Source organism: Lichenostomus cassidix, chromosome 3, assembly GCF_008360975.1.
Source record: "Lichenostomus cassidix isolate B80296 chromosome 3, HeHo_3.0, whole genome shotgun sequence".
In the NCBI taxonomy this organism is placed as follows: Eukaryota; Metazoa; Chordata; class Aves; order Passeriformes; family Meliphagidae; genus Lichenostomus; species Lichenostomus cassidix.
Window position 1 is genome coordinate 76,468,320 of NC_139483.1, and position 117,219 is coordinate 76,585,538.

At 41.9% G+C, this 117,219-nt stretch overlaps 3 protein-coding genes across 3 annotated transcripts; all 3 read left to right on the forward strand.

Annotated features, from left to right (window-relative positions):
* Positions 1-708: 708 nt before the first annotated feature.
* UBE2J1 (ubiquitin conjugating enzyme E2 J1) lies at positions 709-28,401 on the forward strand. Its single transcript, XM_085056359.1, has 8 exons — positions 709-876; positions 11,756-11,829; positions 13,211-13,342; positions 13,894-13,978; positions 15,320-15,425; positions 17,313-17,442; positions 21,093-21,224; positions 27,318-28,401. The coding sequence occupies exons 1-8, from the start codon at positions 846-848 to the stop codon at positions 27,588-27,590; spliced, it is 963 nt and encodes a 320-aa protein (XP_084912485.1). The 5' UTR covers positions 709-845; the 3' UTR covers positions 27,591-28,401.
* A 256-nt stretch (positions 28,402-28,657) lies between these two features.
* Positions 28,658-65,975, forward strand: LOC146440026 (gamma-aminobutyric acid receptor subunit rho-2). The gene is made up of 9 exons (XM_085056358.1): positions 28,658-30,654; positions 38,246-38,352; positions 47,309-47,376; positions 51,373-51,596; positions 54,834-54,916; positions 56,224-56,364; positions 56,591-56,743; positions 57,364-57,560; positions 61,567-65,975. The coding sequence occupies exons 1-9, from the start codon at positions 30,467-30,469 to the stop codon at positions 61,873-61,875; spliced, it is 1,470 nt and encodes a 489-aa protein (XP_084912484.1). The 5' UTR covers positions 28,658-30,466; the 3' UTR covers positions 61,876-65,975.
* Positions 65,976-86,128: 20,153 nt separating this feature from the next.
* LOC146440027 (gamma-aminobutyric acid receptor subunit rho-1) lies at positions 86,129-114,468 on the forward strand. The gene is made up of 10 exons (XM_085056362.1): positions 86,129-86,426; positions 99,733-99,786; positions 101,483-101,589; positions 102,941-103,008; positions 104,800-105,023; positions 108,436-108,518; positions 109,663-109,803; positions 110,270-110,422; positions 112,104-112,300; positions 113,124-114,468. The coding sequence occupies exons 1-10, from the start codon at positions 86,305-86,307 to the stop codon at positions 113,415-113,417; spliced, it is 1,443 nt and encodes a 480-aa protein (XP_084912488.1). The 5' UTR covers positions 86,129-86,304; the 3' UTR covers positions 113,418-114,468.
* The last annotated feature ends 2,751 nt before the right edge of the window (positions 114,469-117,219 follow it).

A 117,219-nucleotide genomic window follows, 5' to 3' on the forward strand; every position in this document is an offset into this window, starting at 1 on the left:
GATTACAAAGAATATGAAAGTAACATGAAATTAAGGAGAATTAATTTTGCAGATGGAATTAAGGACAATATGAGCTAGGTAAGAGCTTCAAACTTATGCTGAAAACAAGCACTTCAGAGTCTGTTTCTTATTTACAGCTTACACTGAATCAAAAGGAAACTGAGACTGCTGAGTTTCTGACCACTTTAGATATTCTGGTAGCTACACTTCTTAAAAGTGCTATCACAAGCACATTACACGTATAACCAGGTGGAAGAGAAACAGCTGTACAGGCAAATATCCCTCTGTCACTACGGCAGGGAAAAGGTGGCAGTCAAGTCAAGCTCTTGCTGATATTTCTTGCCTAAAATAACAATCATTGGCGTATGACACCATTTCAGTCTTTCATGATCCTGAAAACCAACAAGATGCTACTTAAGTCTTACAGTGAAGTCTTTTGGGCGGGGTGTGCGTTAGGTCTGCGGGGTCCCGGAAGCCCCTTTTCCAAGCCCCCGGTTTCAAACCCATCGAGCTCCGGAGGCACCTCGCCCCGTCACCTCTGCGGGCCGGGGAAGCGCCGAGCCGGGGACACAAGGAGCATTTTCCCTGGCGCAGCCGCCGCGGCCCTAGAGCCGCAGCATCCCCTCCCCTCCCCTTGCCTGCCGGCTGCGGTTCCGGGGCCGGGCCCGGGGCGGTGCCGGCGCGGCAGGTGCCTCCCCCCGCGGTCACGGCGGGGCTGTCGCCGCCGCTGCCACGTCAGGGGAGTGTCCCGAGGCGAGGCGGGCTGGGCTGGGCCGGGCCCGGCCTTCCTCCTCCGCCCCCCGCCCCCGAAGCCGCCGAGGAGGGAGAGAGCGGTGCCCGCTGCCATGGAGGCCCGGTACAACCTCAAGAGCCCGGGTAGGCGGCGGGGCCGGGGGGGCCTCGGCCGCGCCTTTACGGGCTGCCCGGGCCGCTGCAGGCGGGCAAGCCCGTCTCGGGGCTGCCGTGGGTCGCGGAGGGCCCGAGGGCCGGGCCGGGGCCGGGGCGGGGAGGAGAGGAGGAACAGGGGCCGCGGCGGTGTGTCCGCTGCGCCGGGGCGGTGGCGGCAGCGGCGGCTTTGAGGCGGAGGCCGGCCGGGTTTGGTTCGCCTTCGCAGTGCGATGGCGCTGAAACCTTGCTCAGAGCTGTAATTCGGTTTAAAACACCCTGCTTGCCAGGTCTGTCTGTCTGTGTGCCCACGTGTTTTTGGTGGTTTGTGGAAACGTACCTTTGAAGGTTTAGTCAGGGGGCTGTGCCCTGTTCCCCTGGGCATCGCCTCGTCTCCGAGTGGGTGCGTGTGAGGGGACGGATTGCCAAGGATAACTTGGCCTGTGTGGCGTCAGTTTCTTTTGCAGAAATGTTGCTGTACAGGCTCTGTTTACTTGTGTGTCTGTGTGTGTTCACATGTTTGGTTTGCCATGTTCGCATGTTCAAATTCATGCCTATAACTCCTGGGCTTTCTTTTGATCCCGTGAAGTGAGAGGGACTCCTCAAGAGATGTGGGCGATGCCAGGAGAAGCAGCGCTGGAAGGGAAGGTTTTGATTCCTGAGAGGCAAAGAGTGGACAGGCCATGTCCCCGTGTACGGCTGTGTTGGAGCAGTGGCCTCTGGCCGGCTGTGCCAGGGTTTCACCTCCCGGGAGCTGCCCGAGGCCTGACACTGCCGAAGCAAAACCTCTGAGCGGCTTGTAAGGGCTGCTCGAGTTTGTGTGTTGCTTGCTGTCTCGCACCTGCTTTCCCTAAACGGGTGTTGATGAGTAGGCGTTATCAGCTTCGTGTTATTATGATGAATAGTGTCTTTCTTTTTTAATCATACCGTCCTGTTACTAGCAGGGGAGGTGGGGGGAAACTGAATGTTATGATGAGCTGCACCTTACAAATGACAGTGACATGCTTGTTTACAAACATATCTCATGCAGATGATGTGTCTGTTACTAAATTATGTCCTGTAGCCTCACACCCAAGTTGCATAACCAAGAGATAAGAAGGATCACTAAGCAAATGATGAGCTTGCTTTGAAATATCAGGAAGGAATACTTTTTATTTAGGGAGATATGCAGGATGTGTGGCATATGTGAATTTACAAGGCCACACAAGTATGCTCACTAGTTGTGGTTTGCCACGTCATGGGAAACAGTGGTGTTGTGCTGTATGACAAGCACCTGGGATCTGGGTGGAGAGGACATATTTGTGGCTTAATTTAGACATGCTCCTCCTCTTTCTTGTTACTTGTGCCCCATATGTTGAAGAGAAAATTACCTTTACTGGAACTGATTTTCAGCACTGTGCTGTTCCACAGCAAAATGAATTTTATGTGGCAAAGATAAATCATTCATACAATGGCTTAATATTACTTTTCCAAATTAAGCATGTTTTGTTGCATATTAATATATTAAACTGTTTATTTCCATATAGATACTGAAAGTTTATAAATTATATGAATAACTTTTAAAATCTCTGTAATGATTTAAAACATTGATTTCAATAGTCAATATGTGTGAAATCGTCCACTGAACAGATGGGCAAAGAGGTGTTGAATAAATACAAAAAAAGTACTTTAAATAAATATTGTTACTTCAACTGTTGTCCATCAAAATCAGTTCACTGTAATTATGTATAGCCACTGCTTTTAGTCTGGCATTTTACTTGCTAACCAGGTAGATAAGCATATGCAATTACTTAACATTTCTGTGTATGTTTTACAAATTTCTGTCTCATTACAGTTGCACGTGCACTTTGATAATGGTATCTTACTCTTGCCATTCGACTGAAGGCTTAAGGTGGAACTGTAGAATATTCTAATATTAATGTGGTTTCAATTAATGTAAATGCACTAAAATATGTAAAAAGAAGTCCACCATATTTTCTGTTTCTAGGGGTTGTGTCACCTGTGGACTGAAGGGATTATTTCAGTAACTGAGCCCTCTAAGGCTTTAGAGTAGCTGTCCTTGTGCCTGTTGTTGCTTTGCCTTTAACAGAGGAAGAACCAAGTTGCTAGCCTTTAGGTCAGCTTTAGGGATTTGGAATGCACTATATTGAGACAGAGTGGAAAAAGTAATCATTTTGTACCTATGCAAGAGGCTTCTGCTGTTGAAATCTGCTTTTGGACTTGAGCAAACTGTTTGCAAATGGTGACTTGTCTGCACAGTATTTTTTAAAAGGGCAAATCCTACTTACCATTTTAGTGTAAATTATTTTCATTAAATGTTATAGAGGAAAACACAATTTAAATAGAAAAATTTTGTTAAAAGAAATGTATTTTTACTGATCTTTATTTTTAAGCCACATTCTGATAGAGAGTTATGAAGGAGCTGGAGTTCATCTGTGGTTAATACCTGGATCCCTCTTCTATGAATGGGTATGCTAGACAAGACTGATGAGTGGGGGTGGCTTAGGCTCTCCATTGGTGTACTTTTTGTGTGCTCTCAAGCAGACCACAAAAGAGCAATATTGCTGCACAGCTTTGTCCTGCTGCTGATTGCTCTTAGGCAATGTGTGCATCCTCTTCCTTATCCCTGTTTCTACAGCTAATTAGTTCATCCCAGCATATTGAAAGATAGTACCTCTCCACAACACAAGGCAAGTTGTTCCCCCGCACACCTTGTCTCTGTCGCTGACAGGCAGAGCAGCTCTGGCAGGTCTTGGTTTGCCATAGGTACAGGCCATGGCCAGTGCAGGTCTGGGATGGCCAAGTGCCTCCTGTCTCCTGTCAGTTACCCTCTGTAAGAGCCAGGAGCCACGGGGTGTTCACCTGATGCTGTATTCTCACACTGCCTATGAACTTGAGTTTATTTTTTATTTCTTCCCAGAATAACCATTAATTTTGGAAGGGAAGAAATTTCATACTCCACTCTTCAGGCTTGTTTGTATTGCATCAATAAGCCTTGTAAGATGTTGCTTCGTATTTTTGTGTGTATTTTTGGCCCTTGTAAAAGGGCAAGCTATTTTCTGTCTTAGGATTTCAAAATGGATTAGTCAGTGTATATCAGCCTGCTACCACATGGCTGATAAACCTCTCCCATCAATATTAAAGCTCAGCTGACTAAAGCACAGACTTCATCCTCTTCATGCTTCAGGAACATCCCTATTTTCTGAAATTTATAAGAGAGCTACTTGGAATAATCTCTTTAGTTATTTGTTTGGGTTTTTTTTCCAAAGAGCTGTGACCCTTAGCCTGCTATAAGATCAGACACCAAATCTTGTAGTCACTGCTCTTGTAGTGACAATCTCTCACTTTCATGTAGGCTGTGACTGGGTGTCTGAGTGGGTATTAGCGCAGACACTTGAAGAATTGTGAACAGCTACTTCCAGTGCCTCACACAGAGCCCACAAACAACAGTGCTTTTTTTTTTCTTCCTTTTTTTTGGGGGGGGGCAGAGTTTGTTTTGTTTTCAGCAGACCACCTCATTGAGAATTTGATTAGTGAGGGCACTGGAGGCCTAGGGAGAACATGTGGAGGGAGGCACGGCATTTGTTGCCCAGGGGTGGTGCTTTGGGATCTTGGACACATGGGGAATGTAACAAGGCCCAGATTATGATCTTCTTAGCTGTCATCTTCAGTAAGATTGCTGCTTTTCCTACAAACTGTACTTCTTCCTGCACTCCGTATTTTGTACAAGTGTCCCGTGCCAACAAGCATGTGTTAGTTCTTTGTTAACAAAACAGGGCTAATAGGAAACAGCCAGTAGCTATTGTACTGCTTAGTACCTTCTGTGTATGAAATAAGGATAAGTTGCTTAAAAACAAAAAGTTGAACAGATGTTAAAAATTTATTAAGGATGAAGACATTGTTTGATCTTAGTGTGTTCAACAAGCACCTTGCATTTCATAAGTTTTATCTCCCTTTGAGTTGACTGAACAGTTGTTTTGAATTGCAACTACAAGAAGAGTATTGTATTTCTTGCTGCCCTGAGGGTAATATGGACCAAAGGTTGGCTGTTTCTGAAGGTGAGAGGAAAGCACGGCAAGACTAATCAAAAGTTTTTTGTTTTTTGTAATAGTTGTTAATACTTTATATGAGTACAGGAGGCTTGTTGGTCATGTGAAAGAATGTATGTGAAGCTGTGAAGATATAAGGCAGCTATTCAGGATGCTTGTGGGTCTTGAGAAAGGATGTATTTGAGATCCTGAGGATGGAAAACAGCTGTTCTCTTGCTTGGTAAATGGTGTTTCCATTTGTTTTGTATCAGAAGTCAAAGGACCTGCCAAAGGAATGTCGTGGTCTTGGCTGAGATAGAGTTAATTTTCTTCCCAGTATCTGGTTCAGTGCTGTGTTTTGGATTTAGTATGAGACTCATGTTTGTAACACTCTGATGTTTTAGTTGTGGCTCAGTAGTGTGTACTCTGAGTCAAGGACTTTTACTGTCTTGTACTCTGCCAGTGAGGAGAGACACAAGAAACTGTGAGAGAGCATGGCCAGCACAGCTGACCCAAACTGGCCAAAGGGATATTCCATACCATGGAATGTCATGCCCAGTGTATCAGCTGGGGGAGTTAATGAGAGGGGCTGATCACTGCTGCGGGATGTGTTGGGCATTGGTCAGTGGGCAGTGAGCATCCCTTGTTTTTCTGGGACTTTATTTCTCTCTTTTTCATTACCATTATTATAACTTTTTAATTATCATTAGTATTGTTATATTTTACTTTGTTTCAGTTATTAAACTGTTCTTATCTCAACCCAGAAGACTTACCTTTTCTCCCCCCCAATACTCCTTACCACCAGAGTAGAGCACAAGGGAGGGAGTGAGCAAGCAGCTGTGTCATTTTTAGTTGCTGCCTGGGTTTAAACCAAAACACCAAATTTGAAAATAAAAGGAGTTTTGGAAGCTATGGCTGCCCCAGACAGTTGTTCCAGTTCTGCAGTTACACATTTTGGTTTTGTAAGAACAATTGCTTTGTCTTGTTACATGAGATCAGGATAAAATGGGAACTTGACTAATAGAGGACATCACAGCAGTACTGATGTTCAGTGATCAGCAACTTAATTGTCTCCGTTTACTTTCTTTTAGGCAAAGAATTGTGGTTTCTTGAATATGAAGAATAGTATTCTGTACTTCATGATGTTTAAAATCATGTTGAAACTGTAGGTGATGATTTTAAAGTGGTGATGTTGTTCACCATTTTCAGGAGACTGAGACTGAAATTTTACCTCTTCTTTATTTTGCCCGTTCCTCTGGCACAGGAGGATGTAGTTTTCAGAAGGTGATCACTGGCAGTATGGGAAGGATCATTAGCATTGTGGATTGCTGCTTCTACCGTTGGTTTTCTCGTTCGGGAAGACTGAAAAATACGTAAATATTTGTAAATCTTTGTGTGGCTGCTGAGTTGTCAGGGCAAAGGTTTGTGTAGTCCACTGTCGTGTCACAGACAGAGGTGGTAGGGAGTACTTGTAAAAGAGATTTAAAGAAACAGAGTATGTAGTATGTTCTCCTCATTTGTAGTTTAAAGTACTTGCCCAACTGAAGTTTTTTCTGTCTTCCAGGAATTATATTTTTGGATGTGACTGGGATGTTCTTTAAGCTTTTTTAAGTGAAGAAAGATTAGGTATCTCGGTCCTAATAAAACTTTATTTGTAGTCTCGATTCAAAATTAAGTTACTCTAAACTGCTGTGCAATTTTTTATGAAAATATAGTCACATTTTTGTGAAATAACATACAAAAATATGTACAGGAACTCAAAAATCCATTTAAAGACAGATGTGAACTTGGAAGGGTTAAGATGGGGGCATAATGAACAAACTGAAGGAATTCAGAGTTAGAGCACTAGGGTTATAGAGCTCACTTGAAAATGTGGTAATGTCTAGAGTAGTTAACACTCTGGTCTGCAAAAGGATTTTAATTGACATTTCAGAGTACTTGTCTCAAGCCCCCTTTTTCCCTCTTCTATTGTTTTTAGTCCATGAATGATCACACATCGTTCACAGGTTCTAAGCTGTCCAGGAGAGTCACATCCACCCAGAACAGATGACACACAGGTACCCAGTGACACTGTGCAGGTTGCTGTGAACCTGTTAGAGTTGCTGTATGTTTAGATTTAATACACCATTCTCCAGAGAATACAGAAAAAACAAACAAACAAACAACAACAAAAAAAAAACAAAACCAAAAAAACCCTCACAAAACCAAACAAAAAACCCCCAACATTTTCCATATCAAAGAGCTACTGTAAAAGCAATTCATAACTCTCCAGTCTGCTATGACTCTTTGCTTTAAATATGTTTTCTTACATGCTTCAGTGACCACATCACTTAAAGTGTTGGGGTTTTTTTTACTTAAAATGTCAAAGTTCATCAAGTATTGTCATCTTATAAGAAGTCCTGTGTACTTTACACATAAACTTAATCCTGGTGGTTTTTTAATTATGTCATCCATTCTTTATGCAATGGAACTACTTACCAGTGTGATTCACTGTTATTTTTCCCCTTTCAAGAAATTGAAACATACCTTTAGTAAATGAGATTTTCTTTTGAATCCCAGTGCAGTTTGGGTTCCCAGGTGCTTTCAGTTACTGTGGGGACTGGTGATTCAGGAGGTGACTTTCTGCACTGTGACCTCGGAAGTCACTTGATGGTTACACCAGCCATGGGTCAGGCATTCTTACCTCAATGGTCAAGTGTAGAGGGAAGGGGGGAAGGAAACAAAGCCAGATGGATTTAAGAAGACCCTCCCACATTGTCATCCATGACATCACATGCATAGAATTGAAGGGACTTGATGCTCGTCTCAAGTGGTTTATGTGATTTTAATTTTAAAAAAAAATTTCTATTATTGCTGTCTAATATTTTTCTTAACTGTAGATAGTAGCCTCATTAATAGACAAATGCATAACAAAAATGACTTGTGTTTTACTAATAGTTAAATTGTATTGAGTAGTTATAAAAGTTTCTCTGAGATGAAGTGTTTTATGAAAGCTTTACTTTGATTGGAAAACCTGTATTCCATAAATAAATTGCATCCTTACTTGTGCTGTTTTGGTCAGCAAAGCCATAGGGAAAAATTACTACTTCTTCTGTATTCCTTCTGAGTAGACCTCTAAATCTTTCTTAAAGTGAAAAAAGAAAAAATAGCAGCCATAAATAAAAAGGTAGAAAGCATTTGCCAAAGCAGTAAAAGGTGTCAGGTTGTTTTATTCCTCTTTTACCATATTAAATAAATCAACTTGAAAGACTGAGAGATCTCTAGCTTTATGCCAGCTGTTTTGCGTTTCTATTATTTATTTGTTCATTACATACTTTCTTTTTCAAGCAGTAGAACTTAAAAGTCAGTTTGAGAATTCATTTCAAAATGAAAGGGTTGCTATCCATTTGAGGAAGATAGTGTCATGCACAACCTTTTTTTTTTTTTGTTGTTTAAAAAGAAAAGGCGTTAGTGTTCAAATCCTGTGTTCAAATCCTGTCATCCCTTTAAGCAGTAATACTGACATTTACAAAGACTGATCACTTGCATTTTCTGTGTCCAGAAGGTTTCCCCAGCAGCAAGGTACAGACTTGTCCATCTGGGCACATGACAGGAGTACTTTAATGTGACCTCCAGACACACGCAAGAGAAGCAGTTGTGTGAACTGAAGTTTCAGGGTAGCTTAAAGTAAATGAGGATAAAAGTGGAATTTGACTGGACACAGTTTTTGGCAGAAATAAATCTACAAACTGTATATGCATATGTTGTACAGATTTTGCTCATTAATTATTATTCCACCACCACTCAATCCTAAAGCAAGCTGGTGGCTTTAAATTTGATTCTCAGATTTTTAATATCCATATTTTGCTTTTCAGAAAGTTTTGCTAAGTTCCCTGTAATACAAGAGGCAGATTGTCAGGCAGAGCCTCTGACCTATAGCGTTCTGTTTTTCCTCCACAGAGCGGTAAGAGCTCCTGCTGGCTGGGAACTCTCCTGTAATCTCTAGTCTAGAAACTTAATTTCCCTGGCATTTAATTTGGATGAACATTGATAAAGTGTTGCTGAGTGTATCTGTAAAACCATGGTTCTTTTTCATGCTGATGGTTATGTCACATTAAAAAATAATTTGATTATTTTGTCTCTAAAACCTGTCTTAGACAAATTCAATGTCTTGACTTTTTTGGCTGAGTTAATGATACTCTTTGACTTTATTGACAGTTTGCAATCCTTTATTTCAAATGGGCCCAAACTGTTCTGATTTTTCAGAATTGCCATTGCCAAATGTTTGCTCAGTGACTCAGTGTGACTTAAGTGGGCTGAAATACCATGACTTGTTGCAGGCAGACTTTGTGATTATGCTTGTTTCTTCCATCGCAGTTTTCGGTAGCCAAAGGAAGAACTGTGTTCATGAATACTGCACCAGTGCTTAAAGAAGAAACAATTTCATGCTTTCTTCACTGGATCACACGTTCTCAGAATGAATGTCACTCCAGGCTTTTGTTTGCAGCCTCTCAGCTGGCATTTTTCAGCAATGTGGGAAGAGAAACACAGAATGGTTTGGGTTGGCAGGCATCTTTAAAGGTCATTTAGTTCAGCCTCTGCCTCAGGCAGGGACACCTTCAGCCAGACCACAGCTCAGAGCTCTGTCCAATTTGACTTTCAATTCTTCCAGGGATGAGGCATTCACAGTTTATCTGGGCAACTTGTTCCAGTGCCTCCTCTCCCTCACCATAGAGAATTCCAAAATATCCAACCTAAACTACTCTCTTTGAGTTTAATACCATTGCCTCTTGTCTTGTTGCTACAGGCTGTGGTAAAAAGTTTCTTCTTTTTCACAAGCTTCTTTTAGGTATTGAAAGGTAAGGTAAGGTCTCCCCAGAACCTTCTCTTCTTCAGGCTGAACAACCCCAGCTCTCAGCCTTTATTCATACATATGTGCTGCTTAGAATCAAGGCTGGGCTTGGGTTGGAAGGCACCTTAAAGATCACCTAGTTCCAACCCTCCTGCCATGGGCAGGGTCACCTTTCACTAGATCAGATTGCCCAGAGCTCCATCCAAGGCTGCCTGGAACTCCTCCAGGGATGGGGCATCCACAACTTTGCTAGATAACTTGTTTTCAGCACCTCACCACCCTCACAGGAGAGAAATTCGTCCTAATATCTAATCTAAACCTAGTCTCTTTTCAGTTTGAAGCCATTCCCCCTGTCCTGTTGCTGCATGTTCTTGTAAAACTCTCTCTCCCATTTTTCTTGTATGCTCTCTTGATGTGCTGGAAAGCTGAAGTTAGGTCACCTGATAGATTTTTATGATGTTCTGGGTTGCTTAATACTGAAAACTTCCTGTATAACACAGAGATAATTTGCTTATGAGAGCTAAATTAGATTTTGCTGTAATTCATGCCACAAGAGTGGAATAATATTTTGCTCTAATAGCTTTCCTCAGTGAACATGGGTGACTGCAGATGATGCTGTTATGGGGGACTGTATTTTATTTCTGTCTTGGTCCCTCAACTGTGAAATCTCAGTAACAGTTGTCTGCCTTGCTCATGACTTCTCTGTCTTCATTAGGCTTTGTTACATACATTCTCAATTTTCTTATGGTCACCCTTTTCGTTCATGGGGTGTTCCTGAATTAGCTCATGCTCATGCATGCCACTCTTCTTGTGAGGGCAAGTGTCCAGGCTTGTTGTCTGTGAAGCAGTGCTGGGTCCAAAGCCTTTTCTGCTCCAGACTGGTTTTCTTATTATTCCTCTCTAATGAACTGGTAAACCTTAATGAAGATGAAAGAGACAAACTGTTATTCAGAACAGCCCAGATGCTGCTACCTGTGACATGACTTAGTGGCATCTGTAGGGTATTTAATTGACACCTCCCCATGGCAGCAGCATAACTGGGGTAACTGGCAGCAGCAAATTTCCACATAATTGGTTTTCTTTTTGGGTTGTGAGAAGTGAAATTCTCAAACTTTGAACCGTTGTTTGTAGCTGTCCAAAAGTGTGAAGGAGGAAAAGAACTTTTCACAGTAGATTGAAAGGAAAATTGCACTGCATGGAGGTCAGGGTTTTTTATTAGGCATTAATGTATGGTACGCTTGATGACACCTGGAAGCACTAGTGATGTAACAGAGTTTATAAAAGCGACCAGAAGAAGGAGATGCAGAAAATACAGATGGTGCTGGTATTTCTGAAGTAGAAGATTGGAGACAGTTACTAATGACTATCCTGAAATTATGATGGAAAAATACCTGGGTGTTCACACTCAGTGGAAGGTTCAAACAGCAGAGACCCTGAGTAAACTTTTCTGGCTGGCATGTGGGTTTTCAAATCTCATATAAAACTTCATCTCCTTTTACTGGTGACGTGTTGGTTTCTCTCAAGTATAAGTGTGACCTCTCTCTGAAAAACTAGAGAAGCAGTCATGTAATTGTTGTAGGAAGTGTCAGGATAAAGCTTTTCAGCAGTTCTTAAAGATGCACATGATATCCTTTTTTGTAAAATATTGAGGTTGTTAGCCTTGTACCTCTTGTAGTCTGAAACTCTGTTAATGATGTATATGTTTTTCCTCCTGTCTGGTGCAATTATTAATATAAAACTCCTTTAGTCCCAGTGCTCAGTGTTGAGAAACTTTGTGAACATGCAACATATTTTTCATAACTTTATGATTGTACAACTCTTTTAAGGTTTATTCATTGTAAGTAATTTATATTGTGTCTTGAATTATGAACTCCAGTGAAGAAACTGGAATATGCTGGAAAAGTTAGTTAGCTGAAAAGAGTTCTTCAGGAAATGTTTTATGTATTTTTCTATGCAATGCATATTAATTTATTTTCTTCATTTTCATGTTTTATGCTTTCTTTTTTTTCAGCTGTCAAACGTTTGATGAAAGAGGCTGCAGAACTGAAGGATCCTACAGATCATTATCATGCACAGCCTTTGGAGGTTTGTTTCTCTATATGTTTGGAACAGCTTGTAATTAGAAAATTTTATTCATATATACTCTCAATTATGATATACTTCTCTAAAATGAATATATATTTAAAATGTGCATATTTAAATACTAGCAAAACTCTTTTTTCCCTATGATGATCAGCAGCAGAATTAAATTTCAATAATCTTGTAGTTCCAGGTTATTGGTGCAATTACATAATAACAGCTGTACATTGCACTTGAGTAGTTTTATAGCATGGATGTGTTTATTCCCCCATCTCCTTCCCAAAACTGTGAAAATACATAATATTTAAGTCAAGCTATTTATACCCAAACCTGACATCTGGCTTAGTTGCTGAGTTGCTCACTGAAACACTTAAACCAAGGTGATCTCTGAGGATCGCTGTTTTGCATTTAAGCAAACACATGAGAAACATAAATGTGTGCAATTCTGGATGCATTGTAAGAGAGAGGGATTTCACTTAAGGAGTAGCTTCCTGCCTAAACACCTGGTTAAGTTTTTGAACTGAGAGGACAGTGAAGTTCTGGTGGTGAGAAGCTTAAACTGAAATCCCTTCTGATTTCACTGGATTAATTAAAAAAAGGCAGTGTCCTGTGCTATTCAGTTGGGAGGTTAGATTTTTAGCTGTTCACAGAAATGAGTAACATGTTTGACATGCTCACGTAGTAATGCATGTTCCCAGATGCTATAAAATATACCTTATTGTCTACTATTTTTTATGTGTACTCTGTTCCCCTTTCCTGTGGTTCATGAAACGTAAGGTTTAATTCTTGCTATTATTTGTAATCTACATGAAGGACTTATTTCTGGATTAGAACAGTGTCTCACTGGGAAGAGAACAGTGGCAGATGAAGGGAAATGCTGGAAATCTTGACAGTTATCTCCTATACTTGGAAAATTGTAACTGGGTGGGCAGTCCCAATGCTGTAATACCAGTGTTTAGGATTAGCTGAGGGATCTCATTCACTGACAGCAAGCCTCATTTGGACTTCTGTCCTAACAGTAGGAGTTGTTCTGCTTGTAAATATTGAGGAAGTTGTTGGGAGCCCAAGTTCTGATACACAAAGCCCAGCTCAAAACCCCAAAGAAATAATGTTTAATGAGAAGTTACATATATGTCCAGTGAAAATAATACTCCAGATTACAAAGTGTACCTGTTGTGCAATCAGGCACAGTAGCTGTTTCAGTGTTTTATCCTTAGTGCCATGTACTCTTAACTCTCCATTTGATTTCGCCTTCTAAAACTACTGCTGTGCACTGTTTCTTCAGCCTGTCCTTCTTCAAGAAAATGGCATTGAGTTGTCTATTTCTGTGATGAACCTTTTTTTCTTTTTTCTTCCCTCCCTTCTTCCATTGATGGGGGCATTTTAGGATAATCTTTTTGAATGGCACTTCACTGTTAGAGGCCCTCCAGATTCAGATTTTGATGGAGGAATTTATCATGGGCGAATAGTGCTACCACCTGAATATCCCATGAAACCACCCAGCATTATTTTGCTGACGGTAAGCATGCTTACTAGATTTTCCTTTTTATGTCATAAATTTTGTCACAGGTGTAGAGAGAGAGAAGGAGATTCTTGGCATTTAACATAATGTTATTTTTGTAAGAAAGGTGGCATGGTACAGTACAATTGAAGATCCAAAGTCGTCCAAGATGATTTTGGTGATCTCTAATTGCGTGAAGCTTTACGCTGAGTAAATGGCAGTTTTTCCTCCAGGAGAAATAACTTTGCTGATGTGCTAGTCTAACCTTCAGTTCTCCCCATGGGCCCTCTTGGTTTCTGTTGAAAACATTGCTAGAAAGGCAGACCTGTAGTTCGGGACAAAGGACTTCCTTTGTGCATAGTTTTGTAGGTTTTCTTCATACATTAATAGAGTCAGATAACAGAGTTCTTTGTTCAGCAAGCTGAATGCCAATTTTGTGAGGTTGGCGGTAATATAATTATCACATATTGTTTACGTATGGAATTCCTTTGATCATGATTTTTACAACTTCTACCAAAACTCAAGAGTTAACTTCTAGCATGTTTTATTGTATCCTTCTTTTTTTGAAGGCAAATGGCAGGTTTGAAGTGGGGAAGAAAATTTGTTTAAGCATCTCAGGGCATCATCCTGAAACATGGCAGCCTTCGTGGAGTAGTAAGTAACAATTATTTGGAAAATGTTATTCCTGTCAAACAACTTGTTCTTTAAACTAAAAAAATCTCTTGAACAATGTTTATAGAGGGGAAGGAGACAGATTTTGAGGGTGTAAAATTATGGGAGAATTTGTCAAATGTAAGGTAATGAAAGAGGAAAATAGAATTTGGAAATGATATGAAGTAAATGCCAGGGTTTAGAAACTGAGGGGTGATGGTAGGCTCTTCTTTACTTGGATGCATAAGCGTTAAGAATTCTCAAGCTACTTAGAATATTCTTTGTGGTTATTTTTAATTGTTCTTATGAAAATAAATCTTACTTCTTTACCCTTTTTCTGTATGATTACTAAAGCCAGCTTGAATATTAATAGAGGGGAGTTTTCAGTTCTAATGCTGTGGTTCTGAGTACTCAAGAAGAAAAATTGTGGTCTGAGATCAGAATATTGAGTTGGCACAGTTCATCCAAGGCAACATGCTTGTGTGTAATTTTAGTTTTGCTGAGTACAATACATCAATTATTTCTTCACATACCAGTTTCACTTTTAAAATATGTTGGTAAAATCTTAGGAGTTTTCTAGCAGACCACTCTTCAACTTTTGTTAAGTCTCTTATGTTCTTTTAAAGAGTAGAAAATACTGTGTTTTTAAGTCGGAGTTGTAAATATCCTATCTCTTTTCTGTGGTACTTATTTTGATGTGATATTTATTTACCAAATCTATTAGCAAAGTGTCTCAAACTCTTAAATTTCATTGCTTCTGTAAAACAGAATCCAAATATAGATGTTGTCAAAAGAGATGCTTCAGATGGTAATTCTGTTACAAGCAGTTATTAATAATTTAAATGAGCTCCTTCCCCTATTATGATGATATAAAAGGAACAAATTCTGTGATACTTTGCAAAAAAGAAAAACACTGAGCATGTGTACACTAAATTGAGAATTCATGTGTAATAGAAAAAATACACGAAACAAAGAATTCCCTGTGAACCCCCTTATCTTCTTACTTTCCCCCTGCCCCATTCTCCCCACCCCCCTTTATACGTTCTGCCTTACCTTTTTTCATAATTTTTAAAGTCTAGAACACTCATCTTGATGCAACATTTTTGTGACAATCAAGTTTCTTCTTCTCTGTTGGCTGATAGCCTTTGTTTACAATGTGATGTTAAAACAAAATTAAGAAGACCTTACCAAAAAAAAAAAAAAGCCAAACCAGTGCTACTTCTATGAAATTCAGACTTGGAAGAATGAAGTTTTGCAGTCAAAACAGCAACTTTTCTGAGTGTGGAATGAGATTACATAACTGTTGTTTCTGCCACTTTGTTTATATCTGTTTTCCCGTTTTAGTAAGAACAGCTTTACTAGCCATCATTGGATTTATGCCAACAAAAGGTGAAGGAGCAATAGGATCTCTAGATTACACACCAGAAGAAAGAAGAGCTCTTGCAAAGAAGTAAGTGCTGAGTTTGTTACTGTAGGTACATGTATATTAATTCACTTTTAGGGTAATGCATTGAGTAGACAATAAGTGACTTCAGTTTATTCTCTTGCATTTATTCCAAATATAAAACAAGTTCGATGCCTTGTATATGTAGCTGTTCTTTTCTCTGAATGTTGTGCAAACTTGGAACTTGCAGTCAAACAAAACAGAATGTACAGAGAGGGCTCTGTTCCTTCCAGCATTGTGTGGTCATATTAGAGGTTTGTCTGAAATACAGGCTTGGAGATGTAATTAACATTGTGATACAGTACTAATTGCAGCATGAAGGGAAATGGGTACAGTGGAATTCATAGTAAGTATAAGAGGGGGAGAAAATAACTGAAATAATGATGTATCATTGCCCTTAAGTAAATAATAATAATGAAATGATGACAAAATTCCGAAGCAACTGCTTCTAAATGATCTTTAAGAAATTATCTTCAGATTAAGCTTGTGACTATGATGAAAATATTATCTTAGTGGAGAATGGGAAAATTGTGGGTGTTTATAGGGACTTCAGCAAGGCTTTTGGCATTCTCTGCCTTATCCTCAGTCATGAACTGCAGCCTAGGTAGGTGGGGACAGTAAGGTGGATTAAGAACTGGCTGAGCTGTCTGGCTCAAAGGATTGTGATAAGCAACACAAAATCCAACTGCAGGCTGGTCACTATTGGTGTACTCCTGGCGTTAATACTGGGGCCAGTGCTATTCGGTGTCATTAATGGCCTGGATGCTGGGACAGGATGCACTCTCGGCAAGGATGCAGGTGATACAAAACTGGAAGGAGTGGCTGATACACCAGAGGCTTGTGCTGCCATCCAGAGGAACTTCAGTGTGCTGGAGGAATGTCAGAGAAAAGTCCTGCCTCTGGAGAGGAGTAATACCAGCTGACTAGCTGGAAAGGAGCTTGAAAGGGGAGGTCCTAGTGGGCATCAAGCTGATCATGAGGCAGCAGTGTGCTCTTGCAGCAAAGAAGGCTAATGGTATCCTGGGTTGCATGAGGAGGAGCATTGCCAGCAGGCCAAGGAAGTGATCCTACTTAAATATTTAGCACTGGTGAGACATCAGGAATGCTGGGTTCAGGTTGGGGCTGTGACCAGGTCAGAGTACAAGAAAGATAAGGACTTCCTGGAGCAAATTCAGTGCAGTGCCACAAAGATGATTGAGGGGCTGGAACATGTTTCATACTTGGAGATAGTGAAAGAGCTGGGAGTGTTCAGCCTGCAGAAGAGAAGGTTCAGGGGATTATATCCATGTGTACTAGTGTCTGAAAGGAGGCTGTAAAGAAGGGAGAGCCACGCTGTTTTCAGTGGCATTCAGTAACTAAGGAGTGAGTCAGTGGGGTGGATTGGTCTTCATAGTGTGCAGTCGAGGCTGTGTGGTTCCTCACTGGCCTGCAGAGCTGCCTGCAGTGTGCCCTATAGACAGACAATGTGTGCAAGAAAGGGAAGGTAATGTTCTCGCAGAAGCTGAAATTCCTGGATTGGAGGTGCAAGCTCCTGGGTCCAATATAACATTTGTAATAATAGTTAAATCTTTATGATTTGTATTTTAAATTTGCTGCAGATATAAAATAATTTTGAATAGTAAGAAATTACTAATAGGGTATAAATAATAGTGATATATAAGTAAATTTTTAATACTTCTCTAAGTGATATGAGAGAATACGTGTTAGTAGTATAGATAATTCTCAACATATTTTTTCAAGATAATGTGATTTGAGGCAGGGGGAAGTACTTCGAAGCTACTGGTCTTGCCACCACTTGTCTTTCTATGGATTGTTCTGCAAATAGTTTGTTTAAACAAGCACACAGGAACTCTGTGAGTACATGCTATTCTGAGCTATGTCATTTGTTGGCAGGTCACAAGACTTCTGTTGTGAAATGTGTGGCACATCTATGAAGACAGCCCTCTTACCACTGACATCTGGAAGCGTGTCAAGCCAGGCAGACAAGGAGGCTAAAGAACTTGCCAGACAAATTAGCTTCAAGGTGAAGTCACTGTTCAAACTTTTGTCTCTCTTGTATAGAATTAGAAAAAAAATACTGAGGTAAAACTTGTAAATCACAGAAACATTCATCATTTCCGAAAACCTTCCTCAGGGGCTGTGGGGAAGCCTGTTTTTTTCAGTATAGTCTGAAAGAAAAAAATAAGAGTGGATCTCTTGAATTTGCCAGTTAATAAATTGTGTATCTCAAGCATTGATTGATTAGTTTTAATTTTAGTGGTGACCACTGTGGTAAAAACTATATAACTATGTTGCTTTTACTTCCACATTTTCAGACTCTAATAACTTGATTAAATTCTCCAGAATTAGCCTTATCATAAAAGTGTTAGGAAAGTTTGGGCAAAGCTAACCAAAATTTTTTACCTTTGTGATTTTTTTTTTTTTCCTTTTGGCTTATGGAAGGAATAAAACATATAACTACTGAAAAATGGTTGCAAATTCTTTTGAACTACTCTGCTACTATCTGAAGATACTGAAAGTTGAACTCTGGTATGGAAGTTGCTGTGACCGAAAAATGTGTTCTCTAGCTTGTTCTCTAGCTCAAGGTTTGTTTAGACAAATACATTCCTTAGAGAATTGCATGTCTTGCATGCACAGTGTTGTTCTTCACTGGGCTTTCCACTAAACTCTTAAATCAACCTCTAAGGAAGACTACTGTGCATGAAGGCAGGGAACTACAGTGAAATACATTATGATGACGTGGCATTAGTGCAGAACACGTTCTCACTATGGTCAGGGTTGCCAATATGTCCCCTTTTGTCACCATGTTCTTCTAACACTGTCTTAAAGGCTACTTTTACTTTTTTTTTGTGTGTGCCATGGAAGGAAAGATTGTCTTCTTCTGAGCATTCCTGCCAGTTTTGCAGGGCATGCATATTCCTGTGCCATAACACTTATGATAAAAACATCTCCAAATATTTTACTAAGAGCAGAGATAAAGGGACAGCATTTTAAAGGTGAGCCACTTGGAGAAGCAATGGACTGCCATTTCCTGGCTGTTGATTTTTACTTTAGAACTGCTGATCTTTATCAAAGAAATTCTAAAAATATCAGAGTTTTTGTTTGGGTTTCTTTGTGAGAAAGAGCTCACAACTTACATTTCATTCCTTTTTCAGTTTTAAAATTAAAGACTTAGGGATATCAGTCTTTAAAGAATATTGGTGCTTTCCATGTGTCTATATGCTTGACACCACCTCCTAAGAACAAGCATTTGTCAAGGAAAAAATATGAACAAAAGTCTTAGGTTTCTACAGCCTTTTACAATCCATTGTGGCTTTTTCTTTATAAGGTAAATCAGTTCTGTAGGGGATTTTTAAGCTTCCTGCTTCTCTGCTTTGCTTGACTTTCTTACCTGTTTCATGTCAGGCTGAGGTGTTCAATTGATGTGTTTGTAATAAACTAATAATATGAATTACTAGAAGGAAATACAGAAGTTTTTAATCATTTGGATACATATCGTGTCAATTTATGGGGTAAGCTTTAACATCAGATTGCTGATTGATTAATTTGAGAGAGTCTCTCTACTACCAAACATACTAGCAACATCTGCATTAGCTTCATCCCTGAGGAAGAGATTCCTAACTTTTTGTAGATGATCCTGGGGTTATGAAAAATAGTTTCATAGCAGCTTTAAACAAAATGGTAACTTAAAAAAAGCCCCACGAGTGATACTGAGATAGGAATATGAAATTCAGGAGGAAAAAACCTAAACCCCAACACATTTTCTCATTACCATTTTCCTGCTTCTGTGAGCTTTTACCTTTGTTCCTGTCTGTTTTAATAGAAAATTATATTTTGGGTCAATCTTATATTGATTTCCAAATTGTTTTCTATATTTTAGGTGTTATATAACAGAAATTCCATTTTGCTTAAAAAAAAGAAGAAAGGAAAAAGAAATTATTAATAGCATATATAGAAAACCAGTATGGTTTACCTTCGTGTTGCCATCACAAGACACAGTTTGCAGTAAAATTAATTTTCCACTCATCCTCATTATTATGTTTAAATATGTAGGTCATCCTTTGAATGTTAGTCTGACTTCAGTCTAGGTACTAGACTTAGTACTTTCATAAACCAAAGTAAATCAAATGCAGTTTTTTGTAGTGCTTTATAGAGACTAACAGTATAGGTGAAATAAGCTTATCTTGGAAAAAGCAGGAGTATGAAAATCAGTACTCACAGGTTCTGGGGAACTTACGATTGAATATAGGAAAGAAAGATTCACCCCAAGTGTTGTCAAATGCTGCAGCAGACTACTCAGAGAGGCTGTGGAATCCTCAGCTTTGGAGATACTCAAAATTTGTCTGGACATGACTCTAGAGAGAGTTGTACCAGAGACATCTAGAGGTCCATTCCAGTCTAAATTATTCATAATTCTGTATTGCTTTGTTGATGATCCATATTTGAATCATAACTTTTCCTGCCTAACATTAGTTCATAATAGTCAAGTGAAAAGGGAAAGCAGTGCTTTCAGATTTTAAGTTTTCAAATGTTAAATTCACCTCCAGATTGTTTTGGTGCTGAATTTTTTGGATTCTGTTGGGGTAATACACATCAAGAAACAGGGAACTTAATTTCCTCACACGAAGTAGTATAATGAAAGAATATTATACTGTGATCTCATCAGTTTGTTACCACCATAACTGGTTGTTTTCTAATACACCGTTTGTATTTCTTGCTACTACTACCACCACTACTTATATCTTAATTTGAAGACAATTACTAGATTTGAAGTTGTCAACTTTGTAATAAGTTTGGAACTAGACACATAGGAGGTGACTTGATTTCTGATAAAAATTGATCTGGTCATGACTTTTTTTTTTTTTTTTAATTGACATGTAAATTTTAAAAGTATTTCAGTTCAGCACTATGACGGTATGTCCTTTTCCATTCCCAAGAGATTATTTCTGGCATATATACTGGGTTTTGTGTTCTTCTACATGTCCCCACTGATCTCCTGTCTCAAATTTCCTAAGCATGAGACCTAAATTCTTGGAAATAATGCCTCGTAGACATTTTGTAAATGTGTATGAAAGCAGTATTATAAAACTTGTATTTTTTCTTTTACTCTGTGCTGAAATTAAAATACTGGATGCTGGTATGCATATACTACCCAGTGTAGTGTCATGCATATATGCCCATTCTGTCTGTGAGGCAGCTTTGGTACTGAAACCAGTATAGCCACGTTGCATTAGCACTCACAGGAGGCTCCTTAGTCCTGTGGGGGAGCTTCACTTGTATCAACAGTAGGTCAGCATTGTCTTTAAGGACATACAAACCAGAAGTTTTAAAAATGGTGTTATTCTGGCTTAATGTCCTGGATCTTGTAAAGAATTCTATTTTTTTGCTCTCTACAGCTGTGCTTTTTGTAAATGTTATGTTTGTTGTTACATGCAAAGAAACTTTAAATTGTTTTTTGCACATGTTGTTTGCACATTTGCAGTCTTACTTTTAAAGAATGAAAATTTCTTAAATTTGTTGCTGTGTCATTGAAATACAACTGGCACACCTGATTATTACATTTTGGTAAGCCTCATATTCTCTATACAATAAAATGCACATTCCAAAATAAGCCAGATTTTTTTGGAGCAATTTTGATTTTGTCTGTGAAATGTACATATGTGCTTCTTGTAGGCAGAGGTCAATTCATCCAGGAGGTCTGATGCTGGACCCTCAAACACATCAGGACTGAACCACTCTGCTGCTTCACAGGAGCCCCAGCAGGATGGTGCAGCTAAAGCATTCCCAGATCCAGCAAGTGCAACGGTATGGTCCATCTTTGAGCTTTATTGGGCATGGTCTGAACATTAAATTGATCCTCTTAAGCTGATTGGAGTCCTGATTAAGAGTATGTAGTTCACATATTTATTCTGGAACTCTTGCATACTTTTATATAAAATCTATTAGCAAATGGTCGGCTGAATCACTTTTAGAAATGGCAATCTCTACTTTCACTTCCTTCTCTTAAAAGAATAAATAATGTTCTTTTAGCAATTCTTCTTCCCAGTGTTTTCTTTAATGTATGGATTAAGTGTTCATTAAAATTTTATGGTGTCTGAAGCACTACAGTTTGCCATCTGCATAATGTAGCATGAGTTTTTTCAACAGAATTCTTAGCCAGAGGCAAAAAAATGTTTCAGTGATAACCTGTGGCTTTTAAAGATTAATTAATAGTATCTTCTTGGTTTTTATAACCTCTTAAGTAAGTCTAAAATATTCTTACCATTTGAAGTATGACACTTATGTTTTAATACTGCTAGGTGTAGGGATTACATAAAGGTTTCAGAAGTGACCGAGGTCTGGTGATGGCCAAAGCAGCTGCAGTTAGGACTGTTGCAAATGCAGTCTAAATTCACTGATAAATTGCAGGCAAATCCCAGCTAAGCTGCCTTTTTTAGAGAGGGTGGGCCTGCAGATTGGTTAAAAAACCTAAAACGTCAAATAACGTCAGAACATCTGTTGTGTGTTTGCAACATATTTTCAAGCTATGTAAAAATATAAACGTGCTAATAGCATACTTTTTTCCCCACAATAAGGATTTTTCCAGGTTGTTCAGGATTTAATAAACTATTTTATTTTATTCTTCTTATTTCAAATCCTGGCTAATATAGTAGAAAGAGGCATTGCGGGCATTTTCTTGAGGAGAAAGACTTTTAAAAATTAATCACATTTTTAAGAAAACAGTTTTTATCAATTATACTGATTTAATAATTAATGATTAATTTAGTTTTCAGAAGAACAGTCCCTTGGGAAATTAGACTTTAAATATTTAAATGTATGTAAAAATATTTATATATATGATTAACTGTAAATGATAAGTACATTCATGTTTTAAGGAATTGAACTGTTACATTCATGATAATTAGTTTTAGTTTGAACCAACACCTGTCTTTCTGAGCTGTCGTCTTTTAAGTGTTAGGAATTAACTGGAGCCATTCAGTAGTTAAAATAGCCACCCAGTGGAATAAAGAAGTGTGTAACTGGAAAGACTATTTTAAGGAATTTGAGCATGCTATTTTTGTGTTCTTATTCATGTGAAAGTTAATAGAAATCTTTTCAAAGTAGGGCACTCTGGGCCTTGATCTGCTTAGAGGTGTGAACGAGAATCCATGCAAACCACAGATCTTTTCTACTCAGCTGGGTTTCTTGCATGTGTAAAATCTGTTTATTGAGTTCTTGTTTTGTAAAGACCTAATTCAGCCTTATTGTGTTAGATGTGGGCAACATCAAAACATACCATTCTTTCTGGATAAAATGTTTGCCACTTACTCTACAAATGTGTGTTTAATTAAAAGCTATTGTAGAAAATTTGCTGGTTTTACTCTCTTTGAGAGTAAAAAGGGGACAAGTAGGCCCAATGAATTCTTGTATTAGCTTGTGTAATTTCTTTCAGTATAGTAGATTAATGTGTCTCACTCTGAAGCCTTGAGACCTTATGTGTTTCTAGATGATACAGCAGTGAATACGAGAAGTAATCATGCAGAAAAAAATTGAGTGTTACCTTTATTTTGCTCCTAGAACAGTTGTAACCAGTCTTCATTAAAGACACAATGGTAAATAGGTGCTGAGGAAAGGGTCACCTCTAGATGAAGCTCAGGGACTCTGTGTTTTACTATGGGACTGCTTCATCGTTGAGTTTGTTCTTTCCAGCAACAATTCTCTACTCCATGATTTTTTTTACCTTTAAGTTGCTTGAAAGGACAGAGGTTCTTGGAATGCATTAATGGCAAGATATTTGTGAGCACAGTGATGTCCTTTTTGAACGAGCTTAACTAAATTCTCGTGTGAAGAGCACACTGAAATGGGTCTCTGGCATGGCATCACTTTGTGTCCATTTCTTTGTTCCATGCAGGACCTTATTCCTGAACAAAGAATTTTTCATTCCATCAGAAGAAAAGATATTTTGAATTAGCTCTCCCTTCTGTCAGCTTTCACTTTGGGAAAGGATTTTAGCCTCACTGACTAAAGAAGCACCAAGACTTAGAGTATTTCAGTTAAGCATGTATTTTTCAGATTTCAGAACTCAAACTGTAGTTTATTTTGGCTGTCATACAGATTCTTGCCCTTGGAAGATACTGTGTAATTGCTGCATGAGTGTGTTTGTTATGCTGTGGGAGAGGTGCACTCAGACTTCTTGACTTTTGGGCTTTCCCTGTGTGACCAGGTCTTCCAGGTCACTTCCCTTCCTCCCTGCCTTCTCCTGTCTTTCGCCACACCAGCAGTGGTTGTTCCCACTCACAATCCTGTTAGTAATGACTGCAGTGTGCAACACTGGTGCAGATGTTGCACATTGGCTGTTAAGTTTTATGTGTCTGTATTATTAGAGAATACTTATCCAGCCTTTAAACAGCTTATCTTTGAAGGAAGAAGGAGGGGAAGGGGTTGATTCTCACGCCAGCAAGAGCTGTTTCCCAAGAGAACTTGTCACAACAACATTGTCACGGCTTGCCAGGTGCAAGGCAACGAGTACAGCAGCATGAGAACAAGAAAAGGAACAACGCTGCTCTGGAAAATGCTGCCACAGCAGCTTGTGTAAAAGGATACTGAGCTGCAAAGAACAGTCTAGGCATTAACAAGACTAAAACAATAGGCTGCCTAAGGCATTATGCAGCATTGTACTTTTGAGGAGTCTGAACCCAGAACATCTCTGACTGGATGACTTCTGACAATACTTTTATCTTTTTTTTTTTTTAATTTGTAGTAGCTGTTGATGTCTACTCAGGGGAGAGGTAATGGTACATTATTCTTGTTTGACTAATCAAATTATAAGCAAGGTACTGCTGGAAGTTGGCTTGAAAAAAGTAATTGCCCTTAGTATTAAGGTGAGATCCTTCCACATCTGAGCAAAACAATGTTTTTGAAGGAATATATTATAGATCTCAGATTGGACTTGGGTCCAGTGGTCACCTAAATTTTGTTACCAAAACTCTGAACACAATCTGTGGGACTCATTAGTGGAGGCTGGAGATCACTGCAGTTTACTGAGTAACAGGGGCTGGTAGGCTGCATTTCCCTCTCTGCCCCCCTGATTGCACTGACTAAATCCATGTGGATTATGGGTGTCTGAATTCCCCCCAGATACAATACATTTGGTGTATTGATATGGAATGATGTCCCACCTTGGGGCTTATAGCTAATGAATACAGTTGATGCTTGATAAAGTTTATCAAGTAACAAGTAATTATTATTTTTAAAATAATGGCCTGGAGATACACAGGGTGCAATGAATGCTACCATTCTTCAGTAGACTGAACATGATATAAATTCCCTTACTTGCATTTGTTAGACAGTATAAGTTTTGTTAATTCTAATATATTTTACTGCAGTAGCCCTATTATTCAAACTCAGATGTCCTTGGAGCAAAGTTTTCTACCCATCCTAACAGTTTCAAAAGCTTAATAAATAATAAAACACGTAGTAATATAAACAGTGCATGTAATAATATGATGCCTGTGTGTATTAGAGGTCTGTAAAGATCAGATGCTAAAGGTTGCTACAATGTAACTCTTACTAGTTATAATTTTAGTCTCTTAAGCCCTCATTCACATTTCCCATATGGTTTGGCAGAAACAATTAATGGAAATTGTGCCATGTAAGGTGTTGTGTTAGTCTAAAAACCTTGCAGTGTTTGCTCAAGAAGAGTTTAAAGATTTCTCTTAAGTTGAAGACAATAGTGATTAAAAAAAAAGTAGAACAGCCCATCTGCCACTTTTGAGATTCTTAACAAGTCTTCAAACAAAAAAGTCTGTCTATCTATCTGTCTGTCTGTCTAAGATATTGTAGCACCTAGATCCAAATTCATATTGGGTAATAATCCCTCATTTCTTATCTAACTTTCTTCTACATGTCTAGTAATAATTGGTCATTGATTATGTTTGGAATCATAAGGTGATGCATTAGCTGAGCTTCAGGTGAAGCCCTTGGTCTGATGCTGCCCCAGTGCATCTATAATTTCCTCAGAAAAGTAATTTAAAATCTTGAAATTCTCAGTGAGGTTTCTCTTGAATCACAGATCTGCTCATGTCAGTGTAAGACAGCTTGTTCTATTCAGAACAGGGCCTTTCTGTTTTATTTTTAAATTTGAATTTCGCAGGTTTGAGAAGATCTGTGTGACAGCTGGTGCTAGTTACTTTTGTTAGTAAGATAAGGATAAGGAATATTTCTAGACTTTTCTGGTTCTTTAAAAACTATCTGAAGAAGAAAAACACTGCCTATGGAATTGGTAGTTCTTGTGTCCTGAATTCACTTCTCTCCCTCTCGCCTTCTGGAAGATGGGAATGTAGATGAATCTAGGAACTTCATTTTTCAAAGACTTGGCTTCCCTAAGTCTTCATTTTCCTTGGCATGAGGAGCTTTTAAGCGAGTTAAGTGTAAAGCAGAATTACTTTCTTCTGTAGTGTACTGGAAATCATGACATGCTGCTTGTGGTTTTCTTGTCTGTCTCTGCTGATAAAATATATATTTTAAAAACATTTTTTCTTTGAATCTACCCAAGCTGCTTTGCTTCTTTAGGCAAGACGCCTGTGTAAACAGGCAAGTTGTCAAATGTGGCAAGTAATTGCATCAGTACTTCCTTGCTGATGATAAAGAGTGGCAAATACTACTGATGAGGAGGTATGAAGGGAAGGCCTCTTCCCTGGGCTAGACAAATCACTGACTAGGTGAAAATTTTAAACTCTTTCTCCACACACAGAAGAGTCACCAGACCAAGTGCTATTTACTGTCTTGTGGATTGTCAAACCTGATATGCAGTTGAGGACATTCCTGACTGGTCATGTGTAAAGGGTATCTTTTATGGATGTAGTAGCTGGCTGAAGCGGTGCTTAAGGTTATAGATATTGTGTCCATTAAAAGGCTTTGGAAACAAATATAAAATGTCCAGAATTCTAGTTACAGTTATTGTTACAGTTTCACCTACTGTAACAATAATCTTTTAGAAGGAAAGGGGGAGAAAGCTAACTCTGGAAAATTGCTGCAAGTTGCTTTGACTAGGAATACCAGAAAACTATTCTGAGGATTGTAAATAAGACTTAAAAATTAAAAAACTTCAAATTTTTCTCAGAGCTTCTTTTTTTTTAGCACTTAAATTGAGCTCTGTCAAAATGTTTATTTCTAATGACTGTGCTGTATCACTGTTTTTAATATTAAACGTTGGAAGTTTGAGCTTTTTAGTATTGCAAGAGGATTAGTCTGGTGGAAGATGAGATCTCATATTTTCCAGTTCGTAAGACTGAAATTTGTTTTCTTCAGCGTAAAACTCTCCTGATGAGTAGAACATCCTTTGGCGAAGTTTATTTTTTAGTACTTGTAATGTCAGACCGAGTTTGACCAGTAGAGGGCATTAGGTAAGTGCCTGCACACGTGCTGTGCTTGGGAACTCCTGCTGGGATCATGCAGGTGGTTTGTGGTTAGGATTTTTGTTTTGTTTTTTTCAGGGGTGGTGGTGGCGATGAGAACAGACTTCTCTCCATCCTTTTCTGGCTTCCCCAACTTGTTTCCCCTTCAGTATAGGTGACGTTGCAAAACCTTGGAGACTAAACTGTCTGGAGGATTATTAAAGATTTCTTGGGCAGCAAAGAGTTAAAAAAAAATCCCAGACAAAGATCTTTGAAATCTCTTTAACACAAATACGGTTTGACAGACTTCCTTCAGCCTTGGCCATAGAGCTACTAATTTTCACCTTGAAATACACTTCTTCTCAGGATAGCGTATGGACAAAAACAGCAGCTATAACAATCTTGTAATTATTAGTGACATGTATTAACGGTTACCTGAAGAGTATGTTTTAGTCCTCACGATTTTATCTCTTGCTAATCTTATGTACTGTCTTGTCTCACAACTCTCAATGTTCCTTTTTAGTCTGGAGCTCAGACCAGCAGTGCAGTGGCTGGCCAGGAGCGCACTCCAGCTGTGTCCCCCAGCAGCACCTCGATGAGTCCCCGGCAACGCCGTGCTCAGCAGCAGAGCCAGAGACGAGCCCCAACCTCCACTGACTTCAACCGGGCACAGCAGCCGAGAGTCAACACGAACCACACGGGGTCAACTGTTCTCATTGTCTTGCTGACCTTTGCGCTGGCAGCTCTCATATTTCGTAGAATTTGTTTGGCTAATGAGTATATATTTGAGTTATAAGGTGGTTTGTCCTAACAGCAGTGACTTGAATGCTTCACTGTACATTCTGTATTGGCTATGACATGAGAACTGTTTACAAAGGTTACTTTTTGTATTTACGCTTAAATCCTTATGAATGTTAAAGTACCTACAGATAGATTACTCGTAAGAAAAACAAAGTTGGACATGTAGGATATGCTGGACGAGTTTTATTTGAGTGTCCACTAGATACTTGGAGAAACAGTGCAATGGAGTAGTAACATTAGGGCATGTGGGATGGGACTAAATCTGAGTCATTTATAAACTAGAAAAAGACAATTTTTAAAAAGTGGTTGATTGATTTTTTTATGGGGCATAAATGCCCATCTAAATACCCCACCTAAGTTAGTATAAGATTTGACACTGAGGAGGGGATTATAAAATGAAACACTACTATGTGTTTGTGTCTGGTGAGCTCTTAATTTAGAGGGAATACAGTTTTGTAACCACTTCTATTTACCATGACACATTTCCGGAGGAGGAACACATACAAATTGGTTTTGATGCTGCTTTGTGTGTGTGGAAGGGGGAAAGGAGTACAGTAGGAAAGTAAGCGCCAGAAAACTACTTGCATTATTTTGATTTTTATTTTTTGGAAGAAAGATTGGATAATCTTTTGAAAGATTTGAATGTCCTCTTCTAGTACTTTCAATTGTATATCTTGTTTTTAAAATTTGAAGATTATAAAAAACATGTCTATTCTTGCAATAGTTATAAATATGTAATATAATTATTTACCCGGACCTATTGTCTTTTAATTATACCAGAAATATACATAATGTGTTGAACTGAATGTTTCATATGTGGTTTTATTTACTAAAGAAAATTTAAACCTTATTATACTTAAATTCTTATATATATGAACATGCTTAAGAGAAGTATTTATTACAACCCTGATAGTAATAAAGTTTCGAGCCAGTCTTTGGGTATGTTTTAAGTATCACATGACAGTTTGTTTCTTGTTTGTCTGGGGTTTTTTTTGGTTGGTTGGGTTTTTTTTGGGGGGGTTTCTTTTGGTTGGTTTGGTTTTTTTTTCTTTGTTCTTTTTGGGGGGTTTTCAAAACCAAAATTAATATTTCGGACCCAGAGATCTTCTTATTGTAATTTTATTTAAAAAGTCCCTGGTAATATTCATGAATACTGTGAGAAGGCATATGCAAACAGTAGACCTAAAATTGTTAGGGTTTTGAGAAGTTTCATTTGTGACTTTAAGTACTGAAGTAAAAAAAAGCAATGAGTGGGATAGTTTTCCTCTTGTATTATTGTTTAAATGATCATTCAGCATGTTTATTTCAAAGACAATGAAATTTAGCTAGCTTTCATTTGGTTGCTGTCAAACATGATAGCACTGACTTCAGTGAGATTCTCATGGTGTTTTTCAGCAAGTATTTATCAAGCTACCTTGAGCTTGCCTAAATTTTGTCAATTATAGTATATATTACTGTTTGGCAACATTAAAGTAGCTATAACAACTTCTAAAATAAGGAAAGCCCATTTTGTGTCTAAAGGGGATGTGTAAATTTATAAAAAACCCAAAACCTGAGTCTTTTATCATTTCTCTGTATTGTTAATCTTGCTTGCAGGTATAGTGGAACAAAGGTGAAAAAAAATTTTTGTAGAAGTTCAGACAAAAGCATGTATTTGTTCAGCAGTTAACACTTTCTGCTGCAGATCAATTTGATGTCAATATATTAATTAATGTCTTTTTACCTAAGTTGTGTATTTCATTAGAAATTAAATAAAAACAAGCAAAAACCAATACACTCCCCCCAAAAAACCTACACCAAAACCCTAAAAAACCTCTTCAGATCCTGCAGCCTCTAAAATGGAAGTACTGTGTTTCCTTGTGGCTGTGGTGCTTGAATCCTTGTTCAATTCAAGTACTGCAAACATGCGCTCACAGAAGAGAGTTCTGGAAGAGGTCTGACCCACAAGACAATTCTCCTGGGTTTTGAGTTGCTTGCTGCTCCTCTGGAAGTTTTGCTCTGGATGTGCTTTACTTTTCCTGCAGAATCCCTGCTGTTCCAAGCAGACTTTTGCCCTCACACTGGCAGGTGTTAGAGCAGCCCGGTGTTCCACAGGGAGGAAAAATCAGCATTGCCCTGTGACTGGGCTGTGAGGAAATAAGCCTTGAATGGGTGTTGGAAACAGTCTCTTCCTTGTGATTAAAGAAATAGCTGCTTTGTATCTTTTAATTTTAGTTTTAATCTTCTTTGATAAAAGTTAAAATGCCTGATTGCACAAAGACCTATTCGGAAAAAAATACTAGTAGTGACTTGGTCTATGTAAAGACAATTGCATGTATAGACTGAGAGTTACTGTTTTAACTTTTCTTTAAAGTTAACAGTAAATAAAGTCAGCATTTGCAGAGGACGTAGCTCATATTCTGTTTTCAACGGCATGAAGAGCCAGACAGAAAATAAAACCTCAACTGCCATTAATCTATTAAAATACATACATTTTCCTGTGAGACACAGGTCTGAAACGTGGCACAGGCAGCTACCAGTTGAAAAAGATGCCGTACAGAGGATCAAAAATCATGGAAAACCTAATGAAAAGGGACAGCCTGTCTTTACAGTCTGGCAGGAGGATAGCACTGAGATTAGGGGATTGAGCAAAAAGCCGGCGTGCAGAATTGCGGGTTTTTATATAATGGCTTTAGTAAGTATCCTTTAGGACCCAGTGGAAATGTTTAGTGAGGCAAACTTGGCGAGTAATGGCCAATCATTAAGCGGTGATGAGGGAAAAGCTCTGAGTGCGAAGCCCCTGAAAGCCTGTCAAACGCATCTCGCCGGCAGCGCAGCGTTTCTGCCACTGATCGCTGACCAACGCGCCACGCCGGAATTAGAGTTGATTCAATGTTTAAGCCCAGAGGGACTTGTACTACAGGAGGTCACTGGAGTGCAGAGTGCCCAGCTCCCATTTCCAGCAAGATGCCTTATTTCGCAAAACTCCTTTTATTAATCTTCTGCTTAGTTCTTCTTGTGGAAAGCAGAAAACACAGGAGGAGGAGGTGGACAAGCCAGCTGGATGTGCAGAGGGCAAGGTAAGGGTTGCTAAACCGTGTATGTATCTTTTCCTGGAGTGTTACACATTACTACACGGACGTAAAAAGCTACTCTGTCAATGTCTTTGTGTGTATTATGTGTACAAAAAGCTTTATGGATAATGTTTTTAGAACAGTCTGTGGTAGTATAATCAGTTTTATCTGTAAGTGGACACTTCTAATGCTAACCTTGTTTAACTGTGAGTGAGGCAGGTTTTGCAGAGAAGTTGACAAGTTCAGCGTGGATTTTGGTAAAATTCTTAGCCATACATGCAAATAACAGAAAATTCAGAAGAATTGCAGTTAATAGAGATGTCAAATGTGCATGCTGTTTTATGTTTCAGCACTGTTTCAAGGGCAGGTTATTTACCTGCCTGCTGCAATGTCTGTGCTACTTACGTTCGTTTGGAATTGCCTGTTATGTTCTCACAATTTGAGATGCGGTTGTTGGTTAGCACTCATTGTGGTAATTAATAACAAATTAAACCCTGTAAGTTACCCAGGGATTGTAAAATTAAATATCTGTTTTGAAGAAATAAGTGGAAACTTTAAAAAAATGTATTTTAAAGTTAAGTGAAAGTACAAGAAAGAGTTAAAGGTCTTAGTAAAGTTTATTAGATTTACCGCTGCTGAGATTTGTCCAGAGGTTTACATTAGAAAAGATAATCTTCCAAACCTGCCAGACAGTCAAAAGTATGTTATCCTTTTTTGTGGTTATGTCATCCAGTGGCAATTATATCTTACAAGACTATTCATTGTTTGAAGGGCTCAAAAATAAAATTGGGTTAATCCATCTTATTAAATGGTTTCACTATGGCTGTAAACTTTCATATTTTTATTTATTTTACTGGACTTCCTGGTTTATCACTCAACACTTTTATAGGTAGTGTTGTTACTTGAATGTTTTGTAAAGAAATTGATGTAATTTGAAGCAAAGAAAACAAAATATGCTATCAGATTTACACTACTTATTGAAAAAATACAGTGGCATATGCTTTTAATGACGTAAATGTTAAAAAGCTAAAACAGCCAGGGCCTGATCGTGAAATCCTAAAGTCAATTGAAGTTTTACCACTGATGTCCACTGAATCTCAATTATTGAATGAGATCTTTCATTGAACTCTGAAAATACTCCAAAGTCTATGTTCTGAGGAATGTGGGGGATTCAACAGTAATATTTCCTCACAAACCTTTATGTGTAGTAGAGCTCATGTGCTTTGAAGTAATAAAATGGTATAAATCCTTCTTTAAATATCACTTTGCCCTGAAGTATTGCTATTTCCTGGGTTAAAAGTTTTGTACTTTATTTGAACATGGTGAAAATAATTTTCAGTTTCTACATTGCCAATATTTTTGTGAGCTGTAACAGTGGCAGTCAAAGCGCTGCTAGAATTATTTTTTTAAATATACACTAAAGAAGAAAAATACTATTTAGTTTTCTGTGGTGTAATGATTTTAATGAACAGTTTTCCATCTAGGTATGACCTTAGGAACTATATGCCATATATATATATATATATATATATATGTATGTATGTATGTATGTATATGTACACAAATATAAATGTAGTTATTTAAAAGTATATAAACCCAAGTTTTAGGGACTGTCAAATGTGAATGACATTTCAAATCCAGAGTATTCTGCAATGTTGCAACAAAAACAAGTGTATGGAGCAGTGTCGTTAGTATTTTGATTTTCAGTTACATAGAAAAAATTTAGTTGTCCATAAACCAACAATGAATAGTGTACTATTCTAGTAAAAAGAAACTAAAACTAGTCCCCAGGCTGGTTTCCTAATCATGTAAGAGAAATTAAAAGAATGATCTTTTAAATAATTTCATCACATTTGCTGCTTGGTATTTCTCTTGCTGACTTACCATGAGAAATAGTGTAAATTTTACAGTAAACTTTCCTTATCAAGAAAATTTGTTCCTATATTTGGGAATCTACATTTGGTAAGTTTGGTATTTTCTGTCCAGTGAGGTGATAAATCAGCCTCTGATCTAAAGCTCTTTATATTGACTTCAAGAAGATAGCTTGGGTTGTGCAGGTGCAGAACACCTTCAGTCCTGTAGTTTCTTACTTAGACATTGCACAGAAGTTCCTGTGGTGCAGAGATCTTCCCCACGGAACTCTGGGGGCGTGGGGTGGCTGGTCCTGCACAGAGCTGGTTCTGGGACAGCTCTGTGCCACCATTCTGCAGAGAAGTTGTTGAGCCTGTGCCTAAGTGGGAAAGGAATATGGGGAAAGTCACGATAGGAACCCAAATTAAGAAATGCCAGCTTAAGGGTTGCCTGTGCATCTTTAATTGCTCCCCATGGTTTGTGTTAATAAATTGTAATGCATTATTTTTTTGATGACTGGTGCCTCCTTCACCATGCTGAATGGATAATCCTTGCTTGATTAGAAACTGCCTTGCATTTAATTTTCTCCTACTCCTGCATCCCACCCCCCCCCACACCCCTCCCCCTCATAACACATCTCTCCTTCTACAAATTGAAGTATAACATAAAGAAACAACTGAATTTATGCATCACTGCCCTGACTGTTGCCCTGCACTGCTCCATGTTACGCTCTGGAGAGCCCAGGCTTTGCGTAGGAAATTGGTGTGTGCTCATTGAGTAGCAGATCCTGGCTTTGTACTTTAATTGTAGTTTCTCACAGTTTCCAGGGTATGCAGTCTCTGCCACTTATATTGAGAAATTGTTCGAAGGATATCAGTGATACTTGTTTGCCTGAAGTTGAGGGTGTTCTTGCTGATGTGCAGGATGTACAAATGGTGCATGAAACCAAGGGCTCTAGAACTGTAACAGCACTGTTAGCTAAAAAACTTTGCACTTCATTTTGCATTTTCATTTTGCTTGGAGAATTCAAGTGATGGATGAATTGTCAGAGTTGCCTGGGTGACTGCTGGGCAGGGCATGTTGGCCCCAGCTTTACGTGCATAACCTGAGAATGAACTTACAGAGAGGAAGAAGAGACTGGTGCTGAAGGAAGCAGTGTAACTGTGGAAAGGTGCAGGTGTGTCAGATTGTCTGTGCTGCTGTGTTGCTAGCTGGGATTTTCCAGACAGCTGTGTTCGCAATCTAGGCTCATGCTGCCTGGGCAGGTCAGACTTGCTGTGGGCAGTACTGGCTGTACAGTGTGTGTAGTTGTGCTTGGATATTCCTCAGAGCATCAGCTTTCCCCTGAGTGCCAGGCAAGTGCTGCTGGAATGTTCAGCACTGAGTTTTCGAAACAGTTTTGGGTACTCTTCAGTAGCTCAGCAGTGGCTGCCTCTCAGGAATGGTAAACAAATGCTGACAGTCCTTCTAGATTATCCAGCCAGACAGAACTTCCACACAGACAAAAAGAAGCTCTCAAAATTAGCGGGTTTGTTAATATTTAGTTCTCTATAAAAATTGCTGATAACGCTTTTGGTAATGTTTATTTCTCTGCATAAATTGAGAACTCAGGAGACATTTACCATCTGGATTGTGCCAGTGAATGCCGTGTTTCCAGCGACCTGTGCCCACCTGACTCAGAGTCTGCCTGTTCCTCTTGCCTACCAGCTGTGTGAAGCCTTATGTTTCAACAGCAGAAACATGGCCTTTGAAATGGAAGGCACTGGTAACACAGTGGTGATAATAAATGACTTTGAGCTTTTCTTAGCTAAAGACTTCCTGCCAAGGTTTTTGGAAGTGGACAGTGATTTGGAGTATCTCATTAGAGGTGCCATGTTCAGGGTATGCTCCACACCAGCTGTAGGTTGGGACACAGAAGCAGAAGGCAACTACCAGGACACAGTAGCACAAGGCTCAGCACACAAACTGTTTCTCCAAACAGTATTCCACAGGAGCAAGTGGTCTGGTGATCCCTGCCGAAACTGCTGCTGCTGGCAGCGAGTTCCCTCTGTTGCCTCATGGAGCTGCACTTTTTTCCTATTTTTCAGCTGTATACTGCAGACATCTCCTCTAGTGTGTGGTACTTCCCAGCCCCGAGAGATCCCCTCTGCTCTGTCGTGGTTTCTCTAAAAATTTGGAGTTGTAAGTGGTTCAGTGATTGAAATGTTGATAGCCATTTTTACAGGTGTGTTGCTAGCCTGGAGCTCAAGTCCAGGGCACTGCAGAACCTCTAGCGCAGGGTTTGATGTCTCCTGAGGCTTTTTCCCTGACCCTGCAGCATCAGAGCAGGACCAAATAGCAGAGTGAAACAAAAGCAGGGAGAGAATGTGTATGACAGCAGTGATTGTGCACACCCTTTGAGTTTGCATCCATCTTTTTCCAGAGTCAGATTTAGTTTTTCTAGAAACCTGGCAAGGAAAGTGACTTTCCTTCCTGCTCCTGACATAAACCCATGGAGGAGTAAGTGTGAAGCAGGTTGCATCCAGGGGTGGGGCAACAGAGTACCGCTCACCTGAGGCTCTGGAAGCAATAGAGACTGGTGTGGTCACCCAAACCATAAGAGACCTGTCTTCTTGTGGAGATGCCAGAGCTCCTTGGGCAGCTGGGGCTCCTGAAGCACTTGAATTGGTGACCCTGGCCATTGCCTTGGGCCTTACAGCATGAGGACTGTTTCCAATTTGGTAAGTTCTTTATCTTGTTCTGGAAAAGTCTGAATGTATGCATAGACACCTGCTCTTTTTTGAGTCCTGCTGAGCTGTTATTTGTAATTTCTTGTGCCATCAAGAATTAGTTTTCTTTTATATATTTGCCAAAAATTATCTATTTTATGCAATTGAGACAATTCTGAGTAAAAGTGACTGGAAAGGAAAATATATTTTAAAAAATTAGGGCAATAATAGAGAAGCCTTTACAGAAGCTCAGTGAGCTATCAGACCCTTTCTCTCGTCTGTAAACAGAAACATTTATTCACAGAAGTCAGATTTATCAAACTCATGCCCCTTGAATGAAATCTAAAGAGCAATAAAATTATAGATGAAAAATGTGGCAAAAAAAGACAAAGGGATATGGGTGGATTAAAATGAATAAAGGTGAATTGCAGAGAGTGCATAAAGCTGAAAGAAATACTGACAAATCTATAATCAGAAATGCTAAAGACCATAAGTACATCAGGGAGGATTTATGAGATACTGGTGATCAGATTGTCCGTAAAGACACCCGACAGGCAGCAGTGTTCAGAGCATCCATCAGTTCTGCAAGGGCACTGGCAGCTGCTGTAACCTTTGCTGCAGGTAATGAGATGCTCCCTATGCCAAACAGCAGTGGGGTGGCATGGGGTACTGCCAGAGCAGGGCAGGAGATACAGCATTGTTGATGTCAAACACTGTTATAAAGAATTTTTTTTTTTCAAAGAAACTTGCTCTTGAATTTGATTAAATAGACAAAAGTAGTAATACATTTCAAAGCTGTGTAGACTTCCTGTCAGTAAAAATATCTCAATGCAAAAACTTTGTAAATGGATTAAATTGATTAAAAAGGGCCTGACAGAGCTCTTTCTATAAAATCTGAATTGACTGTCATAATACCTGAAGGACTGGGCACAAACTGGTGATTAAATGATGGTTATTAAATGCAACCCCTGGCTCAGGATGCACCTGAAAACCTCTTTTCTTCCTGACAGTGTCTGCGTCCCCAGCCAGCCCTCTGAAGCCTCTGCAGCCACAGACTGTTTTCAGCAGCTCTCCTGCGTGCTCTATGCTGTTTGATGATTTTTTAAAGAATTGATCAAAATGTAACATTTCAGTGAGGCTGAGCCATTGATTTACAAGATAATACTGCCAGGGTTTTCCATACTAATTCCTCATACAGTGTGCAAGCCAATGTTTTATTGGATTTTTAATTAGATATTTTTCCCCCCTGCTTAGAGAAGAGAGACTTGATTGAACATTCTCTGGTTCTTCGGCTTTTCCCTGATAATTAAAGTCAAACAGACACAGGAAGACCCTTCTTCCCGACCTCCAGCTTTTCGGATGCCGCGGATGGGGAAGCGGAGCGCTTTGGCAGCAGCTCTAACCTTTGCAGCGAAACAAAGCTTTCCCCCTGCAGCAAGCAGTTAAAAGCTCGCCTTTTGCCTCCAACCATTCCCATTAATGGCTGCGCTTGGTTCTACACCCCTGCTTTTAGATAACCATCAATGCAGCCTTGTCGGGAGGGCGCCTGCTCCGGCTCGCTCTCTATCACAGCCGGCAGGGAGAGAAGCTCTGACATCCCAAGTGAAACTGGAGCCCAAAGTAACGTGAGGGAAATCCAACTTTTCCTATGTACCACGTGCCCTGGGGTACAAGGGGTTATATTCCTTCAAAACATCTATTTGATACAATTATTTTTAAATTCTGTTGCTTCCTTTTCACGTCCTTATTACAAGGAAACGGGTTATTGATGTTAGCAGCAGCTAGCAACGCCTATTATGTTTCAACCTTTCTTTCTTGAAATGAGTGCTCTGATGGGAAACTTTTCTTCTGATTTGTGATTTGTGCTCCCTTTGGCTCATACTCATCATGCTTTATACTTTAATGAAGCTAAGCATGTCCCTTTCCATACCCACGCTTATGAGTGGGGTGATTGTTTTGTAAGTTTTGAATTTTTGGCTAAGACTTTAAGCCTAAGTAGTCTCTATTTTTTTTCTCCAAGATTTTTTGTTCTTTATTTTCAGTAATATTTCTTCCATACAGAAAAAGGAACCTGAACCCTTTTAAATAAAGTTCTTTCTATTTATCATAATTATTTTTAGTCAGTTACTGAAAACCAGCTAATTGCAGCAGTATTTATAACTTTGTCAGATCTTAAGTCCACAACAAAGGGATTGAGGAACCTTAATGGTCCAAGTCTTCTGTTCTGCACCACTGGAAAACAGTCAGGGATGCTGATCTGGATTTTCTTCCAGAAGTGCACGCCGTATGTTTGTCTGCTGCTTAGTTATCCCCTTATGTGCTTTAGCGACTATCTTGCACTTTTCTCAGGGGTTTGTTGTCATCCTTGTTCTACTGTTATCATATCTCAAATAAAATGTTATAATTTTTCCTACCTTAATGTTCAGAAAAGTGAAAGACTGAAGGCTTCTTTAGATAAAACTCCTCTCTTCCTGCTGTTGTGGGGAGGAATGGGTGGTTTTGTTGTTGCTGAAAGCCAGAAGACCCTCTGTCCACACAAACTGCTGGCACTGAACTGATTAAGTTCATGGGACAGTTTCCAAGTAGTGTCTGACATTGCGTGACAACCATGGGAAAGAGCTTTCTCGTGACAATGGTGCCTTGGTACCTGGCCAAATCCTGGCCAGGTAACGTGGGGCACCCAGCTGCTTCCACTGCTGCTTGCTCTGAGCTGTGATATTTGCTGCATCCAGCTCCCCTGCGGGATGCTGTGCTCTCTGCCTCCCGGGGAGATGGATGTCTGGGACAGAGGGAGCACTGTGTCCTTGGAGCAGGGCAGAGGCAGCAGGGCTGCCTGTGGAGCACACAGCTCTGAGTCAATGCTGTGGAAAGGCAGTGCTGTGTCTATGCTGTGCTGCTGGCAGCCTCCCCACTTCCCTCCCTAGGACTGTGCCTGCAAAGCTGCTGCTCCTGCAGCTCCAAAATCGGGCTGGCAGTCAGCTGCAGTGTGGCACTTGGGCACAGAGATGTCAGAACAATGCTGTTACTGTCTTTTGCAGTCACATCTTTAAGAGGAATCACGACTTGACCAAAGCCTGGAAAGGAAAGACGGAGCAGCTTCTCAGAGTGGATGAGCATGACTTCACCATGAGGCCAGCCTTTGGAGGTGAGAATAAAATTATTCTCTTGATTTCATGCTAATCTAATTAAGAATAATCCAATTATCTAATTAATAATCTAATTTAAAAATGAGCAAAAAACAAACCTCTGTCCAGATGCGTCAGTGTGAAGGGAAAGGACTCAGTGCCCATTCAGAGAGGCCTCATACTCATCTCATCGCCCTTAGTGCTCTGCACAGTTCCTACATTCCTTCCTGTTGCTGCAGTTGGTTCTGTTTCTGGCTGGCATTCTCCAGAGCTCAGGATGGACCCTTCCAGGAAGTGTTTCACTCTATTGAGAAGAGGAAAAAGCTGCAGATTTTAATACTCACCTGTGGTTGTGAAATTGCAATGAGCTTTTCAGCTGATGTAATAAAATTGCAAAGTAAAGAGCACATTGGGTAGGTAACAGCCCACCTTTGCTAGGAGGAAATGGAATACTTTTGTTCAGAAAACATCTTGTCTTAAACTCCCATAAGCAAATAAAAGAGTGGGAGGTAAAACCTCTCCCACCTTCACTTCTGCCTTCTGTCACACCCAGTTACAGGAATGTGCTTACCTGACCTTTCCAGATTCACTACTGCAGAGGTAAGAGGGTACCTGAATAAAAACTGCTGGAATACCACTATGAAAATCCATCTTCTGATTAGACCAATAACCAAGCCCTTCCAGAGCTAAGCACAGATTTTTCTGCTGTTTTGATTGAATGGCTAATGCTGCATCCTTTGTCAATTGGCCATCTAGGGTGAAGTGCTCCCTCTCTCTGCCCAGTGGTACACGAGTGTTTTGCCCTTTGCACCTGGGTCCCTAGAACAGAGCTTCTCAGACCTGCCTGCTCCTGATTTGAAAGATGTTTCTTGCCCCACAGGGCAGATGTGCCATTCTGTAAGCACAGTGCTGACTCCTGCTCACAATGTATACATGTATTTTCAAACTCTAGAGTTCAAAACCTGTCATCATCAGTGTGTCCTGCCCCTGCAATGTTATTTACCCACAAGTTACAGTCCAACCTGACCAGTGGATGTAACTCTTTGCTAATCAGTGATAAACTTGATCTGCTGCTTCTAGGGTTGAAGAGTTTGCTTTAAATTGCCCTCTGGGTGGAGCATAGGCAGATTTCCCTAGGGCTGGTGGGAGCACACTGAGCCCTGGGCACAGCTGAGGCTCAGGGATGAGTTCTGGGAGCTGGCTCTGGAGGCACTGAGCTGTCTGCTCCTTTATGAATCAGCTGTAAAAGTGTGAATTCACCAAAGTGCACATGCCTCCCTAACTCCCAGGTATGCCCTCCCCTTCTATAAGCTCAGAGGACATGCTCTTAGGTTTTCAGAGCTACTTTTTTTTAGCCAACCTCAGTTTTTGGAGCTTGGCTGATGACTTCTGAATGGCTGATATGGACAAACTGAAAGTGCTGATCTCTCCTCTGTGCAGCTGATCTGTCCTCTGGACAAAATACCAGCTAGTCTGATGGGTGGGATGATAGAGCTTCTCTGGAAGGATATTTGAAATATTGATATTGAGTCCTTACCTTGACTCAGTTGGATGCAGCTGGGGAGCCACGCTGATTTTTTAACTTTTTTTTCCCCTAGCTGCATGTATGTCAGGGCATGATGTCTGTTCTGGGGGGAAGCTGTGGGGGTTTGTTCTGTTGTGCTGACATTTTCACACTCAGTGGCACTGCACTGTATTTCTGGAACACATCTGATTTTAACTATTTTCTTCAGTGTCACTGAGTCCTTGAAGAACACATTTGAGCACAGGTGATATCAAACAGACACATGTAATTACACAGTGACTCTTCTAGTGTTACTGGAACTGCATTTTAATCTCTCTTTTGTCTTGTTTTCCCATACTACCCCCCATCATGGCATCAAGATACTTCCAGAGCCAAAATTTGGAATAACATTTTAAAAATGGAGAAATATGCTAAGAGCCTTTGCTGAGATGATTCCTTTTTTAATAAAGGAAAAGCATGATGTTTTTTTTAAAAATTCTGCTTAAAACCTCCTTAACTTGCAGAAATTCTTAGGACAAAGGTGTGGTGTTAGCAAAGTTGTACTGAAATTGTATGTGATCAAGAGAAAAGCATGGAAATGTCTTCATTGAGGCTCCAGCCTTGGAAAGCCTGATGCAGACTCACAGAGGCAGTGGGTGCTACAGGCTCTTGCTCAGCTGAGGAATTGCACGGTGTGTTTCTAGTGACAGATGATAACCCTGATGAAAAAAAACATAAAGGAAAAGAAACAAAAGTCTGGTAAGAGGTGATCCTCATATTTTTGTCTGCAATGTTATTCGTCAGGCAGTCACAGTGATTTGCTATGCACCATGAGTCCTTGCAGCTTTTTGCTGTGGCAACGTCAGTCAAACTGATGTGGTCTGACCTGCAGAGGATAAAAAGGCTTTTGTTCTGCAGAAATGGAGAAGAAGAGGCTGTGGGATACATGTGGCTGTAATTAGTTGCTGCCCTAAGACCCCTCTGGTCTAATGGAGATTCCAGCTCTGTGGCATTGCATTGGGCCTGTGATGTTGCCTTGCAGGTGGGAAAGGCACCTCAGTTCTGGAAAACCTAAATAATACCATAAGGAAATTGTGAGTGACATTCATGACTAAAAGAAACCCAGTACTATGGTCATGATGGTTCCCAAGTTTGGTGGGCCAGCCTGCAACTTCACCACTGAACTTTAAGCTAAAAAGGGAATGGGATATGAGCTGCCTTATGGTGGCCACAGTGACTCTTCCTGGTTTGCAGAGGACAGTCAGCAAGCTGCCAGCCCAACACGGCTGTGACCACTGGGCTCAGCAGGCTGGGGTTATGCAAGGTGAAATAAAAAATCACTGCCAGTATTAGAGAAAGGTGAAGGGTTTTGCAAGAAAAAGTATCTTTGCAAAGAGCAAGTGAGCAAACAAATGTTGTATAAGTTGTGTTATTAACAGCCCAATAAGCATGGTTGTCTTGCCTGCTCTCAGCCCATTAGAGAAAGGCAACTGGGTACAGAGGCAATGACAAAGTTTTTGCTTTGCTGATGGTCAAAGAGCCTCCATAAGCTAAAAGAGACTGCTGGGTTTTTGACCCTTGGGGAGTTATCTCCATGTCAGTGACCTTGTTCTAGCTAGCAGATGTTCAGGTATTATTTACTATTATTAATATTTAAAGATTATGTAAATGTTTGTTTTGCTGCCTTCCTTAAACACCCATTTTAAGCATTTCATTTATGACATCTCATATTTCACAGGGAGTCTGTGAATAAGCAGCTTTAGTTGATACTTAAAATAGCTGTATCTTCTTTACTGAGGACCAGCCTAATGCTTTACTTTTATTATATTTGCTCATAGCCTAGTAGCCTAATGTTGGCTGGTTCTCACTGTCCTTTCTGGGCAGCACTTTTGCCAGGATGAACAGAGGGGTGAACAAAGCATGAGTGGTTCACTGAGTGTCAGTATTGAGGGCTGGAATAGAACTTGCTCCTCTGCTGCTGAACAGCCATCGGTGAGATGCAGAGGGATGAAGCTCTGCAGTCATGAGGCACAAGATGAGCATGTCCTGGTGCTTGGCTGCCTGGAAGCTGCCCAAATCTAAGAGGTCCCAATCAGATGTACATTCACTAAAAAGTAAATATATATACACACACACACATACATGAAGATACACCGCAAACTATTTTGTATCTTGCAGACATGGGATCTCTTACAGACGTTTGCAATCTCTCTGCGTGTGCACGAGATACATGTCAGTAAATAAATCCCAAAACTATTAGTTTCCCACATAGATATTTTCATCTCAGGGCCTTTATATGCCTCACTCCGTCAAAGATAGATGAGTAGACAGAGACACTGTCTCAGAGAGAAACAACGAGCCTTTGAAAGCACTGCCAAAAAATAAAGAGATGTCACAATGCTTTAGTCTCAGAGCTGGAGTGGAAAACTGACTCCAGGCATCCTCGTGGTAGTGTGCTCTTCCCTATCTTCCAAAGCCTGCTCCAGTGTTCAGAAATAAAAACCACATTTGTGCCCATTACTGACTGGGAGCTGACTCACCCTTTGAAGCTTTCATGCTGCTCATGGGTGGGTGGTTTTAGGTGCAGAGACACACTGGGATGTAAGAGGCTTTAATGTTGGGCACCTTCTGCAATCATTCCTGAACAGGACTTGTGGAAACCTCCTGGGTTCCCTGGAAAGGTTAACCCCAGGCCGACATCCCACTCAATCTGGGGCAGAGTTTGATATTCAAACTGGAGTATTTGCAACATGAGACAAGCCACAAAGGCTTCTTCACATCAGAACCCACCCAAAATTGAGACTTTTTGGGTCTGTCCCTTCTTGTACAACCACTGAAAGCAGATGCAAGGTGGGTCTTCCCTAAAGGTATTCTGAGCATCATTTTTTCTATGTGCAGCACCTAAGCTAAAAGTGTAATGGCTTTCACTCAAGAGCAGGTCTCAAAACAGAGCAAAAGTTTATTGCAGGGGAAAGGGAAATAAGGAAGCACCCTTGCCATGGATTCTCTGCACATGGGTTGTGAACTTGGCAAAGGAATAAAGAAATATGAAGCCACAAACACCTTGACAGGCTGGTTCCTGAGTATCTTTTTAGCATTGAAGTTTGATTTGAGACTAGAACATTGACATGTAGGAATTTACAGAAATAAGTCGTGGCTGATTCAGTTTCAGAAGGCAGTACCTTTATAGTGAGAAGGTGCAAGGGTGCTCCTTCATGTTACATCTAAATCCTTTGCAGAAATTGTGGGGCCAATGGATACTGCCCAATAAAAGAGAAAGCGGTGCTCTGCCATCACCCCCAGTTTGTGCTTCAGGTCACTTAAATCCTCCCTCAACACACAAATATAAATATCTTCATCAAAAGGAAAATCTCCTATTTTCCATTTCCAGTTTTTATATTGTCAAATTTGCTAAGGATTGTGCAAATGTCTTGAGTTTGTTTGGAAGCTGCCACTGTTCTCTGAGGTGTAAGGCGGATTTTTATTTTTAAAAATATTTATTTATTGGCGGATTCATTTCTGTGTTGTAAATAGAAGCCTGTGACTTCTATGAAGTCTTAAGAGTCCAGGGTTTGTTTTCTGGTTTCGTCAGTCCTGTTGAATTAGGATTTGTGTTCTGCAAGATATTGCTGTGGACAGTGATGGTGATAAATGATGCTGACATGTTTGCTGTTTCTAAAAGAAACATGTCAGTTGAAGGCTATACAAGTTATCTCTAGACTTGTTCTGTAAATACTTGTTTAATTTTGGATAGTTCCATGAATTTGGCTGATACTTTGCAGAGACTCTGAGGTGTGATCTGAAAATCTCTGCTGGACTGCAGTCTTTGAGCAAAGCAGCACTGCTTCCTTTTGTCAGCCATGTCCCCAGCTTTCACATGGACCCATTTAGCTTCCTATCCAGCAGTGAAAATCCTAGAGAGGAGCCTGAGCTTTGAGATCTCTCCAGTGTTAAAGTGTTTGAGTCTTTTGTTGCTTATAATTCTCTAGGACAATCTTTCAATATTTCCTCTTTCTGCAGAAAAGGTGAATATTGATAAAATATTGTTTATGACAAGGAAAGGCTGGTTGATGAGGGCTTTTTTGCATCTAATGCTGTAATCTAAGTTACTTGTTCTGTCTACTAGTTCAGTTTGTCATACACCATCTCAGCTGTTCTTGTTCCTTCACATTCACACCCTCATCATACTCTGCTCCCTCTCAATAAAGAGGTTTTTTTCCCCTTTCTGCTCATCCCTAGTGACATTTGATGAGGAATTTGGCAAAACACCCAGAGCCTCTGTGGTTCAACAGTTTAGTTGCCAGAGGGACAGGATTAAGAAGCTAGCAGTTCCTAATTGACTCCACGGGTTTGTGAGACCAAAGATCTCTTGACATTTCTCTCTGACTGATCAACAACCATTTAATTCGGTGGTATGTGCTGTAGCCAACACGACCTTCAAGGAAACCCAGGGTTTGTTTCTGTGGTTTAAAGAGGTCGTTTCTCGACAGGGCTTCTGTTTTGCTTCAGAAGCTGCATGCACTTTCAGAGTTGCTTGCATCAAGTGCCTCTCCAATATTGCATCTTGCTTGAAGTTTTCTAGAGTGATGGGCTGAGTGAATGTGCAATTATCATTATCACTTCTGCTCATCGCCAAGAGCAGGACTTGGTGATTCTTGATTCCTGTCACTAGCTCGCAGGCAGCAACATTTGGGCTGTCCCCACTGGCCCTTTACTCACCCTTCCCTGCTCAGTATAGCCTCTTGTTGAAACCTCCTCCAAAGGGTCCTGGTGTCTCAAAGTATCCTCATTCCCATTTGTGTGCTCTCTCATTGCCTCAGCCCCAGGTGCTGAATGAGGAGCAGGAAGAAGGAAAAAACAGTGATTGCTCCTGCTGATTGGAGTAGGCGTTTGCCCCAAAAAGGCAGGGTAAATATTTCTACAGATGGTTTTACAGTCTCATCTTTATCCTTCTGTAGTAAGTACCAAACATTTGAGTCCAGTGTTCAAATAATTTCTCCCTCTCTCTATTACAATCACTGTTTTATCATCCCCCTAATTTGTGGTTAACTGCAGAAAAGAAAAAAGTAAAAGCAGTTTCACTAATGTACAGGACACCTAATCCTGCCTTGGACCTCTTCTCTCAAGGGCTTTCCAGACCCTCCAGCTTAACATGGAACACCCTTTATTTTGAGTTTAAAAAAGGTTCATGTCGGTTCCAGACTGAACCTTAGGCTTTGTCCTTGCACTGAGATATCTGCTGGTTATTGAGTGTTCAATGCAGTAACATGAACAAAGAAAAGAACATGGACACCATATTTTATCTTTAAGAGCAGACAGGGGAGGAACAGGAGAGAGAGACAGATACCAGCTTGGCAATATTCCAATGTTTATGGGTTTTGTTTTTAGCTGTTTATTGTTGTTTTCTTGGGTTTTTTAAATCTGTGATTAGTGTTCAGAGAAGCACAGAAATTGCAGCAGTAAATAGACTTTGTGCGGGTGTTGATTTCCTGAATGAAGGCTAAATTAGGGATTCACACACAGAGAGTCTCTCTTGCAGTCTGGAAGTTGTGGGGGGCTGCCCAGCATGTGTTAGGCACACAGCCCTCAGCTGAGCAGGCTTGTGTTGTTTCCCTGTTGATTGTACTACACATCAAAATGTCTCTTATCACCACAGATACACTGCTTTTTGCTACCTTCTTTAAAATAAACAAAAAACAACAAAGTGAAGCATGTTTTACTGAGCAGGAGAAATGTCACAGGAAAATTCTTTCCGTAAGTTGCAAATGTTTGCTAGCAATTTTTAAAAAGTATGCAGCACACAGCTGTGTGTCTGAATGTGACATGTAGGTGTTTGGAGGCATCTGGGAGTCATCTCAAAGTGCTGGGCTAGCCATGTTTGAGCTTCATTGCTGGGGGCAGCAGTCACTTAAATTGGAATTGGTGGTTCTGTGGAGCCTGGTCCTGCTTCACAGTGCCTCTTCCCAGCACAGCTGCTGACACACACAGTGGGCACAACAGGCTGGAGCTGTGCATGCAGAAGGGGACAGACAGCATCACCATCAGTGAGCTCTGCAGTAATCAGGTGAGGCTGGCTTATCAAAGCCCTGGCAGACCTGCACTGGGGCTGGTCACAGCTTGTCTTGTGGGCATGGGGACCCGTGTTCCCTGCTGAGCCTGGGTTGGTGCTTCTTTCTCCTGCAGCAGAGGCAAACAGAAGGCTGTGTTCCAAAGCCCTGAAGATGTGTGGGAGCCTCTACATGCTGCTGCAGGTACAGGGGCAGGGTGGATGGCAGCTTGCAAAGTGTGCTGCTCTCTCAGCCACGTTTCTACTCTCTGGTTAGGCTTGTAGCGTGTTCAGAGCTTGGCTGTGGTCTCGAGGAAGAGGCTACTACAGCTAAGTCATGCATGCAGCAGTGCCTGCTGTGTGTGCTGCTGCAAATATGGGTCTGAGTCTGCAAAGGGATTGTGGTGCATCTTATATATTATCCCACTGCTAATCAGTTTCAAAACCTAGGTGTTAAAAATCTTTGCAAATCTTCACTGAGGCCACTATGGTCCTTGGAAAATTAATTTCTGTTAGACAAGTCCTAGACATGTCTGCAGAGCTTCTGCTTCCTTTGGCATGGTCTGTCCCACTGCCAGTGCCCAGGCTGGAGACACACCCTGGACTGGGTCATCAGTGTGAGCCTTGTGAGATGCAGTGCCACACACTGAGAGCACCAGGCAACAGGGGATCCACCTGGGCTGCTCCTCAGCAGCTCCTGCTGACCTGCCCTGCTGGGTCGTGCTTGCTGTGCATGTTTCAGTAGGCACACACCACCAGAATTTGGGAAAAACTGCATGAGAGCACACTGTGGGGATCTTGAGTCATCTGAGCAGGTCCTGGTCATTACTGAGCAGCAGTCCACAGTGAAGTTTTGATATGAGGTTTCTAGTAATAGAGGAGTGTGTATTCATTATGGGATGTTTTCTGCTTATTTACTCTTTGTGAACTCTCTGGCTGCTAATTTTAAAACTACTGTGGAAAACTAGTAATATCAGTGAGTCATCTGAATCAAAATGGTGATGGGCTCTTGAGAGATTAATGTGGCTTGCCTTGTTGGTGAAAAATTAGAAACGTCCAAGGAAGAGTTAATGGCTTGCCATTTCTTCATCTCTGTCCCCTGTTCTTGGGGTTAGATTTGTTCATAAAGGCCTAAAATTTAAGATAGGATGGCTCAGTTTTTAAAAACATATGCAAATGTTTCACCCAAGCTGTGGATTAACTGGCAAAGTGTCAACATTGCAGCATATGCCAAGGGGAAGATAATTCAGTGTTAACCTTCCATGGTTATTCACTGACTCTTTCCCCAGCCCCCTCATGAAGAACCATTGACAGAAATGTACAACATAATCTCAGAAATGTTTGCATGCCACCTTAGAACTGCTAATTAAATGCAGATGATATGAAAGAACATTTATTTACATATCTAAATCCCATTCTCTTTCAGGCCCTGCCATTCCTGTTGGGGTGGATGTGCAAGTTGAAAGCTTGGACAGCATTTCTGAGGTTGACATGGTATGTAATCCTCTTCTAAGCCTCAATTACTTCTAGTCATAAAAAGACCCTCTGACTTGAGACCTGTGGGCTTGAAATCATTGGTCAGATGAAAGTAATAGCAGCATCTCTGAAATTCAAAGGGGCTGATATTCAGAACCAAAGACTTGATAAAACCAGGTGATCAAAGTCTTACCTCTCTATCTCCAGATAAAGATTAAAAGCATGAAGGGAAAAGGGACCTTGAATGGGAGAATAATCAGTGCTGTGGAAGATCTATCACAACTAAAAATACAAGCAGCTGCATATGAAGGTTTGAAGGATTATGGTAAAATTCTCATAAGCAGCACTTGCTGCAGGAGTCTTTTTTTTTCCTTAGGGAATTGTGGAGTTCACATGAGTGCTTACACATGTTTTCCTGTTTGATTTTGGGTAGTTTCATGGTGATTTTTTTTTTATTGTAGGAAATGGAATAAAAACATTTGAAAGAGAAGTGGAAAGGGGAACATGAAGGAGAAGAGGAAGCTTCTTGGCTCCTTCCTCTTTCTGCTTTTTTCTCCTTGCTCTTGTGCACCTTTTGTGGTTTAGACAAAACATACAGACAAAGGAAGAGCTTTAGGTTGAGTGTTTTTACCATGGTGCAATTACATCTTCATCCCATTTTGGAGGGGTTGGTTTAGATGCCCTTTAAAGGTCCCTTCCAACTCACACTATTCTGTGTTCTGTGATTAAAACCAGGGAGCTTGCCTGCCTGGATATTGAAAGAGAGTGTTTGGGGCTATGCATGCAGTGAGGTGTGTGGGAGGGAACTGTCAGCACAGGAAATGGCTGCCAGGAGGAGAACTGGGGCTCTAGGGTATCAAGATAATGTTAGAGCAGAAAAGAGGCCCTAATTAGTGCAAGTAAATAACTCACAGTGCTTTCTGTCAGGAGCATCGGATTCAACAAAAATCTTGCCTGTCAGAAGGCTTCGAGGTCAGTTCTCTCCCTTGGCTGTTGGTAGTTCCTATTTTCCCAGCTCATGACAAGTACTTTCTAAGCAGCTGCTGACATGTATTTGGGGTGGAAGATCAGTCTGAGTTCTGTTGGTGTGTTTCTCCAACAGACTGTCCCAGCATGGGTGTTTGCAGGGAGGACAGTGGGCAGGAAGCTGTCTGCATGGCCAGGGGACTGGGGCTGGCTGTGCCTGCAGCAGGGTGCCCTCCTTGTCTTCCCACTGCAGGCAGGGCTTGTTTCAAACTGCTCTGGAGTGGCCCTGGAAACCAGGTACCTTCAGCTGGGCAGTCCTTAGCTGTCATTGCTTGAGCAGGCAGCCGGTGCCCTAAAGAAGCACCAGACTGAAGCATCACCAACCTCAATCCACTGTATCTGCAAGACTGTGTGTGACACTGACAGCAGCCAGGGGCTGTTTAAAGCATATGGGGTTAAAACTGGTGCCTGTCTGGTCGACATGGATGGCCTGCTGCTGTGTGCAGTGGCAGGGCGTGCTCTGGAGGCTGCCTGGAGCATGGAACAAACACAAAATGTGCCAAAATTGAGGAACTTGAGCATGTTCATTGGCTGTACCTCTGGTAGGTACTATTGTTCTCCCAATTTGTAAAATCTTGTTTTCCGAGGGACTTTTCTATTTGTGTGTGCTGAAACAAACCCCTTTTCTTGCTTGTAAATAGCATGTGCACTGGTCAGAAAGGAACAAGCAGTCAGCACACTGCCTCTTTTGAATCTTGCAGTGAAAAAACCTCAAGTTGGATTTTATACTTAGAAGCTGTTGTCAGCTGCTACTTTGGCTCATGTTTGCAGCATTTGGTGCACTGTGTTGGCCACTGGAGAGAGAGGAGAGATGGCCATTGCAGAGTCCACTGTGTTGGCTCTTTGGAGAGAAAAAGGGGCTGAAGGTGAGAGATGAGAAGCTCCTGTCTGCTAGGACAGGGAAAGGGGTGGCCTGGAAAGCAGTGGGTTCATTCCCATGCTGTGCCTACAGACAGTCTCTTCCCCCTCCCCTGTGGTGGCTGTAAGCCTTGCTGAGGGTGCCTGGCTGAGGCTCCCTCTTCCCTGGGCTCTGATGATGGAGCTGCCCAGAGGCATTTTGCAGCCACAGCCTCAGGCGGCCTGGCTGTCCTGGTTTTGGCTGGGATAGAGCTAATTTTCTTCTTAGTAGCTGGTACAGTGCTGTGTTTTGGATTTAGTATGAGAATAATACTGATAACACAGTATTTTGGTTGTGGCTCAGTAGTGCTTACCCTGAGTCAAGGACTTTTCAGTGTCTTGTGCTCTGCCAGTGAGGAGAGGCACAAGAAACTGTGAGAGAGCATGGCCAGCACAGCTGACCTGAACTAGCCAAAGGGTTATTCCATACCACAGAATGTCATACCCACTGTATAAACTGGGGGAATTCACTGGGAGAGGCTGATCACATCTGGAGGATGTGCTGGGTGTCTGTCAGCAACTGAACTGTGCATCCCTTGTTTTTCTGGGGTTTTGCCCCTCTCCCTCTTTTAATCTCCCTTTTCATTACTCTTCCTCTTGCTACTTACTTTATTTCAATTCTTAAACTCTTTTTATATCAACCCAACTTTTTTGAGTCTACTCCCCATCTCATCAGCTGGGGGTGTGGGGAGGGAGGAGTGAGCAAGTGTCTGTGTGGTACTGAGTTGCTGGCTGGGGATACCCCACGAGAATGGTCCTCCTCTCCTGGAGCCCCATGTCCCTCTATCTCATGTCATGGCCAGGCAACTGGTAACCCTGAATAGGTTACCAGCAACTTGCTAACTTGCACTGAGTCGTAAGAAAGCAGCAAGTGTGCCTCTTCCTTGCCTTCCTTTCTCCCAGCTCTGGTCAAACTGATGAGCTTGATGCCCAGCCACTGAGGCTGACTCTTCCAGCCAGGTTACAACCTAAGCTCTGCCAGTGGCAGTAGCTGCTGAAATTGTTGGTTTGGGACTATAGCTGTAAGGGGAAGGTGGCCAGTGTCCTGTGCCCAGTAAGGAACAGGATCTGGCAGCACCTCTGGGAGGAGTAGTGAGGGAGCCTGGCAGCAGTCTGATAAGCTGGGGACATGCAGGTGGGTGGGCAGAAGTGTCCCCCTGGCCAGTCTCTGCCATGGTCAGAGAAGGAGGTGTCTGGCCAACTCTGTACCGTGCAGGGCAGCAAGGTGAGGACTGGCACTAGAGCCTTCTTTGACAAACTAATGAAAAACCTACTGGCAATGCAAGGCTATTGTGAGACAGCCCTTTAAAGCAGAGAGCCAGGGTAACTGATTGTCACTGTCACCAAATGGATTGGTTGTGATTTCAGAAAGTGGTTGCCACAAGGTTAGGGAGAAACCCTGGCCTGTGTTGCTGCCTGCTCAGGCTTGGCAGCTGCAGCTCCCATAACCACTTGCTTAATTGGGAATATAAAGGAAAGAAGTGTGTTTGATCTCTCAGCATGAGAAAGTAGATTCAGCTCTAAAAGCAGCAGCTGCCAGGTTGGGATCAACAAACAGATGTTTTCCTTTATGTGACTGAAGCTCCTGCTCCCTGAAGAAGCCTAAAAGGGAAATTTATTTACATATTTATGTGGTAGGAAATACAGTACCCTTACTTGGTTGCTATTTGCAATAATTATTTTGGGTCATAAATTGCTTAGTTTTTAACCTGACCATTAAGCTGACTTTCAAAGTTTTTCCTCTTGATCATCCTTTTGCTACCATAATACTGTGAGATAATTTTGCCAGAATTGAAGAATTGTTTCTGCAGGGCGTTGCTTCTCTTGGCTTGTATTTATATCCCATTTGGGACTGAACATTACTGGGTAGTGTAATAAATCCATTAGATGGTTATTCTTTGTTTTGGCTGAAATTATTTTGTCAGGAAAATCTATTCACTGAGAGCATTGACCTAGGAAAAAATCAAGAGTTGAGAGTGGAGAGATTTCATCTACCTGGTGGGAGTGAGTTTTCTTTGTGGTATGTGCTAGCTGTAGAGTGCAGCACTGACAGACTCCTCTCTTTTTTTGGTTCTCTTCCTTTTCTTGAAGGATTTTACTATGACCTTGTACTTAAGGCACTACTGGAAGGATGAGCGTCTCTCATTTCCCAGCACCAACAACAAGAGCATGACCTTTGACGGCAGGCTGGTGAAGAAGATCTGGGTCCCTGATGTCTTCTTCGTGCATTCCAAGAGGTCCTTCATTCATGACACCACCACAGACAACATCATGCTGCGAGTGTTCCCTGATGGGCATGTTCTCTACAGCATGAGGTAAGGGAGCAGCCCTGCTGCCTCTGAGCATCCCCTGGGTGTTTGCTGCCAGTTTTACTCTAGGCTTGACTCTGGTGATCACCAGGATTGCTATTGCCAATCCTGCTACTCCCACTGCTGATGCAGAGCCCTGTTTCCAAGAATGTCCAGTACACAATGCTTTGCAGGAAACTCTGAGAAACCATGCTGTGGGCAGTAACCGGATAATCTCCTCCTGGGGGAAGCATGCCCCCAACTCTTTGCAGTCAGTGGAGGGCTTAGTCAAGCAGGAATGTTCATCCCAGGGTCAGTGTGTGATTAAACTGGAAGCTGCTGTTATACCAGATGGTGACCTCTATAATTATCCTATTTTCCTTCTTGTTTGTCTAGAATATTTTTTGTTAGTTGTGGTGTTTTTCTGTTGATGGAAATGTTTCAGTTTGTTGAAGCTGAAATGGCAGTATTAAAGACATCCTGGTTTTCTAGTAGATTTGTTGGCTGGAAGAATGCTGAGGGATGTCTGTCATGACCTGGAGGGTTACCCATCCTGTGGGTGGATCATGCCATGGATCGTGACTGAGGGTTTGCAGGATTCTGTAATACACAAGGACATGGAGGCTTAATCCCCTAAACTTCTCTACCTTATTACAGATTATCAAAAATACCACAAATATCACCACTAGCAAGTAAACTACCACAAAATTACCACTGGCAACTGTACCTATGATTAATAAAGTGACAATATATACCTATCATGCTATTGCAAATTACTATCAGCAATCAATAATTTAGCATCCCTTAATCATGTGGCAACAGCCAATAACTAACCAGGGTATAGTGCTGGTATCAAGTGATGCCACCATCAAGCAATCAAACTACCCAAGTGATGGAAGGACAAACTGAAACAGCCTCCAAAGTGGGCTCAGAGGGGACCAACGAGACAGCAGAGACTCATTTCAGAGATGCTCTGAGTCATAGGGTCTGTAATCAGCCAGGTGTCCCTGGAGGGTGTCCAAGACGTGGTAGAAAGTTCATGCACTGAATTCAGTGTGCTAAGGAATAGGAAAGTAAGTGCAGGATGGGAAGTTCGCTGAGGAAGGCTTCGTTTAGGATAAAAATTATGTCCTCCTTATATCCAGAGAGATAAGAGGGTGTAGGACACCACCACTTTGAACAGGCAATATATGCTGGTAATTTCTATTTTTCACCAATGACAGCCAATAGATAATGATATTTTCTGTTCTCTCAGACCCTTTTTTATTTTCAAGATCAGTTGCTACCTTTTCTGGCAATAAATTGCCTTTACAGTAACTTTTTTTTGGGCAGTTCTTGGTGGTATTTCAGGATGTCTCCGGTTTCTAGGTACCCTATCTGCACATCAAAGAGGCCAGCTGTGCTTCTCAAGGATTTGTCTTGTTTCCAGGCTGGCAGGCCTTTCTCTGCCCATGTTTTTCAGCAGACAGTTTTTTTGCTCAGTAGTTTCCCCTTCTAACCAAGCCACCTTTATGGCTGCTCACATCAGCATCCCAGCAGATTTTATTTCCTTTAGAAGAGTGAAAAAAGAGATGTGGAGAAAAGCAAACTGCCAGAGGAGAAAAGCTCAAGAGCCCAAACAAAAGGATATTTCCCCAGGACATAAATCATGCTCTCAGTGTACAGTGACCTTTGAATGTTTTGTAGCCAAGGATTTCTGTTCTAGGATCTTGCTGGAACTTACTTGCTTCAGCTATGGTAAAGTGATTTTCAAAAACTAGGAAAGGTTGTTTATAAAGTTTGATTCTGTGATCTGTTGAGGAGGTGATGTGACTTTTTAGTGTTACCCACCAGAGAGAAGTCTGTGAGTTAACCATAGCTGATTCCACAAGAGTTAAATTGATAATTTGATATGTAAAATCCAAGGAGAAAGAAAATCTCCATGGTATTTGGGCCTGGTAGTGTTTAGATCCAGCTGATAAAACAGTGGTGCTGGAAATGCCCTCTGATGTCTTGAGATATCTGCATGGGGTTGACCCTGGACTGAGGGACATTTCATTCCTGTTTTGGGCCCTAGGCTTCCAAAGCCACCTGGACACTGCAATCTAATTGAGGAATATCATATTGAGGAGACAAGTTTCTGTGCTGTCCCTGACTAACAAACTGTTATTGACCACAGGTTGTGCCACAGTTCAGGTGATGCCAAGGAAAGAAAATAACAGATTGTAATGACACTGAATTATACATGCAACTATGACAGATCATTGTTGCAGGATACCTTCTAGAACATATCCCCAAAAGCATTCTTTAAATTTTGCTCATATGGCAAAATTTAGCTCTGGTTTATAATCAAAATGAACAGCATGTGCCTTTCAGGGGTGATGAGTGTGTAGGTCAGGGTAGGATTTGGATCACAATCCCTGGAACAGAAGAAAAGTTCTTTATCAACGTCGGCAATGAATCTAGGTAATGGTCACAGCCAACGTAAGTTGGCCTCTGAAACGATGAGTCACAGCTGATTTGCTCCTCCTAAATCGGGAGCTCCGCTGCAAATCCATCTGCAAGAGAAAGTTCACTGACCCACTGGAAAATTTCTTATGTAACGTTGTGCACAACTGGACTAGTTTAAAAACTGGGGCTGTGATTGCTGCAGCTCTTTAGCTAAGACACAAACTTAACAGAAGCAAATCTCACTTGCTGAAAATCAGCTGCACCCATTTTACCTCCCCTGCCCCAGAAGTACACCCCTCAGATTAAAAGGGTTTATTGAGAGCTCTGTAAAACACTGCTTTTGCCTTAATAATACATGCACTAGAGGAATTTTGTGGCTTGCAATAAGGATGGTCATATTCCTCAGGCTTGGGTCATTCTGGGGGTGACTGTGGAAGGAACAGACCAACGGGGGAAATGAGGAAACCTTAATCAAAACTGCACAAAAGGGAATCTTCAAATAGAAATGGTGAAGTTACTTTATGTTGTAGTCTTGTAGGGAAATAGTGGGATATAAAACAGAATGGAAATATCTGTACTGACATTAGTATAACAGTAATGTCCAAGACAGTGCTTTAGCTCTGTGATAGATATTGAAATTACATTTTTCTTTGGAGTTTCTGTGTATAATCCATCTGCATTGAACTTGGAGAATTGGTAGGCATTATTTCTGTGGATTTTTTGCTAACATCATGCATAATTTCTGGCATTAAAACTGCAGGATAATTATCTGCCATGACATTCTTGCTTGACTGCTCCTCATATAAACCAGTTTTTCTCATTTTTGAATTCTAGGGTCACAGTGACAGCAATGTGCAACATGGACTTCAGCCACTTCCCCCTGGACTCTCAGACATGTTCTCTGGAGCTGGAAAGCTGTATGTTGTATCTGTGTTTCTAGCTAGATAGTTCTACCCAGCTCCATGGCTGGCTGCAGAAACATTTCACTGGACATGTTTCAGAATCCTGTCCATTTTAGAGCCTGAAAAAATAGTTGATCAGAGTTACTAACAGTCATTCTATTGACTCAGCAGTACTGTGTATTTAGCCCTTATGCTGCAAGACAGGAATTTGCAAGGAAGACATGCTATGACATAATCCTGATCCTGCAACACTGTGATCTGGGCTCAGCTTCTTTGGGAAGGAGTTGTTCTGTGGGGAAAGTAAAGTGAACTGTAAGATTTTCTGTAGACTTTCTCCAGTGTATTACAAGGCTAACATGTAGTTGTTTTGAGGTCCTCCCAGCTATTTAACTGAATGTTCCTCTGCAAAAAACAGAATCAAAGAATCAGAGGATACTTTTCATTGACCTTGAGGTCAGCTGCTCCAATACCCTGCTGAGAGCAGGGAGTTCTTTATAATGGCTTGCTTGGGGCTGTGTCAAGTTGGGTTTTGAGTGAGGTAATTCAGGCTCCACAGCTTTTCTGCTTTTCTGTGCAACCTGCTCAAGTATTTGACAGCCCTGATCCTGAAAATGTTTCCTTTTGCCTGCTTGAAAACAATCCTTTGCTGAGACTTGCATCCCTTGCCTCTTGTCCTTTTGTTATCTGGTTTGTCAAAGCATCTGCCACTTTCTCCATGACTGTCAGCAGGACAGCAGCTGGACCCCACCACAGACTGCTCTTCTCCCAGATGAACACACCCTGCTCCCCCAGCCTCTTATCTTATGCTATGTGTTTCAGTCCCTGACTATCTTGATAACCCACTTATCATTCCCCGTTCCTGTTACTTAGTGCACAAATTCTGCAAGTTTTTAATTTACCCTTTTAGCATATTTCTGGGCTTTTGCTTCATATCTCACCTGTCCTTTTCACTTTTATCATTCTAAGATTGTCTGAAGTGTCCATGCTTCATCCTTCCTCTAAATTAAGGTGTCTTACCCATTATTATTTCCCAAGATGTTTACTCTCTGTTAGCAATAACTTGATTATTTTCGATCTGTGATTTCAAAGGAGTAGCATTCTAGCTGTCATTTCAATGGGGAGTAAAAAGAGTATTTGTTTTCTTGAATCAGGATGACCTGGATTTTTGTTGTTGTCATGGTATATTATATGACAAGATCTTTTGAACTCCCTTGCTGTTGACAAAGTGATTTGTGGCATTCATTCATGCCAAAGACCAGATGTATTAACTTTTGTTGAACCTCTAAGCTAAAATCACATCACACTGTATTTCTTTTCCTAAGATGCTTACACTGATGAAGATCTGATGCTGTATTGGAAAAATGGGAATGAATCTCTGAAAACGGACGAAAAGATTTCTTTGTCTCAGTTTTTGATACAAAAATTCCACACTACATCGAGACTGGCTTTCTACAGTAGCACGGGTATTGGCCTTTTTTGATTTCATTCTATTGCTAAACCTAATGCTGTATTAACTGCTTGTGAGGTGACTCTTGGGATTATGTCATTGAAAGGTAGTCTTCACAGTCTGAAAGCTCAGTTTCTTTTTTCACTAGTGTTAGAAATAAAAGAACAAGAGAAAGATCTTGTCTCTCTGTACCTACTGTCTGGGGTGTTTCCACTGATTCTGTCTTTCCTCGTCTCTCAAAGGTTGGTACAACCGACTCTATATAAATTTCACTTTACGCCGACACATCTTTTTCTTCTTGCTCCAAACCTACTTCCCTGCCACTCTCATGGTCATGTTGTCCTGGGTGTCCTTCTGGATTGACCGACGAGCAGTTCCTGCCAGAGTCTCTTTGGGTGAGAACAACTGCAACAAGCCATGGCCACGTGAAAAGCTTTGAATGTGAAAGTTTGGCAGGAAAGGGGACTGTTCATTTTGATGGTTAAAGATATTGTGCAAGTGAATGGTGGTTTTATGTGATGATTAATATAATGTATACCTTGCAGTTTGTCCTAAGTCCTTCATCACTTAGCAGTCTTCCTCACGTATATGTATCTCGGGACAGAAAGTGCTGGGGTTTTAGAAATGAAGCTGCAACACAGATTGGTACAGCTAGGGAACAGGAGTCCTTGTCACCACTGGTCTGAGCAGACCTGACTTTAGGATTAGGTGTATTATAAATGTGCTTTAACAGCATTGTATTTAAACCCTGAAGGTTAAGGAGGGAGTTAAATCCTATTGGTTAAATGCAAAATGTTGACTGCTCCATTGCTTCTCAAAACTCAACCTATCATGAGCATAAAAACGTAGGCAGGGTAACAGTTCTGCATTGGCAGAAGAGATACTTAACATGCATTTATTTCATACTGACGATCTTTTAGAGCATCATGTAGACCATGATTTCTGTTTTTCCAAAGACAAAAAAACTTATGGACTTTATCAGTCAATAACATTTCTTTCTCTTGGTTCTTTCCAGGGATTACCACCGTGCTGACCATGTCCACAATCATCACTGGGGTGAATGCCTCCATGCCTCGTGTTTCCTACATCAAAGCAGTGGACATTTACCTGTGGGTCAGTTTTGTGTTTGTCTTCCTCTCGGTGTTGGAATACGCAGCTGTGAATTACCTGACAACGGTGCAGGAGCGGAAGGAGAGGAAACTGCGGGAGAGGGTGAGAAAAACTTTACTTCATCCATTTATTCCTTTTTTTTTTCCTTACAGCTGAGCTGATCTTTATATTGACTGTCTGTTAATGGGAAAACACTGACAACCATGTGTGTAATTGGGTCTGTTTAGACCCACCTCAGGCTGAATTGCTAACACAGTAAAATAGGATTTGATCTTACAGCTCTTCATAGTAACATCAGAAAAGACAGTGTGATCTGAACTGGCAAACACTGCAACTTGGAACTGTGAGGAAAGAGGGGCAAGAGGGGAAAGTATAAAATCTGATACTTCATTGCAGCTGCCACAATTTCTTTAGTAAGCTAAAGGTGTTATTTGGAGCAAAACAATTTCCTCCCTCTATAGGCAGATTTACTCTGGAAACTGGATTTAATGGATGTAATAACAGAGGTGCTCTCCATTACCAAGCACAGTCAGCCAAGTTTGTGCTTGTACTTTTTGATATACTATGAAAGGTCTTATCCTGCATCCCTGGAGTGTTTCAAGACCTGACCAGATACAGTCCTGAGCAGCTTGGCTCTGCTGTGAACAGGACATTGGACTAGAGATCCCCTGAAATATCTTACAGACCTGTCAGCCCTTCTTTGTGATTAAACAAAGGACCATTGCCTTTTGAACACTAGAGCTTGGGACCAAATGTTTTTGGTCCCCATACACCCAGAACATCACCATATTTTACAGTTTCTTTCTTCCCAGTAAGAACTCCTCGCATTAGTCTTCTGGTAATATTGGTAACTTACTGTCTTTGAGTCCTGGAGAAATTTGTATAAGCCTGTTGAAAATGCCAATGCAGACATCATCTTTCATATAATTTAAGCATGATACTTCCCTCTCTGAACTACCCTTTTGGTTTTGCATGTCCTTCTCTGTCTCCTTTACCTATGACTTCCTTGAAGTACAGCATAAACCATCTAACAGCCCTGCACCTTTCCCAGTTGACATACCTTAAAATATATAATTATATATATATTAAAAAGCCTATTGGATAAGTCTGCTAGATTTCTGTGATGAAATTTTACCTCTCTCCAAGGCCTTCTAAACAGTATTATGCTTCTGGAAAGCTACCTGAACAGGTCCTGAGTATCTTAATTTATCTTTGCCCCTCCCAGTCCCCACCTGGGGCCCAGCAATTCTCTGCAACACAAAGTAGAGAAGTCCTGAGCAAGCACAGTGACTCAGGGGTGTCTGACTTGCTGCATGTGGTCTGTGGCATTTTAGCCAGCTCTGCTCAGGCATGCCATGTCCAAAGAATATGGCATCGTTACAGGTCATGGGAAATAACAAGAAACATCCTTGCTAGGTTTGACTTGCCTAGAATAAACCTGTATTTTTTTTTAAACGAAAATTCTTCTCCTTTATTTTTAACTGTACTGGAGGGATGAAATGAACTTGAGAGGGTTTGTGAATTTTCTGCTAAGTTTCCTGGAATATTTTCTCACATCCAGTGATGCTGTAGCTTGTTATTTATATCCTAAATCTACCCTTTATTAACTCTTGTACATTGAATTCTATATTCAGCAAATGCCTTTTTACTACACAAGGGAAAATATTCTACTCAGTCTTCAACATGTGATGATATTAATCCTCAGTAGGGGAAATAGGAACAGAAATAATAAACAGCATTATTTGAGGAAGAAGCCCTTGAAGAAGCAGAAGAGATATTTCTCATAGTAAATGTAGACCTTGTCATCCAGTGCTGCTCCCCTATGAAAGACCAAAAAAATCCTAGTACAAACATGTAAGGTTCTCCAGAGAACAGCTCTATTTTATGTCTACATTAAGAAACTAAATGTGCCTGGGACAAAGGCATGCAGTATCTAAAACTAAACCTTCTCTCCCTCAAGATCACAGGAGCTTCTGTGAAATACATGAGGCAAAATGTCTGTGGCCCCATGCTTATTCCCAGCCCATGCCTGGGAATTTTTCAGTGCTTGCTGGGCTGGACAAAATTCAGGCCAGACACGAGTCTTACAGTCTAATAGTATTGTCAGCTGCATTCCCATACCCAAGGAGGCTCTTGGGCAGTGTTTGAATTATTATTGTAGACTTAGGCTAAAAGTTCTGCAAGGTGAAATTATGTAGCTCACCTCTGTGTGAATGAGCCTATGTGAGGATGAGTGTAATTCTGAGCTCTCTGGAGGTGGGTTTCTAGCACGTCAGGCTCCCTTGCCCATAGAGATGACTCATCATGAGTGCATGAAGCCATGGGAACTGTAATTTGACCTAGGGGCTGACAGTAAATCTGCAAAATTGCTTTCTCTGCTGAGTCCTGCAGCAATTAGCTTGTTATTGTCACTGCTGTCCCTCACACAGAGACACCACCTCCTGGACCTGTCAGTTCATGATAAAGAGCCTGATGTGTAATTCTCCCCTGTGTTTTCCTGTTGTTTGGTATTATTCTGGTTTTGGCTGGCACAGAGTTAGTTTCTTTTCAGTAACTGGTACAGTGCTGTGTTTTGAATTCAATGTGAGAATAATGTAACACACTGATGTTGTTGCTAAGTCGTGTTTATCCTGAGTCAGGGATGCTTTTGTGTCTCATGCTCTGCCATTGAGGAGATAAACAAAAAAGCCTGGGAAGGAGCATGACCAGGACAGGTGACCAAAGCTGACCAAAGGCATATTCCTCACCATAGAACACATTTCAATTATTAAACTCTTCTTATCTCAATGTACAAGTTTTACTTTTGGTTCTCCTCCCCATCCCTCCAGAGTTCAGGGGGAGGGTTGGTTGAGTGAGTGGCTGCATGATGCTTTAAAGTCAGATGTGCTTAAACCACAAGAGTCCTTCTTGGAGAGCTTCACTCTATTTTTATTTTGGTGTTAGTGTTTTCTGGTTTTGGGGTTTGGGGTTTTTAAATGTGCCTGCTTAGAATAAAACATGTCTTAAAACCCAATTGATGTTCAGTTTTACTCATGGAGTGCTCAAAAAAAAGTAAAGAAAGTGGGCTACTAATTTGTCATGTTTTTCTGAACATAACCTGCTGATACCAAATCTTTTGGTTATGCCAAGAATACAGAACACAATCCTTGAGTGAATTTTAAGGTTTTCAATAAGCAATGTGATCTATTGGTTAAATAATGAAGAAAAAGCCTTGACTGCAGGGCTTTCCAATGGCATCCTGAATGTTATATGTTGTTGTATATACATATATTCATATATATACAATTCAGATATATACATTTATTTTAGCTGAACATATCCTTGAAAACAAGCTCTTGGAAAACCCACACATCAAAGCTGGTGGAGGAGGGAATTGGGTGCAAATTATTATTGGTTAAGGAAATTGGTCTGTGGGAAGTCAGAGATAGGAACTCCTGGCAGAAAGGTTTTGGAGTCCATTTTAATTGCATGCAAATGCATAATCCATACTGCTGGGATAGGAAAACTGAAGGTTTTGAATGGTAGAAGACTGCATTTCCTATTCAAAATTCTATCTGTATTCATTGGATTTTTTTAGACTTGTGGGATACATGATGATGCTGCTGAAGTCAATGCAAGTTGAGTCCAGCAGTGCTGGGATTTTACATTAGGCTTCATAAAATCAGATTTATGAAGAAAACATGTGTATCTGTATGACAAGAACTTGGCCCTTTTCTTTCTGTAACATCTACTGGATAAGCCATTTCCACAGATTAAACTGCATCTTGTCCATGACAATTTATAAACACAAAGAATGAAAAATAAGGAATCTCAAGATGGTAAGGCTGAAAAACAGCTAGCTAAGAAGACCTTTTGCTTAGACTTTATGTCTGCTAAAGCATTTTTCTAATATTTTCTGAAGCTGCTTGTCCAAGCAGTGGAGATAAACCCTATCCCTTCCTTTAGAAAACAAGCAAAATGTTGGTTTTTGTTCAAAGAGAAACTTAAAATATCTCAATCAAAATTTGAAACTCAACTGTTCACAAGCTGTCTGTTAATAGAAAGGCATAATTTCTGTTGCTTACATGCTTTTCCAATGTTCAGCTATATTTCTTGTTCATGTCCCTAGTTTTCATGTTCGTGTGGAATACCTCACTCGAAAACTATGATGCTGGATGGAAACTACAGTGAATCTGATGCCAACAGCCTGGCAGGATATACAAGAAACCAGATGGTACCAGAGGAAGAAAAACAAGAAAAGATGGTTGTGCATTTAGCTATGAGCAATGACTCTAATTCATCAAGGAAGAGAGGCCTGAAGGGCCATGTGGGCTTGCGCATCATCCAGAACACTCATGCAATTGATAAATACTCAAGAATAATATTCCCAGGCACATATATATTTTTTAATTTGATATATTGGTCTGTCTTTAGCTAAGCATGCTGGCACAGCAGTGACTAAACCAGTAGACATCTACAAAACACTCTTTTGCTGGTACTTTTTTGGTCTAATCTGGACACAAAGCCAGAAACCTGATTATTTTATTGCTTCTTTGAAGGATAAAGGGGAGGACACATCCTCCAGGAGGCAACTCCATGCACAGGCCTCATGGAGAAGCTTGCTGTGCTGGTTGATTTCCAGCCCACACCCCTGCTCCCGTTTGCTTTATGACACATGCCATTTCTCATACTTGAAAATACATGTCCACCACACACCCCAAACGTGCTGGACGCTCGTCTGGGGCTGGCCACGCTGGTGGTGCCTGCTGTGCAATGGACAGCCAAAGACAGTGCTCATGTGAGCTGCAAGGAATTAGATAAATGCAACTTGCATGGGGAGGTCTGGACAGTGCATCTCCTGTAAGGAAACTTGAATGAGCACTTCCCTTTACAAAATCTCTGCTTTTGAGCAATTTTTTTTTTTCCTTTGGCATATGAAACATATTTTTTTTCCTATTGTTTTGTGAAGAACGCTTCCTTTGAGGGTACAGATTCTGCTTTCTCTCTGGATAGGACTTTCATCAATACCATTAGGACAGCTGACTGGCCAGGATTAGCTGGGCTGGTTACAGAGGACAGGTGGTATGTTTGAATTGGTGGGGTTTTTTTCCAGATTACAAAGTGCAGCCCACAAACAACCTGTTTATCCCAATGTGCCTGCCCCAATCAACACAATGTCCTTCTGTTCAGGCATTTGGGATCAAAAGGATACATGTCTGCCAGAACCTCTCTGCAGAAACAGAGGCATGTCAGAGATTAAATAGCCAAGAATAATACTGTGGGTCCAAGGTCAATGTAAGTCCTTTGAAGCTGCTGCACAGCATTGTAACAAGCTTATGTGCTTGGCAGTTCTTTTCCCATCCCATGACATCTCCCTTTCCTTTGCTAACAATGCTGACAGCAAAACCCAAATGTAGAAACATGATAGCGACAAGACAGCAATGCTCAGGTTTGTGTGCTCCTTATTTTAAGAAAACACCATGACTTTTTGGCTGTTGTGGAGATTATGTACATCAAAACACATTTTTACCAAGCTGAAACTAAGCAGTGGGGGCAGAGACTGAAGTGTGAAGAGCCAGGACAGAGGTTAGAATGCAAAAAAAGCAAACAAAAATACTGATGTAACCACAACTATTTGTTGGCACATTAAATTTCTGCTTATCATAGTAGAAATTCTTACGTCCTAAATCTCAGGGGATGTAGAAGGTGGCAGAGAAATGTCAGCTCTTGGCTGTCAGGAATATCCAGGTTTTCCCTTGTGCTCCAAATATTACTGCCTAAGTCAAGCTGATGATGACACCGATTTGGTGGAAACAAAATTGATGAGAGAAGCTAAAACTAACAACTATGTTCCCCTTTAATCAACCATGTTAATAATTGACATGAATGGAGTTCTGTCTGGTCATAAAAGTAAGAAAACACAGCCCTGGAAATGCTGGCTAGAAGAGGAAGGACAGTGTCTGAGGGGCAGGATTGCCCTGTACCCCAGCCTGCCCCTCGTCTCCTGAGCCACCAGGTCAGTGCATTTACCACTACTTGTTCATGGAGCTGAAACCTGGATACTTCTCACATTGACTGGTGGAGATCACTACAGGAAAGACACAAAAAATATTAAGGAAATAGACCACTCATTTTTTGAGAGGTTAAAGCCTGGGCATAATGGTGCATTCTTCTGCATTAGCATCTGCATTAGGAACCAGTGTCCCAGTGTCCCAGCTGGCAGCAGGACAGTGCAGCAAAAGGACTTTTGCTGAGGAAAGGCAGCAGAACTGCACCATGAAGTCACCAGAGAGTGCAGGGAGTGAGAAACTCGGTTCCTGTGCCACCCTGCTTTGCCAGTCTGCATGACCCACGGCACATGCCATTTAACCTCTCAGTGCCTCAGCTCCTCCATCTAGAAAGTGAGAAGCACTTTCTAGAAAGAGAGATTTACCTACCTCATAAGGTGCCGAGGGGCTCAACATGCTTAGCTAGCACCTCTGTGGGGCATGCTTATGATTTTTGAGCAGGTCACCCAGTGGGAATCCAATTCTGCATTAGTCACCAATGAGTTCTTCAAATGCATCCTCTGAACCAGTCCAGCTGGAAGAAAGTAGGTATCTCTCCTGCCTTATGATGCTTTTAAAACTCCCCTGCATTACAATGATATTATACCAGGGATAAATGTAGACAGACAGCCAAAAATGTGAGTGCTGTCCATGAATAATGCCTTCTGGCATGCAAAACCCAGGAAGTCCTAGTGCTTTACTTTGCTGTTTGTTTTTATTACACCTCCTGTTCCCTTAGAAGTTATGTGATGACAAGGACAGTCCTTTAGGTCCTCTTGTCTTTGTACTAAAGTTGTCAGTAGTTTTAATGTCTCATAAGCATCTTTTGGAGAGGATACCTTCCTTTTATTTTATTTGTATGTGTACATAACTGATAGAGATTGATGTCTGGTTTTGCCAGCCTATAAAACCATCAAGAGGGTATTTTTCCATTAAAGCAGAAAAAAAAATCCTCCTCTATCTTAGTCACTACTTAAGCTTATTATTCATTAAAACAATAAATGAAAAGTACAGATGCAGATAAAGCCAAGACTTCTCCTTCAGTCAGCATTATGAGTTGTACTTTTCTGTTTATTCAGAGGAGAGTGGCTAGGCATGAAGCTAGAACAAATATTTGAAGAGTGGTATTGGCAGTGTACTTTACCTTTGATTTCGCCTGGATTAAAAGAGACTCCATGAGCACTGTCTAACTTCCAGTTGCCAGATCCAACCCATGTTTTGAGAGAGAGTGCCTGAAGCTGGGCTCTGAATACTCTTTGATGGATACAGCCCAATTCTGTGAAGCACTGAGCAGCTGGACAAAGAACCTACCAAAGACAGGATTTTCAGAAGTGCACATGAGATTTGGGCAAATTGAGGTCACTGATGAAAATGCCTTCTCTGGACAACCTGTTCCTAATGCAAAGGAGAAAATGTCAGCTCCACTCATTCTATGTCTGGGTCCATTGTACTTTTACTTCTAACCAAATCATGTCTTTGAAAAAAAGCAACTATATAGATATGTGCACATATATATAATGAGTATGCAGTCATAATGTATAACAAAAGGAAGACACTGAGACATGTACTTTTGTTAAATAGTGTACATATGTGAAATTGCAATATATTGTATGTACATTACCATTTATTATGCCCAGGAAACTTACTATGTGGAGTGGAAAAAAGGCTCTTATTGTCAGCCATGGGCTAAGAAATGAGATATTGGTAAAAAATATGGGTTTTCTCTTTTTTTTTTTTTTTCTGAAAAAGGAGGTGTTGAGAGGGATGCAAGAAATGCTGATGCTAAACTTGTGCAATGGGTACAATCCACTGTGCTAATTGCTGTAATCACACCTGGTAATAAAATAACAGATGGAAAGGGTGGAAAAGAGTTAATTTCATGGTGTGAAACTTAAAATGTGATTTTAATTCTGTTCGGAAATCTGTTACCTATGAGCTGATACCCAGGGGCAAAGGATTTGAATAAACACCTAATTTGTAATTGATTTCAAGTAAAAAAGGTGGAAAAATCCATCTCAAAAGGTGGAAGAAATGTAGTGGAAGCATGCAAGTACTTTGAAGTATGCAAAGTTCTTTGGGAAAGGGGAGCCATTAATTACAGTTATAAGCTATGGAGACCTTTTGTGAAAACTGCAACCCACAACTGACGAAAGCTTAATAATTGCTTTACAATTAATGGCACATTTTCAAAAGATCAAGTGACAGGTATGTATCTCAATCTCCGTTTGACTACAGATGAGAACTTGCCGTTTAATTCCTGCTTTGTGCCTTTGGTAACATTGCCTCCACACTTCCCAGTGGAAGATAAAATTTCTCTGAGGTCCCAGCTGCCAGATCTCAGCTATTATCCTAATGCAGACTATGGAACTAAAATAAATGTGCATGGATGAGGCTGATACCCAAACCACTGAATAATGGTTATTGTCTATCAAATTTCCACAGTGGAGAGATTACAGCAAGGTACAGCCTCACTAAGTGAGATATTGCCCTGCTGAAATGTAAGGAGCTGGAAAATTTATTTAAAACACAGCAAGCATTTAGCGCTATTAAAATTAAAATGTAATCCAGTCTCACATTAAGCTGATTAATTACTTTGCAAAAATGATATTTGAAATAATGTATCAGGGTCATTACTTTCCTGGTCAGAGGAATTATCATTTCAGATGAAGGGAGAAGGGTGGCAAGGGAAATTGGGCACAAGCAGGGGCAAGGTGCTGCTTTTGGCATCTGGCTCTTGTGGAAGGACAGGAGCCACTGCCAGGCTGAGCAGGGTCTGCTGTGGAGGCAAGGCTCAAAGGATCCAGCTTGATGCCTGATTTTTAAGATTTCCTCCCTTAGAGAAAATGCTGGAGAGTCCTTTTGGCCAGTCGTCCAAATTGGACTTCTTCCACAAGTCTTTTAGGGGTCTCTGAGTGTGGGTATGAGCACTTGCAACCATAGAAATTAGCTTAGGAGAAATGCCTGGCAACTCAACCCATGCAAAATGCATATAAACGATGTGGAAAAAAAAAAAGGAAAGATTTTACTGCTCTACTTGTCACGCAGATTTATAGAAGAAAATTGTGTGTTTAGCTTAGAGGGAATTCAGGGAGGGAAATGAAAGAACAAGTTAATTGTAACGACAGTTTGAATTACTTGAACAAATATATTTTGGGAAATGGGACAGAACATTAGAGCTGTAAAATTCTCTAGCCTTCTGGCTCTTTCCATTTTATCTGGATTTTTATTAGGGTCCAAATTCATTTCAACCATGAAATTTTAAACCTTTCTTATTAAGGTGCATAATGACCATATTTTTATAGGTACAGACAGGAGGAGACCTTCAGTGTTCTGCACAGATTGTAATTGCAGCAGCCTCCAAGTGAAAATACTGCTCATTTTGCATCTAGAGTTTCAGGAGTGCTGCCATTCCATAAAAGAGGAAAGGCAGAGTTATTCACCCGTTGGGCAGGGAGAAAAGATGCTCTCCAAGAAGCTTCACATGAGAAAGATCCTATCATTTGCACCAGATAAAGGCATCTAACACATATTGCTAGGTATTCAGGTGTGGTGCTGAGGGGAGGAATTTGTAAGACTCTCTGAGGAGGAAAGGAAACTCCTGCTTGGCCAGACCTGGAGACACTAACCACCTAGGTGGTCATCACCCTAACCACAGCCCCATCCATGATAATGCCATGGATGCAAACTGCCACCCTGGGGAAGGTGACAAAGGACGTTTCCTCAGGGCTTGATCCATGTTCTGTGCCTCTGTGAGATACTGTCTTTACAGGGTCAGTGTCCCCAAAGGGACTCTCCCCAAAGGGCTCTGAGGTGCTCCCAGGGTGGCACAGGGAAAGAAGTGTTTCTCTGGGGCTGAGGGGAGAGCTCTCTGTGTGTGTTTCATCCGTGAGGGAGGTTGGTGCTCGGTCTGAAAAGGTGGTGTCTGTTTGCAGGATTTTCCTGTCAGAATCCTGCCGTGTCAGACCTTCCTTTCATCTCAGGGGTGACCTAGGAGAAGAAGAGGAGGAGGAGGAGCTCTTGCTTCAAAGGGCTCCTTTGTTTGGAGAAGGGCTGGTGTATGACACAGAAAGCAAATTAAAGGAATGAAATGGGAGGCCCTGCTGATTACTTGAGGTCAAATGGTCTGTCCCAGGGTCTTGGGCTCTAAATGACAAAGGAGATGCAACTCAATTTTGAGTGGAGCTGTTAAATGGAAGTGGCACTTGCTGACCTGCCAAGAGCCTTCCCTGCCACTCACACAGAGTAAGGCTGGGGCAGGAGCTCTGTGTGATTCTGTACCTCATTAATCTGTACAGGAGTGCCTGGAGCTGCCTGGTGGTGATGGTATCCAGCAGTGATGCTGCTCAGGAACAATGCTGCCCATCAGCTTTCCCCATGCTCAGCCTCCCACTGAAGTGTTCTCCCCATCCCTTACCCACCCTCCTGCAGATGCAGCTATGCAGTGCTTAGCAGGACATGGCTTCCTTAAAAAAGAGGAAAAAGTAGGGAAAGAGTCAAGAAGAGGAAAAAAGCCCTCCTCCCCCCCAAAGGAAAGTATTTGCGTGACTGTGCCAAAGGCAGTAATTTGCCAAGCCGTTAGCTGCTCCTTGGTTCTCCAGCTTTTCTTTAATCACAGCTGTAATGTTTGTGCTTTCTCCTCCTCAGCTCTCTGGCAGCTGACGTAAATATTACAGAATGTCAGTATTCTTCCCACGTCTCAGCTGGTGACAAAAGTCATGAAAATAAGTGACTAACAGCTCCAGTGCCAAACACCTTTGTGCTGGTGCTCTGCCAAGGGAAGGAACCACCAAGGCTGCTTCACAAATAAAAACTCTAATATTTCATTACCATGTGAATCCAATAAAACAATTAGTTTTAAACAATTAGAAGTAGTTTTTTTAACTGGGAAGAGGTAAAACAGCCTGGTAAAAATAATAAAAATCAAAATGTTTGCTTTCACAGAGGAGGAAGCAGCCTCAAAGAGAAGTCTGAGGTTTACCCTCACTTCAGGTCTCAGTGAAGGCTGTGAGAGGCATCATGGCCTGGACACTGATGGGTGCAGATCCAGGAGGCAGCTCACAGGAGGACCAACTGCACCCAGGACTGGAGCAACCACCCAGGATGAGCCTTAGGCCCAGAGTTTCATTTCTCAGTCTCTCCATCCCATGCTGCTAAGCTGCCACCTAAGCTCCAAAATGCTCACAGTTGCTTCCAGGCACATCCATTTCCAGTACAGAGGCTGCCCCAAAGCTTCATGGCCACTCCAAGGCATGTCTCTGGGCTCTGGCTCAGTCTGTATGGAGCAGAATGCCTTAATGTTCATTTCTCATGAGCCTCCAGGCTCAGCTGCCTGTCCAGGCTCAGCATTGTGGTGTTAAACTGCCCCTGGTGCCCTTTCCCAGCTGCCTCCCTGAACCTGGAGGTCCCTCAACACCTCAAGCACCTCACCCGTCTCCCATCCCAGCCTCCCCAGCTTCTGCTGTCAGTAGAGCAGGTAATGGAGTCAAAGGCTTCACATCCACTTGCTGCCAAACAAACACCCCTCCATCGTGGTGTCTACCCTGATCCATGTTTCTCTGAGAGGAGATCAGGAAGCACCCAGAAACAGGCTGATGGCAGCTGCAGATGAGAGAAAAAGGCTGAAAAATGTTTGTCAAGGGTCAGGAAGATCAAGGAGGGTGAAGCTGCTGAGCTGGGTCCCTGAATGCTGGGCAGAGCACACACACATGGCACCAGGGTTCAGTGTGTGCCAGGGCTCCCCAGAGAGCTTCTACCAGTGATTGACCAGCCTTGAAATTAGGAAGTGTTCACCAGTAGCCCAGCTGAATCTCCCTTGCTGGGTCTGTTACACCCTGTGGGTATGAAGGAAAGTTTATGTACCTAAATTTGTGCAGATATGACTTGGGTTTCCTCTGCTCTTTACTTCCCTGGACAAAGTGACCTCCACTTTGTCTGAGACCCTCCTCAGAGCCCCCCAGTTTGTTTACAGAAAAATCTCACGACAGCCTTACTTCATTCACAGAACGTGTTTGGATTGGAAGAGACCTCAAAGATCACATAGTTCCAACTCCCCCACCATGGGCAGAGTCACCTTCTGCCTGGCCAGGTTGCTCAGAGCCCCATCCAACCTTGCCTTGAACATCTCCAGGGTTGGGGCATCCACAGCTTCTCTGGGCAACCTGTGCCAGTGTCTCACCACCCTCACAGTAAAGAATTCCTTCCTAATGTCTAATGTTTCGTTGTACTGCAGAGAGGTGGTAATGAACATGAACAATAGCCCTGGCTTTTCCAGGACACCTGTTAAGATTTCCCAGTAGCCCAGAAGTGACTTGTTTTGAACACTTAACAAACTTCCACCAGGCAGAATAAACCAAGGACTTAACCATCAATGAACTCATGCATTCCATAAATGTGTAGAGGGGTTATACAATGCCTACAGCATTGCTGCAAACTCTGGTTGCTGCCATGGAGGCAAATCATGCCCCCAGGAAAACCCGAAGCAGGACTGTCACAGACAGGTCTCTTTTAGCAGCTTGGCCCTGATGAGCTGAGGTTACACCCTGCGGTCAGGCAGGATGGCTCAGGCCCTGCCCTGCCCTGCCTGGCTGCCCTCGCTCCCCTGCAGCAGCACACGCGTGGGCAGACAGGAGGAAAGCTGGGCCACGTGAAAGCCTGGGATACGGATAAGTGCATTTTCATATTACATCTAATGTAATAAGTCAGTTAAATGCCCCTAGTCCGGGGAGGGCAGCATGTTAATAAATGGTCGTTACCAGCAGCTGACAGTTGGTTAGCACAGATTAATTCCTAATGAAGAAAAAAACTCTTTATGTAATGTAATGCTTCTGGCTGGGGATCAAGGGTTGCAATCATCCACCCACAGCAGACCTTTAAATCCGGCTTTGTTCCACTGCGGGAAAAACAGACAAAAAAACCCCCAACCTGCTATTTTTTAAAGGTTATGATTCAGCCAGCATCACTCAGATTCTAATTCCAGGAGCGCTGAGCTTGTTTTCTAAAGAGTACAATATGTTACACCATGGCCTGGTGATGCAGATGTGGCAGAGGAGGTGGTGTGAGGCGGGAGAAGGGCACTGTGTGGACTCTGCGCCCCAGGGATACAGAAGATGGCCTTGTGGGGGCAAACCAAGGCTCTCACAGCTGGAGGGGTGATGCTGACTCCCTGACCTCAGCCACGGCTGCTTGGGGCTGTCCGATGGGTGTTTGTGTTAAAGGAGTGACCCTGGGAAGGTGCAAGGAGCAGGGGTGCAGCTGTACCAGGCTGTGAGATGGGCTGTGCAAAGCAGGAGGTCAAAGGCAGCTTAAGCAGGGGTTTTGGCAGGGCACTGTGCAGCTGCCCAGACCCAGGCAGCTGATGCTCTGGTGGATGCACACTCAGGGACTTTCACCCTCGCAGCCATCAGGAGGCTCTCAGAACCTCTATTTCCACTTGCAAGAAAGCAAGGCATTCCACTGACTCACTGCAAGGCATTCCACTGACTCACTCCCTTAAGACTTTCCCTGAGATGAGGCCTTAGGTGCTGCTGGTTCCTGGGCTGCTCTGCAGGTGTCACCTTCTCTCCAGGCTGTGCCAGTGTCACCCTTGCAGGGGCAAGAACTTGCAGAGACACTTGCACTCACCCCAACAAAGGGTCTGAAATATTCTCCCAAAGTCATGGGATCACAAGCTAAACTCACTGAAAAGCTAAATCCCCTAGAAGATCAATAAATAGTGTCTATAATTACCAGCTAAAAAGATAAATCACTATAGTTACCCTGTGACCTAAGGATATAAATACAATAAAACATGCAGGAAGATGATTTGTACTTTTGAGGACTGTTTTTTTACTACATCTTGTTTTATTCATTATCTGATAAGAATCTTCCTACTAATTTACTGATGATCTGAGGAATTTTACAATAATGTCTTAAAGCAAGAATGATTCCATTTTACTTGAGCATTTTTTTTCTTTTATGGTATACTGACTTACACAAATGTCCATAAAGCAGGAGAAGCTCCACAGCTTGTGGCACGTGAATAGGAGAAGGCAAAGGAGACCCATATCTCCTAAGCAGCATGGATGCTCAGCAGGTAAAATGGGATCTCTCAGATCCTGGGGTTTTCTTTCATCTCTTTTCCGTTTCACCTTGCATTTCTGCAGTGATGCCAAGCTGCGGAAAGCAGATTAAATCTGTAAGAAGTGTGAGAACAAAGTAAGTTCTGTGCAGGCAAAGGACTTCAAACAGGGAGAAAGGCTGGTGGCAGAGATACTGTCACAGGCAGAGACTTCAAAAGAGGCGCAGTAGGTGATTGAATTTGCAGCTGATCAGCACAGCCAGAGCAAGGTACATGTGAGCGAGGCTGAACTCTGCAGATTTCTATTTAAATGGCTCCTGAGAGTTTTTGCCATTTATCTACACCCATGTTAAGGGGACCTGGAGGAGCCCTGTTCTCATGTCTGTAAGCATGATGTTGCCCCTCAGGCTTCCCATCTCCCCAGCTGCTGAGGATGGTAGGACAGGAGCAGCACCACTGAGGGAATGTACTTCCAATGCAACACCCCCAAACTGCTCTGCAGCCTAAACTGCACACTGTGGCAGATAGGGTGGTGGAAAGAAACACCACGGGGCTTCTGCCCAGGGAATACATGTCCTGAATTCCCGGACAACCAAAGGCCTGTCAGCTGATAGTACCTGGGTGTGCAGAGGAGGCTTCCAGCAGGCTGCCATGCAAGCAATGCAGGTTGGGTACTAATGTGAGCAGAGAAAATGGTCAATATCTGCTCTCTGAGCTTTTTTTTACACACTGTTTTTTACCAGTCAAGCCCCTGAGCAGATCTATGCTTCTCAGCACAAAGCAAAATCCAACCACTTTTTACACATGGATGACTCTGCATGTACTGTAATGGAAATTACAGGTCATATTTATAGCCAAGAGAAAATTTGTGACACCAATACAAAGTGAGCAACAAGATGAAAACATCCAATTATTGACATCAGAGATTAAACAGCCCCATTAGGTCATCTTAATCATCTCTCAAAAATGCTGATTGTTTCCTAAGACTTTGGGCTATGAAAGAAGTCACTGTTAAAGAGATGCCAGTCTGAAGACAGTTAATGGCTTTTTTGGCTCTGGTACAGTGGACAATGTCTTTTATGTCAAATGGATAGATAAGCTCTTATAAGGAGCTACAGAGACCATGCACAAAAATCATGTACAGATTAATAACAACCTCCAGCACTAGAAAAAGAAAAAAAACAAACCAGACAACCTTCTTTAGAAATCTCAATATAATCTTGGGTTTTGCAGTTTTAAAAGAAAAAGTCTTAAAGGAAAGTTCACCAACATTTTCTGTCCCAAACATGCTGCTTCAGATATGTCTGCTCTGTATTTTTCTGGGTTTATTTAATTTCTTTGCTCAGCCTTTGCTCAGAAGCTAGGGAAATGAAGGAAGTCAACAGAAGGAAAAAGTTTGAAAAGCTTTCAAGGAAAAAGCTCGAAAAGAAATATTTTATTGCAGAGAGGAAGATGGTTTCTCTCTCTCTCCCCCTCTCTTTTTTTAATGTTGGGGAAGCAGCATTCTCAGAGCTCAACTCTGGGTGGTAGCATAGGACACCCTGCTCTGACCACTGATGACAGTCATGGAAAGGGCATGATGTATTCCCATACATGTTACATTTTATATATTCAGCACAAAACTGATCTACTGTGTTCCTACATATCACAGACTGAATTTCTGGAGAAAATTTCTGATTTTCCTGGACTGTTTCTGGGCTGACATCAGCATGCTGTACTGCAAAGCCATAAACTTGCTGCTACACATGCTAATAGTCTGCTTTTTGGGTCCTTGCCCAGAGCATCTCAAACCACTATCTCCCCTTCTATTAGCTGTGGATTTCTCTCTGAAATAATGACATTATTTTCCTTTAAACATAAACCATTCAAATGCTATTAGTATCAAACCCCTGATAACAAATTCACTGTTGCCAGAGAGGGAGAAGGAAGGATTTAGCCTAAGAAATCAGAGCCCATTTTCAGCTGCCTGAAAGTTCAATGAGGGAAAAACTGTCATTCAAACCAAAGTCATAAACAAACCTACCAATGCAAGGCAGCTTTCTGTATCTAGAAAGTTATACCTTTTGAAGAGGGAATGGGGAAGGAGAGATGGATATATTTTATTTTGGTTTTTTTGCATCTTAAGATGAATTTTACCACTCATGGGAACTGTTCAGCTGGGTCCCCTGAAGCCTCCACACATTGTAGTGACTGTGGACTATGGCAATCTGGAATTTTTTTTACACTTCCCCCACCTCAGGCAGTGAGCATCCTCTCCAACCCTCTGCCTTCCCCAGAGGCTATCAGGAAGGTGCCATTTCCTTCCAGATACAAACACACATCTGTTTATAGTCTCTTTCGCGTTGGGGTATGTATGGGTATGTATCACCTGATACACCAAACTGCATGACAAACACCTCCCCGCTGACCCACCCTGGCCCCTGGGCTGTGATGCTGGGGCTTCACGGTGCGCTCATTTCTGCGGGGCTCCCATCTGCTGGGAGCCGTGTCAGGCAGCCCGGAAAAGTAGCTGTGGAGCTGCTTGTCTCCAGCAGATGGAAGCCTGCCTGCATGGATGCTGCTTGTTTGTCCTCTGCCTGCCCGGCTGGCTGCCTCTGACACTCAGCACCGCAGCCTCAGCCACTGCCTGCCTGACTGTCGCCCTGTCCCCACTGATTCCCATGTCCCTGCCAGTCCCACTGCCCACCTTATGCTCCAAGATGCAGAGAACCAGCCTTGGTTGGTGTCGCTACCCAGTGCAGCTGCCTATTGCAGTGTTTGAGTCTCTGGCAAAGGAAAAACACCAGGCTGGTAATCCAGGTGGAAAAGAACACCAAAAAATAGAGTGAACAACAGTAAAATTTCCCCTTGTCTTTCCCTTAACCTCCACGTCTTTTACTCCAATGGGAAAAAAGAATTGCAGGTGATTCTGTTCCCCTGACTGCAATTATAGGGGACCAAGGCACGGACTGCAGTGCTGGCTGTAAGGCCCAACCCCATCCTGTCCCATCCCCGAGGTCAGTCCCCAGGAGGGCCACAAGCAAGTGGCACTGGTGGCAGAATTGGGGCAGCCCAAATGTGGACAGGCAGCTGCTCAGGGCTGTGCTGTGCTGCTGCTGCTGTGGCTGGTTCACTTCTGCTTACCTTGGCTCGGATGTGCAGTGGAATGAGAGCAAGGTGTTGAACTAGAAAGAGAATGTGCTGGCTGTGAGAAGCTAAGGAAGATAAACGTGTGGAAGTGGAAATATGTGCAGAAATCAATGATGTGAGAAACCAAAGTGGTCATAGCAAAAACTGTGTTAATTATGTTTGTGTTTTTGTCAAGGCTTTTCTCTTCTGCGGTCTAGCTAACACTTTTTAAAGTCTGTCATCTACTAGTGTGCTTGCAACAAAGTGTATATCCAGTTTTCTCTATTTTATCTGGAAATAAACCCATGTAAAATAAAGACTGCCTCTTCTATCTATTCCACCTCAGTGAGCTGCTGAGACCTTTCTGATAGATCTTTTGTGTCATGGTCCCCCTGGTGATGTGCCTTATGCTTGCTCATATACTTCAGTGACTCTTTTCAATGCCCTCCACACATGATGGCTTTAGTGGTACGTGCATGGACTCATATAATTGGCATTGACATGGTTTGGAAGGGGGAAAGAAGGAACAATGGTGAAATGACGTGGAAAAGGTTAAAAAAATAAAAGGGCTGGTTTTTCCTGTAACACGGCTCACCTAACACATTACAACCCCAACACTGTCCACCTCAGTTTTCAACATCTGGCGCTCTGTTTTTTCTATGCAACTTCTGCTTCACAGCAGGTCCAGGCATCTCTGACCCTGCTGAGTTAACTTGTTCACCAGTGACTTGGATGGAGGCGCAGATGTCTCCTCGGCAAGTTCACTGATGACACAGAGCTGGGAGGAGTGGCTGATACCTGTGCAGCCCTTCAGAAAGACCTCAACAGATTGGAGGGCAGAGAGGAATCTTCTGAAATTCAACAAATGAAAATGCAGTGTCCTGCATCTGAGGAAGAACAACCGTGAGCACCAGTGCAGGCTGGGGGCTGACCTGGCTGATCTGCTTTCTGTGAGGTGTAGACCTGTTCTCAGCAATGCTCAGCAGAAGGCAAGTGGCAATAGTCACAAGCTCCAGCCAGGTACAAGAAGAAAGCTATTGAGAGAGGCTGTGGAAACTTCACCCTTGGAGGTATAAAAAATTCAACTGTACAGGGTCCTGAAAAGCCTGTTCTAATTGGGTATCTCAGGTTAAAGACCAGAAAGTACCATCAAAATATTTTAGTAGATTGTACAGGAAAACAGGCCTGTTCACCAGTGTATGGTCATCAGAAAAGACATGCTAATATCATTACTTCCTCTTAAGTCTCAGTTCCTACTCAACTAAATGCTGAATTCAAATATTCTTGCAAACCAAAAGGAAAAGTAAAACCCATGGCATGGCATAAATGCATCAGCTCCAGACAGTGGTCGTGTTAATAGTAAGTCTGAGTCCCAAACAATTTTTTGGTACAGCAAGAAACCAGATAACAAGGCTAATCCAAGTCCCATTTCTTATTGACTTTGATGTGAAAAGAGCTTATCAAATCCTTCAATTACATCTCAAGAGATCAATGATAATTTGTGCTGCAAAAGGCTCATCAAAATGATGCTGATAGAAGATTGTAAATTATATGAAGACCAAAGTGAATGTTCCAAACACAAACTTATTATGCAACTAGATTTGACAATTAATAGTTGTTTCTGACCATGCAGTCTGGGAATTGACAGGATTAAAGTAATGAATTCCTTCATGCTGCAGAGGGACAAGCGGGATGCTCTGATACTCAAGAATCTTTACATACTAAGCTTAGTCATTTGCCAGTGGCAGTGATTTCTATGCTATACAATCATCTGTTGATTCCTGTGCACTTGCAGTCATATGCTGCAGAAGAAGACCTCATATTAGCATTTTATTTCAGTTAAATATTGCAATCAGACTAATGGTCTACTAATTATAGTCTTGTCTCTTCCCATATTACACCATATGGTATATCCAGACAAGAGGCAGAAGCGAATCTAGTGGAGAAATACAAAGTATTCAACCCACTATTTCCATAAAGACACTGACAACAGCAGTAAGACAAACTGAGCAAATGAATATTTTGCTAAATTGAGATCCCAGGAGACAACAAAAATGCCAATTGTTTCAGTTATAATAAAATATATTTGAAAAAAAGTGCACATCCTAGCCGTATCCTATTCAAGAATTTTTGACAGGAAATTAATTTGCTGAGAAAATGGCCTGAAATAACTCCAGTTCATCTCTGTAAATCTGGAGGACAGAGCAACTGAGCACCACCAGGGTTACACTTCTGGGTGACAGGCTAAAGGGAGACACAGTGAGAAATGTCTGCTGAGGCATTTCTGTTTCCTCACAGATCCAAAAACCTGGAAGGACTGCAGGAGTTTGAGATCCAGAGGCAGTGAACAGCATCAGCCATGCTGGGGAAGCTGTGTCAGGCAAATTAATTTGTGACAAGCACTTTTAGAAGCTGCTGCTGAAACCAGAACCACTTGTGACAGTTCTGTGGCTCCTGTTTGTTGTCTTCCTGGTGTGTTTCAATGCTGCTCATAATACCTGTTCAGATTGGTTTTTACTGCTGCTTTGAGGCATCATTTTTACAGTGATGAAGACCAGTAGCAGAGGAAAAGGAGCCAACCAGTAATTTTCCAAATGACCATGTATAGTTCACAGAGCTTCAGTATATCCAAATGCCAGCTAATATTTTTTCCAACTAGAGATCCAAGCAATATTGTTGCTAGAGTTGCCCCAGTCTGCAGTCATGATCCAACGTTAGTGCAAAACTGAAATATCTCAAAATTTACAGAGCTGGAGATGATGCAGAATATTCACAATGAAAACAAATGCTACTGGATTTCTTTGTGCCAAAACTAAAATGTTGCAGTGACTCCAGTGAGGAGTCACTGCAACATATGTAGGAAGCCATTGGGAGAGGTTGCCCACAGGCATTCCATATACAAGACTTCACCAGACCGAAACAAGACTAGAAAGATGAGAATTGTTGACATTAATCACAGCACTGACTCTGCAGCCATGGATGAACTGTGTGAGTCCCACAGCCAGACACCAGTTGTGACTGACAGGTGGGTCCAGCTGCAGATGGACACCCATGGAGGGGGTAACTCCAAGAAGGAGTTGACAACCACTGTGTGCTTCAGAATACATCTATCAGGGGAGGGTATTGTGATTTATTTTGGCTTTATTTTAAAAAACACAAGCTATTATAGTCTATTTGTTTAGGAAACTCTTTTTGGCCAATAATTTTGTAAAACTTGACTGTTAAAACATCCTGCCCTTTGAAGTTAATTCACTGCCAGATTCATCAAAGGTTGTCACATCCAAACAAATCTGACTTTCAAAAGCTCTGTTCACATTTATCACTTATCTGGTGCCAATAGTTGGTGGTTCTCAGCCTGGCTCGCTGAGTATTTCATCATCTAATAATCACTTTTACAGCCCTAGCTATTGGGCTTCACCAGACTCATGCCTGTCTGAGAACTAGTCAAAATCCTCCAGAAAATCATACTATCTTCAGTTAATAATTACATGTGTAGTGAAACAAACTTCATTGCTATTGAAAAAAAAAATCTATTTCACATTTGTGTTCTGTGGTCTTCCAGGTACTGGATCTTGAAACAAAATTAATAAAGATATCTTAATAAATCTTTAGCTTGATGGGTAGAAAACTCTCATTTTCAAGATTCAGCCAGTTTGCATCATCACATAAAGAGAAAATATAACCTTGTCTTTTTTCTTTCTTTTTCTTTTTCTTTTTCTTTTTCTTTTTCTTTTTCTTTTTCTTTTTCTTTTTCTTTTTCTTTTTCTTTTTCTTTTTCTTTTTCTTTTTCTTTTTCTTCTTTCTTTCTTTCTTTCTTTCTTTCTTTCTTTCTTTCTTTCTTTCTTTCTTTTTTATGGTAAGGTACTGATCAGCTAGTTTTCCAGGGAAACTCTCTATTGGTACCCAGAATTTTTCCTCCTTATCCTAAAGTTTACAGTCTATTATCTACAAAGAGGACAGTTTTGTAGTAAGCTGTGGTTGAATGACACTAGTAGTTTCTGGGCCTTCCCCTATGATATTCCATTTACTCCTTGTCAGTGATCCTTCAGTTTTTCTGATCTACTTCAGAAAAGAAATTGCATGCTTATTCATGTGTTTTATTCCTGCATTTTGTCAGGAGGAGCATAGGATAAAGAACCAGTGTCTTTGGGGAGATGATTGCACTACCTGATGAAGATTTGTCATTTACAGTCATATTCAGTATGGGGGAGTTTATCTGGTTTAAAATATTTTCCTTATTTTATCATGGTGCTGTATTGTAGCAGTTCCTTAATAAAAATGCCATGTGCTGCCACATTAAATGCCTTACAGAAGCACATCACATAGCTGCATTTCCTCTGGCAAACACATTTTAAATTAATCAAAAAAGGATTAACTTGGAAAGATCTATTTTTCTTTAAAGCCATGCTAATTGACATTAATCAAATTACTCACTAACTCTTCATTTATTGAGTGCCATATCAGCCTTTCCAATATTTTGTCAGGCTGAGGGCTGTAATTAGTCCAGTTGTTCCTTTAATCCCCTCTGAATATTGGCAGAGCAACTCTCTTATTAAGCACTACTGCCTTCTCTGAATTGCTATTGACAGTTCTGTAGATGTTACTCATACCCATGTCAGCTTTTGCCTTGAGATGGCCCTGCTGCAATCTCAGTGTTTGTGTATAAGAATTTCAGACTCATCACCTTTCTTTTTTCTTCCATTTTGTTGCTGCTGTTTGAAAAACATTTTTAACAATTTCTTGGTCGACAGGCAGAGGCTCTTAATGTACTGCCGATGAAATTCCCCATGGAGTGCTGCAGATGAGCTGTGAGAACAGTAGAGAAAACTGGGAAACCCTTTTTAGCTAGGGTGGTATGAAGAAGAAAAGTACTTATTGGAAAAAAAAGTGTGATGGCATGGGGTGGATAGGAGGACTAAGGACCAGAATCTAGTAGTTGGAGGGAAATTAGTCCCTGACATGAATATCCAGAGTATAATCTTGATCCAGTCTGTATGCTTTCAAATCCTTTGGTTCTGGGTCTTCCAACAGAACTCCCTGTGAGGGAGTAGTCCCTCCTAGTAAATGAGTGCTGTATGCTGTAGGGATTAGGACATACTGGGGAGCATCAGTGGAATCCTTGGCATCCATAGTATCCCATGTCTGCCTTCTCTAGTATATCTGCCAGAAGCAGACAAAAATCCTTTCCACCAGGCTGCACTAGGCACTGGTTTGCACGTTTCAATATTTTAATTCAACCCTGTTAAACTGCTAACAGCAAAGCATACTCCTGACAGTGTCTTTTTAGCTCTCATTTATCTTTTACTCTTTTTTTGTATCTTTTCTTCAGTTTTAGCAGCAGAACCTCCACGCAAAAGGTCAGGTGCCCCACGGCCAAGTCCCCACAAAGCCGCCTAATCCAGCTAACGCAGCTCCGGGGAATTGCAGAAGGGGCTGAAACAAAAGGACACAGCTCAGCACGCAAGGCGCATAATCTCTCAGGCAGAGCGCAGGGCCACAGACAGGCTCTTGCAAACTCAAACATGCACAGAGACACATCATGTGGGGAGGAAAGACATGTCTGGGGGAGAAAGACATCCCTGAGGGAAGAGCTCTAATGAAAGGAGAATGGTATTAAAGATGTGCCTCTGTGGCATTGTTACTCATTTCGGCAGCAAGGAGCAGCAGCTCAATGCATTAGTCTCCAAGCAGTGCAATTCACTCAGTCACATTGTTTGCTGGAGCCATTCAGGTTTCTGCTCAGTGCAGGCTTGGCCTATTTCTCTTTTCTTTCATGCAGTGCACAATCCATTTAGGGATTTATAGCGGCTTAGAGGCCCATGTACACTGCCTTGTCTCTATCTGATTTTTATTCTGTGATAAGAAGGCTTGGGGTCACGGGTTCATTGGCACTTGCTCCTCCTTACCATTCAAGTTGCACGGAAATCTACATATTCCTTAGCATTTATGATTTCTTGAGGTCCACTGATGTCCTCATCACTACTTGGAGAAGTTCCAGGGTTTGCCACAAAAAGCACGTGAATCTGCTCTGATGTGATGTTATAGGCAAGAGAGACCAGAGAGGAGCAGGGGCATGAAAACAAATGTGAGAACAAAGTGCAAAAGCTATTTCCAGTGAAAACCCTGGTCACTACAAAGTGACATGATTCCCATCCCAATGCACACTAATGCCAGATCATACAATGATCTTTAACACTGAAAACTAAAATCTTCCTATTTGGACATTTTCCCTGCCCTACTCTGGCCAGTAGCTCCCGACCTCTGCTCTCCATAATCACAGCACATTTAACTACAACCTGGAGAAGAGTGTATTTGCCTCTTGTGCCTGCAGAGGAAATACTGTTTTCTTTCCCTTTCTGTGTGAGCTCCTTTAGTTTTAACCACTCCAGTGTAAATACATATCTTCATACTTCCTGTATCCTCTCAAATTCCTGGAGTTTGATTTTGAGTCATACAAAGAGCAGAGCTACAAGAGCTAGGAACAGCCACCAGCTCTGCTGACACCACCATAGTGAAACTCAGTGGAAATGCCACTTATGCCCAGGTTGTTCAAATTCCATTCCTCATCTGTACTAACACCCTCCTCAGATGTGGTCCTACAATCCAACAAACATGAGGGATCCAGATGACATATTTCACCTTACACAGAGTGAGCATGGATCTCCCGTGACAGTACCAAAGAATGGAAGTATAGTTCTTAAAAAGGGCATAAGTGATGGGTGCAGAAACCTCATTAACTTCATATTAAGCCAGATTTTTAAAGTCTCTGACAAGACCCATGATAGGAGACACTAAAGAAGTAGAAAACTAGGCATTGAAACTACTCCTGGGTTCTTGTGGTGTCTGGCGGCTTCTGTGACTGTTCTCCAGACTGGATTTCTGCTCCTGACAAGTTCAGCATCTCAGTATATTGCTGACTCAAAGGCAAAAAAAAAATGTCTCAATTTATTCTTCTTTGTTCTCATTTTGGTGACGGATCAGTTATAAATAGAACTGGACAAATAGTTTACTCTTCTGAGATCAAATAGAAAAAGTGTATATTTAACAAATTGTAATAATTTGGTTGGGTCAAATGGAATGAAAAGTTTATTTTTGTGACATTTCTTATCATCTTTGTTAATGAAAATCCAGGAAATCCAGGATTAAAATCCTAAGCAGTCCGGGAAACCTGCATTTCTATGCCTCAGTAACTAAGTAAAAGCCCAGGACCTGCTGAACTCCTCTGAGAAAGACAGTGATCAAAGTGATAAAGTCATGGAGCCAGGAAAGCAGCACCAGCTGGCAGGTGTTGAGCAAGCCCTGAGCTGTGCAGGAGCTGGGAGTGGCATTCCTGGGGGGAAACTGAGGTTCTGTAAAGGAGGGCAGCTTGGGAACAGCCCTCCAACACAACTTCAAACCTTATTCATTGCTACTTACTCAAGAACTCTGATTTCTTTTACCTTTCCTGTTCAGGATCATTTGTTCCATCTGTCTGAGATGCTTTTTTACTTTTCTTGTGGATTACTATCTGCATTCAGCTCTTACTCTAACCCAAATAAGGCTGGTATCTGGCTTCAAGCACAAAAGCATTCCAGGAAAGATGACTTTTGCTATAAAAAGGAAATAGCTGGCCTTTCCTACTGCAAAACCCAACACTGCTCAGTTGACTTAATGGCTGGCTGCAGTCCATCCCCACTTCTTGATCTGCTCCTGGATCAGCTGCTGGCTGGCTTTGAGGGATTTGATGCAATAATTTCCCATTTGAATGGCTGTCTCCTATCCATAGAACTGGTGTTAAGGAAACTTCAGTTTAACAACAGTATTGTAGCTTTTCAATTTTAAAATTTGCTCTGAGATCTGGTGAACATCAGATGTGGGTGGAAAGTTAGTACTTACATTATTACTAGTTGGGTATCTGGAGAGCAGTATGTTAAATTTTATGTTTGTGAACACTCATTGGATGAGTCAACAAGAAAAAAATGCCAAAGGATTACCAAATGAAATAAAATGAAATAATACATCAAAATGCAAATATTTTGACACACATCTGCAGGATCTTCCTACCAAATATATCAGCTGATAAGATAAACAGTAAAGTCATTTGAGGAGACTGCAGTCAGCTCACACCTAGCCCAAAAAATGTAAAAACAGATGAACTTGTTAAAAATACTGCTCACTGCTAATTATTCACTCTTTTCATATTTCAAATCCAGGGGTTTTTTTACCTACTGAATGAAAATAGGTCTATATCTTTAATCTCTAGATGTTCTCATGGAGAAAGCAGGCAAAATTAACTCTCCATCTGCTCAAGATCAAGATTAAGCAAAACTGGAGGACAAACTTTTAGAAAGTTGCTTTGTTCAATTTTTCTGTTCATGTATAAGGCACTTGGCCATCTCTTTTCTTGTTCCTGGATGTTCAAATTTTCACAGTTTTTCCAGTTCTGTTATGCAAACTTTCCATCATTTTTCCTTTGGGAAAAGCAGAAAGAGATAGTGCTGGAAGTGACCTTGGGAAGTAATGTAGTCTAACCTTTGATCCTAAGACAAGATCTGCTATACCTGTCTTAATTATTTATTTCTAATTATTATTAATTTATTATTTCTAATGATGGCAATTGCAAACTCTTTCCATGCAATCTGCTACAATGCTTCCCTGTCCTTATGATTAGAAAATATTCCTAGTATCTAATCTAGTATCTAACCTCATTTTCCCTTACTAATCTCTCAGTTCCTTGTTGTTCTGTATCTCATGGCCCTTTGGAACAGAGTATTTTTCTGTTTGAACTTTTACATACCTGGAGACCATACACTGTGCCATTCCTACCCTTTCCAGCCTTCCCTTTGGGTCACCACCCAGGTGGTTCACAGCTTCCTTGCAGATCATTTGCAAAAGGTGTGAAGTGAGCCCTGGATGGCTGCTCTGGAGGTACAGCAAGATAAATTGAGACAAAGCCTGCAAGGTTTTGCATCAGTCCTACAGATATTTCACCAAGACCATGCCTCTCTGTCTTGCTTATAAGAAGGCTGTGTGAAATGGTGTTGAAAGCTTATCTAAATCCACTGCTTCTCCCCCAACTCTGAAGCCTGTTGGCCTGTCAGGGAAAGAAGTCTCTTCTACGTGTTTATTCTTCATGACCCCATGTCTATTCTTCATCTGGACATTTTCTTTAACAAGTTTAGAACTTATCTGATGATTTGTCCCAGGATTTTTCTATGAATTGCTCATATTTAAACTTTTCTATTGAAGCACAGAATGACTCCACAACTCAGATAATTATGAAGTAGATATGCGTTTATTCCAGCTGGGGGGCATGAGGGGTAGCCCCTCCAAAGGCATGGACACCGTCAGCAGCACTTCACTAGGTTTATATTAGGTTACAGGTTACATATGCATAAAGTTAGACAAAGCCCCTATACATATTCATTACCTATCTCTGCTTCGTATTACAATGAGTCCAAAGTTCATTTAAATATGCTCACGCAAGCGCAGTGTCACAGATTATTTGTGGGCAGGGGTCCCAAATAATTAATGATGGCAAAATCGGTAGTCTTCATCATGATGAACTGTTCACCCTGTTCCCTTGCACATGCTCCCTTGGTTCTTGGTCCAAGTCCAAGCCTGAGAGCCCACCTGTACTGGTTCTGGGGTCCGAGAGCAGGATGCTCGGTCACAGTTGGTGGTTTCTCTCAATTATTTGGCTCTCTTCTCTATATCCTCCTTGATATTAGGTAGGCACAAATTCATTAAGTGAATGATAAACGGCTTGCAGCAGGCATATCTTAGCAATTCATTATCCAATCTCTGGCCCTCTAAATCAGTTCAAAAATATTATTATTATCCAGCTTCTAGTTCTTTTAAATTAATAATTTCTATTTTGCCCTAAATCACTATGAACAACAATCAAAAAATAAAAGGGAAATTGAACGTATTCTTTAGCCTTCTTGATATATTCCTTTAGCAAATTCCCTCTGTTTGAGGGAATTCTCTCCCTCTGAGAGAATGTTTATTTCCTTCCTCTCATGTGTACCAAGGGACCTCCAGCTGTTCCAGGGCAGCTAAGTGAATTCATAACTGTCCATTGCTTGTCAATCCCCATTGCTCCTCTGGTGCATTAGCAAGGGACTAGTATTTTTTAATATGCGTATGACTCAAAAATACATTTATATAGATTCTTGCTACGACTGAGAAGAGTATATCTAATATCCTCACAGGTGGAAAAAACAATTATTAAGGTACTTTTTATTCTCCTTGGGAAGGATATGGGAATCAGTGTAAATGGAATGCAGGTAATATTCAAAGATAAGGTGGGTACAACTCCTTTGAACAGCAACATTGATCAGTCATTGCAACAAACTGCTGGTGACTGATTGCCCATCTCTTGAAGCCTGTGTGTGTATGTAGGAAATCTTTTACCCCAGCAAATCATGAAACTGAATATTCATTGATTGAATGAAATTTTAGAGCCTTTCAAGATGTCTTTCCCATGGATCCCAAGGCAGTGTAAATGCTCACTGAAGCCAATAGAGCCACAGCGGCTTAGACCAGGTAGAGATCTGCTCCCCAGGGTTTATAGAAAGAGAGAGGTGACCTGACAAGCTGCTTTGAAGTAGAAATGCATGTGTGACAGGGAGAGGAAGAAGAGCCTTGTCAGCAAAGGGACAGGACAAGGCCGGTGGTGTCAGCAGAGCATGGCCAAGGTCTCCATGATAAAGCACAAGTAGGAACCAGGGCTGTGAGGCCTTGGGGGGAGGCAGAGGGGAGAAGGAGGGTAAACACAGAGCTGTGAGTTATGCAGGGATGGTGTGAGCTCTGAACTGACAGGCAATGTGGCTGGCTCGACCTCTCATACTTCTGCCCAGGCTGTTTTATTTTCTTTACCACAAAGGAGGATCTTGTCAGCCACATGAGACCTGACACACCAGGCCCCCAAGTGCTCCTGCAGCTCTGGTGGGTGTTTGCTGCTTGATTTCAGCAGGATCTCTCCAAATGTCCCTGTGCAGAGGGCAGAGCCATCTCCCCCATTCTGTCCTTCCCTGCTCCCCTGAACGCTGGGATACTTTCCAGAGATGGTGCTCAGCAGAGCACAAGTCCTGACAGCACTGACCACCCTGGCCACAGCACCACTGGGTATTAATGTAGAACACACACAATCAAATGCTGCTTGTAGAGCTAAATAATTTTTTTTTCTGGGAACTGATATATGTTTATTAATGCTTTTCAATTTATTGCAATGCTTGTAACAAACATTACTGCTACACAGATAAGTTTGGTGATTAAAGAATTACCAATGACTCCTGCCTGACCAACTGCACTACTTTACTTAGCAAGGCAGAAATATATATATATATATATGTGCCACAGGTATTTGAATAGGGTTCAATTTAAACCAATTAATAAAATAGCCTGTTTGGTCCAAAAATAATTGTTGTCTGAGAATACGTGAATTCAACACTGCTAGAAAATCCCTGCCATCTGACGTAGAAGGATTTATAGGTTTAGTGGAAATTGCTTTCCCCACTGTCCAGATTAAATACTGCAGGATGATTTTTTGTATGAGTAAACATCCTTCCAATAACGATCAGACCGATAATGTCTTAAAAAGAGAAACAGGATCTACATTTAGGTTTTCTTTTTCTTGTATGGACTATTTCTGGATACAGGACCTTCAGGTAACATGTTGACTGTCCATAAAATGCATTTTAGCATCTTCCTCCTGCTGTGGGGATGGATTTTATCCACTGAATGCAGAACCCACCGACAAGGAAAAGAAATACATGAGGTATACAAAAAAGGCAGGTAAGTCTCATATTTTTACATTCAAGTAACTAATTTGGACAAATGTAATGTTTTGGGGGATGATAAAATGACTAACAGATAATTAGAAATTGCATTTGCAGACTGTGATCTCTCAGGCAAAAATATTTTCTGTTGTTTCTTTTGCCAATGAATAAGTTTCAATGCATTTTCTACAGTGAAAATCACTGCTTCTTTAAAAAAAATAGGTTTCTGGACTATCTCAAAGTTTGAAAGGGTACAAAAAAAGACATATTTGCATTTATATTTATGGTAGTAAAAATGTGGTAGAATATTTACATGAAAGTGAAGATGAAATTTAGGTCCATAAGAATTGTTGCATTCACTGAAGATTAAATGGACTTGAGATCTCAGATGAAAACATTCAGAATTTGTTTTATTGTTCCCATGAAATTTGTTTTATAGAGCTTTTGAGAGGGAAAAAAATGAAGGTCTCTCAGCAAGGCTATGGTCAGTTATCAGAAGAAACAGAAAGCATTCAGTGTACTGAATTGAGATACTAAAATTTAAAATGTTGTCTATTCTTCTCTTTGTCTCTCTATCTCTCTTACAAAAAGACTATGTGATATTTTGCTCTCACTATCTTGTAGACAGCCATTTTAGGAGGTTTTGAGTTGAGGAAGAGCTTTTGCTACAACTGAGTTCTGATTATTTATACTCTATTTAGGAAATATTTGGAACTTTGTATGAGGATTTTTATGCTCAGGCACAAAACAAGGTACACCTGGAGGAAATTTTTTTTTTTTTTGGTAGCAATATAGCTGATACATTTAATTTTGTTTAAATGCTGTCTACTTCTGCTTGTGACAGACTGAATCTGTGCTGTTTCTGCTTTTCCATGGTGTCTGTTCTGTAAAGACTCAGTATCACCATCATTACTGTAAAGTTTATAGGGATGGAAATGCAGGAATGCACAGTCCTGAGGAATTCAAACCATTTCTATTAGCCTTCAGAAAAAAAAAAAACCTAAAAGATGGAAGGGATGGAAAGTGCTGTGCCTTTTTATTTTCCTCTGGCCCCTTGTAGCAGGTGAGGGGTAGCAGTGACTGCAGTGTCCCGGCTGGCACTTGGGGATCCATGAACCATTTTACACATAGGAAGTGGCTTTAGCACTGACACCACCTCCATGCAGGTATAACTGGCAAAATGGATGCAGCACTCTCTTCATGACCAGCCCCCAGGGGATGCATTACCAGAGGCAGTGTGGGTGCAAGACAGGCACAAAACCCCTTTTTTTGTTGAGGCTTTATGACAGTGACAGCAGAGGTGATGTGCTGGCTGTAGCAAATTAAAGGGGTGAGAAGCAAGGTACCACTGTGTGAGCTGGGAAGCATCCAGATGAGAGGATTGTGCACACACAGCCGTGTTCTTGTTTATCATCTTTAAGGAAAGCTCTGCATTGCACTAAATGCTTAACAGTGCCAGTGCAATGAAGTGGCAATATAACAAATCAAAGCAGAAAAGTGTTAAAAATGTGTGAAAATGGAAAAGAAATACCTATTCAGTAAATGCAGGAACTGCCTCTTCACCCATACTTTGTATATAAGGTGTAATTGTGCCAGGGTAAGCCCATGGGAGGTGGTGTGGCTCTGGGCAGCTGGTTCCACTGCCCTCCCAGCTTGCCCACACTGCCCTGGGAGGTAATTTCTGGCCTATTTCTTCCTCAGTAGCTCACAGTGATGTTGAGGAGAGCTGATGGGGAGAGAAGAACAAAGCTAGCCTGTGGCTGTAGGGTTGTCCATCAGCAGTGTGGTGCCCACTACACTGCTCACTTTGCCCTGTGAGACACCCAGGTAAGGTGAAAAAAGATTATGGTCATCCACCTGATTTCTGCTAAGCACTAACAACAAAACCTCCCGTAGCAATCCCCTAATTCATAATTACTTTCAATGACAAACTCAGAACAGGATTGCAAATATTTTTTAACTCCGGCTTCCATCCATTTGGTCCTGTTCTATGCTATCTTGTCTCCTCTCCTTCCAGTTATGTGCAGGTGGATCAAGTCCCCCATTCATCTCTGCTCACATGCATTCAGAAGATTAAGCTTCTTACATTTCTCAATGCGTGATTGACTAGGTGCAGTATTTGTAAAGCCCTCCTGCAGGTGCTGTATGCAGAGGTAATCCCACTGACCTTCTGGGATTGCAGTCAGGATCTCCCAGTGGGAGATCATGCTTGCCCAACAACACCAGGCATCTGTGGATGGCAGGACACCTCATCCTAGAGGTACAGCCAAGCCTCTTTGTTCTCATGTGGGGGTCCCTTGTATAAAACAGGTTGGAAGTAGGCACGGTTCCTTAGCACTTCAATCAAAATCCATGTCTTTTTCCATCACCAAGTTAGATCCTGGATTCAAAGCAGAGCAATGGAAGATGCTATATAACACCAAAAAAAGCCTGCAGAGAGCATTGCTCCTGAACATTTTGGTTTTGACTATGTCTCCCCTCCCTTCAACACCCAGCTCCGAACAGCCATTATGCATGAGCAGAAGTTAGAGTGATTGATCTCTTTACTCCTCTCTAAACACTCTTATCTCTTGCTCCATAAGGCCTGTGGTTAGGAAGAGGATGGAAATCCTCTTCACTCCCTTCACTCTAGCCTTTACCTTCTGTAGAACGGCATGGGCTTCCGTGGAGATCAATGGGAAAATCTATTTGAAGTGGAAAAGGCTGGCTTCACACCATCACAGGATGCTCAGGATGGCTTGCTTTGTACCCATGCCCTCCCTAGCCCCCAGAATCCCTTCAGGACCACAAGATGATGCTCTTGCCCTACTGCCAGGGCTCAGTGCCAGCCACTGGTGTTGGCACATGGCAGAGGCACCTGCTGTAGAGAGCTGCTGCACTGGGTGGGCTGCCAGCATCCTGCTCTCCCTGACAGACATGTCCAGCTTTGCTCCTGATTCTCATGGTGCAGCTGATGGAGGAAAACCTAGGCTTCTAGCCTGTTCCTTTGGATGGTGTGTTAATTTCTTTCAAGGAGACTTGCTTGATCTGAATTGTGCTCTCAAATTTAAACTCACCACTGAATCTGCAGTTTTCAGCTCCAGGCCTTGTCTTCTCACCTGCTCAGATCCAGCTGAGCTCACATCCACAGCCTTCCCATTCTAGAAATATGGTGAATGGAGTATATGGGGAGCTGCAGGATCAGACACCTTCTCTGTCACAATTTTTGTCACTGCAGGTACCCCAAGGCAGCCGTTGTAGCAGGAGACACAAGAGCTGTGAAGAAGAGTGAGCAGACAGGCGAGGTTTTCCCCAGGAGAGTTCATGCATGTACCTCAGTCTTATGAGGATTGGGTTTGCATGACAAGAATTTTAAAAAAGGTCCCAAATTATTCCTTAAATAAAGCTGCTGAGGCTTTGGGACATAGTGTGACAAGAAAATGACAAATCAGTCTAGGTCAAAGTATGCAGACAGTCACAGTAAAAGCAGCATAGTAGATAGCTTTATTGCATGAGACTTACTACAGAGCCCTCCAATATGGTAATTCACTGTAAAAATGTCTGTGTGCCAGTCAAAGACTCAACTACTTATTTTTGCTAATCTCCAGGACAAATCACCTCAAAGGAATTTCACTTCAAAGAGCAGCAATATAAAAATAAAAGCTTTCTCACCTTGCAGACCTGCTCACAGTTTGCAGTCAGCCATGTGCAAAACCTGCAGGGATTGCAAGGCTTTTTATGCCTGTTGGATTCAGAGTGTCAAAACTCCTACAGGAAGGAGCTGAGTTCCGGAGCACTGGCAAGAGAGCTGTCTGCTGTTTTCCCAACTGCTCAGGCTCTTGGAAAGTCACCAGGCTGCAGGGGGGGTCACTGGAATGATGCAAAGGCTCACTAAAAGTCACAACATCGTTGTGCCAACAAAAGGGCCAAAGCCTGTGTTGCTAATTAGACTTGCAGAATCTGCTAGAGAGGATGAGCGAGAGGAAAAGAACTGTCCTGGAGCTGAGCCATGTTGTTCTGCCAGAGCTAACTGCTGGGGGAAAAAATAATATTTTTTAACACTAAAATCTCCCTGGACCGTATTAAAACCACCTTTCAGAAAAACAGCTCTCAACAAAAGAGATTTCACTGTAAAAGATCTGCAGATCATGTTTGTTTAGTCTTACCTAAGAGACTCACTTCATGTCATTAGCCATGCCCCTACCATTCCCTGACCATGTTGTAATCATTTTGGCTCACTCTTGTCTCCAAATGGTAAACCATTTTCTTTTCCTTTAGAACACCCTGTCCATGTTTCTGTCTGTAAGAGCCACCTTTTACAGTAATTGAATGAGATCCTCTACAATAAGCCTTGGGCATGTTATCACAGTGTCTTTTTCCTGGCCAAAGACCTTTCTCTTTATGTTGTTTTCAGATGTTATTACAATTAGTCACACTCTTCCTTAGTAATAGAAGCCACCCTGCATCATAATGAACATTTTCAACATTAAAGTTACTTTTCTTGCTTTTCTTGAATTTGGGTAGAGCTTCTCTGTTAGCTCCTCTGTGTGTGAGTTGTCTGTGGTCTGCAAGTCACATGTGGCTATCCTGGCACTTTCCCTGAGGGTGTCCCTTAAACATAGGGCAGCTCCCAGCTCTCTGCCCTCCTAATGCTTCCTGTGGCTTTATAAATTCATCCATAAAAGGATTTCTTCCTTTACCTCCCAGTAGTCCTTACGCTATTCTTTTGTCTTAGAGTTTTCTTTTGTATCTTCAGGATTGATATAGATAGCATTTATTTGCATGAACACATCTTACTAATGCAAGCTGTCTTTAGATCAGACCTCTGGAGTGCACAGTAAGCCTGTAAAATCAAGCATGACACCTTTTCTTTCACCAGCCAGAAGTGTCCCCTCTCTGCTTCTCATAGGAAGTGACGATGTTTTGAAAACTGTATTTTCTACTTTCATCATTATCACCAGCCTCCTTTCATCCCTTCTAGAGCTTACTTTGGGTCTATGCTTAACTTTATTCATGTCATTCATGGCAGAACAGACTCTACTGGTACTTCTGTAGCTATGTTTATACACCCAAGTACTCTGCAACTTTACTTGGCTTCTGATGATAGAAGGTCCAGGCAATATTGCAACTTGCTCAGGGTCAGCAGCTTCATGTTGTCTGCTGGACCATCATTACTGCAATGTGTTTAATGAGCTGGTGTGAGGAGACATGACAGACTGGGTACAGCCTAGACAAAAAAAAAACCCAGCCCCAAACCAGTCCAAAGATGCTGCAAGGTAGTTTCTTCCCTCCTGAGTGCATGTAAATTGATTTTCTCATTCCAGGGTTGAGTTCACGTCTGAAATGGTGATGGTTTTACCTCTAAAAAATGCTTGCTCACCTTCTAAAATCACATGACAAAGCAATTGCAGCTTTCAGTGAGAGTAAATTTCACAGTGTGATGACATGCCATGTCTATGTATTTCCTTTCAAATTTCTTCTCCTCAGTATGTATTGTGGAAAGTCTTGAGCGACAGATTCCTGTTCACCTTCACCAAGCCACTCCTGAACTTATATGCTTGTACCAATTCACTTGGCCAACTTCTCCTTTCTCACTCCAAGAGCCCTGCTCAGGCTGCCTGGGAAGCTTCTCCTTCTCCAGTATCTCTTCTCTCACTCTGCTGTTTTTTCCAGCTATGGACATTGGATATGATGATGAGATGTGGACATGCCTTGGTGTTGCTAACAGCATTGAAATGCCTTCTGTCTGGTTTGCTGCTCTATTCCCAATAATGCTGAAACCTCTGTTAGTCTTCTTGAGCACTGTGCATCATTGTTTACATATCATATATAAATATAAACGGTGATGGTAAACATCATTAAGCTGATGTTTACCAAGAAATACCACAATGACATTGACACCTCCTTCCTTAACAGTAAGAGTTGGTTTGGAGGCCATCACTATTTTAACATCGTTTCTGAAAGCACAATGGAAAAAATTAAAAGCACAAAGTAGAAATCAATGTACACTTTTATAAATTCACTAGCACTGAATTTTTTTGAAGTCGCTTCGCATCGAGACTCTGCTGCAATTCTCCACCCATAGTTCTGATTTTAACTACCTTGAACAGTTACATATCTTCAGTAAATATTGTTTCCAGTAATTACTCTTTTATAAAAATAATTTATAAAGCTATTGAACAACAGTGATCCTATCATAGGTGCCATGGGACTACACTGGAAAACTTTCTTCATGGTGAAAACTCTCCATTATTCCTCACTTTCTTGTTTTGTAACCATTCACATGCGGGGAGCTTCTTTCTGACTGATTGATTTCTTTAAAAGAAGAACCTGTCAACACTCTTTTGGAATTTGAGGTACAACATGTCATCTTGATCACTCTTGTCTATAAGGTCATTAACTTTTTAGAGAAGGCCATTATAATTGCTATAACTGCCTAAAAGGAGGTTGCAGTGAGATAGTGCCAGTCTCTTCTCTTAGATAGCAAGGATAGGATAAGAGGAAATGGCCTTAAGTTGCACCAGGATAGGTTTAGATCAGATATTAAGAAAAATATTTTCATGGGAAGGGTTGTAAAGCTTTGAAACAGGCTGCCCAGGGAAGTGGTGGAGTCACCATCCCTGGAAATGTTTAAGAAACATGTGGATATGGAATCTGAGGACCTGGTTTAATGATAAACATTGTTAATGGTGAATATCTCAGGTTGATGGTTGGACTTGATGATTTTAAAGCTCTTTCCCAAACTTAGTGATTCTGTGATTCTAAAGTTCATAATATCCTTTAAGAAAAGTCAAACTGCCTCTCGCTCTTCTTCAATACATACTGTATTTATCTGGTGTCTACCTTTGGTGGTTTTTACTATCTTTGTAGCTAATTTGTCCAGTGGAACAGTCAGTAGATTTTTGGAGTTCCAAAGAAGGGGAAAGCTGACACCTTCCACTCCTGTGACACCAATGACAATTCAAATCTGGTTTAACAGTTTTTTACTTGGCTTTCTTCTGGGTAAAATCTTGACTTGCTACTGTTCGGTCCATTTACTTTAAATCCATCTCTGGTCCTCTGTCAATATGAGTATTTCTTAACGTTGCCTCAACAGCAGAATTGTTACAATTCTGCTCTTTGTGTTCTACTCTATTAAAATTCTACTTTTAAAAATTTAGTTATTCCCCATTCATCATTTATACAATTATTTCTCTGTATTCCATGCAGTTCCTTGTATTATCTTTTATTGCAATTCATGGTGTTGACATCAGACCTTTCCTCCAATGCACTGAGGCTGCTTTGAATTCTGACTCTAGATACCCAAATGCCTGTTTCTCCTTCAAGCATACCCTTATGCCTGAGTTTTATAGTTCTGTCATCTGTCTTTTTATTGAAAATATTGACCAGCTATTTCCAGGATGCAATCTGTGAAATGTTATTTAATGTCTCTCAGCAGCAAATTAATAGTATTACATTAACCATGGTCTTTCAACCATGTTCAAAGTCACAGTTTCATCTCAACCCTATTTCACTTGTTTAGTAATGAAATATTAAAAAACCTCATTCAAATCTACTTTTCCTCCTGCTTACACTAAGGCAGCCAGTTACACTGTCAGACAGGACATTAGACTGGTTTGACGTCAATTATTGCAAAGATTCACATCGACTGATCTTTATAATCTCATTATTCCCTGGGGGAGGGGCAGACCAATGGATCACTTGTCACAATTTATTTTCAGATCTCAAAACTCCAACTTCCTTCTTTTGTACCCTCCTTAAAACCAGGTATTGTGTTCACCCTCACACTCACCCAGGGGCATCACCCATCTCTGAGGAGCCCTTGGAGGTGATAGTTTCAGCTCAGAGTCTGCAGCAGCTGTCACTCCCAGCGCTCCTGGGGAAGTGCCATCAGCCTCTGTTGACTTAAATACCTCCAACTATCTAAATACTCCTTAAAATGCCCTTCCCTGATCTGCACTGTGCTGTTGTCTGCTTACAAATCAACCTTTTTTCTGAGACTGGGTCAGACATGAAACCTTTCAGCATGTTCTGCATTGCCCCATTAGTTCTCCCCTTCCCTTCATCTGTTTCTCTTTTTCACTTGACTCATTGAATTTTCTGTATCACTCAAAAAAGAGATAGTAGAAGAGGTCTAAATCCCACTGTTTCTCAGACTTTGTGATGTGAACATCGAAAATAATGATATTTTCCCCTTCCTTTCCATTAACTTAACAACTTATAGTAGTAATGCATCACCTTTCTTCACCATCTTTAAACCTACTAATCATAATGACATGTGGCCCAACATAATTACAAACAAACAAGGGCTGGACAAATGCAAAAAAAAAAAAAATCTCATGATATATTTTCCTCAGTTTTTGGAGTCTGGTTTACAGCTCATGGCTTTGCAAGTCTCAATATGAATACAAATTAGTGGGTTTCTATCCTACATTATCCCTGGGAATTAATGTGTCACACAGTGGATTATGTCTGGTGAAGTGCATGTCACCAGGTAAGAGCAGCTCCCTCCCATTTAATTTTCTCTTTCCTCCCTCAGGTGCTGGGTGGGTTTTTTTTTTACTTAGCTACCTCACTTTCCCTCCCCCTGCAAAGCTCTTCTCTGGGCAGTGGACTACTTCTCAGTCTTCACCTGGACCTGCTGCACCACTCATCCACTAGCACCTCCTGCTTGAGGAGGCCTTCCCAATTAATTTTCAAATCAAAGGCATGTTATGGAGGAACTGTCTGTGCACTCACTGCTCCAAACCCTCTTTCCTTCCTTTGGGACACAGGCTGGGGAGTTCTTTAGCCCAGCAAGGCTCATATCTCTCCAGTAGCTGGACATTAACTCTGTCCAGCACCACTTTGTGGTGACAGGACACCACTGCTCATGCAGGACTGTCCAGGCTGACTGTGTCCCAGGAGTCATCCCACAAAATGATGAGGCACTGGCTGATTCTGACATCTCCTCTTCTCTCTGCTCCTTCTGCTATCTTCCCTTCTGGCATTACCTGGTGTTTCCCTTCCCTCCCCACCTCTGCCTATCCAGCCCCTTTTCTCCTCAGCCTCACCCAATGCACAGGCTCTGCTGCAGATCCCAGATCCCTTTGTCTCTGCCCTACTTTTTCTCTGCAGAAACCATCTGTATGTTTGTGCATACAATCCCCAGCTCCTTTTGGCCTTTCTCCCATTCCCTAATCCAGCATTCCCCAGTCTGGTTTTGGCCTTTAACAGGATGCTGATGTGGTCTGAACCCCTGTCACTAACTGGTCACTAAACAGAGGGACAAGAAAAGCCTAGTCAAATATGTAGGCATTTAATAGGTATTTAATAAGACTTTTACATTTCTCACAGATCCCCATAGTACCAATAGAACTTTGCCAGTCCCATGTCCATCCTGCTAAGACTTTGCTCCCTGCAGAGACTTGTGCTGCCTCTGCTGCCCTCTCCTGCCCTGTCCAGATGTAATTTGATGGGAAAACCATGGAGAATGAGGGTGCTGGCATTGCCCTGCCCACCGTGGCATGAGGTCTGTGCAGCACAGGAGGTGCAGGATGGGAGGCACAGCACAAGCTGTCCTTCCCTGCTCACCCACGGATGGGGAGCCCAGAGCTGAGTACCATGGCATGGCTGGCAGGGATGTGGGACTTTCATCACTTTCTTTACTTTCCAGTTAAAAGTCCTGCTGAAATCTGGCTCAGCAAGCCCCACATTCCCTGTTGCTGTGCAACATTCCCTGTGGTAAGGGAGGCTGTGGATTGGCTGCACTGTGGATCAGCATGAGCAGCAGAGCTCATATCTGACAAAATTAAGCACGTGGTGGTCTCAGAGGGTTATGATGGGGATTCCACAGTCTCTGCCACACTAGCAATGGGGTGGAGGCATCTTCCAAACATGAGATAAGCAGAAAGGAAAAGAGCCCCTTGGGTGTCTCAGCCCCAACTACTGCTGCCAGGCTTCCTGGGGTGGCAGCACCTCTGCTCAGGGTAGGAGGTTTGCAGTGAGTTGCAGCTACATCCCCTTGCTCAAATATGGCAGATGACACAAATAAACAGAGTGACAAAGATTTTGCTGCAGCCATATCTCCGCAATATTTCCTAAATCAGGATCTGTTCTACCATCTCTTCTCTGATCTGCTGTCTTCCATGCAGACCTAAGAACATCAAATGGGATGGAGAGCAGAGTGTCCCAGAATTTAATGAAATCTGGTAATAATAACATTAGCATTAGCCCAGTCTGCCAAAGTCACCAGCACTGTTCATCAAGGATGTCACCCTTTGGACCCAGGAAAGACAGTGAGAATCTGGCTGCAATACTTCATTCTTCTCTTGAAGGAAATATATTGGGTCTTGTTTTTTCCTGAAGAACTAAAACTGTTTCTTGATTTAACTCCTCCAGGAAGCAATGTTCTCAAGTCATAATTAGATTATCCTACTAAGAGTGTAAAAAAGAGTGTAAAAAAAAAGGTCCCTGTCTACTACTGGTACATTGCCTTCCACAGAGAAAAGAGTATGATTTATAGGTGGGAAATGTATGTTGCAGAAGTAATTACAAACCAAAATGTTACTTTGGGTAATGACCTCTCACGTTTGTTTTGGTTACTCCCAAAAGCTCTTATTTCAAAGATGAAGAATACTGTAGGGTTTCTGGTGCACACTGTGAGTGTGGTCTGGACATTCCTCTGGCACAAATCCTGTGAAGCTGGGCATTTGGAAATGCCTGCTGGGACTTTCAGATGTCATGGTTGGACAGTTTCTTCTGAAAATCAGACACTGTTAACCCACTGTTAACTGCAGGGTGTTAACACTGCAGCCCTTCTTGCTGTGTTGGAGTGACTGTAAGAGCCATAGGAAATATCATGCTTTAAAATACAAAAAGAGTAACTGCTTTTTGCCTTGTGTCTGTAGCAGTAGTGATCAAAATCTGGGTTGGCTGATTTTCTTCCCTAGCTATCCTAAGCTTCAGCCACCTCATTGCGTCCCAGCCCCAGCAAGCCTCAGACTTTGAGGCAGAGGCATCTCAAGATCCCTTGAAGCAGTGGGTAGATCTGGGGCAATGACAATGACTATGAAGAGTTTGCATCACCCCAAAAGCCACCCTAGCAATGCACAGGGAGCACTGTGAATAAATGCCACTCTGCTCCAGTTGTTGCTTTTTCACAAAGCATCTCTGTGAGCTTCATGAGACATGTAATGCCTTTTGGCATTGTAACTGCTAGGACATAAATATTGACTTTGGTAGTGGGGAGGAGGAAAGATTGTTCATTATTCAGTATATTTTTTCTCAGGAATGATTGCTGAGTTTTAAAGACAGCCTGTGAGCCCAGTGAAGGCAGGAGTGACACTCAGAGCCTGTTGTGCTGAGCAATCTGAGTGATGTCTGGGTGCAGCTGCCGACCTCAAACACCCAGGGACAGCAGACGTGAGAGGGGAAGCCATGGCAGCTCTCCATTGATTCACAGCCCAGACAGGCAGGGTAATGGGCTCCCATGATGGAGCTGTCATTGATCAATGAGCCAGCAGAGGACTCCCCAGGAACCAGAGCAGAAAAACTATTTATTGAGTAGAAAGAAACGGGGCTTCAAATTGCAGTAACTGCTAACAGGTAAAAATGTTTTGCTGCCACTGAGCTGTGACAATGACTGGCAAAAGGAAGCTAAACATCCAAAGCTCAAATGAGCATATCCCTGCAGTGGATGGAGCATGGGGGACATTTTATGCTTGTTTGTGACAAGGAAATAAAGTTCATTTTAGAGGCGATGGAGAAACACCTGGAAGAAATAAAAGGAAGCACCCAGGGTTGCTGAGTGCAGAGGATGGGGATGATTTGGCCACAAATCCTTGAAGGCCATGCCTTGAAGTCTCCCTCGACAGGCAGAATAGGGCCAGAGCCACCATGGAGCATTAGGTAAGCTCTACAAAGGAAATGAAAAGTAGAAATTTCAAGAACATAGCTTGCTTCATTCCTGTTTGAATACCAGCATTATTCCTGAGCAGCCAAGAGTTTACTAGGGCACTTTAAAGTCATGTAAATCGGTCAGCTTGTTGCCAGAATCTGCTTATCCCCAAAACACGAGAAATTACTTCCTGACAGCCAGCAGATGAGAAGCAGGCAGCAGTGAGACATATCAGCAAGGGTGTATAACAAGGCAGAAGACTCCATAAAGTGCATTTTGCATTTGCAATTGTTTTGCCATGTGATGCCCAGGCCCAAGCAGTGCCAAAGAAGCTGTTTCTTGTAATGGCCATGGTGCTGCATGGCCCAAAGACTCCCCCAAACAGTGGTCTGCCTGTGAGCTTATTCCCAGCCTTCCTCTGGGAAGCAGAGAGCAGATCCCAGAAAAAACCAATCCTACTCATCCAGTGCTTCACTTCAGGGTGAATCAATGCCATAGCCCCATGTGCCCACCCCTGGCCTGGTTGTCTTCTTCTCTGTGGCAGCATCAAGATGAATGTCCCTCCAATACTATCAGCTTTTGGAGTGTTCCCAGCCCAGGAAGGAACTGTCCTGCAAGGCCTGGGGTTCCTCCACCGCACACCAAAGGGATGATGGTGCTCAGGTGGTGACAACCATCACTGCAAAAGGAGTTTTGCCACTGTAAATCTCTACAGAGGGCTTTGAAATGTATGCTAATGGTCAAAAAGCCTTATTAGTAGAGTTGATTAGAGTTAGTATTTATTACAGAGAGAAGCTAATTTTTTTACTTTTAGTTAAAGATGACTTAGAACTGTTGAATGTTTAAAATGTTACTTTTGCTCAAGCTAGCACTTACATTGCCAAAAGCAATATTCTTTCCTTTAATGATTAAATAAAATACTGGCCAAAGACCTGAGATGACCTTTCTTGACAGCTAGCTGGGAGATGGTATGAAGCCAGAAACAATTTTCACAGATTTTTTTCTTACTGCCCCCCTTCACCCCCAAAATAATTTGAAAATATTTCTTCCCATGAACATACCTGGCTGACTCTGGTCTATGGGTATTAATGGCTGTGCCCCCACCAGCAGAGGTCCTTGGGCAGCTTGTCCAGCCTCCAAAGCCCCTGGCGTTGCCAGCCAAAGCTGGGCAGGTCTGACTTTGCCAGACAGTCACAAACAGGGGCATCCCACCTTACAAAAATCATCACCACCCTCCTTTTACCCTGTCCCTGCTGTGAGCCCAAGCATCCCCACCCTCCCCACCCTCTGCCATGCCCAGCCTGACACCAGCCTTTGGTGAAAGGGTAACAAAAAAGGTAAGCACCATTTCTCACATGCGACAGAAGGTAATGCTGCAGGGATCCTCAGCTTCCCTCCTGCCATCCTCACCCCCCTGGCCATGGCCACCTGTCTCAGCTGTCCCTCTTCCCCTTGTTTCATGCAGCCGGCCGCAGCGGCAGAGACGGGAAGCCCACGGCGAGGTGCACAAGCAAGGCAGGTGAGCAGAACCCTCGGGAGGCTGCTGCTGGCCCAGCCCTGCTGGCCACATGCCCACGGCTGAGCTGGGCAAGGGAAGGGGCACCGCTTGGCCAAGGCAGGTGTCTGCAGGTGTCAGTGATGCCATCAGGCCCCAGAGGAAGCCCTATTGCCTGACACCCTCATGGGGCTGAGGTGTGGTGCCACAGCCATTTGCCACAACCCCTCGGGCTTCATGTGGTGCTGATGTAGTTTGTGTTGCCTGTGCTGTGGGAGTGAGCACCTTCCCTCCAAGAATCCCTTCTGCAGAGCTGAGCCACTTCCATGGACTCTCCACCATGCTCCTTGTCCTTCCTACTGCCACTGGCAGGGAGAAAGCACCTGTCTGAGCACAGCCAAACCTGCTCACAAATATTTGCTTTGCCTGTGTCCTGCTAATATTGCTCCTCTGGCTTGGGCAGGCATAAACCTTCCCTGATGGACACTCACAGATCTTTCAGAGTCTAAGTTAAACCTAAAGCAGAAGCAGGAGCTACCTTTTAAAATGCCTGAGGGATAATTCATGAGCAGAACTCACCGATGGAAGTAGACAACTCACCCCTCCTACAAATTATTGAACTCAGACAAAGCATCTTTCTAAGATACTTTGTAGTCCAGATAAAGCTCTGGATTTGTGGGAGGACTTGCTGGTAACACCACTGGTCTCTGTTAAGAGATGGTTGCATTGGCTTCTTGTGGTACAGCTGCCCATGAATCTGTGAGAAGTACAGCATGGCTAAGCAGTCATTTAGGAGGAGCTTTATCTCAGGAAAATATTCCTCATCAAGTTTCTTTGACAGCCTGTTTTCCTTTAATCTATTTCTTATTTGTCTTGGTTATATTCAGACAAGTGCCTCTCTGAGTGTGCTATCTTTTCTAAAATTGGGAACCAGCAAAACCTCTCCTCTTTTTCTTGAGCCCTCCTGCCACTCAAGTGTCTGGCATGCAGCTGGCTGTGAGGGCAGCAAAGGCTCTGCCTACACAAGGGGGAAACCAAGGAGCTGCTGCCACCACCATCCCAGCCAAAGCACTGGGGCACTGAACAGCAGTTTGCATTTTGGATGTGGAAGGGGATCAGAGCCTCCTCTGTCCAGCACTTGGTGCCAACACCAACAGCTTCTGGAATTACCCTCCCAGGCTCTTTAATGCTCAGAGACCTCCCAGGTCTGTAATGCTCCTTTTTATCCTTGATGGAAATCTGGGGCAGAAGCTAATAATTTTATCCCAAGTCAGGGGGTGGCCTGCCTCCTGGCCTGGTTCCCAGACTCTCTCCATTTTGTTCCTGGGCAACAGCCAGTAGCTTATTTGATATATTGTTTCTCTAATTCCTGGCCTCACACTCCATCATAATTCAATGTCAGGAATGCCTCCCCCCACACTTATTCACACATACTATTCCTCTAGCCCACACTTTTGGATGGCTGTTCCCAAAATGCTGCATGCATAGAGAATTTTACAGGGACAAAAAGCTATCAAACAAATGTTTTCTCAGTGCCAGAATTATCACAGGTGCCTGAGTGCAGGAATCTGTTTTTAATGATGTGCTGCCAACCACTGCAACAATGAGAGGGTCATGGTCTAAGGGGTGGATGTTCTGAGCAGCAAGTGGGGTGAAACCAGCAAGTACTTCTCACAGGCACTGCTCAGGGCTCACAGCTGTGCTTCTCTCCTCCTGGTAGCCCAATCTTAAAACGAAGCCCTGACATCACCAAATCTCCCCTGACGAAGTCAGAGCAGCTGCTGCGAATAGATGACCATGACTTCAGCATGAGACCAGGTTTTGGAGGTATGAAATGTACACATTTGTCACTTTTCCTGTTTTACACTGTAATTTTTCATAATGTAACATGTACTGCAGTGAAGAAGCAGACTGGCCTTTCTGTCTCTAATTTCTGTTATTTTGAGTTGTGAATTCATGGCATACGTGGAGGAATAGAGGTGCAGTGAAATAACCTTCTGGATGAGCAAAAAGCATAGTCAAAGGCATGGAAATGTGATTAACAGGCAATATAATATTCCTGGTGTTCAGTGACACTTTCATCTGATAAAAATCTGCATATACATCTTATGTTTATTCCTGGATGATGGGGGAAATTCGAAGATTTTTGTCTTACTATGGCCGGATGTGTGCATAATCAAAGGATGCACCACACTTACTTCATTTATAACCCAAAAGAAAATATTTTGACTGTCTGTGTTAATGCTTGCTCACAGTTTTGTGGCTGTGTGCTAGAGCAACCTAAGCTTTCAGGGAAATGGATGAAGGAGAGCACGTTTCCTTTCAGCCCATCGGATTAGAGAATGTTGTAATTTATCTACCCTTTCTGGCTGACAGATGGTCATTCAAATCCAGGATACCATTATATACTCTGATGAAAGAAGATTTTATCGCTAAATGCTCAATATACAAAATACCAGCATGTTCAATTAATTTAAAAACGTTTCAGTTTCATAGCAGTTCACTAATGTGAGCATTATTTTACTTGACAGCTCTCCTGGACTGTAATTGCCAGAGGTATATGAGGCACTAGTCAAAGCCTTGAGGAGGGAAAAAAGTTCAGAATTCCTATTACATGAGGTCACAGCTGGATCCTTCTCCTCGGGAGCCTCAGGCTTAGTGGCACATGCCTGTGTCCAGCTATGTGTCCCCTCCTGCCACCCTTTCTCCTCCACAGCTGGGCACTGAGTCTTGTGAAAGTCAAACACACAGAGTAGCTCTCAGGGATGTTATTAGCCTGCGAGGGGAGCAGAAGCGAGGGAAAAATTTGGAGTAATTCTCCCACCTTCCCTTAGCTCTGCCGCCACTGATGTCCCTGTAAATGGACTTTCTGCCAGGCATCTCTCTCACCAGTCCTGGATCCAAACACTAGAGCTAAAAACAATTAAAGTTGCTATTAAACTATGAAAGGGCACATGTAGGATGACACAATAAAAAGAGAAAGTTATTAGTAGGTCAGTCTTATTACTGATTTTAATTGATATTAGGAGGGTTTTGTTGTGAATTCCAATAATTCATACTTTCTATGGGTTCACTGTGTTTTCTGTTTCAGACTGAGCATCTATTTCTATCTGTAAGACAGTAAAGCCAGAGGATTACTTTGCCTCACTAGGTTTGTCAACTCTTTTTTTTTCCCCAGGCCCTGCAATTCCTGTTGGGGTGGATGTCCAAGTTGAAAGTCTGGACAGCATTTCTGAGGTGGACATGGTAAGTCACAGATGGAACCTCTGGAGACCAAAACTCTGCAGGCTACCCGGGCTTGTGTCCATGGGGTTTGAATGCTGCCAAGGACAAACACTCCATAGCCTCCAGAGGCAGACTCAGGCTTGATCTGAATCTGCCAATAGTTACTTCTATTGACCTCATGCTACCATTTCATGTCCCTTGAAGCAGAAGGAAGAAATCTGACATTTTGTTTTGTCTAGGATAAAATGGTAAAAGAGTCCTAAGACTGTCTCAAAGGATTTGGGTTTCTATATTTTCTTAAACACTTAAAAGCTCTGAGGAGACCAATTAATGCATTAGTTTTAAGGCACTCACATATTGCAGTCATAGTGTCACTTTGGATGTGTTCTGAGGTGGTCAGTGGCCTGGCAGCTCCAAAGGAAAAGGGGGAATGGCTTTAAACTGAAAGAGGATAGGTTTTGATCAGATGTAAGGAAGAAATTCTTAACTCAGAGCATAGTGAGGCATTGGAACAGACTGCCCAGAGAAGCTGGGGATGCCCCATCCAGGTCAGGCTGGAGAGGCCTTTGAGCAACTTGGTCTAGTGGAAGATGTCCCTGCCTACGGCAGGGGGGTTGGAACAAGATGGTCTTTAAGGGCACTTTTACAATGCAAACCATTCTGTGGTTCTGTGAGCCCCAGAGTCTGTCAGTAACTCAGGTTTTGCTTTGGAAGAGAAAAAAATCACTCACCAATACAGAGTATTTTTCAAAATATTTTGACCTTCCAATAAAAAATCAAATAACTCTGAAGGTTTCATGGGAAGCCCCAAATTCTCTGTGCTCCTAACTAACAGACAGAGGGTTGAGGAGCCTGCACTGGCCCTCCTCCCATGCCTGAGCCAGGAAGAGGGCTGTGTGGCATTTGGCAGATACACTGGTGGCATGTCAGGCTCCTCTTGCCACAGCTATTTCAGCTCTTGAGTGGTCTGGGATATCTGCTGTCATCCAACCTCAGGGGTGTGCATTTGCCCCAGAACTGGGGACCCCTCCAGCTGACTTCCTGACTCCAGTGCTTTTGGCACCTTGGCACCTAGCCATGGGTAGAGCTTTCACCTCTCCTGGGATGGGTCCAGCCCTTCTGGTTGAGGAGAAAACTTGTGAAGGTAGCCAGAGGGCCCCTAAAAATATTTGGGACTTGAAAGCCAAATGGAAGAACTAATATCAAGGATTTGGAAGTCAAAGAAAAAACCCAGACTCCCAAAACAAACCCCAAACCATACAAAACCCAAACAACAAACCCATTCTTGGGTTTTTTTAAAGCAAACATTAAGATTTTGAATTGGCTTCCACGGCTTTTGAATACTGCCTCTGCTCCTCCTCTAATGTCATGTTGCAACACTTACCAACATGGGAAAACCACTAGATGGCCTTGGTTAAAAAAAAATTCAGGGTCAGTTTTAGCTGTTAGCAAAATACTAAAGGAGAAGACTTTATATTTTCAGAATCAATTCTTTTTAACCAGTGCAACTTTACAGAAAAAAAACCCTTTGTGATTAGCAAGATTGTTGCTTGTTCTCTAAATGAAGAGACATCAGTGACAGAGTTTTTCATTCTGTACTAAGTTTAAGCTTGAGAAGTTAGATATGACTAAACCCAGTAAACCTGTCTGACCTGAAGAATAATAAAGCTGCAGCTGGTGATGCCCCTTGCAGCTCAGGGAGGGGATGTGCCCTCAGGAGAGGTGCTTTACAGTTCATGGTTTGTCCCAGAGAGGAACAATCACTACTGTGCTGATGAGACATAAGTTGTGACAGAAGCCTGTTTATTGCAGGACTTCACCATGACGCTTTATTTGAGGCACTACTGGAAAGATGAGAGGCTGTCCTTCCCCAGCACCAACAACCAAAGCATGACCTTTGATGGCAGACTGGTGAAGAAGATCTGGGTCCCTGACATGTTCTTTGTCCACTCCAAGCGTTCCTTCATCCACGACACCACCACAGACAATGTCATGCTGCGGGTCCAGCCAGATGGGAAGGTACTTTATAGCCTCAGGTAAAGCTGCATTCGGTCAATGCAAACTATTAGTGGAAAGAGAAAGTGGTTTAACTGATTCCTGTACTGTGTTTTTGCATGACTTCATACAAAAAAAAGCATAAAAAATAATGAATGTGCTGACTATCTGCAGACATCTGAGTGCCTGTGTGAGTTCATTTACATGCCTGGTGCAGAAAGCCAGTTTCTGTGCCAGTGTTGCTGGTTCCACCAGTGTCCCTTCCCCTTGTGTGCATGGTCAGCCCCTGCTCCTGTTGGGACCAGCAGGCTGCAATCCCCATGAGGCATTGCTGAAGAGGCAGGGCACACTCTAAGTCAAAGGGCAATGTCTGATAGCAAAAAGTCCAGGGCAGCTGTAGTTATCCATTTCACTACACAGAAAAGTCTCTGGGCCTAGCAAAATGTGCAATTTCTGTTCTGGAAAGCAATTATGAAGAAGTATAAATTGTACCAGGTGCCACTGTAACTTTATGAAAAGCAAAAACACAGGTGGAACATCCTTCAGCACATGAAGTGACAAGCTTCAGAGCAAGGCTATATAGCTTCTGGTGACTCCCATGTATGGTTAGAGCAACCCAAACACTTGGTTTGGCTCTTCTTGCTTTTTGCTCGCTTTTCATGTGAAATGCATGAAACATTTTCAGGAGGTTTCTGATAAACATTGTTTTGTCCTCTGGCTTGAGGGGTAGTCCCAGTCCTGGCTTTCTGCCTTATTTTCCAAATGGTTGATCAAGTGACATAAATCTGAATGTTATTGAACTGGGATTTTTTTTATTTCTGATAAGCAAATAAGATACTTTACTCCATATAAAGTACTTTACTCCAATACTGTCATGCTTGGAGATGTTGAATGAGGAGCATCTGCATCATTATTTAACCCCAGCTGGGAACTAAGCCCCATGTAGCTGCTGGCTCACTCCCTCCTGGTGGGACAGAGAAGAGAACTGGAACAGTAAAAGGGAAAAAAACCTTGTGGGTTTGGATAAAGGAAGATTGATAGGTGAAACAAAAGCCTTCTGTGCAGGCAAAGCAAAACAGGGAGTTCATTCACCACTTCCCAAGGGCAGGCAGGTGTTCAGCCACACCTAGAAAAGCAGAGCTCTGTCACACTTAACAGTAACTTGGGAACAGGAATGCCTTTATTCCAAACTTCCACCCCTTCCTTCTTCCCCCACTTCATATGCTAAGCATGATGCCATGTGCTGTGGAATGTCCTTTTGGTCAGCTGGGATCAGCTTTCCCCTCCAAACTCCCTGTGCACCCTCAGCCTCCTGCCTGTTGGGGTGGGGTGAGAAGCAGAAAAGGCTTTGATGCTGCACAAGCCCTGCTCAGCATTGATGAAAATATCCTTGTTTTATTAACACTGTTTCCTGGACAAATGCAAAACATAACCCCACATTAGCTACAATGAAAACATTTATCTCAGACAAATACAGCATGATCTGTCGATCTCCAAAAGAAAAAAAAAGTGATTCTGTTTTAGTTGGCTGCAGCTCCATCCAGTTAGAAAAGAGGATTGCCCAAGGACCCATAAAAACCCATAAAGAGAGGAAATTTCTGTACAATATTCTGAAGCAAGAATGTCAACATTACCTCCACAGAAATGAAATAACAAAATACCTGATAAATAATCAAAGCACCAGACGATAGATAATACATTCTGAAGGACAAAAAGAAGAAAAACCTGACTGATAGGAGATTAGTATAATGATCACTCATAGATCATGAGCAAGACTCATTAACTTGTAAGAAAGTTGCAGAATACACTGCTTCTGAAGGCTGTGGATGTCTTTAGGGAATGTTGGTAGTGGCAGAGGTGAAGCTGAGCCTGCCACAATGTGAGGGGGTAACTTCTCAGCCTGCCAAGGTGTTTTATGATTCTACAAAAAAAGTCAAGCAAAGAAATTCGAGATTCCCTAAGGGGCATCAGTCTGACAAGAATTCTTTTGTTCTTTGATATTTTTATCTTACAGTTCATTTGAATTCACAGCCTGAACAATGTCTACCTCCTCGTTATCAAAGCTTTCTCTTCACTCAGTAGATTAGACAAGGTTCGTGTATTCTTTAGGCCTTTGCAAAGTTTGGTCAGGTCCTGGGTACAATAAAAAAGGACAATAATATGACATCTTGTTCAGTTACAGCATGCATGCCTACACTCTCATTTAGCTGCCAATCATCTGCATTGCAAGCATTTCTGATTATCTAAGGAAGATGGGAACAGGAAGATATCAAACTGCTCAGATTCTGCTATGCACAGTCTTGTGCTTAAACAATTGCCCTGTACAAAATGGTGCTGAAGGTCTTCAATAGCAAATTGTCAGAGTTTCAGTATTTTATTCAGTGGTGAGTGGAGGTTGCAGTGCTTTGTGAATGCTGGGGAAGGACTAAGGTTCCCCTTAGGAGTAAACAGGTCATTAGTACCTGTCTGCCTTTGCTGAATGCCTTTGCTGGATGCCTTTGCTGGCAGATTAAATTTTTCCTTGGTGTCTGCCTTTTTAGGGTTCTTTACCAGACATGGTTTTCTCATCTTGGAAACCACTGCAGACCTCACTGGCACCTAAGCCTCTATCTGAGCCAAACACTTTCACTCAAAGGATAAATCCAGATAGGAAAGAAACATCAGGTGGAACCCACACGTGCAGAAGGACTACTAACATAAGGGATTGCATTGTGCATTTGTCATTATGTGACAAATGTCTGTCTACCCCTAACCCTTCTATAACTTATTAAGTCTTCCCCCATTATGATTTATAGTTTTATTTTCATTTACTGCTCTAGAGTCCAAACCAGTCGAGTCAAGATTTATGGATGGTTCCAGTTCAAACACCGAATTATGCTATTAAAAACGTGATGATCAGACTATAGCAAGGCCAGAGCTTTTGACTGATAGACCAGAGCTTTTCGGTGGTCACTACTGCATTCCAGCCCCAGCCCTGGCTCGAGCCTGTGCCCTCTGGTGGCTGATTCCCATGTGTGACCACCGGGTTCCCACCGAGCAGCTGGAAATTCACGCTGTGCAGGGGCAATTACCTGCATCCCTCGTGGCACAATGGTGACTTTGATAAATGAAATTATTTTATTGTACAAAGCATCTGTTTTAAGCAGAGATATGTTTGCTGATCATCGGGGGGGAAAGTGTTCTTTTTGCCCTTTGCCATTTTCTTCTCCAATATTTTCGTCATCTAGTAGAAATTTGTAATGGCCTTTCTAGTCACCTTTTTTAACAGTAGTTTGCTGAGAGGAAGAGATGGCTTTAACTAGAGTGGAATGGCTTTATCTGAATGGAAGGAATTATTTTCAGCTGACTGGTACTTGCTGTGGTCGTTTAATAAAAGACCAAACTCGCAGCTTTACTATCTTTCAGTCACATAAGGAGACCAGCTTTTAATTGAGTGATTTTTATTATTCCTAGAGTTACAGTAACGGCAATGTGCAACATGGATTTTAGTCGTTTTCCTCTGGACACACAGACATGTTCCCTGGAGATTGAAAGCTGTAAGTAAAGTGAAGGTGTAGGGGAGCCCATGGGCACCCAAACTGAGTTATACCAATAATTAATTATACCAATAATTAAATTGCTGCTATATTCATGGGAGCTCCAACCAAAGTCATCAGACTTCAACACTAAGAAAGACTCCCTGCCTATATTTTTTCGCTAGAATTAAATGGTGTTTGCAACAAGAGTGTTTTTTAAAACCAGCTGTGAGCACTGTCTTTCCAGTGCCCCTGAATGGCAGCTAGGCTGCCCCACTGCCACCCCACCCCCTGAGACCCTGGGTCACTTGCCTGCAGGTCAGCAGTCTCCAACAGCACCTGTTTGCCCAGGTGCCCTCAAAAACATGGATAAATGGCCCTACACCCTTCACGGGCACCTTCTGCCCATCTGTGGTGTAGAAACCACGATGGGGTAGTGACATTAATTGCCCTCCTCTTATGCTTCTTTGTCCTACTTGAGATAAACCTAGCTTGTGCCCTTTGTCCCAAGTATGATGCACATATGAATTGGCCAAACTTCATAGAGCACATTTTAAATTTTTGGCTTTTCCTAGTTATTTTCTTCCCCTTCCTAAGCTTGCAATAAGAAATTACAATCTTAATTCTTTTTTAATACATTTATGTGTGATTTTTTTCTCCCTGTCTGAAAAGAGCTGCTACTAGCCAACCTGAGAGGATTAACATTACTGTTACTTCCACATGTATTAAAAATCCAAGTGATGTTCACGTGTGTTTCATAGGCAGAAAGTTTACCCAAGAGTTTTTCCTCCCACGTGCCTCAGACCATTGATAGATTGTTCCTCTCGTCACCCCAAACAGGTTCTTTCTGCTAAGGCTCCTTTACTTCTGATTTTAGGGGTTTACAACAGATAGTTTTTCAAGTTCTGATGTGGTGGTTTACTTGACACACATATTAAGGAGAGTTTACAAAACATAGCAGGCATCAGGCCTGAGGGCTGTGACAATGAGCTAGTCCACTCCTTGCCACAACCATACCCATCACCTAGGTGGCTGGCATTTGGTAATTGACCTTTCCAGCTGGGAGCTCTGAGATAGCCAGGAGAGCTGTGGGGGCACACCCTGGGCTGTGGGGGTGGTAGCAGCTGTCTTAATGCACTATCCTGAGTTTGCTCTGCTCCCCCAGATGCCTACACTGAAGACGACCTAATGCTCTACTGGAAGAATGGGAATGACTCCCTAAAAACAGATGAGAGAATATCACTGTCCCAGTTCCTGATTCAGGAGTTTCACACCACCACAAAACTTGCCTTTTACAGCAGCACAGGTGGGTAACCGAAGTACCTGCCAGAGAGTGGGCTGGGGGAAGAAGGGGTGCAAATTGTCTCTCTTGACCTTGCCTGTGAAGGATTGTCCACTGGGAGTTCTCTCTGTGTCCCATCAGACCTGCCTCTTTTCTATACCAAGTTGGCTGTCCCTGCCACACACTTCCATCTCAGTGGTCATGCAGTCTGGGAAGACAATCCCTCTTCAAGGACTCACTAAGTCTTAACTTGAATTAAATTCTCTGATTGCATAGGTCGTATTTCCTGGAAGATATCAGCCTGAGAGATGCTTTGACTTTGGTAGTTGGTTCAGTAAGGAGTTTTTTCTGTAAATTGCAATGATCTGCAGCCATTAACTGTGTTTTCATAAAAGAAAATTAGTCCCTTTTTCCCTGATGCAACATCACCCTATCTGAAAGTAGTCTGACGTTGGTGTAACTTCTCTTTTTCATTCTCTCTGTTTCACAGGGTGGTACAATCGCCTCTATATAAACTTCACTTTACGCCGACACATCTTCTTCTTCTTGCTTCAAACCTACTTCCCTGCCACTCTCATGGTCATGTTGTCCTGGGTGTCCTTCTGGATTGACCGACGAGCAGTTCCTGCCAGAGTCCCGTTAGGTAAAAACAATCTTGTAGCCAGCAGATCTAAGAGACAATGGCTGCAACCACAGCTTGGCCATCAAGTTGGAATGCCCTGTGCCATGCATTGCCCTGGTGTTGCCTTGAGGCACAGAAGTCAGCTATGCCACACACTTGTGCCACAGGGACAGGGCGTGTGTCCCATCATAGTGCAGACTCCCCACGTGCCCTGCAGTGCCGAGTGAGATGCTTTCCCTATTTGCACAGGATGCACACAGCATGAATCAGGGAGCAAACGTCCCACTCTACTTTTATTATTGTGAACAGAGACAGAGCACGTGTACAGCCAAGGTGTCAGTGTCCTTCAGAGACTTTAGTGAGCAAGAAGGTGAAAATCAGCAGCCCTGACAAAATCAGTTTATTGAGTTTTGCTAGAGGAGGGCGGGTGGAGGTAACACTGAACTATGCTGTGCAGTTTAACTTGTTAAATGAGTTTTGCACTGCAGTGTGAGGGATTCAGCTTCCCCTTTTGCAGCGTCTTTCAGAGAGATGAAGCCGTATGTCACGGGAGTCACCATAGGAGCAGAACTGTGATATGAACATAAATCTTCTTCTAAAGTGGATGTTTCGCCCTCAGCAAAGTGCTGTTTGGTTTTTTTTGCAGGTTCTGAGCTCAGGCTTGCTCCCTCTTATTCCAGGCAACATGCCTCAGGATTTTATTTATTCTTAAAATCATATTCCTCAGTGGAGAGAATATATAGAGACATAACAGAGATGGCAGTAGGGCATTTTTTCATGTCTGAATTTAGAAATAGCACCCATTGCCTCGACACATCATTAAAAGAAACAGTTTTTAAAAAACAGTTTGGGCTGTGGCTTTTCAAAATATGTAGGCACAACCTTAGCAGTATTTTTAGTACCTAGATACTCCTGTGAATTCAGTCCTTTGTGCTTACATACATAATTAGCCCCTGAAATGAGAGGGTCATGGAGAGGCTCTCTCAGATCCAGGGTAACACTGAACTGCAGGGGCTCCTGCCTTTGCTCATGTGGTCATTGTGCTTGCCCAGCGTGTAACATGGGACAGCACTGCCTTGTGGGGCACCATTATTCCCTGCTTTTGCTCCAATGAAGGTACAGACCAGGTGTGAGAGTCAGCTGGTGACTTCTGTGACTTCCCATGAAGCAGGACTTCCCAGGAGAAGTCCAGTGTACAGAAAATGTGAGGGGAAAGAGGTAAAAAGCAGCAGCTTCACTTGTGTCCATGCTGTGGAGGGGTTGAACTAGAAGCTGAGATACTCAGAATTGTAGAATCATAGAATATCTAGAGTTGGAAGGGACTTGTAAGGATCACTGGTTTCAAATCCATGTCCTTGTACCCCTCCAGGGACTATCCTGAGCCTGGAATGGGGTGCAACCAGCACAGGGTCAAAGTCCTGCTGCCTGGCCATGGGGTGGGAGGCTGATGGTGTGGTGAGGAATCAGACTGGGAACACCCTGAGACCAGAATTAGGGCAGTACACACCAAATGGACAAGAAAACCCCAGTTACAAATCAGGGCTGTCTGGACCCTCCTCAGGCAGTGAAACCCATTACCTAAATGTGAAAAAAGATACTGCAAGGTAAATTCAGATGTCAGGAAATTGTAACAACTGCTGTATTTGTGATGAAGAGTTTGGTTTGAAAGCATCTTATGGTCTCTTCTGCTGGTGTATTCCAGGGATTACCACCGTGCTGACCATGTCCACGATCATCACTGGGGTGAATGCCTCCATGCCTCGTGTTTCCTACATCAAAGCAGTGGACATTTACCTGTGGGTCAGTTTTGTGTTTGTCTTCCTCTCGGTGTTGGAATACGCAGCTGTGAATTATCTGACAACGGTGCAGGAGCGGAAGGAGAGGAAACTGCGGGAGAAGGTGAGGTTTTCTATCTCCAGTGTCATTTTATTGCCCCTGGAAAAAGGTGTGGCAAAAGTCTGGAAATGTTCAAAGCTTTGCAACTGCAGTGTGCTGGTTTCAGCTACCTGGGGAAAATGCAGTGGATACAAAAATACACCAGCAATGAGGCATCACAGGTTATAAAGATTTGCCACACACAACCCACACCCCAGGTCTGAGCATGCTAACTCCCTCTAAATATAGTCCTCCCCTGCCTGTATAGATGGGATGGGTCTTAGGATTTTACCTTCAAATATTTTTTTTATACTGAAGATTAAAACCCGTGGCTAGAAATAGTTGGATTCTGCATTTTGGGTTTCAGATTATATGGCAGATATCACCTACTTTTGTCTATGCCCCGTCTAAACTTACACAGTAGTCCCAATTTTCCCATTCTGCCCTTGTTACATTAAATTTTAACTAAAATTCCAGCCTAAGATCTCTCCAGATGGGGCAGGCCTCATACATTCCTTATTGTGATTTCCGTCTGTCCTCCTCTGATTTTCTCAGCTGCAAGGTGCAGGTCCAACCTTTATTTACACCCTGATACCTGTACCTAAGGAAAAGCCAAAGGAGCTTTTCCACGGACAGCCCTGCTCTCTCCCTGACTGCACCTGTGCCTTGCACACATGGAAACAGAGATGGAAAAAGCTGCTGTCCAGCTCCACCCTCTCGTTCTTCATTTTGCATCCCAGCAGCCTGAATTCCCCAGACCTTCCCCTTCCTCTGTGGGATGGAAGGAGGCAAGGGATGCATGTGGCTGTGCTGACATAGCTCAAACCCTTCCTGCCCTTGTTTGCAGCCACAGCCTGCCTGTGCGTGCAGCCTACCTCAGCCCCGGGCCATGATGGTGGATGGCAGCTACAACGACGGGGATGTCAACGAGCTGGGGCACTTCATGTCCGAGAACGGCGACAAGCAGGACCGCATGATGGTGCAGCTGGCGCTGAGCTCCGAGAGGGGCTCGGCCAGGAGGAAAAACCAGAGATACGTCAGCATGCGCATCGACACCCACGCCATCGACAAGTACTCCAGGATAATATTCCCTGGGGCATATATTCTATTTAATTTGATATACTGGTCCATTTTTTCATAAAGATTCGTAACTTCTCTAGTCACAGAGCATTGTGACATTAAATGAAAGAATGGTCTCATAGGCTAACAGAAAGAAAATAGAGAATTGTTTTACTTGGAAGGAAGATTGATTTTTTTCCCAGGATTTAATTTTTTTTATTAGAGGCAACTCATCTGTGGCATAAATAATTGTGGAAGTTTCATATGTTGGCAAAATATAGGTTATACAATCTAAAATTTTGTACTTATTTAAAGATGTGCTATGTTCCTTCTTGTGCCTCACAGGCCACTGTAAACTATTTCAACAAGTGACTATAATTGCCAGTTGCTTATATATGGTGCATCCTCCATTTTGTGCCCCTGAAACCCTAATTCTCTGAGCACCTGAGTGCATGCACACATCTCTCAACTCAGCAGACTGACCACATTCAATACCAACAAATACGAGAATATGCAAATACTTGCATGTTTGCAGGATGAGGTCAGAAATGGTAATTACAAACAGAAAATATCCAGTACCAGGAAACGCTTTGGCAAGGTTATTGACAGCTACAGCTTGCTTTCACAGCTTAATGCATGACTCATTAACGGTACTGCACTGGCAGGTCCACATAGAAATACTTTCAGACTTGTGCTTTGTCTTAATTGTATTTAAAACAAGGAAATATTTCCAAACTGTGTTGACTAAGTTTTTAAAATATGAATTGCAATGTATATTTAATAAGGAACGAACAAAAGCCAGACTTCCTGCAATGCTAACTAAATCCTCTGGGAGACACAGGAGCTCTCCTTGGATCTGCTTATTTGGGTCACTGGGAGTTTTGCTCCTTAGTTTTTTGGGAACAGGTCTCTCTACAAAAGGATCCAGTGAAGACAATCTGTGAAAAAAACCCCAAACTACTTCAGGAGAAGCCTCTTTCCTCTGATATAGTCTGGGCATTACCAGCCTGTATAAGCCAGACAGCAGTAATTGTACTGACTTCCAGGAAAATCCTGGTTCATCTGTTTTTAGTAAAAGCATAATAGAAAGGTGCTCAACAGCTGACAAAGCATTAGTATGGACTTTATATGCCAAATACTTTGGAATTAAGTAAGAAATCAGCTTCCACCATAGGACAGCAGCTACATTACAGACTCAAGTTGAACTAACAGAATCTGCTTTCACGCTGCATCTGTCCCCCAGCATCCTGCTGCCCACCATGCCCTCAGAGAAGGCTCAACACCTTCCAAGGCAGAGTTAGGGAACACAGCTGGACCTGGGGGCAGTTGGCACTGACTTAAGTCCCAACTCTCCAAAATAGTGTCTGCAGAGCAGACAGTGTGAATACTCCATATGGAAAAGGCAGAATCTGTAATGCAGTGGTAAAATAGTTCAGGAAAACAAGAGTCAGTTGAAGGGAATCAGGGGCCTTTACAACACCAGCAGCACCAAAGGTGTCTCAGAATTGTGATCATTCAGTTGTTCTGCTGCCACATGTTATACACCTCTGTCCACAAAGCTACCTGAGGGTTTGCATTCACAGGACTTTAAACACACATGCTTTTGCACACAATTGCGGAATTCATTACTGCCTGCACAGCAGATACTGTTGTGTTTTACAGGTGGAGCTGCTCTGAGCATCAGACCAAAGCAGTTGTGACTCCAAAAGGAGAGTGAATCTTCTTACATGACACCTGCCATGGCCTGACTGTTCCGTCACTCTACCATTAGGCGTGTGACAGTCATTGCAGTTGTTTGAACACTGCTGGTTGTTGTTTTCATTTCCTATGTAAATAAATGGTACATAAACATACAAAGCATTTCTTACAACTGCTAATATTGTGACCTGACTACCTACACTCATCTCTTATAGCCTACACTTCATAAGTAAGACAGTAAAATCACAAGAGCTAAAAATCATTGAGACACACCCACCCATAAGATAGTTCTGCTCCTGATTTCTGCATAGGGATTTTTTTCCACATGCACAGACACTATCATAGCTTCATTTTAACAAGTCCATTTCACATCATATTATTATCTTGTGAGTTTTTTCAAGAGATTAAAAAAATGCCTTTTTTTTCTTAAGACCTGTAAATGTTTCAGTCAAATGAAAGTAGAAAGGTCACTCTGGCAAACGCAGAGGAAAGGTTGATCACCAGGTTTTCTCACCCTACCTTACTCCTTATTCTGATGGCCCCTTCACCCACAAATAGCTCCAAGATTTCTTGGGCAAACTTGCATGGGAATGTATTTAGATGCTCAGTATTGCAAGAACCCATTTATTTCTACAACTTAAGAATAGCACGAACAGGAGTGCCAGATTTTATAGTAAGCTCTTCAGCTCCATAAGAAGCTTAATGTTCTGTAGTTTGCTGCAGTATGGTACATTCCTTTATAGACTCATTAATCTCATACTACATACATTATTTGGCATCTGATCAGTATATTAAGGGAGACTTTGAAAATACAAATGGGAGCTGGACTTTTGAATTCCCTGGCTTTCAGTGGGAACCTGGTTTCTAACTTCCCATGTGATTTTTCAAAATTTCCCTTCCAGCACAACTCCCTAAACCGATTCCCCAGCCTCAGTGTTTGGATTTACACTGTTAATTTGCTTGTGTTTTATTTGGGAAACTCTAGTGCCTTTTCAGTCTTATATAAATGTGTATATACATGTATTCTATAACTACAGGATATGTCATATACAGTTAGTGTTTGCTATCAGCAACTGTACTCATTAAACATATTTACATACACAATTTTTTGGCTTTTAACCTTTCACTCTATGGGTTTTGTATCCAATCGCTGACACTCTGCTCCTTTCCACTTCCACAATAAATGAGAGGTTTGCTTGTTTTTGTTTATTTCTAGAAACACTCAAGATCACAATAAAACTTCACATTTGTACAGCATCGAGTGTTTTCTATCTTCAAAAGCACGATCTCCATGAGTTTGTATGTGTGCCTAAGACCTTTTTGCTCAGGACCTGAGCCACACAAATACCAAAGGTCCTTAAATCTGGTTATGCTGGTAGGGCTGGAGATCCCCAGGGTTCCACAGGCAGGGCCATGGTAAGAAGCCTGCATGCAAACTCCAGATCACCACGATGATGACACTAAGCTTTCCATCTCAGACTCTGTGCATTACAGTCCTTGTTCTTGCTTTGGGTGATACTTTGCAATTTCTTTGAGATTAGCCTAAAGCCCAACCTGGAATGAGGCTGTTTGCAGAAGGCAGGTCTGTGTGTATTGTGGATAGACACAGGTTCTGCCTGTGAACACATCTAGCTAGGTTCTAGCTTTGGAGGCTGAAGCCTTTGGCAGTCTTTAAGGATGATGGTAATTACTAATAGGATGAAACAGCAAGGAGGCAAACTTCAGTCTGCAGCTGAGAAGCTGTGGATACCCCAGCTCTGGGAGTGTTCAAGGCCAGGCTGGAGTAGAAAAAGAAATTATATGATTCTTTGAGAAGTCATGAAAAACTAGATGAATTTTTAAGCTCCCTTCCAACCCAAATGATTCTGATTCTCTGAAACTCTAGAGCTATCATAAACAATAACACCATATTTTTACACTATCCTCAACCATGTGGGCTTCATTAGGACTGAAGCATTTGGCTTCTCACTGTATTTTTAAATAAGGACATTCAGATGTAGTTGGAGCTTGACAAAAATCCTCAGTGAATTTGTCAGACACTTTTGGCTTTCATTAGTGCCTAGAGGAATCTAAACTGGCAGAAATCTTATCCAACTTTGGCTTAGTAGAGTTTGGATAAGAGTACTTACATAGGATGTATTTTTGCTCCCTAGTAAGAACAAAATGTGTGTGGCAGCAGCAGTCAA

Bases quoted from the DNA above. Each gene is read 5' to 3' on its own strand.
- UBE2J1 (XM_085056359.1), top strand. From the start codon at position 846: ATGGAGGCCCGGTACAACCTCAAGAGCCCGG. The intron at 13,343-13,893 runs GTAAGCATGCTT...CTTTTTTTGAAG, and splicing joins CCAGCATTATTTTGCTGACG to GCAAATGGCAGGTTTGAAGT. The intron at 13,979-15,319 runs GTAAGTAACAAT...TTCCCGTTTTAG, and splicing joins ATGGCAGCCTTCGTGGAGTA to TAAGAACAGCTTTACTAGCC.
- LOC146440026 (XM_085056358.1), top strand. From the start codon at position 30,467: ATGTTTAAGCCCAGAGGGACTTGTACTACAGGAGGTCACTGGAGTGCA. The intron at 38,353-47,308 runs GTGAGAATAAAA...ATTCTCTTTCAG, and splicing joins CATGAGGCCAGCCTTTGGAG to GCCCTGCCATTCCTGTTGGG. The intron at 57,561-61,566 runs GTGAGAAAAACT...TCATGTCCCTAG, and splicing joins AGAGGAAACTGCGGGAGAGG to TTTTCATGTTCGTGTGGAAT.
- LOC146440027 (XM_085056362.1), top strand. From the start codon at position 86,305: ATGTTGACTGTCCATAAAATGCATTTTAGCATCTTCCTCCTGCTGTGG. The intron at 103,009-104,799 runs GTAAGTCACAGA...TGTTTATTGCAG, and splicing joins GCATTTCTGAGGTGGACATG to GACTTCACCATGACGCTTTA. The intron at 110,423-112,103 runs GTAAAAACAATC...GGTGTATTCCAG, and splicing joins TCCTGCCAGAGTCCCGTTAG to GGATTACCACCGTGCTGACC.